At 36.3% G+C, this 144,179-nt stretch overlaps 10 protein-coding genes and 1 long non-coding RNA gene across 11 annotated transcripts; 6 read left to right on the top strand and 5 right to left on the bottom strand.

Annotated features, from left to right (window-relative positions):
• The first annotated feature begins 37,963 nt into the window (after window positions 1–37,963).
• Window positions 37,964–39,082, top strand: LOC120422144 (omega-amidase NIT2). Its single transcript, XM_039585515.2, has 2 exons — window positions 37,964–38,123; window positions 38,191–39,082. Exons 1-2 carry the CDS (start codon window positions 38,105–38,107, stop codon window positions 39,021–39,023), a joined length of 852 nt encoding a protein of 283 aa, XP_039441449.1. The 5' UTR covers window positions 37,964–38,104; the 3' UTR covers window positions 39,024–39,082.
• A 725-nt stretch (window positions 39,083–39,807) lies between these two features.
• LOC120422148 (omega-amidase NIT2-like) lies at window positions 39,808–41,973 on the top strand. Its single transcript, XM_039585519.2, has one exon. The coding sequence runs from the start codon at window positions 41,007–41,009 to the stop codon at window positions 41,829–41,831; it is 825 nt and encodes a 274-aa protein (XP_039441453.1). The 5' UTR covers window positions 39,808–41,006; the 3' UTR covers window positions 41,832–41,973.
• LOC120422145 (omega-amidase NIT2-like) lies at window positions 41,970–42,900 on the top strand. Its single transcript, XM_039585516.2, has one exon. It carries the CDS (start codon window positions 42,026–42,028, stop codon window positions 42,863–42,865), a length of 840 nt encoding a protein of 279 aa, XP_039441450.1. The 5' UTR covers window positions 41,970–42,025; the 3' UTR covers window positions 42,866–42,900.
• Window positions 42,901–43,138: 238 nt separating this feature from the next.
• Window positions 43,139–44,517, bottom strand: LOC120422147 (omega-amidase NIT2-like). Its single transcript, XM_039585518.2, has 2 exons — window positions 43,837–44,517; window positions 43,139–43,780 (listed from the first exon to the last, which is right to left on the bottom strand). Exons 1-2 carry the CDS (start codon window positions 44,176–44,178, stop codon window positions 43,289–43,291), a joined length of 834 nt encoding a protein of 277 aa, XP_039441452.1. The 5' UTR covers window positions 44,179–44,517; the 3' UTR covers window positions 43,139–43,288.
• Window positions 44,518–44,964: 447 nt separating this feature from the next.
• Window positions 44,965–46,650, top strand: LOC120422146 (omega-amidase NIT2-like). Its single transcript, XM_039585517.2, has one exon. The coding sequence runs from the start codon at window positions 45,157–45,159 to the stop codon at window positions 45,994–45,996; it is 840 nt and encodes a 279-aa protein (XP_039441451.1). The 5' UTR covers window positions 44,965–45,156; the 3' UTR covers window positions 45,997–46,650.
• A 1,052-nt stretch (window positions 46,651–47,702) lies between these two features.
• Window positions 47,703–60,044, bottom strand: LOC120422152 (phytanoyl-CoA dioxygenase domain-containing protein 1). The gene is made up of 3 exons (XM_039585525.2): window positions 59,808–60,044; window positions 48,220–48,773; window positions 47,703–48,162 (listed from the first exon to the last, which is right to left on the bottom strand). The coding sequence occupies exons 1-3, from the start codon at window positions 59,829–59,831 to the stop codon at window positions 47,877–47,879; spliced, it is 864 nt and encodes a 287-aa protein (XP_039441459.1). The 5' UTR covers window positions 59,832–60,044; the 3' UTR covers window positions 47,703–47,876.
• A 19,253-nt stretch (window positions 60,045–79,297) lies between these two features.
• LOC120422141 (protein Skeletor, isoforms B/C) lies at window positions 79,298–112,423 on the top strand. Its single transcript, XM_039585512.2, has 8 exons — window positions 79,298–79,797; window positions 99,881–100,036; window positions 103,416–103,763; window positions 103,846–104,105; window positions 107,580–107,679; window positions 109,111–109,776; window positions 109,832–110,025; window positions 110,083–112,423. The coding sequence occupies exons 1-8, from the start codon at window positions 79,749–79,751 to the stop codon at window positions 112,243–112,245; spliced, it is 3,936 nt and encodes a 1,311-aa protein (XP_039441446.1). The 5' UTR covers window positions 79,298–79,748; the 3' UTR covers window positions 112,246–112,423.
• A 1,127-nt stretch (window positions 112,424–113,550) lies between these two features.
• LOC120422142 (heat shock protein 70 A2-like) lies at window positions 113,551–115,593 on the top strand. The gene is made up of 2 exons (XM_039585513.2): window positions 113,551–113,975; window positions 114,034–115,593. The coding sequence occupies exons 1-2, from the start codon at window positions 113,592–113,594 to the stop codon at window positions 115,537–115,539; spliced, it is 1,890 nt and encodes a 629-aa protein (XP_039441447.1). The 5' UTR covers window positions 113,551–113,591; the 3' UTR covers window positions 115,540–115,593.
• Window positions 115,594–116,016: 423 nt separating this feature from the next.
• LOC120422153 (uncharacterized) lies at window positions 116,017–119,053 on the bottom strand. Its single transcript, XR_005606086.2, has 3 exons — window positions 118,842–119,053; window positions 118,450–118,776; window positions 116,017–116,672 (listed from the first exon to the last, which is right to left on the bottom strand). It is a non-coding gene; the product is annotated as an uncharacterized LOC120422153 (long non-coding RNA).
• Window positions 119,054–119,479: 426 nt separating this feature from the next.
• Window positions 119,480–124,357, bottom strand: LOC120422149 (uncharacterized). The gene is made up of 2 exons (XM_039585520.2): window positions 124,150–124,357; window positions 119,480–120,884 (listed from the first exon to the last, which is right to left on the bottom strand). Exons 1-2 carry the CDS (start codon window positions 124,190–124,192, stop codon window positions 120,172–120,174), a joined length of 756 nt encoding a protein of 251 aa, XP_039441454.1. The 5' UTR covers window positions 124,193–124,357; the 3' UTR covers window positions 119,480–120,171.
• Window positions 124,358–126,302: 1,945 nt separating this feature from the next.
• Window positions 126,303–127,446, bottom strand: LOC120422154 (uncharacterized). The gene is made up of 2 exons (XM_039585526.2): window positions 126,898–127,446; window positions 126,303–126,838 (listed from the first exon to the last, which is right to left on the bottom strand). Exons 1-2 carry the CDS (start codon window positions 127,226–127,228, stop codon window positions 126,684–126,686), a joined length of 486 nt encoding a protein of 161 aa, XP_039441460.2. The 5' UTR covers window positions 127,229–127,446; the 3' UTR covers window positions 126,303–126,683.
• Between the last annotated feature and the right edge of the window lie 16,733 nt (window positions 127,447–144,179).

The raw sequence follows: 144,179 nt of genomic DNA, 5'->3' as shown, positions 1-144,179 counted from the left end.
TGAGCATTGTAATTATACTTATATATCCAATTGAAAAGCTGTTAATTTTAAATAGAAACCAAAAATCGATTTTTTTGAAACTTCCGCTCAATTCTGAGAGCACATTTAGATTCAGCGGGCAAAATTACATGGAAAAATATACAGCTAGACAATTTCCGAATTTCGTTAGGATGGTCCCATACTCTTTTCCCATGGACATTAGACATTTTCAAATAAAGGTGTCCACGCATGTTTATAAAAAAATGTTTTGTTATTGATTTTTTATTATTAATTATCATTTCAAACTGAACTTATGATGCTTCAGTTAAGTTCAATTAACTATAGTTTTGAGTAATTATAAATTCTTACGGTTTCATAATTGAAAAAATTATAAGCGTTTAGGTTGATTACAACAAGCATTTAATGTAACTATTGCAAACTATTGCTTAAATACACAGTTTTCTTCATTTTTGAAGGTTAAATTAACAGGGGTCCACTTTTGGAAAATTTTGGATTTTCGTTGTCCTTTATTGGACCCCCCTAATTTTTGCTCGAAAATGAGCAGTTCTTCGCTTTATTTAAGTAAAGTTCCTTAAACTCACATTATTTCGACTTGCTGAAGTTATATAATCAGTCAAAAAATGATTGGATATTTAATTAAATCATAAAATATAAATGCAGTTTTGTTGTGAAAATGCTAGTGCAAATGCATGGCTGATTTTAGATGTCGAACTCAAAACACTTATTTTGGTGAAAAGGACAATTCAATGTTAGTCAACATAGTTTTTAAATGATGCTGAACATGCCAAATAAAAGATTTGTAGACAACAACACGCTTTTAATTGTGATTTTATTGAATTTTTCATCAAAAACCCTATAGGTGAGGGGTCCACTAGTGGATAACGTACCCTACACCATCAAAATGGGCGTACAATTTTACATAAAAGTCCAACGACGTATTTTTGAAGATTTTTTTTCGCTTTATAAGATTTTTCTTCATCGATGGAAATCGATGGGTTTATGTTAATATCCATCAAATTTCTTATGAATGTGCTTCAAGAGGCTCTAAATTTCATATTTGTCCTCAAATAAAATGTTTACAACTCAATTTAGCAGATTTTTAGCTTTCTTTGAAATAACCTCCCGAGCATGGGTAAATAACAAGGGAAATGCGTAATAATACCTTTCTCTGGTATCAATACCAAATTTTGGTATTCCTGGACCCTTTAAAATTTGTCTTAAGGATTATGCAAGAGCAAAATGTGCTATCATACCAATTTAAGGTATTGTTTTGATATTGCAAAATTGCAGAATTTGTCAATGATCGAACACCACATTTTGGTTTTCTTTTGGTATTACAGTATTTTATCAAATTCCTCTGCAACTATGGGAAAATTTTGACGCTAAAATGATGTCTCAAAGCGAATGCTTTCATTCAAAACCGGAAATTTCAAACTTTATTTTAAAAATTTTTGATATACCCACTAAAGAAATGACTTGAAATTGTGGAAAATTTTCTAAGTCAGGATGGCACATTTTGGTATTATTTTGGTATTAAAATGTTTTATCAAATTCCTCTGAATCTATGGGAAAATTTTGACCAATTTTGACAAAATAATTAATTTTGCGCTTAAATGATGTCTCAAAGCGAATGCTTTCATTGAAAACCGGAAATTTCAAACTTGATTTTAAAAATTTTTGATATACCCACTAAAGAAATGACTTGAAATTGTGGAAAATTTTCTAAGTCAGGATGGCACATTTTGGTATTATTTTGGTATTAAAATGTTTTATCAAATTCCTCTGAAACTATGGGAAAATTTTGACCAATTTTGACAAAATAATTAATTTTGCGCTTAAATGATGCCTCAAAGCGAATGCTTTCATTGAAACCCGGAAATTTCAAACTTGATTTTAAACATTTTTGATATACCCCCTAAAGAAATGACTTGACATTGTGGAAAAATTTCTAAGTCAGGATGGCACATTTTGGTATTATTTTGGTATTGAAAGGTTTCATCAATTTTCTCTGAAACTATGGGAAATTTGCTAAAAAAAATTTTACGACTTAATTAATTTTGCGCTAAAATGACTTGAAACCCAAAAATGTTAAAGATGATTTTAAAATTAGTGTGATATACCCACTAATATTTTTTTCAAAAACGTTGAAATATCTCTAAGTCGGGATAACCAAATACTTTGAAAAACGAGTTAATCGACAGATTATAGAATTTTGGTGAATTTCAATCCAGTTTCATTTTAATAACACTTATTTTTCAATCTTGTTATTTTTCAGAATCTTCAAGAACTTCAAGCACACGCCGTTCATCAATGACAAATGCATTCAATGTGGTGAAGAATATCACTAAGAACAACATGAAATCATCAGGTGAGTATATTTGGCTGTTGCATATGGATCATTTCCGTTTTTTCACTAACTGCAACTGTTGCACTAAAAATGGTATGAAAATACCAAATTTAGGTATTTCTTGTGCAAATACCAACGACCAAAATGTGCTCTCGGTTGCCCAGTAATAGATGGTAAAATACCATGAAATAATACCAAATCATGTATGTGAAAGACCACAGAAATACCAAAATCTGATTTTCCAAGGGCGCGGGAATACCTAAAATTAAAACCATAGCAATACCAAGTTTTGGTATTCAAGCAATGTTCAAAAATCCAGAAGACCTCAACTTGGTATTGCAATGGTTCTGTTTTGAGGTATTATTTTACCCTTGGAATAACATGGTTTGGTATTGTTGTGCCCTTCCACATACAAGACTTTGGTATGATTTCATGGTATTTTACCATCTATTACTGGGCAACCAATGGCACATTTTGGTCGCTGTTATTTGCTCAAGTAATACCAAAATTTGGTATTCCCGTGTTATTTACCCCTGCTCGGGTTTTGTGATGCAAGCGCCTCTTGTATGAATTAAGCTCTCTAGAGTTGTTATTATCGATTTTTTATAACTAACTAACGAAAGTTGTATAGATATTAATAGTTATGACTTTGGAGACTTTTGGACAAAAATAGGTTGAGCCCTTTATGGTGCTTGTTGCATTTTGAGATTTAGTTGAAATTACCAAAGCATTGAAGCATGAAAAAACCAAAGCATTCAGACATTTTAAGATTTGTGAAGTTTTCAAACGTTCAATAGTTGTGTCCCGATTTGCCCTACATCCCGCCGAGCAAGAGTGCTCATATTTGACCCAGATTATGTTGGAGATGGGTATGCCCTGCCCGTGGGCAAGAAAAAAGTTTTTTTTTTCGTAGAACGGAAGTTGCTCAAAATAACCTTAACCTGATCAAGAAAAAAACAAAAATATTCAAAAAAATTAAAAGTAAATCTGCTAAATAAATTGTTTGCTTTACTTTATTCACAGTTAAACCAACATGGAAGAAATAAGTGGAGGCTTGGTATGGAGACTTTTTTCATGTCGAAACATCACTACACACCAAAAAATTATGAATATTACATCAAACGGAATTCAAAACCAGACGTAAAAACTCATCATGTAATCGAAAATCAAACGTAATATCATGTTTGGTTTGATGCTGAACAACCAAATTCACTCTCAAAAAATAGAGGACAAAATTGTATCTGATAAAATGTAACATTAAATCATTTTTAACTGAACATTACATCTAAGATGATGCACATAACTGGAGCGTGTTTTGTCGTGTAATATTGAGTGCGATGATTTAATTTTACATTAGAATACCCCAATTTTACGCTGATTTGCTGCCTTTTCACTTCACAGTGCAGCCTGGTGCAGCAAACGTCAGACATGTTTGTGTTGTAAGAAAATTGGTCGCGGTCGCGAATAAGTTGTTGCTGTAGATGTTTTGAGAAATTTTGCAGTTTTTTCCATTCGATTGAGCTGAAAAGCGTTATTAAATTAATAACAAAGGTACGTTTAATGACTTTTTGATTATATTTGTCCTATCATTTTAATTCTGACTTCTTAATTTCAGTCAGAAAAATCTCCCTTCTTCCGGACGATGACGCAAAAAAGAACACTTTTTTCATGCTCTTCCTGGAATCGGTCCGTTTCAAGTTCCTGTTGCTGGTCAAGGTTATCCAGCAGGCGACCACACGGAGTATTCGATAGAGACGGCTGCTGGCGACGGACAACAGGAGTGCGAACGCAAACTGCAGGCTGTGCCCCAGCGACGACCCACGGTTGATAAAGCCGCGGCAGTCGACGGCATTTCGCCAAGGCGGCTGCTTTCCGGTACTGGCGCATCGACACATTAACTTTTCTGTTTCGGGGCTCAACAACAGTTGGCCGGTCCGAGTGTGGAGCGATGTCGAATCGACTAAGCTATCCTGAACGGCGCATCTTTAGGGCAGTTGGGATAAAAACGGAGGGAAATCTTAGGTTAGGGCCTTGCTAGACAACCGCAGCTAGCTGATGGACGCGTACAACGATCTGAGACGAGCTCGGATCGATATCTAACGTGGCTGGAGGGTTGTGCAGAACGCGATGAAAGTGTCTTGTGTAGTTGGACAGTTCCTGGCACAGCCGGGTGTTCCGGTAGTGACACAAGAATGAAAATCGTAGGACACTCCGCTCATCGTAACCACGGTGAGGTGGATCATACTTAATCCGGAAACCGGAAGCGTGAGCAGGTTGATTTTTCGTTCCACTACGGCTAAACACTCGTGCTTTATATCCTTTTTATGATAATAAAATTCAATTTAAATGTTTTGTCAGAAAGAATGTGTTTTTTTTTCTGCTAAAAAAATCCAATCCCATAGAAATAAATTTTAATAGGAATTCTTTCTAATTCATTGCGTTGGTTGTAATTTTACACGACCACACCAGTCGGTGGTTTGGTCGTGTAATTTTTAAATCAGATGTAATTTTCCGTCTTATGTGACGCTCCAGTTATGTGCATCGAAAAGACAGAAAATTACACGATTTTTTCGATGTGTGTAGACAAATATTTGCCATCAGTTTTCCATTCCAATCCCTACAGTTCAATCGAATCATTTCCCAGTAAATTTCCAACCTGACAACGCAAACCGATTCGATTCCAGTTCATCGAACCAATCGATGCCATTCCTGTTGGTACTCACCCCCATCACCCACGCAGCATCATCGTAATGCTCTTCGGCAAATATTATCCCACGTGTTCCCCTGCTCGGAATCCACTCAGCTGGACTTGGTAACGGATTCCGCTCCCGTTCACACGTTTAATTCTTCCGGTGCAATAAATCTGTCCGTCAAATTCGATAACGAAGCGAGGGGGTTGCCCATCGAAGTGTCATTTTAACGAGTGTCACTTCACGGACAATTCCGTGGGAGTCCAGTTTGGCGAATCGATCGCGCTGACATGTGCATTATTTTCGGCATGTCCTGGAAATGGAAAATGACGTCGAAACAGTCAATTTGGTCAGCGAAATTGAAGCGCAGGAACTGTAATACTGGGCCGATGAATTTTGCATCGGGACTAAAATCAGTCCACTCTGGTCAAATTTGAATTGTTGATTGATTTACCTGGATTCGCACTCCAAGAGTGTGAGGACCTTTTCGAATCTAAAATTCACTTTCGAACCAAAAAAGGGTCTGATTGTTTTTTTTTTCAACTCTTTGTAAAATCCACTGAAAACATCGATAAAACCAGACTGAACACAACACGACACTCGAAAGCGAGGCGAAATCATCAAAAATTCAACCGAGGACACAATTGAACACGGGATCCAGGACGAGGACACGCACTTGCTTATGCGTAATTCAGCAGTGTTAGACAGCGGCGCCGTTGTTCGAGAGGGGGTTTCATGAAATATTCATTCAATCGGGGATCGGCTGCCGGAGATGGAACGAGGTGGGTCGAGGTGATTTCCTTTTTTTTGCGAATGACTTTCGACAAGATGATCAATGAAATATTGCAAGGGAGTGAAGTTTGTGGAGACTTGTGTGGAGATTTGTGGGAACTTATCCAAACTTGAAGTCGTTTCTAGAGTATTGTTTTTTGTCTACCTGGTGATTGTGAATTGTGTGGAGATTTGTGGAGACTTTTCTAAACTTCAAGAAGATTCCAGAGAAGTGATTTTTCGGATTTCTAAGTAGAGACTTGAGGGAGACTTTTGTTGACTAATGAACTTTGTAACTTGTGTAGAGATTGGTGGAAATTTCTGGAGACTTTTCTAAACTTTAAAACATTTCTAGACTATATTTTTTTCTGATTTCTACGTAGAGACTTAAGGGAGACTTCTGTTAACTGTTCTGTTCTGTGACTGGTGTGCAGATTTGTGGAGACTTTTCTAAACTTGAAGACATTTCAAGAGTAGTGTTTTTTTTTCTGATTTCATTGTAGAGAATTAAGGAAGACTTCTCTTGACTTAAGATGTTTTTAACTTGTGTGGAGATTTGTGAAAATTTGTGGAGACTTTTCTAAACTTGAAGACATTTCTAGAGTAGTGTTTTATCTGATTTCTATGTAGAGACTTAAGGGAGACTTCTGTTGATTTTTGTAACTTGTGTGGAGATTTTTGAAAATTTGTGGAGACTTTTCTAAACTTCAAGACATTTCAAGAGTAGTGTTTTATTTCTGATTTCTAAGTAGAGAATTAAGGAAGACTTCTCTTGACTTAAGATGTTTCTAACTTGTGTGGAGATTTGTGAAAATTTGTGAAGACTTTTCTAAACTTGAAGAAATTTCAAGAGTAGTGTTTTATTTCTGATTTCTAGGTAGAAACTTGAGGGAGACTTCTGATGACTTGTGAACTTTGTAACTTGTGTAGAAATTTGTGAAAATTTGTGGAGACTTTTCTAAACTTGAAGACATTTCAAGAGTAGTGTTTTATCTGATTTCTATGTAGAGACTTAAGGGAGACTTCTGTTAACCTGTTAACTTAAGATTTTTGTGACTTGTGTAAAGTCTCCACAAATCTCCACACAAGTTTACAAAATCATAAGTTAACAGAAAATCCCCTTAAGTCTGCATGCATGTTTTTGTGAAATTATCAAGCAGTTCTGAACATTTTAGCATCTTTGATTTTTTGAAGATTCTAATCAGACTCAAAAACTTGTAAATGAAAAAATCGCTTTAAAAAAAATTACAAACTTTATAGCCATATAATGCTATATTGAAGACAATGACGTCAAGCCAAAATTGATTCTATTCGCTGAAGGTTAAATATTTAAATTAAATTTAACGTTCCGTCACAGCTCAGCCTAGCCCTATTTTCACATAACTCGTTTTTCAACCCAGAATAAACGCCATTTGGCTCCTGTCCCGTCCCTAGATCCAAAGGAATCCATTTAGCATAAATAGATTTATTTAATTTACTTTACCCAACAGCCATCTGGCTCAAGCCCGGCTGAGTGCGCCGAGTCCGTCTGTGATTGCCGCCATAAATTAATTAGAGTTCGGTCCAAAACTGCCCTTCGGAGTAAACCGAGTTTGCTGCCAAAACCAGACACAAACACACACACATTTCAGTCCATACATCCCCATAAGGATTTCACTTTGTCCTTTCCGCCGGACACACACAATTTGGCAAAGTTTTGCTTGTTTTTCGTCCGGTTGATTTCGCTTTTCGAAATTTTCCAAGCAAAAGTTTTTGCGCCCGCCAACGAGCTTTTTTTACGACAGGAGCCTTTTTGCTTTCCACGTTGAGAGTGCACGCTAGTTAAAAGCTACAATGTATCATTATCGTGGAGTACAAACAACGACGCCGTTTTTTTTTACGGGCTCAATAACGAAGATTTCTGAGGCGAACATTTCTCTGTGCTGTGACTTTTGGACTGCTCTCTGATTGGAGTCTTCGACGCCATTTGAATGACAAAGGACGACAACACCTTTTCCGCAGATGTCAGCCCCATTTGGAACCGAAAAGGTAATGACTTCATAAATCATGCGAGCTTTTGCATGCATTTATGAAGAAATCCGGCGAAGAAGGTGTGACAAGATGGTGTAGGTTATTACTAAATAACATGAAATTTTTTTGACAGTAAAAAAAGAATCATAAAATCAAAATAAACTGAAAAAAAAATCTAAAAATCTTAGGAACTGTTTCAACCTGCATTACATCCTCTTGAAACGCTACAGCCAAGGACTGGAAAGGTGCAGAAGGGAGAGTCATAAAGTTTTGATATTCATCAAATTCGTGACAGAAAGACTGTACGGAATACGAAAAGCTACATTAAGCTCCCTTGTATGGCTTAAGTGCATGCCATAGTTGGAATATACATACATACACATTTTATTGGTCTTATCGGCTGGCATTGTGTTACTTTCGCTTTTATAAAGAAGTTTACAAATAAAGATGTGTGTTTTATGATTATCTACGTGCAATATAAAAAAAAATGTTTGTAACATAAAATACATGCATACCCAGAGAGTCCAATGTCTAACAAAGCATTATTTTTTTTTTGTATTTTTGTATTTTTGTATTTTTGTATTTTTGTATTTTTGTATTTTTGTATTTTTGTATTTTTGTATTTTTGTATTTTTGTATTTTTGTATTTTTGTATTTTTGTATTTTTGTATTTTTGTATTTTTGTATTTTTGTATTTTTGTATTTTTGTATTTTTGTATTTTTGTTTTTTTTGTATTTTTGTATTTTTGTATTTTTGTATTTTTGTATTTTTGTATTTTTGTATTTTTGTATTTTTGTATTTTGTATTTTTGTATTTTTGTATTTTTGTATTTTTGTATTTTTGTATTTTTGTATTTTTGTATTTTTGTATTTTTGTATTTTTGTATTTTTGTATTTTTGTATTTTTGTATTTTTGTATTTTTGTATTTTTGTATTTTTGTATTTTTGTATTTTTGTATTTTTGTATTTTTGTATTTTTGTATTTTTGTATTTTTGTATTTTTGTATTTTTGTATTTTTGTATTTTTGTATTTTTGTATTTTTGTATTTTTGTATTTTTGTATTTTTGTATTTTTGTATTTTTGTATTTTTGTATTTTTGTATTTTTGTATTTTTGTATTTTTGTATTTTTGTATTTTTGTATTTTTGTATTTTTGTATTTTTGTATTTTTGTATTTTTGTATTTTTGTATTTTTGTATTTTTGTATTTTTGTATTTTTGTATTTTTGTATTTTTGTATTTTTGTATTTTTGTATTTTTGTATTTTTGTATTTTTGTATTTTTGTATTTTTGTATTTTTGTATTTTGTATTTTTGTATTTTTGTATTTTTGTATTTTTGTATTTTTGTATTTTTGTATTTTTGTATTTTTGTATTTTTGTATTTTTGTATTTTTGTATTTTTGTATTTTGTATTTTTGTATTTTTGTATTTTTGTATTTTTGTATTTTTGTATTTTTGTATTTTTGTATTTTTGTATTTTTGTATTTTTGTATTTTGTATTTTTGTATTTTTGTATTTTTGTATTTTTGTATTTTTGTATTTTTGTATTTTTGTATTTTTGTATTTTTGTATTTTGTATTTTTGTATTTTTGTATTTTTGTATTTTTGTATTTTTGTATTTTTGTATTTTTGTATTTTTGTATTTTTGTATTTTTGTATTTTTGTATTTTTGTATTTTTGTATTGTAGTATTTTTGTATATTTGTATTTTTGTATTTTTGTATTTTTGTATTTTTGTATTTTTGTATTTTTGTATTTTTGTATTTTTGTATTTTTGTATTTTTGTATTTTTGTATTTTTGTATTTTTGTATTTTTGTATTTTTGTATTTTTGTATTTTTGTATTTTTGTATTTTTGTATTTTTGTATTTTTGTATTTTTGTATTTTTGTATTTTTGTATTTTTGTATTTTGTATTTTTGTATTTTTGTATTTTTGTATTTTTGTATTTTTGTATTTTGTATTTTTGTATTTTTGTATTTTTGTATTTTTGTATTTTTGTATTTTTGTATTTTTGTATTTTTGTATTTTTGTATTTTTGTATTTTTGTATTTTTGTATTTTTGTATTTTTGTATTTTTGTATTTTTGTATTTTTGTATTTTTGTATTTTTGTATTTTTGTATTTTTGTATTTTTGTATTTTTGTATTTTTGTATTTTTGTATTTTTGTATTTTTGTATTTTTGTATTTTTGTATTTTTGTATTTTTGTATTTTTGTATTTTTGTATTTTTGTATTTTTGTATTTTTGTATTTTTGTATTTTTGTATTTTTGTATTTTTGTATTTTTGTATTTTTGTATTTTTGTATTTTTGTATTTTTGTATTTTTGTATTTTTGTATTTTTGTATTTTTGTATTTTTGTATTTTTGTATTTTTGTATTTTTGTTTTTTTGTATTTTTGTATTTTTGTATTTTTGTATTTTTGTATTTTTGTATTTTTGTATTTTTGTATTTTTGTATTTTTGTATTTTTGTATTTTTGTATTTTTGTATTTTTGTATTTTTGTATTTTGTATTTTTGTATTTTTGTATTTTTGTATTTTTGTATTTTTGTATTTTTTGTATTTTTGTATTTTTGTATTTTTGTATTTTTGTATTTTTGTATTTTTGTATTTTTGTATTTTTGTATTTTTGTATTTTTGTATTTTTGTATTTTTGTATTTTTGTATTTTTGTATTTTTGTATTTTTGTATTTTTGTATTTTGTATTTTGTATTTTTGTATTTTTGTATTTTTGTATTTTTGTATTTTTGTATTTTTGTATTTTTGTATTTTTGTATTTTTGTATTTTTGTATTTTTGTATTTTTGTATTTTTGTATTTTTGTATTTTTGTATTTTTGTATTTTTGTATTTTTGTATTTTTGTATTTTTGTATTTTTGTATTTTTTGTATTTTTGTATTTTTGTATTTTTGTATTTTTGTATTTTTGTATTTTTGTATTTTTGTATTTTTGTATTTTTGTATTTTTGTATTTTTGTATTTTTGTATTTTTGTATTTTTGTATTTTTGTATTTTTGTATTTTTGTATTTTTGTATTTTTGTATTTTTGTATTTTTGTATTTTTGTATTTTTGTATTTTTGTATTTTTGTATTTTTGTATTTTTGTATTTTTGTATTTTTGTATTTTTGTATTTTTGTATTTTTGTATTTTTGTATTTTTGTATTTTTGTATTTTTGTATTTTTGTATTTTTGTATTTTTGTATTTTTGTATTTTTGTATTTTTGTATTTTTGTATTTTTGTATTTTTGTATTTTTGTATTTTTGTATTTTTGTATTTTTGTATTTTTGTATTTTTGTATTTTTGTATTTTTTGTATTTTTGTATTTTTGTATTTTTGTATTTTTGTATTTTTGTATTTTTGTATTTTTGTATTTTTGTATTTTTGTATTTTTGTATTTTTGTATTTTTGTATTTTTGTATTTTTGTATTTTTGTATTTTTGTATTTTTGTATTTTTGTATTTTTGTATTTTTGTATTTTTGTATTTTTGTATTTTTGTATTTTTGTATTTTTGTATTTTTGTATTTTTGTATTTTTGTATTTTTGTATTTTTGTATTTTTGTATTTTTGTATTTTTGTATTTTTGTATTTTTGTATTTTTGTATTTTTGTATTTTTGTATTTTTGTATTTTTGTATTTTTGTATTTTTGTATTTTTGTATTTTTGTATTTTTGTATTTTTGTATTTTTGTATTTTTTTATTTTTGTATTTTTGTATTTTTGTATTTTTGTATTTTTGTATTTTTGTATTTTTGTATTTTTGTATTTTTGTATTTTTGTATTTTTGTATTTTTGTATTTTTGTATTTTTGTATTTTTGTATTTTTGTATTTTTGTATTTTTGTATTTTTGTATTTTTGTATTTTTGTATTTTTGTATTTTTGTATTTTTGTATTTTTGTATTTTTGTATTTTTGTATTTTTGTATTTTTGTATTTTTGTATTTTTGTATTTTTGTATTTTTGTATTTTTATTCATAAATTGATCAGTAGAAGCCTCATCTACAGAAAATCTCATAAATTGACTATCACAAACAGATAGAGTTGACAAAGTGGTGCATTGTCGTTATGACGCACGGTTCAAATTCTCTGCAAAATCATTTCAACGAGATATTTTCTTGTTTAGATCGGTAAAAGTAGACAATATTGCTGGCATGCTATCAGCAAATTTCGTAGAAGATTGAAAACTTGAACGTTGATGAATGTTCCAACGCAAATCTTAGTCACCAAACTTTAGTCAAAAATTTAAATTAAATTTGCGATTTCCATGAGGTATTTCTAAACGCATTTTCCGCATCTTCCCAGAAGAGAAGTTACCTAAACGTAGGCAATTTTGCAGTTTAGCTCAAGGCTTCTTCCTGCCTCGAAAAACGCCGCAATAAACCACCGCAAACCGGGCCAGAAATCGGTCAATTTGGGATGAATTGTTCCCCCGGGGATGGCGAGTGGAGAACGCAATCGAACGGCCAATGAGGGATGACTAATGGCATCGCGATTTCAGCCAGGCCAGAGGGACCTTTACCTTGGCTTAGGAGTGCCTTTTACTGGTGTGTTTAGGAAATTCTTTGAAGATGGAAGCCATTTCAGATTTATGAGTCCCTTGGTGCAGTTTTGAAGTTCCAGCGCCACAATTTGAATAAAAAGTACAGATTAGACATTGCCATTTTTTTTAAATATCATAATCATTCATCTCAAATTATTGGGAATGATCAATTAATTCAATCAATAGTTCAATAAGTTGAACATAATTTTGTCATTTCAAAATATCATTATAGCTGTGACTATTTTTTTTTTCAAGCTAACAATTTCTTGTCTTGTTTTACCAAAGACAAGCACTCATATCGTTTATGAAAGTATGTCATCAACATCAGGATTATCTACCAAGATGGAAGACAAAATTTCTCGTCTAACCCTTTCTCATACACAAAACCACTCATCCCCATATTCTGCGTCATTTTAGCTGAAGTTTGAATTATGAATATTTACCAGCGAAAATTTATTCACTTTCCACGGTCGTCGCCTTCTTTGGCGTCATCAACGTCGTCGTCATCGTACGAGATGAAAGATTGCTTGCCTTCTGGGTGGGTACACGCTTATAACAAATGTAACAGATTGGAAATAATTCAAATAAGTAAAAAAAAAATATGGAAAATCGCTGTGTTCAAAAAGTTGAAAAAATCAAAAAGTCATGAAATATTTAATTAAACAAAAAATTATCGAAATTTTGTATGACTATGTAAAAGCATATATCCACACTCACATTTTCCGCCTGGTTGGAGGTGATAGTTCTTACGAGAGAAACGTTCGTAGCGCACATCATCTGTCTTTCTTCGTTCCTAGGACGTCAACGCTGGTGCCAGCTGAGTTGAGCCGTCTGCCATCTTCATGAATAAATCTTACTTTGATTCAATTTACTTCACAAACTGTGCTCATCCGATGTGTGCGTGCGGTGTATGTGCTTGCCCATAGGAAAATTGTGTTCTCTATTGATGGGAGTTACTCATGTAGACATATATAAAGGTGGCTCTCCGAGCTTTTTATGAATCGTTGTTTTTTTTAGAATATGATTTTCGCAATTTAATTTATTTAAGTTTTAGAAGTGCAATTAATCCCCGCTCCAAACCAAACTCAAACCTTTCAATTGCCGGAACATGTCCCCCAAGCGATTCAGCAGTTTTAGCCCAACTCTCCAGCGCCCCATTTCCGAGACAGCTCTCCAAACACGAGCACTGCATCCGGAGTGAGCGTAAATGCTCCGACCCCTTTTGCAAAGTGCAAGTCAAATCCGTTCCAAACGCCTCCTCCCCTCTACAAAGAGCAAAATCATTCGAGAATAACTTCATTGGCGTGTCCCCCCCAGGAGGAAAAAGGAGCATCGAGATGGGGTTAGGGTGGCAGACAAAAGCCCTCTTGATTACTAATTGGAGATGCCGGTTTGCTTTTTCGTTCCCTAGGGGGAAGCACTGCACAGCTCTCGAGCAGGAAGAAAACGCCTGAATGATGCACTAATTTGTCGAGCAGATGCTCATGCAGTAGTCTACCTTCAGGGGTGATTGACGATGGCTGGGAGTGAATTTCTAGATTCAGTTTGGCAGAATAATAGGTACAATTAAGGACTCTGCTCGAATGCTGACGGTTTGTTAGGATATCGAAGTTCAGTAGATTGTGTTTAACTTCAAATTAAATGTACTCCTCGATGAAACCAATAGTGAAACTTTTCTTTCTTCCATCAATTTTTCTCCGTTCAAGTTTAACTTTACAACTTTCTGCACCACCACCGGAAGAGCCACTTTTAGTCCCTTAGGGCGAGCTCCTAAAATATCGAAAAACTTTCCCACCCAGCAGCACGATGTATATATATATGGGTAATTCTCTACCAACTCACACGAAATCGGGAAAAGTTGCCCCGACCCCTCTTCGATTTGCGTGAAACTTTGTCCTAAGGGGTAACTTTTGTCCCTGATCACGAATCCGAGGTCCGTTTTTTGATATCTCATGACGGAGGGGCGGTACGACCCCTTCCATTTTTGAACATGCGAAAAAAGAGGTGTTTTTCAAAAATTTGCAGCCTGAAACGGTGATGAGATAGAAATCTGGTGTCAAAGGGACTTTTATGTAAAATTAGACGCCCGATTTGATGGCGTACTCAGAATTCCGAAAAAACGTATTTTTCATCGAAAAAAAACACTAAAAAAGTTTTAAAAATTCTCCCATTTTCCGTTACTCGACTGTAAAAAATTTTGGAACATGTCATTTTATGGGAAATTTAATGTACTTTTCGAATCTACATTGTCCCAGAAGGGTCATTTTTTCATTTAGAACAAAATTTTTCATTTTAAAATTTCGTGTTTTTTCTAACTTTGCAGGGTTATTTTTTAGAGTGTAACAATGTTCTACAAAGTTGTAGAGCAGACAATTACAAAAATTTTGATATATAGACATAAGGGGTTTGCTTATAAACATCACAAGTTATCGCGATTTTACGAAAAAAAGTTTTGAAAAAGTTACTTTTTGCGTTTCTCTTTGTTTCGTCGTCCGTGTCTGTCGCGGGTGACCATGAACGGCCATGATCGATGACGACCAACTTTTTCAAAACTTTTTTTCGTAAAATCACGATAACTCGTGATGTTTATAAGCAAACCCCTTATGTCTATATATCAAAATTTTTGTAATTGTCTGCTCTACAACTTTGTAGAACATTGTTACACTCTAAAAAATAACCCTGCAAAGTTAGAAAAAACACGAAATTTTAAAATGAAAAATTTTGTTCTAAATGAAAAAATGACCCTTCTGGGACAATGTAGATTCGAAAAGTACATTAAATTTCCCATAAAATGACATGTTCCAAAAATTTTTACAGTCGAGTAACGGAAAATGGGAGAATTTTTAAAACTTTTTTAGTGTTTTTTTTCGATGAAAAATACGTTTTTTCAGAATTCTGAGTACGCCATCAAATTGGGCGTCTAATTTTACATAAAAGTCCCTTTGACACCAGATTTCTATCTCATCACCGTTTCAGGCTGCAAATTTTTGAAAAACACCTCTTTTTTCGCATGTTCAAAAATGGAAGGGGTCGTACCGCCCCTCCGTCACGAGATATCAAAAAACGGACCTCGGATTCGTGATCAGGGACAAAAGTTACCCCTTAGGACAAAGTTTCACGCAAATCGAAGAGGGGTCGGGGCAACTGCTGTGTGAGTTGGCGGAGAATTACCCATATATATATATATTAGGGTGTTTCATCCAAAACCAAAAGTTCTCAGAATCAGGCAAACCGAGGTTCCCCTAGTAGAGGATACCCATAGGGACTCTCATGCCAAATATCAGCCCATTTGGTTGAGAATTGGCCTGTCCCCAGCGGTTTAAAGTTTACATGGAAATTACTATGGGATTTGTGTGCTTTTCGTTCAATCGTTCCTACAGGTCTGGGGACAACATGGATTCACTCGGAATAAAGACAGGTGTGTAGGGGATGGTCCAATGAACACATTCCAGAAGGAATTAGGCTTGTCCATTCTGTCCCCAAGGTGCGCATTGGATCGACGTCCGGTGTCTCCAGAATCATCGATTCATCCTTCAAAAGCATCGCATTTCCTTAGTATGCTATGACGGCTAGGTGAAAAACACGACGCCCCATATGAGACGGTGAACACGTGGAGAGGCATCGATTGCATTATTAACACAAAATCATTATGTTACGTTATTTGGAATAGTTCAAATTGTTACAGGAACATCAAAAATATAATTTTAGTAATTTAAAGGATGTTTCTGAACCAAAACTCGAGTAGATGCTCTGCCACGTGTTCACCGTCTGACATGGGGCGTCGTAATTTTCTCCTAGCCGTCATAGCATACTAAGGACAATGCGTACATTTGAAGGATGAATCGATGATTCTGGAGACACCGGACGTCGATCCAGTGCGCACCTTGGGGACAGAATGGACAAGCCTAATTCCTTCTGGAATGTGTTCATTGGACCATCCCCTACACACCTGTCTTTATTCCGAGTGAATCCATGTTGTCCCCAGACCTGTAGGAACGATTGAACGAAAAGCACACAAATCCCATAGTAATTTACATGTAAACTTTAAACCGCTGGGGACAGGCCAATTCTCAACCAAATGGGCTGATATTTGGCATGAGAGTCCCTATGGGTATCCTCTACTAGGGGAACCTCGGTTTGCCTGATTCTGAGAACTTTTTTGTTTGGCTGAAACACCCTAATATATATATATATATTCATCTCTTTGGAAAAGTACACCGCAAGAGCCGAAACTTGCTAGGAAAAGTTTTAAATAATTGACTAGATAGAGGATGGCGTTGTACTGTTCCGTTTTATTTATTTTGTGGGCCAAATTGAACAAATTTAGGTCACCCAGCAATCAATGATTTATCATCTGCATGGTGTTGAACATTGCACCAAGTAATTCGGGGAAATTTCAGCACAAAATAAGATTGAATTTTTCACACCCTACAACGAGGTCAAACCTTCTTCCGTGCCACCTGTCCGGTGTCAGTTTACTTGGGGACTGACAGCAAAATTGTGCGGTCTCGGTTGGTCAGTTGCGGCGGGAAATGAACCTGTCTAGAGAATCATTCTCGAGCTGGAGAAAGTGAAAATTGTGAGGTGAATGGACGTTACGTGAGGCAGACAGTCGGGTTGCGTGATGAAACTGGAGCACCACCCAATTTTACAGAATCTTTTCATATGATGTTCAATGATCTGATGATTTAGAAAAATACGAAACATGTGCTTATCTTTCCTTAATATTGGTATTAAACTATTTATTTACCAATATGAGTGATATTTTTCTATTTAAACGCAAAAGAATGTTGTTAATTAAAGCTGAACAATTCTCTCAGATTTCGGTCATTCGAGTTTTTTCTTATTTTTTAATCCGGCTGAAACCTTTTTGGTGCCTTCGGTATGCCCAAAGAAGCCATTTTGCATCATTAGTTTGTCCATATAAATTTCCATACAAATTTGGCAGTTGTCCATACAAAAATGATATGTGAAAATTCAAAAATCTGTATCATTTAAAGTAATTTTGTTATCGATTTGGTGTCTTCGGCAAAGTTGTAGGTATTGTTAAGGGCTGAATTGAAAAATAATGATACAAGGTAAAAAATAAATTGGTGATTTTCTGTTTAACTTGATTTGCAAAAAACCGATAGTTTTATTTTTTTATTTTATTTTTTTTTTAGGGGACATTAAAAGCCAACTTTTCTGAAATTTCCAGGTTATGCAAAAAATCTTTGACCGAGTTATGAATTTTCGAATCAATACAGATTTTTTCAAAAAAATGAAAAATTGGCCGCAAAATTATTAACTTCATTTTTCGATGTAAAATTAAATTTTCAATCAAAAAGTACTATAGTGAAATTTTCATGTAATGTACCGTTTTCAAGTTATAGCCATTATTAGGTAACTTTTTTTGAAAATAGTCGCAGCGTAATATTGAAAGTTTGGCCCTTTTGAAATGTTAGTCTTGATTTGAAAGTTTTGAAAATTTTGTTTTGGAAAAGATCAGAAAATTTAACTAATGTTTCATATTTGAACATTGTAAATCGGACCATTAGTTGCTGAGACATCGACGTTAGAAAATAGTGGGTTATTTGGGTGAGACTTAGAAAACATCAATTTTACTGTTTTTTTAAACATTTGCATGGCAATATCTCAGCAACTAAAGGTCGTATCAACAAAGTTCAAAATAGCAAAATATAGAGAATTTTCTCAGCTTTTCAAAAATATTTTTTTTCAGAAGTGAGCAACCATGTATACTAATTTAAAAAATGGAAAACTGCGACAATTTTTAAAAAAATTACCTAAAGATTTCTATAACTTAAAAACGGTGCACTTTATGAAAATTTCACTATAGTACTTTTTGATTGCAAATTTGATTTTACATCAAAAATGAAGTTGAAAAAATTTTGCGACCAATATTTCGATTTTTTGAAAAAATCTGTATTGTGGTTTTTGAAATAAATCGAAATAACAGCGCGAGTGTTTTTCATCTCGCGAAGCAATTTTCTGTTGTTTCTTTTCTGAGTGTACCTCAAATGTCACACGCGAAACCAAAACAAAATTTCGCCGCGGCACTAAACTGAAATGTCGCCAGTTGAGCTGCGACAAGACTCGCGCCGCGTCTTACACGGAGCATGGAATCGATCACGAAAATTTACCGGAAATCGTTCTGTGAGCGTGGATTCGATCATCCGGATGGACCATTTCATGATGTCTAGCTTGGAGAGTATAATTACGGCGCTTTTGATTTTCAAATTGGTGGCTGGGTCTTCCCATTTTGACGCTATAGAGCTTATTTTATCGACACCCGCAACATCCCATCGGCAAAACTCTCCCGGTGAGAGTCCCTCGACAATAAGGCCACTTATTTTTGTTTTATTCAGACGGTAATCGATCCGTAATCAGCAACTTAACCAAGACGTTTTCCCTTTTGCGTCTTTTCCTGGAGCTGGAAACTGACTGAACTTCATAAATTACCCCAAATGAAACAGTTCTAGTGGTAGTAGAACTAAAAACCAAGACTTTACAATAATTTAATCTAAACAATAATTTAATCTAAAGCATTCCATTTCCTTGGCAGACCAGAAAAGATCAGCCACGTTTTTCTCATCATCCAAAGCCGTCAAAACAAAAAAAGCAAACACACTGATTCAAAATCACTTAAACATGCTTGACAGATATTTCGCGACAGAAAATCGTCGCGAGAGTTAAACTTGCTCAATTCGGTTTAGTGCCGCGGCGATAATATTGATTCGAAAATTCATAACTCGGTCAAAGATTTTTTGCACAACCTGGAAATTTCTGAAAAGTTGGCATTTTATGTCCCCTAAACCATATCAAAAAATTAAAAAAAAAATAGTGTTTTTTGCAAATCAAGTTTTAGTGACAAAAAGCTAATTTAAAAATCACCCAATTTTTTTCACCGTGCATCATTTTTTCCAGGGTAGTCCTTATCCATACCTACAACTTTTCCCAAGACACCTAATCGATCAAAAAATTCCTTCAAAATATACAGATTTTTGAATTTTCATACATAATTTTTGTATGGACAGCTGCCTAATTTGTATGGAAATTAATATGGACAAACTAATGGTGCAAAATGGCTTCTTTGGGCATACCGAAAGCACCAAAAAAGTTTCAGCCAGTTTGATAATACAAAAATTTAAATTATAAAAAAGATCGATTTCGTAGAGAACTGCTCAGCTTGTTTGAATTGTTCAAGAATTCAAACATATTTACAGATTTAAAGGCACATTCAATAAAACCAGTTTCTTAGTAAATTTAGAAAATGTATGAATTATGCTTTATATAATGTTTTATTTTTGTCATAAAAAATAAAAACTTAATTCTAAATCAGATTATTTGAGAAAATGATTATCCCAAGGCCTCGGAAAAAATCACTTCGAATCACGATTTTTTCCCGTTACCTAAATTGCTATTGTCTAGCTTAAGTATGACCCCAAAACTGCCCATGTTCGCATAAATGTCCCATATGCCAAAAACAGCAAGCCGAGCGTGTTAAGTTTTTAAAAGGCATTCCTCCTGATTTTTAGAACCAAACTGCATCAATAACTCAAAAGTGATGAAGATGGGACAGTTATGCGATCAAAAAGCAAAAAGGCAATCAATAACTCAAATTTGACATTTTATTTCCTGGTTTATCTTGAATAATCTCAAAGCTTAAATCATTTAAAACTTTCAAAAACTCTTGCTTATTTTTATGGCAACAGAAATTACGATGTAATGGAACGGTAAAATTATACTTTTTAGTTTTTTTAATAATAACTGATTTAACATGATTTGAAAAAAAAGGTTTGAACCCCTTCCTGCCAAGAGCAAGATTGAGATTTTCATAGACTTTTTTTCCGTGTTTTAACGGAGTGACAAAATTGAGTGAAAATAACTGAAATAGAATTTTGCAATAACTTTTATACATTTTTTTTGGCCTGATTGTGGAATAATGTTTATATATCGTTTAATATCAAACAACTATAAAAACGTTACTTAATCCACCTTAAGGTGGTTGGTGCCTTCCTCGCATTCATGTTGTATTTTAGGTGGTATTTTTTCATTTGTTTTTTTTTCATTTGTTTTTTTTTAATAATTGATTTTACTTGAACAGCAATTTTCAATTCTTTTTTTTAGCAACTCTTCAAAATAAAGGTGAAAAGTCTCATGAGTTATATATTTCAGTAAAAAGTTCGTGTAAATCTTTGTCGAGACAAAATGATGCAGCAACATAATTAATACAGATTTTTTCCAGAAGAGACGCAGACACTGCTTAAGCGATATGGCAACCGGGCGATACGCATGCAAGGGGGTGTGGCTGCCAATCCCCCGCGTGGTCAAAAAGTCAAAAAAGCAAAAAAGAACCGGCCTTTGAGGTTATGCAAAAATCGCCCTTTTTTGTAGCTTTTTTGTAGCGGATCCGGCCAAAATCGGTACAGCAAGTTCTGAGATAATCGTGTGGAAAAAAATCATGTCTACACACATCCCCACAGACATTTGTTCAGAATTTGACTCTGAGTCGATAGGTATACGTGAAGGTATATCTAGGAGTCGTATTTAAGAAGTTCATTTTTCGAGTGATTTAATAGCCTTGCCTCAGTGAGGTGAGGAAGGCAAAAAAATAACAGAGGTCATTTCTACAGCAAAGTACCATGAAGCACAAACCATTTCATGTAAGACCCGCTTGGACCAAGTGACCCTGGTCAGTTACATGATCTCGAAGTATGAAGTTTAAGGAGTTGTTTTTTTTTTTGTTGTATATTAGTTATTTAACGATCCTCGGTCCCAACTTGGTCACAGAACCTAAAAGGACCTTATAAAAATAAGCTATGAATAAAAAAAAACATTTCATAAATAAAGGCATAAAACAACCTCTCTGTAATAAATCAAAGGTGCCCAAAATAAGCAAACATATTTCAAAAATTCGCTGCAAATATTTGAAAAACAAAAGAGTATTTTCCAGCAAAAACTAACAATGTATTTAACTTTCATCGTCTAATATAAATTGCAATTGCAATCCTGCACTCGCTTCTCGAATAGAACGAAGTACTAATTCGTCGCCATCGTGCTAACTTGTCGTACGTGCATTTTGGGCCAAATTGAGTTAAGAACGCCATTTTGTGCAGCTCACAATGCCTCACCTTTTGACCTTCACAGATCCCCAAAATTCGATTTCAATCCTGAGATATTCAACAAAAACCGAAAAAACTCCGTGCATTTTTGTCACTTAACAGATGAAAGTAGTTTCAATCTTGTCGTGCTATCTTGTCACTCCATGAAAATTGATGTAAGTGCGACAAAAGACCAAAGGGATTTCAGGCCAGGAAAGTCAGGATGCGTTTGTCGCACGTACAAGCTATACTACCGTAAACATTTGTAATTATAACTCGGGACTCCAGCAACCAAATACAACCAAACTTCGGGACAATGCACAGAATGGTGAGCCAAACAAAACGTGTTTGTTATTGTTTACATTGCGTGCTCTCGTTTTTGAATATTCAAGGTCAAACATTAAAACGCGTTTTTCTCGGAACGTCAAAATGGCGGGTGCGACAAGATAGCACGACGACGTCGAATTGCTAGTGGTATTGACCGTTGTAACTTGCAATGCTTCCTCAGCACTGCGTACCAGTAGCCCCAGTGCTAACGAAGGTATCATATCGAGGCAGGGTAGAACCATTAATTAAATTAATTTGAAACGTAATCCAACCGTCTTCTACCTACACATACTATGCTACAACTTGGGATTGGATTGATGATGCTGTAGTTGAATTTGTATGAATATTTCATATATTTGATTTGAAAGTTGCAGGTAGTTTCTCGGCTCTTGATATCGATTCAATTGACGTGACCTTTTCAGCACTCACAACGACAATGAAACCACTTAGCCTTAAACTCAAACACTAAAATTCCGCATAAATTGCCATTGGCAGGTTTTCAATAGCTGTTACGAAGTCATTTTGGGAAGGAGAAACAGGAATAGCTTTTTTAGAATTATGGCATCAAAATCAAAGTTGAGACAGTTGAAAATTTAAAATTGAAAACCGGACACATAAACTATCAAAAATATTCAAAAAATGTATTATTTGCAGCTGCAATCGTCACAGTTTGTCCATTTTGTTTGACCGGAATTCATTTTTTCCAAACCCCGCGATGGTCACGTTCAGACCGAGATAAATCCACGTTTTCAATGTTAAATAATTCAGACTCAAATATTCCGTTTCTGTTTCTTTTCAACGAAATTCGCTGGAAAACGACGCCCGGGACAAACCCAGCATAAAATTGTCATGGAGATGCCCACTCGTGGTTGTATCTTTTCAGAGAGAAAAGCCCTGGAAACCGGGGACAAAAGATTTAATTAAAATTAAATACAATAATCTGCACAAAAGCTCGCCGAGAAGTGCTCGCATGGTGGCGGTCCTTTTGGTCGGTGGCCCCCGAACCAGGTGTTTCCCGGAGCTTTGCAAATTTAATTGCACTGTTAAAAATGTATAAACTGAACATGATCACGAAACTCCCAATCGCAATACATCTTTTAAGAGCTGTGTCCTCACAGTCGTACGAGTCGAGGCCGGGTGAAAATTGTTATTCATTCCGAGGCTTTCCCCCTCCTTCAAGAATAATGGGATTGCTTAAATAATTCAGCCCATTGCATTAATTAGGCACATGGATTAAGCACTTCCGAGTCTCGGAGACCGGTCAGCAGCAGTTGCGGTTTTGTGAATGCAGATCCTTGAGATATTATCGCCGGCGACGGTTTTGGGCTGGTGAACTCGAGGACCACGGAGTTGAAATTTGCATGACAATTTTGCATTGTTTTGATTTTGGTTGTATGGTAATTTTTCTATTTTTATCAGTCTTCTACCCGGCATGATTTTTTGAAGTTGCCCTTGGCCCAAGAATGAACATTTTTTCTGATTTTTTGAATTTCAAAAAATGAATTGAATGTCAGTGATGTCAAAATGAAAGACCCCCTCCACCGTGCATTTTGCCAATGTTTGTCTAATGCACTGCTCAATAATTCAGCGACCAATAAAGCTAATTGCCAGAGTAAACTGACTTCTTCACTTTGGTCATCCTAACCACCATCACCAGAAAGTACACGGGAATCATTTTCAACCCCGGCAATCTCGTTACTCTGCGGTGCTGTAACCAGGGAGAGAGAGAGAGACGAAACTCAATTAGGACCCCCCACTCGTTGAATTATTTATGTCTAATGACACTTGCACATGCCATCGAGGGCGGATAAAATCAAGTCACTCTGGAGCACGCAGCTTGAAATGGCGATTTTATGGCCATATTATTCTTTGATAAATATCTGCTTGCGCAGCAGCTAAAGTTTCGGCGTAACGCAAAAAAAAACAACAACACGCTTTTTGAGAGGAGAAAAAAGTTCCATCTGTTGCCTTCTTCAAAAACGGCGATGCAAGGGGGCTGAATAAATAAGGCACCCAAGAACTCGGGGGGACCATCCGCACGAGGACAAGGAGTGTGCCTTCTGGAAAACGCCCAGACAACGATGAATGGTGGCAAGTTTGACGAAATGTGGCACAGTGGTCAATTTAGCAAACAAAAATAAGGAATATTTTTTTGTTAACTTAACAAACTGAATTTTTTTATCAAAATAAATGAAGGAAATGCAGCTTGAACAAAAACAAATCAACAACTTTTAAATTTATTTATGTTGTTAACAATCATGTATTGCAATAAAATCAAAATAAGATCAATAAAGAAAAGAAAAACTAATCAAAAAAGAAACAAAGGAACTTACATTTCACAAACTGAATAAACAAAAGGAAAAAATTAAATGAATTATCAAATTGAATAAATAAGTTGAATAATCACATTGAATAACAAAAATTGAATTGAACAATTGAAAAATTGAATAAACAAATTGAATAAAAAAATAAAAATAAAAACAAATTAAATAAACAAATTAAATAAACAAATTGAATAAACAAATTGAATAAGCAAATTAAATGAACAAATAGAAAAAAAAAACAAATTAAAAAAACAAATTGAATAAACAAATTGCTATATCAATTGAATTAAAAAAATGAATTGAACAATTGAAAAGTTGAATAAACAAATCGAATATATAAATTAAATAAACAAATCGAAGAAACAAAATGAATAACCAAATTAAATAAACAAATTGAATAAACAAATTAGAAAACACAAAAAGAATAAACCAATTAAATAAACAAATAAAATAAATAATTTGATTAAACAAATTGAATAAGCAAATTGAATAATCAAATCGAATGAAAAAATGAATTGAACAGTTGAAAGATTGAATATATAAATCGAATAAACAAATTGAACAAAAAAATAAATAAACGTATTGAATAAACAAAATTGAATAAGCAAATTAAATGAACAAATAGAATAAACAAATTGAATAAAAATAATAATTAACAAATTGAATAAACAAATCGAATAAACAAATTAAAAAAAAAACAAGGTAATTAAACAAATTAAATAAACAAATTAAATAAACAAATTGAATAAGCAAATGAAATAAACAAATTGAATAAAAAAATTGATTAACAAATTGAAAAAACAAATTGCTATATAAATTGAATTAAAAAAATGAATTGAACAATTGAAAAATTGAATAAACAAATTGAATAATCGAATTGAATAGACAAATCGAATAAACAAATTGAATAAACAAATCGAATAAACAAAATGAATCACCAAATTAAATAAACAAATTGAATAAACAAATTGATTAAACAGATAAAAAAAATTGAATAAACAATTTGAATAAGCAAATTGAATAATCAAATCGAATGAATAAAATGAATTGAAAAGATGAATAAACAAATCGAATAAATAAATTAAATAAACAAATCGAAGAAACAAAATTAATAACCAAATTTAATAAACAAATTGAATAAACAAATTAGAAAACACAAATAGAATAAACCAATTAAATAAACAAATAAAATAAATAATTTGATAAAACAAATTGAATAAGCAAATTGAATAAACAAATCGAATGAAAAAATGAATTGAACAATTGAAAAATTGAATATATAAATCGAATAAACAAATTGAACAAAAAAAAAATAAACGTATTGAATGAACAAAATTGAATAAGCAAATTAAATGAACAAATAGAATAAACAAATTGAATAAAAATAATAATTAACAAGTTGAATAAACAAATTGAATAATCATATTTAATAACAAAAATTGAATTGTACAATTGAAAAATTTAATAAACAAATTGAATAAACAAATCGAATAAACAAATTTAAAAAAAAAACAAGTTAATTAAACAAATTAAATAAACAAATTAAATAAACCAATTGAATAAAAAAATTAATTAACAAATTGAATAAACAAATTGCTATATAAATTGAATTAAAAAAATGAATTGAACAATTGAAAAATTTAATAAACAAATTGAATAATCGAATTGAATAGACAAATCGAATAAACAAATTGAATAAACAAATCGAATAAACAAAATGAATCACCAAATTAAATAAACAAATTGAATAAACAAATTGACTAAACAAATAAAAAAAATAATTTGAATAAACAATTTTAATAAGCAAATTGAATAATCAAATCGAATGAATAAAATGAATTGAACAATTGAAAAATTGAATATATAAATAGAATAAGGCTGGTACAAATATTTTTCAAAGTTTTTGTCACAAATTGAATAAGAATAATAATTAACAAATTGAATAAACAAATTGAACAAAAAATTGAATAAACGTATTGAACAAACAAAATTGAATAAGCAAATTAAATGAACAAATAGAATTAACAAATTGAATAAAACTAATAATTAAAAAATTGAATAAACAAATTGATAAATAAATTAAATACAAAAAAAATAATTGAACAATTGAAAAATTGAATAAACAAATTGAATAATCGAATTGAATAAACAAATCGAATAAACAAATTGAATAAATAAAATGAATCACCGAATTAAATTAACAAATTGAATAAACAAATTGAAAAGACAACAAATTGAATAAACAAATTGAATAAAATAATTAAATAAACGTATTGAATAAACAATATTGAACATACAAATTAAATGAACAAATAGAATAAACAAATTGAATAAAAATAATAATTAACAAATTGAATAAACAAATTGATATATAAATTGATACAAAAAAAATAATTGAACAATTGAAAAATTGAATAAACAAATTGAATAAAAAAAATGAATCACCAAATTAAATTAACAAATTGAATAAACAAATTGAAAAAAAAACAAATCCTATAAACAAATTGAATAAAAAAATTAAATAAACGTATTGAATAAACGAAATTGAATAAGCAAAATGAATGAACAAATAGAATAAACAAATTGAATAAAAATTAACAAATTGATGTATAAATTGAATAAAAAAAATTAATTGAAAAATTAAATAAACAAATTAAATAATCAATTCGAATAAACAAATCGAATAAACAAAATGAATCAATAAATCAAATAAACAAATTGAAAAAAACAAAAAGAATTAACCAATTAAATAAGCAAATTGAATAAACAAATTGAATAAACAAATTGAATGAAAAAAATGAATAAACAAATGGAATAAACAAATTTAATAAACAAATTAAATAAACAAATGGAATAAGCAAATTAAACGAACAAATAGAATAAACAAATTGAATTAAAAAATTAACAAATTGATAAAAACAAATCTAATAAACAAATTATAAATCAATTAACACATTAAATAATAAAACTAAACACAAATTGAAAAAAAATACTTAATTACCAAATTGCACCAAAAATTTAATAAACAGAATGAAAACAAAAACAATTTAAACACACATACGAGATGAAAAATAAAATGTAATAACTCGCTGATAAAATAACTCGAATGTAAAACAATAAAAAACATATTCCCAATAGGGAAAAACTAATAATTGAGCATTCAGATTTAAAACAAAAAAGTTTATCGACTGAGAAATTACACATGACAAGACAAAAAAAAATGCAGATTATTTTATATTATTGTTTTTGTTGTTTTTTTTTTTTGTAATGATGGTGGTTTTTGATATTTGAATCAAACTTATATACAAGAAGTTTATTTTTTATTTTAAAATCCGATTTTTTTTCTTGAAACAAATCTTGCTAAAATACAAATCAAATCAAACAGGCAAAATGAAAAACAAAAAAAAAATTACATCTCTCAGTTTTTTTTTCTTCTTTTTTCATGACATCAAAAAATCATTGCATCAAAATATTAGCAATAAAACATATGTACAAAAACGAGAAATACTATTTAAAAAAACAACCTTATATTTAAAATGCAAAACTAAAATATCGTCATTTTGTGTCACATTAACTATGGTTAACATGGAACAAGCTGAAACGTAGAAGCATTTTGTCGAGAAATGACATGAAGCTTAGGGGTCGTGCATAAACCACGTGGCCTTTTTTTGGAGAACTTTTGACCCCCCCCTCCCCCCTCATGGTTTTTCGTGGTTTCACGCCAACCCCCCCCCCCCCCCTATAAGGCCACGTGGCTTTTTCCTCCCAGGTGAAAAATCATTAAAAAAAAACAAAATAAGTATAGATTTCAAAAATGTTTATCCACAAATGATGAACCGTCAGTGGTGGTGACTTTTGGTCAAAAAACGACATTACTGTTGTTATTTTAACACAATAAAAACATTTCAAATTATATCGAAATAAATATTGTTGGGGAATGCTCCTGAATTTACCAACATTTTCCCAGAATATGGCTAGTATAATCACACCGTTCATAAATGCCAATCGTTTTAAAATTAACTCAAACTCACCCTTTAGAGGGGGTGACATTGGGTCAAACAGAAAACATTTTAATTCGTGTAGGTGCTGTAACACAATTAAAACCAATTTCATAATATATAAAAAGACAGAAATTCACTTAAAAGTGTGAAAAAAGTATGATATCACAAAGTTTAAGGTAAATAATAACAGTATAACAATTTATTGAAATGGTACAGATAGTAAAAAATACTCTCAACAAAACAAGCAACTTAGTTAAACATATGTATTCAAAATTATGGAATTGCAGTGCAATTAATTGCATCCAGAATAAATATGCTTTAAGAATTAAAGCTATTTTGATATATAAACAGCCTTCATGATTTAATTTAAATGCGCTTTAAAATATTTTCTTAAAATCGAAATTAATTAAATAGAAAAGTTTTGTTTCAGGAAAAAAATATTTTCATTTTATTTTAAGGAAAATATCTAGTTATGAAAGCTCCTAGTTAATATTTATTTTATTCCAAACATTCATAAAAATCCAAACTAAAGCAACTTTTCTTTTTAATTAAGCATGATTGATTCCAATGATTCAGTGTGTCCAAAAAAGTCGAGTTGTTTAATTTTTTTCTCCATACAAGAATCAGAGACAGGGACAAACATTCAATTTTACGACCTTTTGAAATGTTAGTCTTATTTTTTTTTTGAAAATATTGATTTCGAAAAGATCGGAAAATTTCACGAAAGTTTTATTTATAAACATTGAAAATCGCACCATTAGTTGCTGAGATATCGACATAAGAAAATTATGGGTTGTTTGGGTAGTAAACATCCATTTTTCTGTTTTAAAATATTTGCATGGCAATATCTTAGCAACAAAGCAAAAAAGAATTTTCTAAGCATTTAAAAAATATTTTTTTTCAAAATTAGGCAAACATGGGAGCTATTTTTTTTAAATTAATAACTGCAATTATTTAAAAAAAAGTTACCTAAAAATAGCTATAACTTGAAAACGGTGCACTTTATGAAAATTTCACTAATGTACTTTTAGATTGCAAATTCGATTTTACATCGAAAAATAAAATTGAAATTAAGTTGCGGTCAATACTTCGATTTTTGTTTAATCAGTATTGATTCAAAAATTCATAACTCGAACAACGATTTTTTGCTCGTTCTGAAAATTTATGAAATGTTGGCAAAATTTAAAAAAAATAAAAATAGTGTTTTTTTGCAAATCATGTTTTAGTGACAAAAAGTGAAATTAAAAATCAGCAAAGTAAATTACCATTTACCATTTTTTTCAGTGTAGTCCTTATCCATATCTACAACTTTGCCGAAGACACCAAATCGACCAAAAATTTCTTCAAAAGATACAGATTTTTTTAATTTTCATTGCTGCCAAATTTGTATGGAAAACTATATGGACAAACTAATGATGCAAAATGGCTTGGGCACCAAAAAAGGTTTCAGACGGATTAAAAAAATTCAAAAAATTAAAATTTAAGAATAAAGACCGATTTTGTATAGAATTGCTCGATGATCGATTTCGTGTCTTTGGAAAAGTTGTAGACAACGCGCTAAAAATCATTTTTTTAGTCATGGACATCCAAATTGTTCAAGTCTTACTCTTACTTTAAATTGATTTTGTGTTTTGATAAATTTAAAAAAGATTAAGCTAAAATTTGGAATTTATTTTACATTTTTTTCAGTTGTTTAAATAGGCAATTATCTACGATTTAAGATTTTATCTTTCGATTAAGATTCTTCGATCACTTATAGGACCAGCTACGGTAATTAGCTAAGATCTGAGATTTTGATTTTTTTTTATTTTTTTCGCAGAGAATCATTTTTAGACACTTCATTTATAATACATATTAAGTTTTTGCCTTGTTACGAAAATCTTATAAAATTGTCAGCAATATTTATTTTTTAAGTAATTCCAAAATTGAACTATCGAACATCGAACATCTATTTTCAATGCAAATTTGCAAGCACATTTTTAGCTACTTGATACCATCAACAAAAAAATGAAATTGTGTTTGCATTTTGGTACGCATTTTTTATGGTATATTAACTTTGGATACTGTCACTTTATTTTTTAACAGCTTTTAAATTTTTGCAAAACGTAGTTACATGAGTATCAAAAAGTGTACATTCAATTACAGGCTCAAAGTATTGATATATATTATTCAATATTGAATTGGAAAATATTATGACATTGAAATATAAGAAATAATTTTAAACACAATAATTGTATGGTTTTGAAGTGTAACAAAAAATGTATGCATATAAGTAAATTCAAAGCGCGTATTTTTTTGTTTTTTTTAAGAAAAGATTTTTTTTAAAGGCCACGTGGTCAGCCGTCGACCCCCCCCCCCCTCCCCCCCCCATGGCTTTTCATGGTTTTTTCGGTCGGATTTCGGACCCCCTCCCCCCCCCCTAATGAGACCACGTGGTTTATGCACGACCCCTTATAAGCATAAGCATAAGCATAGGTGCCCACCCGCAGTTGCTACTCCGTTATTGACCAGGACCTCCAGAAGTTACATCCACGAGCCGTGGAAGATAAGTGGGTGCTATCTTTCCTCGCTTCGCAACTTCTCAAAGGCCCCTATCATGCTGATCAATACCGGCGCCGGCCACGACCAGTGGTAGGGTCACGGGGAAGTGGATGGGAATGTTAGTCCGATACTTGAGTGATAGAGACCGCCCAATCGACTGCATCTCCGTAATCTCCGTAAAGTATCACATGAGTTTTGAGGGGGTTAGTAGATGGGTATGAGGTCAGGATTCACGAGTGGCAGTGATGTGACCATGAGCATTTTGTTTATCGGTTGAAAATTTTAAATCTTCGGCAGCCGGCTGCGGAAAGATAGATAATTGATCATTTAAAAAGTTTTTTTTTTATCGAACGCGTGCCAGCCGAGCAGTAGTGCTATGGGCTGGACTTATAAGTATATTTTTACTATTTTCAATTTAGATAACGCGAGCAAATTTCAAAAATAGTAAATAAATGACGCTTTACTCTTCATAAAATCGATCGATGCCAGTTAGAATAAATTTTTACGATCATTAACGATGACAATTATCGCGAAAAAACAGGACTGCGCGTCCCCAGAAGCACTGCACTTATGATGTCCAATAAGTTATAATAACCACTCACCCAAGCACACAAACAGCGACATAAAAGAAATGAAAATGAGCATGCAAAAACAAGACAGCGCGTCCGCGTGGTCAGCGCACTAATCTGTCGAGAAATGACATGAAGCTTATCTCATAAAACTAATTAAAAAGTCAAGTTTTAGTAATAGTACATAGTGTCTTTTGGTAATTATATAAGAAACATAATCTCTATGGGTGTGCATAGCAAAATTACCAATTTCAATTCCATTTTAGGACCCAATTGATTTAGTGTTTTTTTTTTTTTTTATTTTGGTATAAATGAGCTTAATTTAATTCTAGGGTAATTTATTCATTTGGAACAAAAATTTTCATTTTAAAATTTCGTGTTTTTTCTAACTTTGCAGGGTTATTTTTTAGAGTGTAACAATGTTCTACAAAGTTGTAGAGCAGACAATAACAAAAAAAATGATTTACAAACATAAGGGGTTTGCTTAGAAACATCACGAGTTTTCGCGATTTTACGAAAAAAAAAGTTTTGAAAAAGTTACTTTTTGCGTTTCTCTTTGTTTTGTCGTCCGTGTCTGTCGCGGGTGACCATGAACGGCCATGATCAACGTCTACCAATAAGTCGTCGACTACCAATTTTTTCAAAACTTTTTTTTCGTAGAATCGCGATAACTCGTAATGGTTATAAGCAAACCCCTTATGTTTGTATGTCAAAATGTTTTAACATTGTTACACTCTAAAAAATAACCCTGCAAAGTTAGAAAAAACACGAAATTTTAAAATGAAAAATTTTGTTCTAAATGAAAAAATGACCCCTCTGGGACAATGTAGATTCGAAAAGTATTTTAAATTTCCCTTAAAATGACATGTTTTAAATTTTTTTAGCCAAGTATAATAAATGGGAAAAGTGAAAAAAAAGGTTTTTTGCCCATTTTGGCCCACTTTAGAACCCACTATCCATCGGCAACCCGGCCGGAAAATTAATGGAGCCCGTAAATCTGCGGCGGAGTCATCCGAGAAGCATTAGGCTCGACGTCGCGTCCTCGTCGTCTTTGGTATGCCGGTGAAAAAAAAATGCGGAACTTCAGCTGCAGTTACTCACCGGCAGCAAAAGGAAAAAAAAGCTCGGGATCGAACGCGTTAAACGGACCATAAATCCCGACGTTTTGGTGGAAATTTATGAAGTAGGACCGTCCCCGTCCAACCGCTCTGCAGCTTGGGTGGGGAGTTTACCGCAGACGCGTTTGGGGTGAAATTTATTTTTCAAGAATCGTTTTGGGGGGATCGTCGGGATTTATGGACGCTCGTTGAGGGGTTGGGATCGCTTTTTAAGCAGGATTGAACGGTCAAATTAAGACAAATTGGAGACATCTCGAAGGAAGCTTTTTAGGGAGATTGAAGTTGGAAGGCTTTAAATGATTAACTGAAACTGACGTCAAATTGGATCTGCTGTCGTCGTTAAAAAAGGCCTTTCTCCATTTCAGAGCTGGTGATGAAGTGGATCCTTAATTTTCACCACATAATCATAGGGATCCCATTTTTCTCATTTCAAGCATCATCGTTCTCGTCAACGGTTTAAGGAGCTGCTGCTGCTGATGCTCACGTACGCGCGTATGTACCATGTACACTTACCGCACAATTACTGCAACGGAGTGGCAAGAACAAGAAAGGATACACGAGGTAATTTCGCCCGAAGCCTCCTCAGTGACGAACAGGGTGGCCAGAAAAGTTTTGGAATTTGTGCTTATGTTAAGATGGAATTAAAACTTTATTAATAAATGCTTTAAAAAGATTTTTATTATCATATGTTATTTTCAACATCAAGCATTTTCTCAAATCTCTCAATAATTTCAACAACTTCAATCTGGCAACCCTGATAAAACTGGCTCACATGACGACGCCCGTTGATGAGCCTGATGATGATGGGTGTCGGTTGTGTGGTGAGTGCCTTCTGGTTCTGCACTTGAAGTGTGAGTGAAGTGAAATGCCTTTTCTTTTCTGGAAATTTAATCGGTGTGTGTGTGTGTGCGGGTGCCGCGTCAAAATAGCTGCAGTACTAATTTTTGCGGTTGTTGATAGGCTTGATTCTCGGCTGTGATTTGACAAGTTTTGATTATAATTTCAATTTCGAGTATAAATGCTATAAAATCATTCTAAGCAACCATGCATCAAGGTTTATAGATTAGATAAGGTAAGGTGGGAATTCCCAGCTGTCAAAATAGTTAGCACGAAAGCCGGATTTTATACAAAGATTTTCCGAAAATGAAAATTTGACCATTTTCCGGGCAAATTTCACCGGATTTTTTTCTGTGGGGTTGTTAAGCATGCCAAACTGAACCGAAAAACGCGTTCAGTTGAATTTATTTTGTTGAAAATTGAAAACAACAATCAACAGCAAACCGGTTTGAAAACTGAAGATAATCTAAAGGCTCGATGATTGGTTGCGTAATCTTGCTTAGAATCGTGAAGAAAGCGGTTTAAATATGGTTTGAATTGAAAATTTTTAATATATTCTGCTCTAGAATTTAACGAAATTTTCTTTATTATGTATATTTTTAAGGGTTTTAGCTCATTTGTCAAAAACTAAATTTATAAACATTTTGCAAAAATAATATAATTTTTAACAAAATCGAAATTTTTATTCTAAATGAGAAGAGAAAACAAAAAAGGAGTATTTTTTAACTTTCAAGGGAATCATCCACCCAAATAAACAATCATCGTTAAAATTTAACAGGCCCAAAAAAATTTGTTATATTTTTAAAATATGATTCCAAAGATAAAAAAATAATCTTAATTTTATTTTGAATAAAACAAAGCTTGATTCTTTTAATTTCTTTCAAAACTATACCTTTCAAATAAAATAGCACTAAAATTTTTAATACAGCGAATGAAAATATTACTAAATTTTGTTAGTTTCTAAAAAACTCAAAAATCTCAACATTTCTTCAAATGGTTCATATCAACTTGACACACATATATAATCAAGCTTTTTATTTGAAAACTAATAAAATTTCCCTCCCCCTCCCTACGAAGTTGACCCGAAAAATCAGGGGACAAAAAAATATTTTTTTCAGAAAAACTAAAAAATTTCAATGGATTAGCTGAAATAAATTCAAAATTCATTCCCCTGCGTTTTTTATTCCATTTTTAGAATGTTTGGGTTGATTTAAAAATCTTTCGAATTTTTGAAAATTTTCGATGTTTGTTATCGCCAAACGTTTTTTTTTTTTGCTAAAATTTTTGTTTTTGTCAAATCTTACATTTTTTGAAAACTAATGATTGCAAAACTACTGAACTAGTGTAAAACATTTTAAAACACTTTTTCCATGCAAATGTTGAAACTATGGCTTGTTATTTCAATATTTATATTTTTTATTTTTTTGCCCATATTTGCATTCAATGATTCGAGAAAATTGATAAATTTCACGAATTTCACGCCGTCTACGAAACCGTCAAAAATCATTAACTCTATATTATTCTCGATTTCACTGGTAAGTTTTCAAACGAGCAATTACAATGAACTCACTTTCATGAGCGATGAACTCCAATGCATGTAAAATGTCACAAACAGGAAGTAGGAAATAGGACGCGAATATCAAGAAAATGAAGGAATTCGACGATAAATGGGAGAGAATTGAGCGAAAAGAGACCGGAAATGGAAATTTTTCTCTCAATTCTCTCTCGTTTTGCACAAACGATGAACGTTTTGATCAAACGATGAACGTTTTGACCAAACGATGATCATTTTTCTTCGTGCGTGTTTGAAAAGATCTGAGTGAAAAAGATAATAGTAATAAAACCAGGGTATTCACTCGCTTAATTCTACAGTAGTTCATAACATTATTTTTATTCCTTTTTAAGTTTGATAAGTTATTTAATGAAAAATCGTTACATTTTCACACAAACATAAAATTTCACGGGATTTCGCGGAAAAAGCCAAATTTCGTGGATTTCACGCTGTCCGCGAAATCGTGAAATTTCACTGACCCTAATGATGATTCATATAAAAAATTGAAACTATTCTGTTCCAGTCATGCTTTTGATTCATATTTCAAAACAATCTGTAAAATGGACGACGTCCGACATCCCCGCAAAAAAAGCGGCTTGCCCAAATCAGGTCACCTTTTGAATTTATTTATACACATTTTGCAAACATATTCCCGAGTACGACCAGCCGACGAGGCCAACAACAATTCCAATCAACAAAATTGCTCGTTGGCAAGGGCTCAAAGGACTGCTCTCGGTTGGATATCAATTGCATCGACCTGGACGAAAATATTCCATTCCATTTTAGGGAGAATGATAAATAAATAATTCATCACGTGTGTTGTGTCTGGTTTCTGCATTCCGCAAATTTGTGCAACTGCACACACTCAGAGTTCAGCTCAAAAGGACAGAAGAACTTTGTTTGTCCTATTTGTACTAGCAGTTTGAACTATCTCCTGCAGGATGCCTTCCGGAGGAATGTGTGCAGATCTTTGCCTCCTCTCTCAGGAAGGCAAAGGTTTTGCAGATAACGCTTGCATTCGAAATCACTACAGCCAGACTTTGTAGATTTTGGGGACGAACTTTCACCAAAAGTCCATGATTTAGGTCTAGTTTATGTCCATTTTCAACTTTTATGAAGACATTTTTGATGATCATTGCTTTTCTTTGAGATGTAAGAATATTGCAATTTTTATAAATTAACTTTTTTTATTCGCCCTATTGGAAAGTTATCACCCGATTCCTATAGTTCGATTTAGAGTGAAGTCGTTTCGGAAAACATCATCTTCTGGTGGCCAAAACTGTGTTCAATTCCCCGAAAGCAAAACAATTGCGGATTTCGGATACTATTTTGTGTGCGTTCGGAAATTCATTCACACGTGCAATTGCACACTTGCACGTGCACTGATAAACACACACACACAGTGACCTCAAAGTGCAAAAGTACTTTCATTTGCTATGAACTAGCTCATCAACTGTGACTTTTTAAAAGGTTATGACAGTAAAAAATATGTGGACAAATCTTCAATAGAATCTTTTCAAAAAGTTGTATTTTTTTCTCTTGTTCTCTTGTTCTCTTGTTCTCTTGTTCTCTTGTTCTCTTGTTCTCTTGTTCTCTTGTTCTCTTGTTCTCTTGTTCTCTTGTTGTTGAGAACACTCTTGTATTTTATGTAGATGGAAAATGATTGAAAATTAAACTAATATCTAATATTAATAATATCCAACTTCCCCTTGTCTGTGGTCATTATTTGAATTGATTACGGGCCTAATAAAATATTCATAGCAAATTGCGATGCTTCGGTACAGTTTCCCTACACATATCGCAGGACAAATGTAGTCAATTCAATTCATGGGTTTGCAATTGGGTCACCAATTGCAAAACACATGGAAAGGTAGAGGATTTCGGGCTGCTGCTGTAACAGATTTACAGGCACACTCATCAGTGGATTGAATATTCATGTTGGGTGGCCCCCATTTAGGGTACTTTTTTCAATAATATTGTAGCAGGAATAATGTAACTTACGGAGAGTTAGCAAGCATTAACATAAATTTGCATTTTGTATTCAAATGGGATCTAAAATTCCACAAAACTCCTAAAAGATGAATTTAGAAAAGTTAAGCAAAATCTCTAAATTCCACAAAATCGGACTATAACAAATTTAGATTTCTTCAAGAATTGTTCCATCCATTTTCTTATAAAAAAAAAACTTTCTATTTCCACCAAGTCCATCAACTTCAAGCTCTGTTACGCAGAAGTTATTCTCCTGCGTTACCGGAAAAGTGCAAATATTTGCTAAAACAACTTGTAGTCATGTCAAGAGCAGGCAAAAAATAAACAAGCTATCCTAACCTAACACAGATAGCTGTACCAGCTGCTTTCGGCGAAGAGTGCCACTCAAAGTGGAACTGAAACGCTACTTTATGAGTTGTACTTGCTCTTCAGGGCGTTAACGTTCTATGAGAAGAGGAATTCTTTTTTTTCGGAAGTGGTACTTGTGGATGATTCGTAATGAGAGTTTTCAAGTAAAACGCATGATGTCATTTAAAAATAACGCTGCTTTTCATTGAAATAGGTCGTTGTTGCTGACAACTCGGGTTTAAATTGGATTTCATAATCATATCATTATATCATATGGCATTGCTTCAGGGTGGGGTTTATTGAGTTTAACAAAACATCATCATGGACATTTTGATCCAAAATGGATCGCAAAACTTGAATTTGCTGATAAAATTGAGAAAATTAAATTATTTTTTCCCCATAATTCATTTATACGACGTTTTTAAGAACCCTTAGGATAATGAAAAACTTTAGACAATCGAGTCTTCGGGTTCGGTTATAAGAAGTTTTTACCAAACAATATTTAGCAATCAACCTTTAGGCAATTACTTATTATTGTTAAAATTCAATATTTTGTATCAGTAACAGTAATAACTCAAATAAACTTCAAAAATGTGAACCCAAAACACGCAAGCGCTGCTCGAATTATGTTCACAAATTCATGCAAAGTCGAGTTGGCCCTGGACTTGTTCACCCGAGACACGAACCTCCCATAATTCGAGCAGAAGCGCTCTAACAGGTGGTCGTTCCTAAATACCGTGAGATACGGTCTAAACCTTTGAAAAGATAATTTCACTACTTCAAAAAAATCCATACAATAACATGGTGGCCACTCAAAATTCAACAAACAAAAAATTGACGACGCCATTTTGAAATGTCCCCCTATCGTCGCATGAGCGCACCTCATTTCAAATTGCCTGCAACAACAACAACAAATTCAAGTCGCAAAACAAACAAACCACAGCTGATAAAGCGATCATCACCGCAGCACTGCACTGACAGTTCAAACTGATAACAGCTCGCGGAGTTGGTCGAGCCAGTCAGATCTTCACCATTCGTCACAGCATGAGCAAGATGGCAAGAGGTAACCCGCGCGCTCGACATATATTACGTATTACTTGAAATAACTCGCTCGCTATTTCACCTTTCAGCCGGCTTCCGAATCGCACTGCTCCAGCTCAAGGTCGGTCCCAGCAAGGCGGACAACCTGGCAAATGCCCTCACCCGGATTCGTTCCGCCGTTCGGGACAACGGCGCGCGGGTAGTGGCCCTCCCCGAGTGTTTCAACTCACCGTACGGGACGCAACACTTTGCCAAGTACGCCGAGGAGATTCCCACGGGGGAGACAAGTCGCAGCTTGTCGGCGGTCGCCAAGGAGTTGGGAATCTACCTGATCGGGGGGACCATCCCGGAACGCACGCCAACGGCCACCTACAACACTTGCACGGTTTGGTCTCCGGAGGGCGCCCTGTTGGCGACCTACCGGAAGATTCACCTGTTCGATATCAACATCCCCGGCGGGATCACGTTCCGCGAGTCGGACGTCCTGACCGGCGGCGACCAGCTGGCCGTGATTCCGATCGACGGAGCCCGCGTTGGCATCGGGATCTGCTACGACATCCGGTTTGACGAGCTCGCTCGGCTGTACCGGAACAAGGGTTGCGACATGTTGATCTACCCGGGGGCGTTCAACATGAAAACGGGTCCGCTGCACTGGGAACTGTTGGCCAGGGCTCGTGCCAACGACACCCAGTCGTACATTGCGACGATTTCACCTGCGAGGGACGCTGGCGCGGGTTATATCGCCTGGGGTCACTCGATGGTGGTGGATCCGTGGGCCAAGGTCGTGGCGGAGGCGGCGGACGGGGAGGAAACAATCGTGGCGGACGTGGATTTTGGCAAGGTGGATGAGGTGCGGGCGCAGATTCCGGTGTTTAGCCAGCGGCGGACGGATCTGTACGAAACCAAGGAGCAGAAGTGTTGAAGGGAGGTCGAATTGTTTGATTTGGATTTTAAATAAATAAGAGATTTGTTGCATTTTAAGTTTTCTTTTCTTAAACTCGAGTAGCTGGAATTGAATAAATGATTTTAAAGTCTGTTAAATTTTCATAATTTACAAAATTAAATTTGCTGATTTTCAGTTCCGCTCCTCTATAATAGAGGAAAAAATCGTGACGTCAGAAATGAACTCAAATCACTCAAAGTTCATTTTGTGAGTGACTTTAACATTTTTGCCTAGTTTGACAGCTACCTCGTTCCCAGGTTTTCTGTGGGAGAGAAAAGGAGGCGAATACTTTATGAAAATCATACCTGTCAAAATTCCTAGCCTCAAAATTTTGTCGCGAGTTGCTTTTCTCCTCTATTAGCAAGCACCATAAAAAAAACAAACGTACCAAGTCTTTTGACGTTTGAATTTTGACGACCCATTCCAATCGAAGGCTGAAGAAAACCGAAAGAGAAGCGAAGGCAAATAAAGAACAAAGGGTGGCCACCTACACCACCAGCAGTGCCTGTTGGAGTGAGCCAGTGATGCCAGGCAACTTTCGCTATAAATGCTACTTTTCGTGAGTGTTCGCTTAGGGAGCGTTCTTTTATTACGTAACGCAGTAGGGGGGGAGGGGGGGTCGGAGGCCGTGTTACGCTCCATACAAAATTTTTAGAATTTGTATGGAAATTTTGTTACGAGAAGGGGGGAAGGAGTCTAAAAGTCCGATTTTTCGCGTTACGTAATAAAAGAACGCTCCCTTACAATTTCATCAATTTTGGCAGCTCTAAGCAGACCCAAAAGAGCGCTGGAAGAAAAAAGAACTAAGCTGACAATAGAAGAGAAAATCGTGACGTCAGAAATGAACTCAAACCACTCAAAGTTCATTTTGTGAGTGACTTTAACATTTTTGCCTAGTTTGACAGCTACCTCGTTCCCAGGTTTTCTGTGGGAGAGAAAAGGAGGCGAATACTTTATGAAAATCATACCTGTCAAAATTCCTAGCCTCAAAATTTTGTCGCGAGTTGCTTTTCTCCTCTTATAGGAAAATGGGCGTCGCCCAATGCATTCTAGATTGATTAGAATACATTTTGAAAGTATGTTTTTTATGGCTTGCAAATGGAATTGAATAACTTTTAGTAAAAGTGAAAATAACAGAAATGTTCACGAAAAGTTGGTCTACTCGTTGTTGTACTTGGTTTAAGTAAATTTCAAGGAACACTCCAGATTATCCAGCATCATTCAAACACGATCGGCTTATAGGGCTTAAAATGGGTTTATTTCCCCTAACTATTCAACAACTGAATGAAACTTTACAGTTTTCAATACAAAGCTGTAGGACTCTAAACTGAACCGAGTAGACCACATCCGGACATAATTTGTTCAGCAAAAGTCGAGAAAATTAAATGCATATTTATTATCAAAATCTCCTCACACGCACAGATATTTGCTCAGAATATGATGTTGAGCCAATAAATATAAATAAAGATGGGTCAAAAGTTCATTTTTCGAATGATTGTATGGCCTCTCCTCGATGAGGAAAGCAAAAAGCACCAGAAGTCGCTGGAATCGCTGGTGTACAGTCAGACTTGCAATCCAAAGGTCGTCAGTTGTCAGCTTGTTCGGTACAAGAAACGTGCCAGAACCAAAGAAAAAAAAATCAAGTTTTTCAACCTTAAATTTGAATGACTTTCGGTGTTTGAAATTTTTCCTAGAACATTTCATTTCCCTTTATAGGTCCCTAGTCACTTCGAATCCCGGGGATTCAGAAACTAGTTCAGGTACTCTCCCTGCCCATGTTTTGAACGCCTAGGTTCTAGTAGAAATATTGCAATAGAGACCGTTATGAGCTGTGGGTTGTAGAGCAAACGATTAACACAAGTTAAGTCAAGCATTATTAAATTGATAGATATCAGCAATCATCTATAAAGACAAGGAGAAACGATAGCCCAGTTAGTCTCAAAACAACTCTCAACAACAAACATGCCACTTCGTGTAGCTCTTCTTCAGCAAGTCATAACCGGCACAAAAGTTCAAATTCTCCAAAACGCCGTCAAACAGATCCAGTCCGCGGTTTCCCAACACCAACCCAACCTCGTAATACTCCCGGAAAGCTTCAACTGTCCGTACGATGAAGAAGCCCTGCGCGCTAGCGCCGAAGAAATTCCCTCCGGAACAACCAGCGTAGCACTGCGTCAGGCCGCCATCGACTGTGGGGTGTTCATCGTCGGAGGTTCGATCGTGGAGCGTTCATCATCCGGCCAGCTGCACAACACGTGCACCGTGTGGAGTCCCCGCGGGCAACTGGTGGCCAAGTATCGCAAGATTCACCTGGGAGATTCGAACGCTTCGGTGGAACCGGCTACAGTGAACGAATCGGCGCTGTTCACCGCTGGCGATCAACCGGTCACATTCAACGTTGGATCGGTGAAGATCGGCCTCGGTATCTGCTGGGATATGCGATTTCCCGAGCTTGCCGCAGCGTACCGTCGGCAGGGGTGTCAGCTACTGATCTACCCGTCGTTGTGTGATGTTCGGACGGGTGGCATGCACTGGGAACTGATAGCTAGTAGTTTGGCGCTGAACAATCAGCTGTTTGTGGCGTTCTGCTCACCGGCTAGGGATGAGAAGGCGAAGCTGGTGGCGTTTGGACATTCGCTAGTCGCGGATCCTTGGGGGGAAATTTGCGTCGAAGCTGGAGAGCAGCAGGAGGTTGTGGTTGCCGACCTGAATTTTGCTTTGATTGAGGAAGTCGGAATGAAGATTCCAGTGTTAAAGCAGCAGAAAAGCTTCTTGGATGAGTCATAATAAAAGCAGCCCTAGACTGCCCCATTTTTGCAATCGTCTGCACTTCTGTATCAGTTTGACCTACCTTGTTTTGACTTTTCCCGAAAGCTCAAGACAGATAACTGAAGGTTCAAGCAATAAATAGCGATCGTCCAGTTGCAGTCAGTGCAGTTTCACTAACTCAACCGTTCCATAAACATCGTCCGTTTGGCAAAATGGCTCCTTCAAAGCTCAAGATCGCGCTGATTCAGTTGGGTAGCTTCCCGACCAAACAGGCAGCGATCGTGAACGCCCTCACCCAGATCCGGAGTGCCGTCAAGGATAAGGGCGCCAAGCTGGTCATCCTGCCGGAATGCTGGAACTCGACGTACAGTACGGAAGAGTTTGGACGGTCTGCCGAGAAGATTCCCGGTGGGGAGACAAGTTTGGCGCTGGCTAAGGTCGCCGAAGAGCTTGGCATCTGGCTGGTCGGTGGAACCTACCCCGAGGTGGACGCCGGGAAGCTATACAACACTTGTGCCGTGTTTGGACCCAGGGGAGAGCTGGTTGGGAAGTATCGCAAGATGCATCTCTTCGATATGGACATTCCCGGAATCTGTACGTTCAGCGAGTCCAGCGTGTTGACTCCTGGTAAGGAGTTTCTGACGTTCTCCGTCGAGGGACTCAAAATCGGCGTCGGAATCTGCTACGATCAGCGCTTCCCTGAGTTTGCAGCCGTCTACCGTCAGTTGGGCGTTGACTTCCTGATCTTCCCGTCGGCCTTCGATACCTACACCGGGCCGATGCACTTTGAGCTGATTGCGCAGGCTCGCGCCCTGGACAACAGTATGTTTGTGGCGCTGTGTGCTCCGGCTCGGGACACCACCAAGGACTACGTGGCGTACGGGTACTCGACGCTGTGCGATCCCTGGGGAAGGGTGCTTTGCCGAGCGGGGGAAAAGCCGGAAATTTTGGCAGCGGAGTTGGATCTGACGCTGTTGGAAGACATCAAGAAGAAGATTCCCGTGCTGAAGCAGAAGCGGAACGATGTTTATGAGCTGGTCAAGAAGAAGTGAAGCTTGTGCCGCTGCAAATAAATGAATTTTAATCAGCATATTAAATCAGTTTTCTTTCTTTAAATGGATGTGAGCTGAGGTGATAGCAATATCCTAGTAGAATTTTCGAAATTGTTCACCCACCATTTATTACTAAATGCTCCAGAGTGAAAAGAATCTTCGATCAAAGTTTCAAGCCATTAAAACACGCAACAATCAGCTGATTCATGAGCTCCTCATTATCTGTGTGAAGAGAATCCAGTCCTGCAAAAAAACGAACACAAACAACAACAATTCCTTATCAACATACCACCGCGATGCACGTGTTTATTCATTATCACAATTTTTAAAACGTATACACAAAAAGTCCTGAATTCGTCACAATCAATTTGTTAAAAATTTTCCATCATCACGCAATCACAATCTTCCTTGGTCAGTTCCGCGTCACTTCTTCTTCACCAACTCGTAAAGGTCGGCTCTCTTCTGCTGCAGCACCGGAATCTGGCTACGTGCTTCGGGCAGCGTCTTTAGTATCAAATCCGCCACCACAATCTCCTGGAACTCGGTGCCCTTCTGGATGACCTTTCCCCACGGATCCACAACGAGCGAGTGTCCGTACGCCACCAGGTCCGCGTGGGGATCCCGTGCCGGCGAGCAGAACGCCACAAACACCTGGTTGTCGACGGCACGAGCCCGAGCCAGCAGTTCCCAGTGCAACTCGCCGGTGTAGCAGTCACAAACGGCCGGGTAGATCAGCAGATCACACCCGTCGGCACGGTACGCCGCGGCAAACTCCGGAAACCGCATGTCCCAGCAGATGCCCAGCCCGATCTTGGTTTCACCCACGTAGAACGTCGTGTAGCTATCGCCACGGGTGAACACCGACGTCTCGTTCACCACCAGCTTCTCCGGGATGTTGGTGTCGCAGAGGTGGACCTGATGGGGAGGGATATCGATGAAGTACTGAGAGCAAACCCGCGATCGCGACCTACCTTCCGATGCTTGGCCACCAGCGCGCCATCGGGTCCCCATACCGTACAAGTGTTGAACAGCTTCCCATCGCGATCACGCTCCACAAACGATCCTCCCACGACGTGCACCCCAAAATGGCTGGCCGCTTCGCTCAACGCCTTGCTCGTCTCCCCGGACGGGATCGCCTCGGCGTTCGCTGCAAAGTCCGCCTCGCTGTACGGAATGTTGAAGCTCTCCGGCAGCACCACCACGTTCGCGAACTTTTCCTTCTTGGCGATCCGGATCAGATCCACTGCGTTCTTCAAGATCTTCTCGCGCGCTCCCGCGATCTTGAGCTGAACCAGCGCTATTCTGATGACCATCCTGACGGTTCGACTGTGGGCTTGCTACTGAACTAGCGGTCCGCTGTGTCGGTTACGATCGGGTCAACCGGAGAGTGATCTTCACGGAGGCAACTGATAACGAAGCGCGCGCAGTGGCTGATCGAACTCACCCGAGGTCGCGATTATCAGCTATCAGCCGTAATGGTACCAACAGACTATTAAATCTTCGCGAAACGGTTGTTTGTCCAAGCCTTAACAAGCTATTTTAGGATCCCGACGAGCGACGAAGACGGCGATCGCTTTGTCTGTAGCGTGCCGATCAAGCGGACATTCTAATGACGGGACGGCTGCCGGCAGTCAACCCGACCGTTCAACAATGCACTGTGTGGTGGTGATGATTGACGATGATCGGGGATTTGTTTTGATTCGGTTGGGGGATCAATTGGGAAGCATCGTGTAAACATCTTCCGAGACGAGATTATGGTCGATTGTTTGCGTTCTGGGGTGACAAGTGAGGCGTTGGGTTTCGTTGTAAGGAATATAGCTTTTGCTATAATAACCGATAAATATTTAATTGGTTTGAACTAGAATAAACCGGTGACTGGAAATCACTTGAGAGATCGTCACTTACCAACATGGACACGGGTTTGGCACATTTGAACTCGTATTACAAGTTTAGTTTGCATATTAATGACTCGCTTAGGAAAATACTACCAGGCTGATCAATACTATGTTAGCTTGGCCTCCTCAACTTGAGATAGGTCTTAATTACAGTATAGATGCAGTTTTAGAGCTAATTATGTTTTGTGCTGTAATACAAAAGGGTGCATTGACTAAATTGTTCGCAACTGTGATTCAATTATCTTACTAACATGACCCACTGCATTTTAAACCTTCTAGCTTGCACAAACTAGGCGTAAAGTAATTATCGTTACCCGCTTCTCATAAATACCGACCGCTCTGCTGAGATCGTTGCAGTCAACCAACAACGCAACCACTCAGACATAGTTCAAGATCATGGCTCCGTCAAAGCTCAAGTTAGCCCTGCTCCAGCTGGACAGCTTCCCGACCAAACAGGCGGCGATCGCAAACGCCCTCACTCAAATCAGGAGTGCCGCCAAGGACAAGGGCGCCAAGCTGATAATCCTGCCCGAATGCTGGAACTCGACGTACAGTGCGGATGAATTTGGGCGAGCTGCCGAGAAGATTCCCGGTGGGGAGACAAGCGTAGCCTTGGCTAACACCGCAAAAGAGCTCGGTATCTGGTTGGTCGGTGGAACCTATCCCGAGGTGGACGCCGGAAAGGTTCACAACACGTGCGCCGTTTTTGGACCGCAGGGAGAGTTCGTCGGAAAGTACCGCAAGATGCATCTCTTCGACATGGATATTCCTGGAATTTGCACGTTCAGCGAGTCCAGCGTGTTGACTCCTGGTCAGGAGTTTCTGACGTTCTCCGTTGAGGGCCTCAATGTCGGCATCGGTATCTGCTACGATCAACGCTTCCCGGAGTTTGCGGCCATTCATCGACAGCTGGGCACGGACTTCCTGATCTTCCCGTCGGCCTTCGATACCTACACCGGTCCGATGCACTTCGAGTTGATAGCGCGGGCTCGTGCGCTGGACAACAGCATGTTCGTGGCGTTGTGTGCCCCGGCCAGAGATACCAGTAAGGACTACGTGGCGTACGGGTATTCTACTCTTTGCGATCCCTGGGGAAGAGTGGTTTGCAGAGCTGGAGAACATCCGGAAATGTTGGTAGTGGACTTGGATCTGACGCTACTGGAGGATATCAAGAAGAAGATTCCCGTACTTAAGCAGAAGCGGAACGATGTGTACGAGTTGGTTAGGAAGAAGTGATTGAATTCCAATCAGTATGCGCAAATCATCGAACCGCGTTGAAGTGCATACGCATATCTAGACATTTAAAACAGACGTTTTACTTACTCTGTTCTTCAATCACAATTAGCAGCAATAAAAAAACACAACTCTTCAGCATAAAAGCAATAAATTTCACATTTCAGTGGTGCATAAAACAAGCGCGATTGGTATCATTCGGAGCGCCATGCCGTTGGCCTCGAACGAATTGTCTACAGTCCCCGCAATCCACGTGCCCAGGTGTGAATTCCTTAAGAGCGGTAGCACGCGAGCGTGGAACTTGGAACATGACGAACCTGCCACAACAATAGTGGTGTAGATGGCCTGGCAAATGGAAGAGGGGGGAGGTGGATTAAATGATCGCTTGATGAATTGATGAATTCATTAGTTGTAAATAGTCAGTACCCTGATATGCTGTAGCCTTATACTGAGAGTATCCGAATTTAGATTTTTTTTTAATCCGTCTGTCAAGAACTGGAATAAATATTCCACATGCCTTGTATTCGAATAATCTTCCAGAACAGGGCACCATTAAACGGATGGACTAAGCTTAACACCCAAATTTGAGCATGGATTGGCACAACAGTACAGTCCAGATTCTCAGAATCGAATCACAAATAAAAATGTTGTCTTATTTTTGATTTTCAAGCTTATGTTTCGTAATTTTATAGGCCATGACTAAAGTGGGGTCGCAGAACTCGATTCGATTATTCGCAGTCCCATACTAACCTCCGGATAATCGCAACTTCGGATTATCGAATTCGGACTGGATCAATAAATCAAGCTTGGTTTATGGATGGTCCCTAAGTGGTAGTGAGTTAGTGCTAGATTTTAGGTCAAATATTGATAAATGTGCAAAAAATTTAAGAAGTTTTTCCTCACACATCAATTGCAAATCTTCATCTCATTTGTAAATATGATTGCGCCTGAATGCAAAAAAAAAATCCTAAAAAACTTGCCCAAAAAAACATTCTTGAACTAGTTTCCAGCTCGGGAAATTTTGAGGTTATTTGAAAATCAAACCTTTTTGCTTCCACCAGAAATGTTTTAACGTAACTTTTAAAAAACTTCTTCAAACTAAAAAAATTCAATAGGAAAGAATTCAAGTATGTCTAAATTTGTAAAATATATACAAGTTTAAAAATAGCATCAAATCCAATCTTATTTGTCAAAAACAAAACTTTAAATTACACATTTGCTAAAAAAAACGCATTGCAGTGGTCATTGATTTAACAAAGGGGAATTGCTAGCTCAATTTTAATTAAGCAATTTCCAGTACTTGCAATTTTGAATTCATTTTTAATACAAATTTCACAAAATTTTTAAAATAATCGAGATAAAGTGGAAATTGTGATATGAATTTTTAAAAAGTTGATTCGCAAATGTTTTGATAGTAACTTGCTTGCTCACTTCCCATTATTCTACTCTGGATATTATGGGGTGAAAATGCTTATAAAAAGCTGTAATTCTAGAGGATAACTCTAATGCTTAATGCCCAAAGTGATGATAAGCTCATAAACATGATAACCAAATAAGATAAAATTCGGCAATTTCAAGTCGCTTCTTTTTAGTGCAAGTGTAGTTCGATGAGTTTGTCGAGTCTAGCACGAGTAACAACACGTTCGCCACCAGTAAATACTAACTACATCACGGAACGGCAATCAAATCAAATGAACGAACTCAACCACTGTTGCAATCGCTTTCATCTTAATCAAAACATATATTTCCTCATATTTATAGCATATAAAAAGGTGATAATAAAGAGTACACAAATAAAAAAATAAAGAAATCATCTATGGCACATCAACGCATCGAAGCAGAACCAACCATTCGCACGCACACGAACTCACAGCGCACCCCTCTCAGGGATCCCGCTCGTACAGCACCGGGAAGGGTCGATCCTCGGCCGGCTGGAGCCAGTTCTCGGCGGAGTACTCGCAGCCCTCGGTTTCGATCACGTGGAAGGTGTACGCATGCCGGCTACGGTCCGATCGGTTCGCATCGCTCCGGTGGACGGCCTGGCTGTGGATGAGGACCAGCGAGCCCGCTTTGACGGGGACGGCCACAAAGTTGGACTGCGGGTAGAGGGGTGCGGGGCGATCGTAGATGAGCAGTTCCGGTGAGGACGCGTCCGGGTTGCGGATGTACCTGTGGGGGAGAAGACTGTTAGGAGAGTTCATCGAATTCAAATGTTTAGACCCTTACCTCCTGTGAACTCCACTCTTGTGCGATCCCTTAATAAAGTGCAAACATCCATTCTGCAGCGTGGCGTCCTCCAGCGGAATCCAGAACCCGATGGTCGTGCTAGGTTCCGTGTACAAATACGTGGCATCCTGGTGTGACTTGACCTCTCCGCCAATGCCCGGGTTCTTAAAGATGTACATGCTCTGCGCAACGGCCGGCGTCTGGAAGCCCAACTGCCAGCAAACCTCCTTCACCCGATTCGACATGGTAACCTTCGTGAAAACCGGATGTTCCGAGTGCAGCGCGTGGCCGACCTTGTTCAGCGCGACCGAAGGGTCCACCAGCAGCTCTCCGTTCTCACCGACAGATCCCTCCTCGAAAAAGTACCGAATTTTGTCGCCACTTTCGATAAAGTACCGGTCCCGGCTTTGGCTCGTTTTGGAGTTGATCGTGCTGAACACCTTGCGTTCCTCCTTGGGGGCATCTTTGTGCAGGTTTTTGCCCGCTTCGAGCAGCTCCTGGACCTCGTCCGGGGACAGAAAGTCATCGACGACGGCGTAACCGTCCTCGCGTATCTGAAAGTTAAAATAACAGGCTTGTTATGTACGAGATTTTCCCAGTTTTTTTTTCTTTAAATTACTTGGTTAATATAAAAATTTGTATTTTATTCAAAAACCCCTTTTGGTGATTAACATTTGAACCTCCTCAAAAATCATTCGCAAAAGATTCCTGTTTGTATTTAATTGCGCCGATAGCGCCAGAATGCATGCAAAAAAGCTTCTCAAAAAGCTGTGTAAAATGAATATTCTCATATCGACGGTAACATTTCTAAAGGCATCATGTACATTTTGGCACATTCTGGATTATTGCATATTCGGAAAATACTCCTAATAAGCTACCTCTCCACCAAAAATGAGCAAAAGTTAATTCCGTAAAGTCTGTTTAATAATGATTTTAAATAAAGTAACTTAAACAAAATCTCTGGCTTCAGCAGTGCCTGTTTATATCGAGAAATTAAAAGAGAGAGTGTGTGCGTGCAACATGGAGTTAAACTTTTTGAAAAGCCTTGGTAAGCTTCACAGCAACTGCACAGAAAGTTTAACTCCATGTTGCGATTTGACAGCTCGATAGCCCTTTCAACCTGTCAAATAAAAGACTACATGAACCTCGTGACGAAAACAAAACATCATGAAAAAGACGCCATGTACATTTGCTGACGAAAAGCGAATCATAACAAAACTTCCCCTCCACTTGCAAAAGGCGTCATGTACATTCGGCGAAGAAAGCCGAATCATAACAAAGCTTCCCCTCCAATTACAGCAGGATGATATAGACGATGGTGATTTCAAAAGAAGTTTTGTTTGGTTTTTCTTAAATATAATGACGGAAATAATGTTTTATTGAATATGGATGATCAAGTTTCAATAAAAGCTACGTTTTTCATCGTTTGGTATCATTAGAACATATTCTTTTGTTTTTATATTAAAATGGGAATTGAAAAATGATGCACAACATTCAAATGCATTTTTCTCAAAACGCATGGTTTGTACATGATGCTTTTTGAAATGTTGGCGTCGATATATCAGTTAAAGCTGAATAAATCGGGCGGAAAAACCCAACCTGAACAAGCGGTAGCTGAATAATTGGAGCCTAACATTTCAAAAGGGCACATAACTTTTGTAAACAATTGTGTATCACTCAAATGACAGTTTACATAAGTTTACGTAATTATTATAATTCCTAATCAAATGCACCCGGTATATATGCAATTAGCTAAACATTTAGCTAAATCCTTACTCCTCAGACTCACTTAAGCTCAAAAATTAGCATTTATAGCACAGTTGTACTAAAAAAGTTGAGTGGGATTTCCAGTGCTCGCCATCGGGGGTCAGCTTTACCTAAAATTTTGTACACGCTTATCCAAAATAACACATGTCTGTGTTACTTTTACTCGGATTTCGTCTAAACTAAAGCATCTCAGGAATGTGATTAGAGAGTTTGCATTTCTCCTCGCTTTTCTATCATTATTTGGTAACATTCACTAGAATTTGAAAAAAGACACAGGCAAAAAATTGATAGAACGTTTGTTCAAGTCGTGAACACAAACAAAAAATACTGTACACAACTTAAGTATCCTAATCTTGCTGAATTATAGTGAAAAAATAGCGTTACTTTATCATTCGAAAGAATAGTTATCTGTGAATTGCGGGACACATGGGCCTAATTAGAACAGCAGTTTTGGCCATGTTTTTGTGCAATATTTGATACTTTAGATTAATTTGGGTTGAACAGATATAGAATAACAAAATTGATAAATTTGCTTCCAAATTTGATACCCTTAAGTGCTCTGTCCCGAATCACCCCAGATGACAAAAAGTGAAGTGAAGACTTAGTGATTTGTTTTTTTTTTTTTAATAGGACATACCATTCTGCATTTTTCGTGAAAAATATCGTGGAATCAGCTTTAAATTTGACGTTTAACTTTGAAAAAAAAATCGTAGGTGAAATTCTCGTATGTTTGGCAGGTTTATCGTTTGCTCCTAATTCCGTTCAATTTGCTGATTTTCATTATTTAAGCAAATTATTTTGCAAAACTTTTGATAGAAACTTGCTTGCTCACTTCCTATTGAGCTGATTATTACTCGATTTCAGTTGAAAACGCTTTTATGAGCTGTAATCAAATGTCAAAGTGCTGATATGGCAACATTAGAGGCACGCTGGAATTAGATGCTGTTCCCCTAAGACGTGTCGTGTTTTTTCTTAGCAAGCCTGTCAAATTTACTACAATTGTCTATGACCACCCACCCAAAAAGTAAGTTTGATCCACGAGAACAAAAAATTACGAAAGTCCATAAATTTTTGGCATGTTGCTCAAACGAAACCACAACAACGTTTTTACATGGGTTTTATAGAAAACCTAGATGTTTCGGTATCAAAAGATCGGATATTTATGCTCTTTCCGATGCCACATAGGTTGATTTGTGAATCGTGGACTGGTTCGGATGCCGGAGTATTTTCCGACTACGTAATTCCGGGTTGGTACGAAATTGCAACGAAAAATCTATTCTATCGATACAAAGATCCTCAAAACAATATTTTACCCACCCCAAAATGTTTATTTAGCAATTCTATGGTAATATATTGACATTTAGTTAAATTAAAAGTTTGCAAAATTAAGTTTAGAAAAGTTTTACATAGAATTTACAGAGTTATATAAACATTTATACTATGTAGATAGTAAACTTTATATTCAATCCAATTTTTTTAATCAGTCAAGGATGTCTATTTGGGAGTTGGGAGACTGGATTTTTGGTGATTTGTCAACAAATAAATTTATTTATGTAAATTTTTCGAAAGGTGTACAAACTTTTTGTTACCTTTTTGAATTTTTGTAATAATATGTTTTTTAGAACTTTTTATAGAAATCATCCTTTCATGAGCTTTTTGTAGAAAAATGTTCGGCATGAGTTCTTGAACAAAACGTAGTAGTAGGTTTCTGTCAAACTTAAAATTGTTTACATGTTTCATCACAAAATGTGCATAGTGCCCAAGGGGTGTGAATACTGTACATGTCAAAGTTTTCATAAACGTATCAAGGGAATAGATTTTTTAAGACAATTTTACCTGACAGTTACCATTTTGACCATTGTGCTTAGTTTAATCTTTGTGAAGCTACAGCGGTTTTAAAAATAAAAAATAAAAATCGCAACATGGATTTAAACTTTCTGTGAAGTTGCTCTTAAGTTTACCATGGTACTTCAAAAAGTTTAACTCCATGTTGCATGCAAACATTCTGACTTTTAATTTATTGATATGTAAGGCGTACGTTCAGTAAACAATTCCAAACAGATTTCAAAATTTAGTCACATTTAATGCTTGAATCACGGTATCGCTAATATCCGTTGACTCAAGCTGATCTTTTCTCAGAGTCAAACAGTCGATTCATGATCCTCAACAGCTGTTCGATGTGTCACTCACAGTAGCTACTTGGGGGTTCAGGTTCAAGGAGACGCTACTGTGACGTACCAGAGTCAGTCATTTGAAATTCTTCGAATGCCAATTCGCACAAACACACGCACCAACAAAAAAAAACAAGAATGAAATACATTGTGCAGAAAGCGAAGAGAAATTCACTGCGTGTGCATTCAATTATAATTTATCGCGAGGGAGAGAGTCGAGAGCGAGAGAGAATCGCGCTCGTGATGCATCGTCTGAAGATTCTGCTCTCATCGCGCAGTTCTTTGCCTCCAAAAGGAAAACGATCGCGAGTGAGTTATTTTTAGCCGCTTCCTTCCGAGATTTATCGCTTTCGTTTTTTACAGAAATAAATCTGACAGAAACGCATTTTTGGCGTTGCATCATTTCAGCTGAGTACACCGTGAAGAGCAAAGTGCAGCGGTGTGCCATTTCTTAGCGGGTGACGGGGTAATTGGGGTAAAGTAACAAACAAAAAATATTTTAAAATTAGTTGCTAAATAAATGTACTTGATTTATTCTGAAGCATGTTGAAGAGCAAAATGGTCCAACTGACCCAAAATACCCCCCCCCCCCCCACCGAAAATACGAACAACTGACAACTGCCCTGTATCGTCTTTTGAAGCCAGACGCAAAGCGGGGGGAAACGGTGCTGATGATGCACTTGGCACCATTTGCGCAGGTAGCCAAATACTCAACCAACAGAAGATCCGCACAAGTTGCGCAGTTAGCTTTGACAGTCAACCCTTCGTAGAGTGCGGAACGTTTTAATAACTTATCTGAGATTTTTTTTTAAACCGAAAAAAATATTTTTAAAAAACTCGTCAAATGGATTAACCGAACCGTACCAAATCGCAGTGCCCACCACCGAATTTGGACGTGCAAATTTTTGGGCCTCAACCAACGTTGAGCCAAATATGAGTCAGCAGGTTTTGAACGAACCACCGAACCATCAGCAGACCCAGGAGGGGCTTGATATGGGTCTGACCTTGTTTCCCCGACGACGCCGCGGTCACTAATTAGAGTATAATTTGATGAGCTGTCGTTTCGGCACAAGGTGTGGTGCTGGTGCGTGAAGGTGCCAATGAAATTAAAACTAAATTTAAGGTAGCGAAGGAATTTGAAAACATGACCGTGCCACGGCACATGGTGTTGAACTCGGTGTTTATTGATTTTGATGGGTTATTGCGACGTGGGATAAAATTTGGTTGCTAATATTTGAAACTGGCAAGACTTTTTTTTTGTGACAAGGAATTTTTGTACAGTTTTGACTAGATTATTCAAAGTTCTCGCAAAAGAAAATTACTTAAGTCTGTTGTCTCAAAAACAATATTCAGTAAAATAAACTAAGTTTGATTAAATTCAATCAAAACTTAGGAATCAAATTCATGTTATCATACAATCGACTTTAGATAATCTTTGTGCTTTTTTTGCATTTAAACATATTTATCAGCTTTTGCTTTAATTGAGGTGAAGCCGTTGATCATTTTCGAAGAAAATTGATCATCACTATGAAATCACTATGAATTCAATTTAACGAATTTCAGCACCAAAAGGAAGCAGCATGTGCCGGGTGTTGAGTTCTTCAAGGCACTGAAAGAATTTCCGATCTAAATCAAATGCGTTTAAAAATTTATATAGTTTTGTGGCACATTCATTGACGTCCTAATTTGCAATCATTGATTAATGACGATTTCCATAACTTTACAAGGAATGGGATGATCGTTACCAAAAGTAATCAGCATGTGTAGGGTACTATTCTAAACAACTTGTTGAAAGAATTTTACTTGAAGGGTTTAAAAATTAGCAAAACAAAATACGTGAAAAAAAAATTAACAACATCATTTAATTTATTTTAATTTAACAGTTAAAGTTCTACGATCGGGCTAAAAATTTTTTTGGGGGTTCCTTGGCCGAAATAAATAGACCCGTATTTTTTTGTTTGGCCATTAGGGTGACCTGCTCCGTGTTAAGGGTGGTCCGAAAATGGCATTTTTCGTAAATTTTCGCAAAAACCACTTTTTTCAAAAAATCATATCTCCGCGCCATTTCATCCGATTCTTAGGCGCGAAAGAAAGGTGATTAGTTTGGCTATTTGGAAAAAAATAGAAAGAAGTTCCAAAAATCTAGCTAAACATTTGTAAAGGTCGTATGAAAACTTAAAATGCTGTTTTGAAGGTCTCGGGTCCAAAGAGTCTATGTCTAAAAACATTTTTATCAGATTCCTCGGAAAGTTTCACAAAAAATGGTGAAGTTATGTTATCGATACTCTGAAATACGATTTTTTGAAAATAAAAACTGGGGGTTTCGACGCGCCACGCACTAGAATGGAAAAATGACGAAAACGGGAAAAAATCGACTTTTTTCACTAAAACTGCGATAACTTGAAAATTTCAGCGATGACTTTACATGTTAGGGTACCAATTTTTTTGTAATTTAGATACGCAATTGAAATACGCAACTTTTGGTACCCTAACATGTATAGGTCATCGCTGAAATTTTGCGCCTAAGAGAGCTAAAATCGGATGGCGCGGAGATATAATTTTTTGAAAAAAGTGTTTTTTGCGAAAATCGACGAAAATTGCCATTTTTCGGGCCACCCTAACACGCCGTAGGTCACCCTAATAACCAAAAAAAAATACAGGTCTAATTATTTAGGCCAAGGAACCCCCAGAAAAATTTTGAGCCCGATCGGAGAACTTTTGTTCGAATCATGCTGTTTTCGTGGGGAATTGCTGAATAATGATATTCCGTCAACTGGGGCGAATAAAGACTACAGTCTGAATAGGGACAGCAGTTTTCGGAGCACAAATAAGCTTCAAATTTGGAAGAGGATGAACTAATTTTGTTGTTCTGTGTATGTCAATCAAAAACAGCGAAATATTGTACAAAGCCATGGCCGAACCCGCTGTCCTGATTCGCCCGAGATAAAGCTATATGTATTTAAATGATTAAAAAATAACAAAAAAAATCCTAGAGCGGAATACCACAACCCAAAACTGGGCAGCGCTAGTCCGAGAGAATAATGGCCTCGAGGCGAGAGTATACACGGAGAGACTGTGCCCAGAAATTTTAATAATCAAAAGTGTTGATTTTACTTTCGTAAATTTTAACAAAAACGTACTTGTCACTGCCAATTTTCAGTTAAATTAACCAAAATTCAGTATTAATTTAATAACCTGTTTGTTGAAAATGATAAAGGCAAAAAGCTAACAGATTTCCCGAACTCGAATGAACGTTCTCGACTGTTAGCCTTGGTTTTAGGAAAATCAAAAATTTTGTTGGTTGAATATAAATAACAATTGGTTGAATATTTAAAAGATGAACTTGGGTTTGTTTACGTCTGTTATTTGAAGTCAGGATTTGAACGAGAGCGGTCGATTTGTTGAGTTTGTGTTGTTAATTATGAAGTGAGAGGGTGTGAAAGGTGAAAATTACACTATTTGGCTAATGTTGAAGTGGCAAATCGAAGTGTTGCAACTGGGGAGGTAGAATGGTGAGTAGGTTTTTTGATGATTTCTTTGCAGGTGATAAACTATTAAGAGCAAGAGGACAACCTTCGCCATGAGGACCTCTGATGCGAGTGAGTTGAACACGTTATAAGAATAATTGATGGAAAGAGAAGGCAGTAGAAGCACATACAGTATGTGGTAGAAGGGAGATGCGGGCCAACTCTTAACGGATAGAGCAGCTCGGGCAAATTTAACAAAATGTTGGTTAATCCAATTAAGTATGGGTTTTTTTTTGCACAATAATTAATCTTTTGTGATTCTTATTAGAAAACTGAATCTTTCAAAATCTTCGTGCTTACGACGGATAAAATCTTAATGAACCATTCTTTTTTCAGAATCATCAATTATAAAATACATAGAAATGCGTACATATGACAACATAAAAATAGAGAAGAAGTAAAATATCAAAAAAAAGAAGATAATTATTATCTTGAAAGTATTGATGCAATATGACTGCTCAATAAACTGGTAAGTTAAACTCATGATATTTTTTTCAGGAATCGGAGTATGTTGAATAAATTGAATCAAATGCAGTGAAATTGTGTTGCCAAAAGTAATTGTTAAATTAATGCAAGCTTGGTAAGTAGCATTATTGATATTTCTTCTTCCCTCATTATAATTACATTTATTTACGTTCTTTTTTTCAGTTTATAGCCGAAATTAATAATTTTAAATTAAATTACTAATAAATTTCACATGTCTATTTGCAGCAAATGGTTCACTTTGGTGAAAATTCTGTGTCCCATCATAAGAAAAATAACTAAACCTGAGACCGTTGTAGATGATGATGACTTATCGGATGATTTCACAGTGATGGTAAATGAATACAACACTCAATTTTATACAACATAATAAAAATATTAGCTTAAAACTTGGTGAAAATTTTGCTCGGTTTCTATTTTTAAGGAATTCGTAATTTTTTAAAACATTAGTCAAACTTTACATGTTTTAAAATAACAGTTAAACAAAGTTTTGTTTTGATGCTTTTTAACAGTAATTTAACAACTTACTTAAAAAAAAACAAATTAGTACAAGACGTTAAATTTTTAGGCAGAATAAATCCGAAAATAAAAACACTCATTATTAATTTGTGAGGCATTATTACAAAATTTACTGCAAATTTAATAAAAATATTGCTAACAACAGCTAATTATTGACTACATGTACGAATATTTTTCTGTATTCAAGTAAGACATTAGTTAAAATATAGCTAGAAATTCGGCACAGCCTATATCGTTAGATAATTAAAGAAAATATTTATCAACACTTACATAAATTATGTCTAATTAAGAAATGTTTTGTTATAAACCACTAATAATTTGCTGCATGCAAAAATATTTCGGTTGATACAACGAAAAAAAGTGTTGAAAAATGTTGAAAAATATGTCAGTTTTAACAGAATATTCCACAATATTTCAGCTGAAAACAAAAAAAACATTAGTTAATTTGCTGAAAAAATATTCTAGCAGTTGACTGCTAGAATTTTTTTCGACCATTTAACCAACAAAAATGGCAATTCCAACTATGTTTTTAGTTAATTTTAGTTACTGGTGGTCAGCAATTTCGGGTTAACAAAATCAACAATCGATTGTTAAAAAAAGCTGTTTAAAAAATTAACCCATACTTTTAGTTAAATTAACCAAGATTTTCTTAGATTTGCCCCGGCCGGTCTCTCCGTGTAGTGGTACCATTTACGGACACAGAGAACATAGCTCGGGATGGGCGAAAATTCTCTCGAGGTTCATTTGCAAAAAAAAAGTTCATCCGTCAAAACTAAAAATCAAAAGTGTCGCCTACGGGAACCGAACCAGAGACCTTTGACAGACTAACCCAATGACTTATCGGCCCCGGCCACCATAGCTTGGTGAACAAAGAGTGGTCACTTGAGTGACACGTGTTGGAGATTTATTAAATGGACTAATTTTTATGGTGGTGTGAGTTGGTAGCATTATTCTCTCGATTTTGACGCTGAGCTCTCAATAATTGTTGAGGGAACGATTCTCTCGACTCGGAATTTTGGGTGTGGGATTGTTAATTTTGATATCCGACCTGATCCGGATGAATTTTATCTATTTTAGATTTGTAAAATATATTCTTTTATTTTTTCCTTCTTTTTCTTTGAGATTTTGTGATAAGGTTGTTCTATTAAAATATTTTTTTTGTTCCTCTCTCATTTATAAAATACTTCAATACACAATTGGGTTCAGCAAATGAAAAATTGAGAAAATCTTTGTCCAATCATCGATTTGCTATGAAATTTTCAATGATGGGCATTTTCTAAACTGTTCAGAATTCGAGGATTGAATGCATATTTTTTAAACTGTCCGAATTTTTGCTAGTACAATACATAATTTTGCTTTATTTCTCGTGTTCTCTCTCGTATGTTCCATTCCCTCTGTTCAGACCACTTCGACACGATGTTTGACCATTAATCTAGCTTCTACCCACAACATCCGTCCCAGTCCGATTCCACACTGAGCGTAGTGTCTCCCACCCAGGTCAACCGGCATGCTCCCACATAACACCGGCGGCATCGCCAAACATTAGCTCAGAAGTGGCTGATTTAATTCAATTCACTTTTTTGCGATCTCGTTTATGAATATCTGCTGCTCAAACTAGACACATTTTTGAGAAGGGTGATTGAATCAAACACAAAAAGAGACAAGTTAAAAAAAATCATGAAAATTAAAAGGAATTTGAAAAACAATTAAGAAAAAATATTTTTTTTTTTTCAAATCGGTAAAAATTTAGATAATGATGGACAAGTATAAACTAGAGACGTTATAGCTATCAAAATCGCCCAACTTCAATCCAAGTTCAACTTGTTCGAAAACCCATCACGCTAATTTGAAATTGAACAATTAAGTGGCGTCTGACAGCGCCCCAACCAAATAAAAACCAGCGAGATTCGGTTGGCTGAGCTTTCGAAGCCTTCTAGAAAGGTAAGCCCCCTTACCGGGCCGGTAATCAGCTCTCCTTATATGAGCGTTGATCGCCCGGGGTTGCCTTTTACGGTAACCTGCACCGTGAACCGTAACGTGTCGTGAAGGGGGCCAGCCGGCCGCCGGCAGACAAAGTTGAGGAAGAGATTGGTCGAGGGGTCGGCTACCGGTTATGAGTGCATTGATGGCTTAATGTGGGTTTTAATCGGAAAGGTGACACATGGCGCTTCAAGAATGCATGTTCTTTGACGTGACTAAATTGGTGTTGACAGCTCGTGCTATGAGAGCAAAAGTGAGACAAAACCAACAGGTTTTTGTAATTTTTTTATGCGATTTTCTGCTGTTGCTAAAACAAGACTGAAAATTTTAAAAATCAAATTGCGATAAGTAGCTATAAAACTTATTAAACTATTCATATTTGCGATTGTTTAAATAAAGTTAAATGTTACTGATAAAAACTGATCAAAACAATGAATTCTGTGTTGTTTTCGAGCAAAATTGTTGCAAAAATAGCCAAAATCTTGCTGGGAACTTGTGTTCATTTTGGAAGTAAAACTTCTAAAAATATGTTATAAATAATTTGGTTTTGAGCTCGAATTAAAAAAACATAAGTGAGACGTTCCCCTTGAAAATTGAAAGCCAAACTAGCACTGACCATCCAGCTAAAACAGCTGATACCGAATCCACTTGATATTCACCTCTAAACCCTAACAACAAATCGTTCAACACCTCCTAAAACCGAAGGTGTGCAAAATTTCCAAAACATTCGTGCCGGTGCCGGGAAAATCGCTCCACCACGAAAACCCAAAACCCACCTAAAAATAGCTCACGCGAGAAAACGAGGCAAAAATCACTACAACTCCTCCTCCACAACCTCCTCCAACCAAAAACTGTGTGTGTTTGTGGAAAATGAGGAAATGCTTTGATTGCCATTTCAACAAGTACCATTTTCCTGCGTATAACGGACAAGATTGCGTTGAAAGCTTCCCCCCTCTTATCCCATCCTCAAACCCCCAAAACCCTAACTTAAAACCGAGCGAATTACTAACTGTTCACAAAACTGCTTTAAAAAGCCAAACAAAAAAAAAGGTGAGCCAAAATGCTTACAAAATTGCACATTTTAGCTGTCGACGGCTAAAAATACTCGGATGAGCAACGGTTTCTTCCACGCGAAATTTACCTGATCAATGAGAAGGTTTCTCATAATTTTAGGCGATGACGATCCAAGAACTTTCCGGAGCACAAAAGAGGCTTATCACTTATGCCGCCACTTATCAGCTCGAACTTGAACTTTCTCAAATGCCCACCAGGGTGAGCTTATCTTGAATCAACAACAAACGGTCGATCACGAGCAAAACCGGGGAGACACACGATTTGGAACACCCGACCGAAAGACACGCACCGGACTGTACTGGTCAACTGCAGCTGAGCCGGTCTACGGCGATCGTTATTATACGAGCGATCGAGTGGTGAGAGAATGAGCGCAGGAGAGAGCGCGAGAGTAAGAGAGAGAAAGAGTTTTTAGAAATAAATCACTCATCACTTTGGGCAGTGCTCCCAGTTTTTTTTTCTGTGTGAGTGTCATCTCAGAGCAGATTAAAATTGAATTAAAAGGACTTTTATTATCAAACTTTAATCAATATTCTTAGATCTCCAATCACTAATTTTAAATCCATAATCTGCATTCTTCATTCTTCATCTACATTAGGGTGGTCCAAATCCGGACTTTTTTGGGGCTACCCCCTGAAATCAAAGATTGACCCATCACTAGGCTAAATTCCAAATTTGAGCTAATTCTGACCACGGGAACCCCTCCCTCCAATCGCTTAAAGTTTGTATGGGAAAAATCATCAAAATGTATGGAGAAAAGCAACTGTTTTTCTTTTTTACCTGTGGAGGGCGCCATAGTTATCCGATTCTTACCATTTCTCAAATGTAGAACCTTCATCAAATTTAGAACAACTTTCCCGAGGACACCATATTTTTAGGATTTTTTCCCGCGAAGTTATTAGAGCCCATTACTGACCATTTTTGCGCGGCCACCTGTAAGGGGCTACCTAACAACGATGTTTATTTCTAATTCGTACACGCACGTGCTCTTTCTCAGGTTCAAACTCTCTCACGAGCTTGCTCGCCTGCCTGCCTGCCTGCCTGTTTACCTACAAGCGCGTGCTCTGTTTCTCGGCTTGGACTTTTGTCGTCGTCGTCGTTTTCGTTTGATATCCGCTACGCTGCGTTCCTGGCATGTTAATTATAATTTTCAACTAAAATAGTCGGTTTGTATTGAGATATAAAATCAAATGTAATATGTGAACAACAATAGATATCATGTTATAAGAGCGTGTGAGAGAGAATACAAATTTCGATGAACTATTTCATCCATTGATTGTCATCTGTTCTGCCCCAACCCAGATTGCAAACGTTTTGGATTTTAATTTATCATACCTAAAGGAACAAAATTTGTATTACCTGAAGATTTGTTTTAAATAATTGAATCATTATCATGTTTCTTTAGCATATACGAACAACTGCTTGTAATGCTTCGAAAAACAAACAAACCCTGTTCACATGACATTTGCTGTTTTAAATGAGCCTAAGCTGTATTTTCTTTAAATGATTTTTTTCAGCGCACTTTTTTTATTTTTGACATTATTTAATAATTTATATGCTAAATATATCTCAAAACAAACCTGCTATTCTGAATAAAAATTATAATAAAATTGCAGTTTTGGGCGCTAATAACTTCGCGGGAAAAAATCCTAAAAATATGGTGTCTTCGGGAAAGTTGTTCTAAATTTAATGAAGGTTCTACATTTGAGAAATGGTAAGAATCGGATAACTATGGCGCCCTCCACAGGTAAAAAAGTAAAACAGTTGCTTTTTTCCATACATTTTGATGATTTTTCCCATACAAACATTAAGCGATTGGAGGGAGGGGTTCCCGTGGTCAGAATGAGCTCAAATTTGGAATTTAGCCTAGTGATGGGTCAATCTTTGATTTCAGGGGGTAGCCCCAAAAAAGTCCGGATTTGGACCAACCTAATCTACATGTTCTAATCTAATCTAATCTACAATCTTCAATGTTCATTTTTCAATCTACATGTTCTAATCTAATCTAATCTAATCAGACCCTAGCGCTTCCAATCTTTCGAAGGGATCCTGGAGAGTGCCTTAGGTTAGATGACGCCTAGCACTCTTCTTGTCATTTATCAACATTTGTAGTGCGCCATGGCATCGGAATGCATTGAAACATCACAAGCGTTAAAGCGGCCAGGCCTACTGCGTAAAGCCGTATCGCAGAGATGAGTCGTAATTAGGATTGAGCTCGAGCACAGAGTGTTCGAACAACAACACAATTCTGAATCGACAGGGAGGAAGAAGCGTGGGGACACACCACCATACAATCCGAGATTTGGTTGTATTCGTTGGGAGCTCCAAGCTAAGAATGTTTGGTACTCCGGGACCCTCTGGGATGGGACATTGTATTTCCACGAATGCTCTGGACACTATTTGCCGTGGTTATAGCGCCACAACTCGCTCTCTGTAACAGTATTCCTAATTCCAGTCTACGCTCACCAAGTCGTCATGGCCTAGTGGTTAGCATTTTTGCTTACCAATCCATGTGTTCTTAACTTTCTCGTTGGGAGCAGATGGGAATCGAACCCAGAACCATTCGCTTACAAAGCGAACACCTTTAACCAGTCAGCCACGGCCGCTCCCGTATTCATTTTTCAATCTACATGTTCACACAGAAGCAAACATGGTAATATTACATCTGGGAACAGGTACATTTTTGATGTCAGAAAAAATGCGTAATTTTACCTCTGTAAATGTGTAATTTTACCACCTTTTCTGTTGTAATGTCACTTTTCCAGTCCTACACAGAAAAAAATAAGCTGTAATTTTTTAAGGTTGAATATTACCTCTTTGATGATGTAATTTTACCTCAATTTAGACTGAAAAAGTGACATTACACCAGAAAAGTGGTAAAATTACACATTTCCAGAGGTAAAATTACACCTTTTTCTGACATAAAAGATGTACCCCTTCCCAGATGTAATATTACCATGATTTTTTTCTGTGTAATTGAGGTAAAATAATATTTTAAAAGTGGTAATATTCAACCTTCCAAAATTAAAACTTTAAAATTTACATGTTTTTTTACTGTGCAATCTGCAACCTGTCAAATCTTTCATCATCAAATCTTTAATCTTCAATCTTTAATCTTCAATATTCAATCTTCAATGTTCAATGTTCAATGTTCAATATTCAATCCTCAATCTCAATCAAGTCAAATTGAATCGTTTTTTTGCTATGCCTTTTATGCCAGTCACTCATTGAAACAAAAAAAAATCTTGAAGAAAGAGACTGGAAGAATCTTGAAGAAAGAGAGTTGCACTCTCGCTCGCTGTCATGCTTTTATTTTTTAACTAACTTTTGCAATTTTAAGAGTATCATCCAGCTCAAATCAGGAATTTTTCTGGTACTTTTCTACCCGACTCTCTCCCATTTCAATGAAACTTTGTAGACATGTTATACTAGGCCTATATAAGCCATTTTTGTGTATATGGAGCCAATAGTACTCGAAAATAACATTTGAGAAGGGCGTAAGGTATTTAAATATTTTTGTATTTTGCAATTTAAAAAATACTGTATCTCGAAGCCGTTGGATCGTATCAAAAAGTGGCCAAAGAAAAATTTTCAGGAAATTGGACGGGCTTTCTGAAAAAAATACACTGAAACAAAAATACATGCCACTTCTATAAGATTTTTCAGTTTTTATGTTTAAAAGTTAAATTTGATGGCGATGTCACGTTTTTTTTCGCTCAAAATTTTTGAGGAAATAGCCTAAAATGTTACAAAAAGACTCACGAAAAATGCAGGATGGTATGTCTCTCCTAAAAAAATACAAAAATCATTTACTACAACTGTTTTTTTGAAAAGTGGTCTAAACGTCAATTTTTTTCAGAATCGATAGTGGGAATCGATTCCCCAGACAATTTTACATAAAAGTCTCCATATTAACCATTGTCCTATGTCCAATCCTTGGGAAGATACAGCGGGTTTAAAAATAAAAATGTTGAAAAAATAGGTTTTTTGGTGGTTTTTGGCAATTTCTATATGACAGACTTGGTTTTTCTGTCTCGTAAATATTTTTACCGGAAAGCTCGTCCCATTTCCCATAAGTTTGCCTTTGACAGTTTTTCAATTTGACTTGTCTTATTATTTACGTAAGCTTATTTACTATCCAGGTTTCTACCACACTGAAAAAAAAAATCTATTTACAGTTGTGAGCAATGTAATCAAACTTATATCTGTAAGCCTATACAATTAATTGAAATGCTGTCAAAGACAAACTTATGGGAAATTGGAGAGCTTTCCGGTAAAAATATTTACGAGACTGAAAAACCAAGTCTGTCATATAAAAATTGGCAAAAACCACAAAAAACCTATTTTTTAAACATTTTTATTTTTAAAACCACTGTATATTCCCAAGGATTGGACTTAGGGCAATGGACAATATAGAGACTTTTATGTAAAATTGTCTGGGGAATCGATTCCCACTAACGATTCTGAAAAATTTAGACGTTTAGACCATTCTTCAAAAAAAAAAAAAACAGTTGTATTAAATGATTTTTGTATTTTTTTAGAAGAGTCATATCATCCATTCATTTTTCGTGAGTCTTTTTGTAACATTTTAGGCAATTTTCTCAAAAATTTTGAGCGAAAAAAAAAACGTGACATCACAACTTTTAAACTTAAAAACTGAAAAATCTCATAGAAGTGGCGTGTATTTTTGTTTCAGTGTATTTTTTTTTTCAGAAAGCCCGTCCAATTTCCTGAAAGTTTGTCTTTGGCCACTTTTTTGATACGATGCAACGGCTTCGAGATACAGTAATTTTTAAATTGCAAAATACAAAAATGTTTAAATACCTTACGCCCTTCTCAAATGTTATTTTCGAGTACTATTGGCTCCATATACTCAAAAATGGCTTATATAGGCCTAGGATAACATGTCTACAAAGTTTCATTGAAATCGGAGAGGGTTGGGTACAAAAGTACCAAAAAAATCCTGATTTTAGCTGGAATTGCTCTTAAGTTATATTTATTGGTTTGTAAGCAAGGAAACCTGATGCACAGATTTGTCCTTGTTTCACAGACATTTGATCTTGTGTCAGACATTTTTTGAGGTACACAGAATTTTGAAAAACTTCATTAAACTGATATTTTGTAAAAAAAATATCATCCTCAACTTTTTCCATTAGTCTTTAAATGCTTAAAAACGCATTTTTTATGGATTTCTATGGCTTTAAATTGAAACATTTCAATTTTAGACAAATACACAGACATACACACATAGAAAAAAAAATCAAAGTAATATTACATCTGGGAAGGGGTACATCTTTTATGTCAGAAAAAGGTGTAATTTTACCACTTTCCTGGTGTAATGTCACTTTTTCAGTCTAAATTGAGGTAAAATTACATCATAAAAGAGTTAATATTCAACCTTCCAAAATTACAGCTTCCAAATTTACATTATTTTTTACTGTGCAGAATATTTTTACAGACATGTTTGTACGTTGATATTTTAAATTAATAAACCTTCAGGTAATCGAAACTATTTTAAAATTGTTCCCATAATAAGCTCAATTTCGATTTGACAACACTGCTCCCCGCATTCGCTCTCCTCTCTCTGTACCAAACTTCACACTAGCTCTCACTTGATCTTGCTCGGCGTCACTCACTCTCTCGCGGAGCGTTCCGTGAGTCCCGCTTTGTTTGTGTTCATCGCTGTGTGATCGCAACCTGATCGGCGCGTGAACTCAATCGATCGAGCCGAGTGAGCGTGAGGTTAATTACGCGCCACTTCACGGCGAGTAATTAAATTTGCATCGGGAGGTTTAATTGATGCATCGGTGAACCGGTCGCGGGGGGTTTGTGTGCGTTTGCGTTCAAGGTGCGTTATTGAGAATGAGATGGAAAAGAGAGCAGTGAGGGTTAATTTGCATAGGAAAGTGGGTATTATTTAGTTGCTCACTGGCCGCGTGAAATAATGTTTGCTTTGAGGGGGAGTTTGATCATGGTTAAGTTGTTTTGTTTGCATGTTTCGTTTGCTTTTATTATACGGTAATGTGATAGACGATGATCAAAAAGGTGTCTGATACGAAGCACCGATCGAACTGAATTCATTTGGTACTCATGAGTGACTTTGATCATGAACAACTTTTGAGATAAAAAAAAAGTCATCAAATGTTAACTTCTATCTGGATCAGACATCTAGAAGAGCAGTGTCTAGGGGTCCATATGATTGTGTGATAAGTCGCTCAAAAATGAAAGAAATCATTCAAAAGGTATCATTCCGCCTTTGTCTCTGAAACAAAAGCAATGGGGGTACTCAATTTAAACCCCCGGTGATTGGTCACTTTCTTGTTTGAAACTTTTTAGTTTGTTCCTCGTTGATTTGACAAAGTCAAACCACAAAGTGACGAACTGTCAGTTTTAACACGGGACTCACGCTTACTTTAAAACAAAACATTTTGTAGCAAGTGTGAGCTCTGTGTAAAGATAGTATCTAACTAAAAAGTGGAGTAAATGTAAGGTGCTCTTTTTATCATGTGATTGCAGGGTACTCAATCTCAATCAAGATCTTTCAATGATATTTATTAAGGTGGTAGATGGTTTCTTTCACTTTTGGGACAATGACTGTCAATGATGGTTCTGAATTCAGGGTCCAGAAATAGTAAATTGTAATGAAAAAATAATCACTAAATGTAAAATGCTTCTATCCTTATGTAAATGAAAATTAAGAGGCATTAAACAATGAAAGAAGTTAATCAAATAATGTCATCACATTCCTTGTTCCATTCAAATACTCTCTTAACATTACACAGAAAAAAAATAATTCTCGTAATCGTGAATTATGTTCACAAATGTGAGAACCATGAAGGAATTTATTCATGAGTATGCTGCCCATGTTCGCATAAATGTCCCATATGCAAAAACAGCAAGCTGAGTAAAATGCATAACAAGTTTGTCCCACACATAAGGCTACGTGTTAAGTTTTCGCAAAAAATATGGATTTCCTCCTGATTTCTAGAACAAAGTACTGGATGTTATATGCTTTTCTGAAAGAGCTCACGATTTTAAACCAAACTGCATCAATAACTCAAAATCGATGAAAATGCATATGGGACATTTTTGCGATCAGGGCCAGTATGGTGCATTTGCACTATAAACGTGAATATGAATATATTCCTTTGGGGTTCTCGCATTCGTGAATTTAATGCACGATTTCAAGAATTGTTTTTTTTTTTCGTGTAGTTTTTGAGTGTTTCGTCATATCATTACCAAAATCGCTTATTCTATTTATTCATTTTTTTTTTGAAAATTTTTAGTCTCACATTTCAATTTACTATTCAATTTCCATCAGAATTCTTAATTCATTACTACTTAACCCCTCGATAATCAATTAACTCCCTCAAATCACGACAATCGATCACAATCACGCTCCCAATGCCTACGGTGCACCTTTATCAGGTCTCCCGCAGTCCCCTCTGAGATCCTCCATCTAGCTGACATTCAGAACCAGTTCTGCAGCTCTCGTCCAACCTTTTATTAGAATAGCTTTAGGCTAGATACTGCGGCTAATATCCCGTCACTTGCGACTTCCTTTCAAACCACCCGGTGGCGTCCGCTGCTCATCCTCGTAGGTCACGGCCATGACCTCACACCTAACCGCAGCATGAAGGCATTCGCTGCTCTTCCGTTCCTGATTGTAGGGGATGTGGTCCAATGTTGGGCTTACATCCAAAACATAGACATGGCTTTTCGTTTGTGGAATTCAGTTAGTCGGCGATTAACCCAAAATTTTAATTTTGAGCTCAACACTGTGCCAGAATACACTTTGATACCCCATGACAGGTTCTACAGATTGTTTCGTGGAACTCCCAGATCGTGATGGGTGCACAGCAGAGTCTAGAACCAGTCACAGTCACTAGACGCAGCAGTTTACGATGGAAGTGCTGCCTAATGCCTAATGATATTTAAATTAGGTGTGTCGATCGAACAGCAGGTGTTGCAAAGATCTTTCAAGTCTCAGGTGTTGCGTCCAGAATGGAACGAGTTCTTAAAATAGCATGATCATTATTTTAAAGTTTTTGTGCACAGCTACGACAGTTCCGTTCGATGTTCTAGATCTTGGAACGGTTCTTAACCCATGATCTACAAATAAATTACATCTTGCAACACCACCAGAGGTTAACCAAGAGACCCCTATTCCAGAGGCTACACTGTAGCCAGTCTCGACCTCTCAAAGCAACGCCCATCTTCTGTTCTCTCTCCCATCAGCTCCACCGTTTGGCCGTGTGGCCATGACCATGTCAGCGGAGGGCTCTAATTCTACGGCCAAAGGAGGGAAACCGTTGTCTGAAATTGGCCTCATCCGGCGGCGATGCGAAGTTCTTCATCAAGTCGCGTTTGAGGTTGCCAATTTGGACGCAGCGAAAATGTAGGCCATACCCTAAGCCTAATCTGAGCCCGCCTCCAACGTGGGATTACCTTGAGATCGGTCGAGACCGCACTCTCAGTGCCAGTTGGCGGTAGTAGAACCAATTCCGAGGAGGGATGACGCAAATTTATGGCCCGAGATCCCACGGCTCTGCGTTGTGCGGGGAGACCCGAGCCGTCATCAGTTATGTAATTTTATACATAACACAGTCAGCATCCTTGGTGAGATGATTCCTTTTTTTCTATTAATCTTTAATCAACTCATGATCGGTTTATGAAGTTAGAATGAAGTTAGACTTGTCTTCCTGATTGAGGCATAAAGTCATTCACAGATAGGTGCAGGTCCAGGGAGAATTCATCTAAATTAACAACAGCGGAAGTCAGTGCAGTGGGGGAAACTGAGCAATTCTCTGAGATTTTTTGTATTTTTGGTGCCTTCGGTATGCCCAAAGAAGCCATTGCCCAAAGTCCATACAAAAATCTGTATCTTTTGAAAGAATTTTTCGGCAAACTTGTAGGTAAGAATAAGGATTAAACTAAAAAAAAATATATATAGTTGAACAAAATTTGGTGATTTTTAACTACACTTTCTGTCACTTAAACATGATTTGCAAAAAAAAAAAAAAAAAAACAACACAGTTTTTATTTGTTAAACCTTTCTTACTAAAGTAAGGTATTTGATTTGCTTTTGGCTCCGACTCAAAATCAAGCTTTTCGTTATCCAATCATTTCTCGAGAAATATTCATTCGAAAAATCTGCAAAAAATCATGGACGATCGATTTTCGACGCCCGATCGTTTGACAATGACAGAGTTGGTCTATCTCAAATATCCGTATTTTGGGGATCAATTTACCGTAGAGCACGTGTGGCGTCCGTGTGTGGTAAAAAAGTGCTCAATTTTGTGGTAGGGGGTTTCTCAGAGCCCTTATAATGGATTTAAGCTCTCTTGGGCGCATTTGAAAGGGGATGTGCTGAACCTGAACCAGTTTCATACCAAAATTTAAATTTATACATTGCTTTAGGGGACTCGGAATATGTTTTCACCTGATCAGGTGGTTTTCTAATAAAAAGTCGGTCGACAATTGAAATGTTCAGATCGTTTATTTATCCGAAAAATTGCATTTTTCGAGCCCTACATCCTCCCAAATTTTCATCCATGTTGGTAATGTGGTTCTTGATTTACAACTGTTGGACTAATTTACTGTGAGGGAAAAAACCCCTAAAGAAGGTAAAAGCCAATTTTTCACCAAATTCCAAAACTATTCCTTTGGCATTTTATCTAAATATTTTTCTCCATATCATAATCCAGACCATAATCAAGCTTCTTAAACAAATTTTACCCCAATCGGATTTGCCGTTCAGATTTTAGAAAATTTCTATTTTTGCCTTTCTTACTCAAGAAAGACATAGAATTTGCTTTTGGCTCCGACTCAAAATCAAAAATCTGCAAAAAATCATGGACGATCGACGTCTCGTCGACCAGTTGTCAAGCTTCACATGCAGACACGGGTAATGCTGGCGCGTTTGATACTACACCCCCTTTTTGTACAAGTTGCCCTATCGATTGCTCGTTCATCACACATCGCCTATCATGACAATCAATGCTATGCTTAAGTGAACGCAAACACAACGCAAGCAGCTATTCGTTCTGAAGCCGCATGCTCATTCTTCTGTTTTTCTTTTTTTTTTTCTTGCTCATTCTCTAATCGTTCTAGCTTCGGTACGAGCCCGAACCCATTTGTGTATTGGTAGTTTGGTTCATCGTACCAGCGCACCAAGCTACGCGTCGGCTCGTCGGCTCGGTTTCGTGTCTGGCATGAACCCAGCGTATGAGCCAAGGTGGTTCACTCGGTACGTTTGCGTTTGTCGTAGTGAAGACGCACCGAGCGCTCAGTCGCAGTATCCCACTCTAACTTTTGGGGGGGGAGCGGGCGATTATTGTGGGTTGCCAGTGCCAGTTAAGACGCCTTTAGTCTAGACACAATCCTTAAAAAATATTTTTGGTTGCACACGCACACCAACATATTCTCTTGATGCCCGCGCGCATGCACACATTCCCATTTCGTAACGCGACCGGCGGCTGTCAAAAAAAATGCTTCTTGCACGTGTTTTTGTTGATAAATTTGAAAGTCCTCCCCGATCAACCGCGGAAAATCATTCTCGCAGCTCAAACTACCGCAACATCTCTGGTGCAAGCTTGTCACGGCCAAACTGCTGCAAAGCCTACTCGCACGCAAAAAGAACCCGTGCCCAAAAGCCGCGCAGCCCGGCGCAAGACCGGCGTTGAAAAATAGTAATAGTAATAGTAATAGTAATTTTATTTGGCAACGATATCCTGTTAGTTAGACTTTTTATCAGGGCAAGGACGGACGGATCCCCCAACGCAACGCAAATCGGCCTTGCGTGAATCAGTTGACCGCGTTCCGGTCTATAGGCAACTCGCTACGACCGAACTTGAGTTTGATTCTCCGGAGCAGGACCAGATGGAGCAGGAATTGAACACTGAAGGGGGGAATCGGGAGACGCCGCTGGATCTGGCGCTTGGTGCAAAAGATTTGGGGACGACCGGAGAAGCACACAGCGGAGGCGATGGTGAGTTACAGATTTTTCTAATTAAACCTAACCTTATTATTTACACAAATTTCAGCCACCTCCACCAGCTGCCAACCGTTTCCCACTTTCGACCAGCTTCACCAGGAGTGTCGAGCTACCCGGTTGATGACCCCACCATGAACACGAAAACGAGCAATCCGTCATCATTCCGCCGTTTGCCACCGCGTTTGCGTCCGCAAGTCCAGCCCAACAAAGTGAATCCCCTCATCGAGCGTGTCCTGCAACGTCCCTCGATCCGGCGGCTAGTCCAGACCGTACCCGGCCGCTCGGAATTTCGTCCTGTCGCAAACATCACTACTACCGCCTCCAGGACACGGTCATCGAGGAGGAGCCGGAGGGGAATGACAAGCAGAGGTCAGGCCAGCGGAACGGGGTCGGTGGCGCCCAATCCGGACCGCGCTCCAGCGATTAGTTCCGCCGTGTCAACTGGTGCTGGTCATCATGGTGACCTGAAACCGAACAGGCAACTAACTCCTGGCCCAGAACCAGCAGAGCGAGAAGAATGCCATGGATATCATTGTGGCCGACACAAAGCAACACCAGCCGCACATTCCGACCCCGCAAGAGCTGCAGATTCACACACAGAGCATCATTCAGAACGAGCTGCTGCGCAAGATGTTGTACGAGCAGGCCGTCGAACCGACCGCCGCCAACCCGGCCGTGCAGCAGTTTATCCCGTCCGTCTGCCCCAACATCCAGCGCAGTTTGTCGGCGCTGAGCCAAACGGTCGCCGGAGGGAAACAATTCTCTGCGCCGCCACCGCAGCCGTCGGTGGCCAACTAGTTGTTCCTTAATTGTTCCCCGGCGGATCAACCGTGACCGAGCTGCCCAACTCGCTGCAGCAGATGCAACCTCTCACAACTTCCGGGACGCCACGCCGCCGGGGCCGGCCGAGGTCGCTCCGGCAAGAGTTCCGTTAGTGGCAAGAGTTGATTTGCTAGAGTGCTCCGCATTTTGTCCCTTTTCTTCTTCCGAGAGAGAATTGACTTCTCGCACCCTTTTTGTTCTGCTTCATCTGCAGGAATGTAGCTTTTATTTTACTACTCAAAGTTCAATGTTATTTTTTTTTTTATTTTAGTTGAATGTCTCCCCAAAACATTATTTTTTTATCGATTTTTTATTGTGTTTCGTTCGCTCAGTATTTCTTTTACGACATAAAGTTTCCATCATTACTTAATATTTGTTTAAAGTTGTAGAAATTCCCAACTACATAAATACATCGATTCAAAGATACAAAATACCAAAAACCACAGCTACGAACATACAACTAAACAAAAACAATAAACCAAAATAATACTAATTTTCTCGAAATTAAAAAAACAGATCGAATCTACAAAAATACAAAAAAAAAATACAACAACATGAAAACAGGACACCATTTGTTAAGAAATTTTAACTAAACACAACTAAATTTTAATTGAAATTAAAACAATTACGAACATTTTACTAAATTTAACTAATTAAACTAGCTTAAAAATTTAAGTTCTTTAACTTTTGTAATTTTGAGTGATTCTTATTACAATTTACGAAAATTAACAAACTTGAACTAATTTAGGCAGTCATTTTAAATTATTTTACTTAAATAAAAGTAAATTTAACTAAGTTAAACTAAATTTAACAAAATTTAAACAAATTTAACTAGAAATTACTAAATTCCAACTAATTTAAATCAATTTAACTAATTCTTTATTAATTTGACAAAATTTTAATGTAAGTAAATTTAAATCAGTTCAATGAAATTTTAATAATTTTTAATAAATTTAATTCAATTATATTCAATCGTACTATTTTTTTTATTGTACTAAATTTATATCAATTTATTTTAATATTACAAAATTTAACTAAATAATACCTAATTTTATTAAATTAAACCACATTTAACTACATTTAACAAAATTTAAATCAATTTGACTAAATTTTAATTAAATTTACTAAATTAAAATCAATTTTACAATGTTACATAATTTTATCAAATTGAGCATAATTTTCAAAATTCAACTAAATTTTACAAAATTTTGTCAAATTAAGATAAATTATGTTAAATTGTGCAAAATTCAGTAAAATTTTGTTAGATTATGTTATATTAAGTAAAATTTAGGTAAATTAAGTTAAATAAAGTTGAATTTAGTTAAATATAGTTAAAAGGTTAAATGAAGTTAAGTTTAGTTAAATTTAGGAAAAATATAAAAAAATTGGTAAATTAATTTTAATTATGTTAAATTTAGTTTAATTCAGTTTAATTTAGTAAAATTTTGTCAAATTTAGGTAAATTAAGTTAAATTACGTTGAATTAAGTTTAATTGATTAAAATTTAGTTATACAGATTCCAAAAAAAATGGTAACGTGGTTTATGGATGGTTCTATTAAAAAGGGTTGAATTTAGTAAAATGTTGCTGAATTTAGTAAAATTTAGTAAAATCTGTAAAACTAAGTTAAATTTAGTTATGTTAAGTAAAATTAAGTTAAATTTAGTGAAATTAAGTTAAATTTAGTTTGATTCAGCTCAATTAAGTAAAATTTAGTTGAATTTGGCAAAATTTTGTTAAATTAAGTAAAATTAAATTGAATTTCGTAAAAATCATGTGGATTAAAAAAAAGTCAATTGATTCAAATTTAGTTATTTGTTTCAATTTAGTTATTTTTTATTCATTTTTATTAATTTCAATTTTGTTCAATATAGTTAACTTTAGTAATTTGATTTTAGTTAATTTTAGTAGTAAGATTCAGTTAACATTAAATGAAATTAATTTAAATTTAGTTAACTTTAGTTAGAGTTATTTTAATTCAGAAATTAATGATGAAATTAAAAACCTAGTTAAAATTAATTTTGTAAAAAATTTACATATTTTAACTAAATTAAATTAAATTTACTTGTTTTTACATAATCAGCATATTTTTTCTTTATTTATTTAAATTTAACTGAATTAAACAAATTTCAACTAAATTTAACTTAATTTAGTTAAATTTAAGTATATTTTTCTTAATAAAACTTATTTCAACAAAATTTATGTTAATTTAACGTAATTTAACTTAATTTTACGTAAATTAACTTAGTTTACTTAAATTTTACTAAATTTCATTTAACTCAATTTAACTTCATTGAACTTTATTTAACTTTATTTAACTCAATTTTACCTTAATTCAACTTAAGTTATCTAAATATATCTTAACTTAACTTAATTTATCTAAATTTCACTATATTTAACTATACTTAGCAAACTCTATTTAACATTATTTAACTTAGTGTAACTAAATTTAACTTCATTTTGTTTTATTTAACTAAATTTTACTGAATTCATCCTAATTGAATAAAATTTAACAACATTTAACTGAATTTAGCAAAATTTTACTAAATTTAACTTTATCAAACTAAATTAAGACAAATTTAACAAATTTATCTGTTTTTTTTAGTTTAACTGAATTTAATTAAAATTAGTTTACTGTAACTGAACATATCTAAAAATAACTTAATTTAACCAAAATTAACAAAACATAGATAAAATTGACGGAGTTTAACTTAATTTAACTGAATTAAATAAAATTTAACTGAATCAAACTAAATTTATCTAAAAATAACTTAATGTTCTTATTGTAATTGAATTTAACTAAATTTAACTTTATTTAACAAAATTTATTTAAATTCAACATAATTTTACTAAATTTAACAACATTTTACAAAATTCAAACAAATTTAGCTTAGTTTAACAGAATTAACTAATTTAAATGATCTAAACAAAAGTTAAATTTATTTAATTTACCAAATTTCAAGTAATCTAAACTTAATTTAACTATATTTAACTAAATTTGACTAAATTTAACTATTTTTTACTAGATTTGATAAATATAAATTTAACTAAATTGAAATCAATTTGAAGCTTGATTTAACTAAATTAAGTTAATCAAATTGAACTAAATTTGACCAAATTGAACTAAATTTGACCAAATTTAATCTAATTTACTTCAATTTGATCAAATTTAACGAAGTTTAATCAAATTTAATGAAATGTTATCAAATTTACCTAAATTTTACGAAATTTCAATCAATTTTTACCATTTTTTAACTTAAATTGTCTTAATTGAACTTAATTACACTTAAATAAACTAAATTTAACTAAATTTAGCTATCTTTGATTAAATTTAAAAGTAACTTAACCAAATTTAACTTATTTTATTAACTTAATATTTGTAAATTTAAATCAATTTTACATATTTTAACTTAATTAAGCTTATTTTTACTTAATTTTAATTAATTTTACCCAAACCTACTTAATTTAATTTAATAAAACTAAATTTAACTAAATTCAGATCAATTTAAATCAATAAGAAACAATTTAACTTCGTATTGTTAACTAAATTAAACTTAATTTGACAAAACTTAAATTAATGAAACTGAATTTAATCAAATTTAGCTAAAGTCAACTAAATAAACAAAAATAAACTGAATTAAACTAATTTAAACTAAATTTAACTATATTTGACTAATTTTAAACGAAACTTAACTAGATTTTAACAAATGTAATTATTTTTTACTAAATTCTACTTAATTTACCTAACTTTAACTTTATTTTACTATGATTTCCAGAATTCATCTGAATTTAACTTTATTTAACTTAATTTAACTTTATTATTCTATTATTTTTATATTCATTGAACTTTTTTATTTTAGTATTTCATTTATTAGTTTTTATTTAACTGAATTTGACTTAATTTAACTTATTTCATTTTGAGTTAACTTAATTAAACTGGTTTTAACTTAATTTTACATATTTTAACTTAATTAAGCTTAATTTTTCTTAATTTTACTTAATATAACTAATCTTAACTGAATTTACCTGAATTCAAATATGTTTAACTAAATGTAATCAAATTTAACTAGATTTTACTTAATTCAAATCAATTTAACTCAATTTTACTTAATTAAACTAAATTTAACTGAAATATACTATATTAAACTGAATTTAACTAAAATAAACTAAACTTGACATTTTACTCAATTAATCTAAATTTTCCTTAATTTAACAAAATTTACCTAATTTCAAATAAATTTTAATAATTACTACTAATTTAAAGTTATTACTAATCAAAATAAGTTTAGTAAAATAATTTTATCAAATTCAGTTATTTAAACCAATAGGACCATTTTAAATTAAGTTAAACATATTAATTCAACTTTTATTTATACAGGCTGGTTTTAAATAGGTTAAGTGGCTTTTATTGTAATTTTAGAAACTCTTTGAATAAACATTTTAATCTGTTTTGTTTTTTTGTCACCCTATTTGTATTGATCACCCTAACCGCTCTAAACTGGATCCGGAAATACTAAAGAAGAAGAAGAAGCACCCCCCAAAATGCGCCCCGTTCCGCCATCGCTTTTTTGCCCGTTATCGTGGTCAAAATGTGCCCAGAAGCGTGCCACAGACGGGCGTAACAGCTCGGCCAAAATGCGTAACGCCCGCCTAAATGTTGCATTCTGGCACGCAATGGGCCACAACGAGGGGAAAAAGCGTGCTGAAAATCGGGCCCGCTTTTAGGCAAAACGTCCCCGCTTTCTGGCCGTTTTCCGCCCATTTTTCTATGTGGGATGCTTCCCAGTCCCAAAAACGCCTAAATGCACGCCTGATACTTCACAATTTTGCCTAACACCTTAATGTGAGTTTAGTGGATTCCAGTAGTCGTTTTAAAACTTTTGAGAACTTTTAAGCAGCTTTCCCGTTACATCGTTTACAACACGGCGACATCTCGGGTGTGAAAACACTTTCTGCCAGTCATTAGGGGAGAGACTTGATCCCCTTTTTTTTGTATCGCACATAACTCTGTCAATTTCTCACAAAACTATGATCTTTTTGCATGAATTGAAAGCTTAAACATTCAACTATGTTTGGCTGATAAGGGATAATCAGATAAAAAAACTAAACTCTTCGAATCATGCCAAGCGTTTTAAAAAAATATTTTAAACCGGCATTTTCAAAATGTTGGGGGTAAATTGATCCTCCTTTCAACATTTTGAAGAAATCTTAAGCAAAATGTTTCTTATTCATCCAAACTTTTAATTCCTATAAGTTACAGCAATTTCACATTGAACTTGTACGTTTGTGTTCAAAATATAACAAGTTTAGCATGCAAAATATTTAAAAACTTAAAATTTTCTTTTTTAGACCAAATTTTAGCATGTTTACAAAAGCTGGTAATTTTTGTTTACAAAACTTTTGAAAAATGGTTCAAACTGCAGTAAGTTATGTACAACTATACTAAAGGAAACTATGTACGAAAACCCAGCCCAATTATCTAATCTTGAGGCTGATTCAAGTGACTGTAAAAATGCAGGGATCAAGTCTCCCTGAACGCACTTTTTTAAACAATTGATTGTAAAAATAGTATGACGATAAATTTAACGTCAAATGCGTAAGGGTTTTGGAGTTGATATGTTTATCAAACAATGCATGCATAAAACATATTTTTTTGAATAATTTTTGAGTGTTTTCTATACTTATCAAACCAAATAAAAAAGATTTCTTGGAAGTTTCTTAGAAAATGTGTTTAACTCAATTTAACCATTTTTTAATTTTTTTCTTTGTTTTCTACAATGAGTTTTAGTCAATTTCGCACAACTTTCTAGAACAAAGCTAATTGTTTTACCCACATGCTGACGAGTTACAGGCTTGGGATCAAGTCTCCCCACTCTCCCCTATAAACCACTTCAAGGCGTTGGAGCAAGATGGATTTTTTTTTGTTTTCTCGTTAATAAGGCTTTCTAGGCCCAGTGAAAAAAAAATAATTTAACTCAAAAATGTCGAACTCCTCGTCACAGTGTCCTGATGCAAACAATAGAGTTATCTACGTGCGCATGTATTGCGTCTACGTACACGAAAAAGATTGAGGTTAAATTTTGTACCTGCCAGCAAAACAAATGGGGTGCTAGTGTGCGTGAGCTCGGGCTTAGATAACTCTATGATCGTGCTGTAGCTGTCACAGCCCTGCGAAGTATGTTGTCTGACGTATCGGGCAGCCAGTCAAAAAAACCAGCTAGAAGTCGCCTGACAAAAAACTTTTGCTAGAAAGAGATAGGAAACCTGATGCAAACAAACGTCCAGCTGTCATGTAAACATACTTTGAATGTGTTGGTAAATTTGTGACTACACCCTTACCAAAAATCATGATTTTTTGAGTTCCAAATCCCACTTTTCATACGAATTTTTCAGTTCAACCCATATAACTATTTTTATGGTTGTAGTACCTGAACTCAAAAAATCGTATGAAAAGTGGGATTTGGAACTCAAAAAATCATGATTTTTGGTAAGGGTGTAGAAAGCCTTATTCTCGATATTTTGAAAAGTGAAAAAACACTCAGAAAATACGAACAATTTATCGATCGGCAGAAAACATTACGAACATCGCAAATTGTGAGCGAATTCTCTGTCTGATTACGTAGAGATGTGCTTTTACAAATAAACTGTGCTGTTGATATTCAAACAACCTAAACAAATTGAAGAATCTACCTTATCACTCAGAATACTTATTCCTCTAAATGGCCCAAAATAAAAAAATTCGCAGCATTCAAATTCAGTCGATTCGGGAATTAACGTACAAAATTTGAATATCGGACTTTTTCGAAAAACTTAGTTGATAATGTTTTCTTATAACCCGTTTAAAACATTTTATTTTCATTGATCAGATTCAAAGATATTTAATAAAAGAAAATATAGCGTTAATTCAATCTTACTGTTGTTATTGTTATTATTTTCATCCTAAATTGACCTAAAATATCTCAATTCTAGATTGTGCATTTGAGTTATATTTGTCTTCTTCTTAACCAAGAGACCTTCCATGGGAAGCGGAAGCAAACTGACAAACAGTCATGTTCCAACTTTGAGAGGAGGTTCCTCCTCGTCTACGAGACGCAGCTAAGCCCAAGTTTGCGTGACCACGCTATATTTATTCTGGTGATTGGATTGTCTCAGTGCTTCCTCCCCGTCCTCCCCCTCACCACCTGCACACCAATCCAATTACGTCCAATTAGCAAGGTGAGCTGAAATCTCCCACCCTCTATAGAACTGTGACTTGCTTCTGCTGCTGCTGCTGCGTAGAACTTGCCCGCTCATCTTCTCCAGCAACGCATCATTGTGCACGAAGCTTTGACACGGCTAATTTGCATTGAATAGCCCACAGACGGGGAAGGTACCTCTTGGGCAGAACCAACGGGATCCTCCTGAAGACATGAAGACATAGAACCGTTGGTCGTTGACGAGATTATGCAAGAGAGTACGCGATCATGCGCGAGAAAGTCGCCATTTTGAAGCAACAAAGTTTGCCAAAATTTATCGCCAAGAACCTCTAAAGAAGCGCGTCAACGCGCTCGCGTCTGTGATCGTCTGCTTTTTTTTGCCGATCAACGCAGCATCCCACAAACCTTGTGACGATCGTCGCTGCAGCAGGGTCGCGCCAAGATCGGAGCTTTTTTTACTGCGCGACCGCCACTTCGGGAAGACCCGTCGTCGTCGTCGGGGGAGCCGATCCGCGAGTCTACATAATTTCCCGCAACGCCGCGGCTGGGTTTAGTCTGGTGCGAGCTTTCGAACGGTGCGGATCAATCTCTCTTGGAACTGGGCTCTTTTCCCCCCCGTGCAACACGGCTTGGGGTCCCACAAGGAACTTGGTTGTTGGTTGTTAGGTGAGGTGACTTAGAAGAAGTGCGTCGATTTCCAACGGGACTTGGCCGCGATCAAGTCGAGAGGATCGGTCGGTGGTGCAGGTTCCTGGACTAAACTTGGGAGCTGGAGTGTGACAGTTTTAGGGGAGAGTGGCCTTCGCGTAACTGGTCGTGAAACGGAAAGTGGTCGTCCGGCGGTTCCGGATCGGAGGGGCGCGCGCTTTTCGGGAAAGTGACAGTGACCAAGTGAAGGTAGCCCGAGGAAGAAAACGAATAAGAAGTGCAGTGGTGGCAACTTGGGATCAACGAACCAAGGAACTGGAGTAGGACGGCGACCGTGAAGAACCGTTAAGATGCTGTCCAGACGGGGAGGCTTTTCGGTCGGAGCAGTACTTGCGATATGTAAGTCTGGGGGGAGAGCAGGTTTGGCTGGTTGGTCACCAACGCCGCGGAGATCATTACTCATATCGTAATCATGGTGCAAGTCAAAAGCTATCGCAAAGCAACGCGAGCGGGAGGAGGCGGAATGGTGTCACTTTGGACAGAAAGCTAGATAGATGGACTTGAAGAGTTGATGGCGAGCGAGAAAAAAAAAAGGAAAATCTACCACGTTTACGAACGCTTATTTGGGTCAATTGCTGGCGCTTGGGGTTCGTGCCTGAAGTGCAGTTTGGGGAGTGCAAGATTGGGTTGGAAAGTTTCGAAGTCGATGGAATGTGCATTTATGGGACTTTGTTGAATAAGTCAACTTGAAAATACGAAAACAAGTTTGGAAAGCTGTGAAGGAGATGAAAATAGGTCTTAAATCTTTCATTTGAAGGATTTATCGCACACGCAAACCTGAAGTTGAAAAATTGCGCACGTTTTGCTGAATTCTTGAAAAAGAATCGAAAGAGTTGTTCAATATCCTCGCATCAACCAGGGAAAATGTTTTTCTTCTTTTGCAAAATGTTGAAACCCTTTTTTGAATCCGATCCTTAAACTAATTAATTTAAAATTGTTTTTTTTTGTTTTTTGTTAATACGGCGTGTTTTCTGGGCAACCTTAAGGAAAAAATAGTCATCGCTACTTTCAAAAGTATCTTATAGGAAATTTTCTCAGTTTTCCAATGCTTTTAAGAGCTAAATGTTTCATCGGGAAATTTCTGAGATAACTATATTTTAAGTTTTTTGTTTTAAAATCCTTAATCATTTATTGCAAACTTTTAAATAAAAGTCCAGGAAACTTGTCAAATGTTGTGTTTCATGTGTCATTTACTCATCAAAATTTGAAAAATGATACAAGAAACAACTTTGTTGAAGGTTGCAAACCGCTAAACATTTTGAAAATTTTGTTTTAACCGAATTTTTGAATATGTGGGATTTATTCAGAAATTAAAATCATAAAACCGCATTAAAATATTATTTTTACAAGAATAAATAGATTATTACATAATTGTTGTGTACAAATATCACCGGTCTACTCTGATTCAGCTTGGAATTAGCTGATACAACCGAAATTTTTACAGGTTTGAGATTGATAGGGTATTACAAGATTTTTATAAATAAATAACATATTTCCTTAATCAAACATTAACCAGTTGGATGAATACAAAACATGTTTAATACTCGAAATTGAACTGCAAACTACTGTTGCAAGCTTTAGGAGAAATACCTTCCATTAGTATGAAATGATTGTTTTAGTTTTTTTGTACTAAATGATCAAGGAAAAAGCAATATTTTAGAAGTTTATAAGACTCTCATCTTTAATCTCATCTTTTTTAAAAAATGTTTTATTTCTTGATTCTTGTTCAAATAGTTTGGAAAGACTTTTTTTTTTTGTTTTTTTTGTTTTGTTAAAATAATAAATAATATTGTTCAAACAAAAAAAATGTGACGGTGTTTTCAGCATTCTGAATTGGAAGACTCAAGTTTTATTGCTACTTTTAAGTGCATTTTCAACAGTAAATATTTTTTAAAATTTTATATTTATTTTATTCTTATGCAAATATGACTTTTGAAGCTTGCAACAGCAATATGTAGTACATTTCGATTTAAAATCATATTTGTATTTATGTTCTTAGTTAATGTTTGCTTAAGAAAATATCAAATTTATTCATTAAAATTCAATAATACTATTAACAATCACAAACCTGCCAAAGTTTTGGTTGAACAAGCTAAATCAGAGCAGACTAGTGATATTTCACACAAAAAATATATGTAATAATCTAATAAAAATATACCCAAGCAACACACTTTGTCAGATAAACGTATTTCCTAACTGGTTGTATAACCAATCCGCTTCGTTATCACAACTTGTTCTACAACTCCTGTGAACTGGAAAAAGCGCACTTTTTTTTGTTGTATAACTTGCCAGAAAAAGATGCAAGTTATCAGAGTAAGTTGTACAAATGTATTTGACAACACTGTGCCATCTAACAAGAGATTCAACGAAAAAAGGGGGCGTGGTTAACGGCTGTGCTGTCAAATCAAAGCGCACACTGGAAAGGAAAGTTAGATAGAAAACAGCTGTCTAACCGTCGACTAACTTACATGTAAACAAACGTTTCCTATTAGAATTTCAATCAAAGACGAAGCTAATAAAAAAAGTACGCTTGATTCTGCAAGATTTATTTAAAATAATTCGAAATTGAAAAAAAAGAAAAACAATCATGGCGCGCATGTGATTAGTGTGAAATTCCCTGCATGGCGAACTTTTAGATTTTCCTTTTTTGATGAACTTCCTCTGTCCCAAGATTCGATCCGATGACTTCGACGATTTGTTGTTATCTCCACGGCAGGTCCAGGCGCGCTTCCACATCTCTCCACGGGGCTTCATAGTAAACAAGCTGGCCCAAGCGTCAATAAGAAGGCTGCTGTCTGTTTTGTTAGCTATAGAACTTAACTCCAACGAAGGCTGTCATTGGAATTGAAGTTATATAAGTTTGTTTCAAATCAGTTTTTATAACTCCACTATATAACTTTGTTATAACAAACCGTTTAAACTGTCATTTCGATTACCGTACCACGGAGTAATATTGAGAATCGGTTTGATTTTGATTTGTTGTTTTTTCTATCATAAACTCTACAAGCTGATAATTTTTGTAGCTTTTACCAGCGACATGTTTACAAATTAACCAGTCAACAATCAAAACTATTGTAATCTTCAATGAATAAACATTATTGAAACTCTAAATTCCTCATGTACAAATTTACACCACCTAACAACACGCAATGTCAAGTTGAATATGTATGTTGAGCATCAGTTATATAATCTATTCTCCGATAACATTTGTGTAACAAAGCGAGAAAACCTAAGGTTATTTATAGAATGGTTGGCCACGCCCATTTTTTAGAAGATGCCGTCACTTGACAATATTAGATAAGCAGTGAAACAAACAGTGCAATATTGTTTTTATTCAACAAACTGTTTTCGAGTAAAACATTGCAGATGAGGGAACAGCATCTTGGCATATCAGCACTTTGACGTTCAATTACAGCTCATAAAAAGTGTTTTCGAGTGAAATAAAGTGATAAATAGCTCAATAGGAAGTGAGCATGTAAGTTTCTATCAAAAGTTTTCCAAAATAAATTGTTTTAATAGTGAAAATCAGCTAATTGGATGGAGTAGGGAGCGAGTGCATATTCCCTATGTTGTGTGTAAAAGTTGGAAAAGAGTGAAGTTGACTGTGTTTTAACACTTGTATGGCATACATCTCATGAGTTACATAAGTCTGTTATACAAGTAGTGAAACAAACTGATTTTTAACAAACGTTGACATTTTTTCTCGTATGTTGATCCAAAACAGCTATCTAACTATTATTCAACAGTCGACAAGTTATGAGTGCTACTTGGGTACTTTTACATTGTTTTATGATTTAAATTTCTGAATAAATTCCATATATTAAAAAAATTGATTAAAACTTCATTTTCAAAATGTTTAGTAATTTGCAACCTTCAACAAAGTTGTTTCTTGTCTTATTTTGCACATTTTGATGAGTAAATGACACATGAAACACATCATTTCATAAGTTTTTTGAACAGTTAGCATAAAATTTCCAATAAATAATAAAGAAATTTAAAACCAAAAAACTTAAAATAGAGATATCTCAGAAATTTCCCGATCAAACATTTCGCTCTTAGAAGCATTGGAAAGCTGAGAAAATTTCCTATAAGACACATTTGAAAGTAGCGATGACTATTTTTTCTTGATAATGTTGTTCTAGAAAACACGCCGTGAAACAATACTTCAGAGATAAAATCACAAATTCTGTTGATAGTTCTCATAGTACATATCAAAAATATAAAAAAATGTTAGCAAAAATCTTGGGGTACCAAACATTGGATGATTTCCTTTGTTAAATAATGTGAGTGAAAACTCTTCATCTTAAATCAATTTCAAAATATATTTTTTCAGCCTTAAATATTTTCTTTTCAAAAAAAAACTTCGAAATTTTAACGTAAATACAAGTCTCAATAACTGAGCACAGTTTTAAATGCATTTTCCTGCGTAGATAATCATATCTAGCATGTTTGGACTTGTTACAAAATATTTTATATTTTTACAATCTCGATGTTATGTTTATTTCGCAATAAAATCGTTAATATTTAGATATTTTGAAAACTATATCTATTGCAAACAAATTGAAAAATGCTTTTGTAATGAAAAAAATATGTGTATATTTTATACACATATATATATATTGTTGTAATTGTAATTTATTGTCAATAAATCAGATAACAGTCCTATTACATTTTGTTTATCGCAATTTTGAATCAAACTGCATCAATAACTCAAAAGTGATGAAAATGCATATTGGTCATTTATGCCATCAGTGGCAGTTAAGGTGTCTGAATTAATACAGTCCAGACCCGATTGTCCCAAGTCTTCGCTAGAGACCAAAGTCCTCTGATAGTCATAACACGAAAAAAGTCAAGTATTTTTTTCTCATACCTTAATTTAGCTCCGATTTGTTCCAAAAATGCTACAAGATGATCTGGGAATATATAAATAAAATTTGTACCAGCCTAATGGCCAAGAAATGAAACTCAAAACACTTATATTCCCATTTATAAAACATTCCAAAGTGGGCAAAAACGGGTGAAAAAACGAATCTTTCGATGCCGTCAGTTTCTGCCTATCAAAAGTATCATTTTTAATGTAAAAAAATTACGAGGAATCAATTGGTGGTTCTCTCATTTGCGGCAAATGACGGGAAGTGGTCCATTTTACCCCATTCAGCCTTTTTTAAGGTGTTTTTTTTCGAATATCTCCAACTGCCGTAGTTTGTCTTATTTTATGTAAAAAATCACGAGAAATCGATTGGTGACACTCTCAATGGCGGCAAATGACAGCAAGGGCCCATTTTGCCCCATTTATCCCCTTTTCATGTGTTTTTCTTAAATATCTTGGATTGCTGTAGTTTCCTACAGTTTAAAAGTATGTTATTTTTTGCAGAAAATCACAAGGAATCATTTTTATTGGCTGCAAATGACAGCAAGGACACATTTTGCCCCAGTTACCCCATTTTATGTGTTTTTCGTCAATATCTTTAATTGCCGTTGTTTTTACACTTTGAAAATACACTATTTTATTTTTAAAAAAAATCACAAGAAATCGACTGGTGACACTCTCACTGGTGGCAAATGACAGCATAGCCCATTTTGCCCCATTTAACCCTTTAAATGTGTTTTTCGTAAATATCTTGAAATGACACAATTTCCTACAGTTTAAACGTATAATATTTTATGTAAAAAATCACGAGGAATCGAGTCGTGGTGTTCTCATAAACGGCAAACGACGGCAAAGGTCCGTTTTGCCCCATCTGCTGCATATCTTGAATTTTCTTTAATATCTTGAATTGCGGTGGTTTCCCAAATTTAAAAAAAAAGTTATTTTATTCAGAAAATCACGCAGAAACTATTGGTGGCGTTCTCATCAACGGCAAACGACGAGAAGGGCCTATTTTGCCCTATTTACCCCTTCTTTATGCGTTCTCTTTAGTATATTGAACTGCCGTGATTTCCTAAACTTTAAATAAATGTTATTTCATGCAGAAAATCACGAGAAATTGATTGCAAACACTCTAATTTGCGACCAATGGCGACAAGGGCCATTTTGCCCCATTTACTCCCTCTTGAGATGTTTTTCGTGAATATCTTGAACGTACTATGCATTGTAAATAACATAAAAAAAGTAAGTAAATCTTTCCCAGTTTCTGAAGGGAACACCCTTGAAGAGTATCGGGGCCGGCATTTACAAAGCGGATTCAGTGGCAATTTCATTCTCAACTTAATGTTAACATGTTAAGGTTAATGTCAACATTCCACAGGTCGCCTCCCTAAGGTGTCGTGATAAGGTCCAGTTTGTGACGATACACTACCTTCCCTTTACTAAGCAATCGATTCCAGAAGGGAAAAGATCACCAGTTGTGTTGGTCCGAGCCGGGATTCGAACCCCGATCTACCGCTTACGAGGCGGAAGCGTTACCACTGGGCTACGTGGCTCGGTCACGTCCTATGTAAATAACATAGGAAATCACAAAACGTTCAATACAATGACTAAAACCACAAGAAATGGGGCAAAGTAGGCCCTTGTCGCCATTTTCCGTAAGTTAGAGTGTGCCCAATCGATTCCACGCGATGTTTTGTATTAAATAATTTTAAATAAAATGGAGTAAATGGGGCAAAACGAGCCTTTGCCGTCGTTTGCCGTTCATGAGAACAACACCAATCGTTTCCTCATGATTTCCTTCATAAAATAATATACGTTCAAACTGTAGGAAATAATATCATTTGATATTGATGAAAAACACATAAAATTGGGTAACTGGGGCAAAATGGGCAATTGCTGTCATTTGCCACCAATAAAAGTGTCACAAATCGATTCCTCGTGATTTTCTACATAAAATAACATACTTTTAAACTGTAGGAAATTACAGCAATTCAAGATATTAAAGAAAATACATTAAAAGGGGGTAAATGGGGTAAAATGAACCACTTCCCGTCATTTGCCGCTAATGAGAGTACCACCAATCAATTCCTCGTAATTTTTACATTAAAAATGATACTTTTGATGTGCAGAAACTGACGGCATCAAAAGATCCGTTTTTTCACCCGTTTTTGCCCACTGTGGCATTGCTTGAAAGTAAATATTGAAAATTTGCATTTTTGTTTAAGAAACCGGAATTTATTTACAGTTTTGTTTCACTTCATTTCATTTATTTCAATGTTTAAGCATTACTTCTGCGAAGTTACTATTCTAAGCTGAGATGTGGACTACCTTGCAACTGCTGATTAATTCAAAATTGGGAACAGAGTTTGCAGGTGCTTAACGAATCGAGTGAATCTAATGAAGGAAAAAAGTAAAAAAATAAGCTTCGAATTAGCTAGTTAGAGGAAAAGAGAAATTTACAGTTTAAGAAAATCAGCGATTGACGGTGCAATTTATCCAGATTTCTGCATTTCAAAAAATCTATTTTTTTACTGGAATTTAACTATGAAACTTTTTGGATTTGAACCAAACATGAAGAGAACGTTTATCCATCGATTTTGAAAGAAATCATAATTTCCACTCGATTTTTGGCGACTCCCTCTTTTTTGACAACTTTCTAGAAAACATTTTTGTCTTTTACCTACAACGCTTTCTCTTTTTTTAATTTTTGGCCTAAGTTTTTTTTTTTCATTTCGTAAACAAACTATCAAAAGTTTCTAAAGCTTGTTGCACATCAATTTTACGACAATAAAACAATTTGGGCTCTAAAGACTTCCATCAAGTGTTCAAGCGACGAACCTTAGGAAAATATTGAGTTCAGTGAATTTTCCAAAATTAAATAAATTACAAAGTGTAATTTGGAAATTTTCAAACTCATATCTCATCCAATTGCATTTTAAATAGGAATGAAACGTTGATTCCCTGCTATTAAAGCTTTTTAGTTATTCCACAGCCGATCCCGGCCTCAAACCAACCTGATTAACGTTTTGAACAAAAACATTCGAAAAATCAACATTCGTTTTCAATGCTAATCCAGACCCGCACGCAAACACACACACTCACGTAACTGGAACAATCAACGTGTTATTAAGAAAATAAAAGCGCTTTCAAAGTGAGAGATAGACAAAGAAGTCGAGTGATGTTTTTTGAGCTTTTTTTTTACCTTTCCTCTCGTCGGCCTCGTTCCCGAATCGTACACACACGCAGACACGCGCACGTTAAGCCGATCGTGAAGCTCCCCGACAGTGCGCTTAGAGCCGCGACGGAATAAAAATGCGCGAAAAATATGGGTCAGATTTTCCTTTCTTTTGGCGGCTGCTGCTCGGGCGCGACGCTTAGATATCGACGCTGGATCGTTAAGAAGGAGATGGGGAAAAAAACTCGAATCTCAAAGAAGAAGGTGATAATGGTTCCGCACCAAAGTAAAGGCCAAAAATCGGTGTTTTATTCAAATTTTCTGGGGCTCACACCTGCTGATTATTTTTTTTAATTTCATTTTTTTATATCGAATCTTCCCGAATGTGGCAGGGTTGTATCTAATTTGTACAAATGTCGACTAATTAGGGGGCGAATATTTTTTCATCGAAAGTGCCTAATTTAAAATCTTTACAAGTGTGAATTAAATATATGTGAGAGCTGTCACGTTTGCTAATTGGTAGTGAACAAAATGCAACCCTGATAGCCTCTGGAGCGCGTGGAACATCAACAAAGCGAAAATTAAGATAACGAAAGAAAACTGGAAATGAGAAAAAGATAATGGACCAATACCAGTTTCCGATAAGTTTATTAATAAAAATATGGTTAAAAAAATTGAAGAGTGGAAGGAAAAACTCGACTCAACCTCGATTGCGAGCCGGTCGGTCACGCAGCGGTGAGAAGGCTTTTTATTCATTCATTGAATCATCCAATAGACAATTCAATGCACGTACTGGGAGAAAATTTTAGGCAATTTTGTAGCCACCTTCAGAAATTGCTTTAAGGAATTAGTGTCATCAAGCATAGAAATTTGAGTCCTTCAGTTCATCATTCAACGAGACAACAAGAAAAAGTTCTGAAAGCTATTGTGTTCGTTTCTTTCACACTATCTTGAAAATTGAAATAATAGTTTATGCAAAAGTTTCCCAGCGCTTATCTTAAATATATACAAAGAGGCTCTGCCGAGTACGTCAGTATAGTACGTCAGGTGCAAAACAATTCTTGCAGTCCCTGAAAATACTTATGAAGTTATGAATTTTAGTGAACGTTTATTAAACTTCCATAAAATGCATTAGTTTGGCGTCAGTGCGTTTGGCCAACTCAAAACCCCAGTGAAACCCCGATGGCTTGACACTGATTAAGCGATCGGGATCCATTTTTAATTTGACACCCTATTTAAATGGAGCTCACACACACTACGATATATTTGTTTTAATAGAGCGCTTGAGAAACGTGTAAAAATATGACAGTTCGTTCACTTTTTAGTATGGTTTTGTCAATCCACCGGGGTTTGAGTGTAATGAAGAGTTGAACTTTCTACTTTCTGAGTGCAATAATGAACTTTTTTGCAATTCCGTCGAGAAACTATTTACTTTTCCTGTCATTCTTGAACGACGAAATAGCTTACTTTTCTGTACCAAAAATAACAGAATCGAATAGCAACACTTTTCAAAATAAATGCTGAAAAGTTCTACTTTTCAGCACTCAAATGGGTGCTGAAAAGTTGAACTTTTAGCACTTGTTTCGAAAAGTAACACTTTACAACATTTTTTTGATTTAAACGATTTATTGACAAAATACATGAAAATTTGACATACAATTTCACTCAGCGTGTGTTTTTTGGAATTGCAAAAAATGGTGTATGGAACTCGTTGCAAAACTTGATTTTTTCAGCACTCTTCGTATTTATCCAACTCGGTGAGCCTCGTTGGATAAATGTACGACTCGTGCTGAAAAAATCCTCTTTTGGCAACTTGTTGCATAAACTACTATTTCGTTACTGGATTTTTTTTCATGACGCGACATCATTTCAATTTTCAATCTCATAGCTTTAATATTTCTGACAGTTATTAAATAATACCGTCAGTGGGGGTGGCATTGGGTCTAGGGGATAAGATTGGGTCAAAGTGATTTTTTACGGATTTTACCATTTCTCAGGTTCTTTTCTATGAAACTGGATTCTGTTAAAAGAGTTGTCTTAAGATGACTTTGCTGAAAAAATCTCGTTGCTAGAACAAATCCTGTTATTTTGGCAGCTGTCTAAAATTGAGATACGTTTTTGGCCAAAAATTACTTCTCGAAAAATCATTTGTCTAATATTTGTGTTGGAATTGCTCGAAAACTACCAAAATTTTTGAAAATCTCCACTTCAAACATTGTAGCATGTCAATACGATTCCCTCAAACAAAAAACACTTTTTTATGACTTGTTTTTACCATATCACCCCTCTAAGGGGTGAGATTGGGTCAATTTTATAACTTTTGGCATTTAAGGTAGTGTTAATTAGAATCCACCATATTTTGGAAAAAAATGTTAGTTAACTATCTAAGAACAAATCTACGTTGAACAATTTTCGATGTTATTTAAATTGTTATTGTTATTAAGAAATTACGAGAGGTGTATCGTTTTTTGACCCATAGTCACCCCCACTGACGGTAGTAAAAAATAGAAACGAACACGATATGCTGAAAGTTTTCACTCAAAATTTCATCTAATTTATTCCATCTGGTCCAGAAATAGTGAACTCAGGGTACTTTAACGTGTTTCAATTTTGATAATTGACGAGAAGAAGTTTTGTTTAAAACTCGCTGAAAAAACAAAATTAGGTAGAGGACCCAAAAACTGCTCAACTTTATAGTGAAAATCTAAACAATTTGACGAAAATTCCATGATAATTCCATGATTTGCTAAAATATTTTAGAATGTTGGTAAACTTTTTGATCTTCAGTTTAACAAAAAATGTTACTTGAGCTGTCAAAAATGATAATAAGACTAAATTAAAGTCAATTTAGACCATTCTCATAAAAATACATTTTTGGTCAATTTCCAAATCCATTCAAAACTACCTAAAAATTAACAAACCAGCGATTCTTTAAAAATAGATCCACTATCCATTAAAAGGATTAGACCTAAGATGATCATTTATTTTAATATGACGTTTGGTGCACTTTAAAAAAACTGAAACTGAAAACCTGAAACCAGGAGTGTAGCCATAATTTTGGTTCGGAAGGGCTTGAAGAAGACATTTTTTCTTCTTCCCTCTTTCCCATATGTCTTCTAAAATTTCGGTGGGAGGGGGGGGGGGGCTTCAGCCCGAAGCCCACCCCCCTGGCTACGGGCCTGCCTGAAACCCAAACAATTTCATAGAAGTGGCGTGTATTTTTCTTTCAGTGTATTTTTTCTGAAACCCGTCCAATTTCCAACAACTTTGTCTTAGACCAATTTTGGAAAAAACAATATCTTTAAACATACACCATTTTCAAATGTTGACAACTGATGGCTCCAAACATTTCTTATTAGAGCCTAAGAAAACACACAGAAGGTCGAGTAAAATGTACCTGCAAATTACCTGTTTTAGAGCTAAAATTGCTCTATTCTGCAAAATTTAAAACAGCTTTTTGGAAACTGTGGGATGGCAAGTGTGTAAGTTGGTGATCATTATAGTCTAAAGTGTTAAAGAAGAATTTCTTTATGTGATTCAAATCACAGTTTTAAAATAATCGTTTTCGGTCACTAATTATAAAAAGCTATACACAGCTAAAAAAGTAGTAATCCAGCTGCGTGTAAAAGGCCTGGGTGTAAAATAAACATTGCATTATTTTATGCAATTTTATGTGATTTTACACCCTGAAATATGTAGCCCATCAGTATGGGAAACCTACGTGACTGAAATGTCAAGCTCATATATGCGTTTATCCTTTCAGCTTTTTATCGGTCTGATGGCCGAGTGGGCTAAGGCGCCAGTCCTTACAATGGTGCTGGGTTTGAATCCCGTCGGTTGCATTTTTTTTGTGTTTGCAAAAATTGTACATGCAGTGTGTAATATTAAGTGTTTATTTTGACAAAGGTGACGTGCATGCTTTTGCATGCGATTTTACCATCGGATTTTTTGCTGTGTATGCAAATTGGAGTTTTCAAACCATTCTCAAACATTTTTCGCGAAACAGCAAGCAAAGAAGCCTCACGCCAAACTGGCAAAGTCCAAAAACCAGTCTGACCAGATGCATCGAACCGGCCGCGGTGGGTTCTCCTCTCTTGCAGTTGTACGGTCTGACACCGAGGTGATTTATCAAAAGGTCAAAGGCAGCTAACCAACCAACGCAATGAGGTTCGTTTGACTCCCCGACGATATTTTACTCATTATGGGGTCTCGTCTGGTGAAAGGGAGAGCTCGGCACTTCATGATTGACATTAATTTGTTTATGACATTTTTTTTGTGCTGAGTTGACTCTTGAGTACCGTATAGTGTACATTCACCTGAAACTGAGCGATTCAGTGTGGGTCATCCAGGGAAGGTAATTTGTGTCATCGTGGTGCAAGGGGTCAGTTTTGCAATTTATGTTATGTAATATTGGCAAGCTGTCATTTAATGATGAAAAAATCGGGCGAAAATTCTTCTATTTTCAAAACATTAAACCTCAACAAAGCTCAAGCTAATTGCATAACCCAAGGTTCTCCCCCTCGCGGCTTGTGGGAGGCCATTATTCAGCAGATTTTGCGAAGAATCATGCCGAAAAATCGGTCACCGACAAAGACTACGGCGTGCTTAAGCCTTTTTTTAAAGCAGAAGAAATAAAAAAACTGGATTTTCAACCCGGTTTGCGGCGATCTCATCAACCAGATCCGATCTTTGCAGACAATATGGCGCGGGCGCGCGCGGCATCGTTTATCTTCTTAATTTTATTGTTTATTTATAATTTAATTCGGTGAGACTCGAGACCTTGACATTTGCCGCGAGTTCTAACGCAAAGTTGCTTGGAAGACGACTGCTTGGTGTGGCTTGCGATCGGTCAACAACAATTGTACGGTTTCCTGCTTGATGTTCGCCTCTGTGCATCGCTAGCGTAACAGGTTGGCGTGACGCGCATCGCTAGAATTGCATCGTTGTGCGAAGTGCTTGGAGTTACCTAACGATCATCTTGAGTCGGACGAAGCCTCAGGCGAAGTTCCTGCAGTCATTGAACAGAGGCGTTGAACTCACCGCTGTTTTCCAAACGAGATTGCAGTTTGGTCGTCGTCGTCGTCGTGATTCATTCGAAGCTGCCCAGATGATGGAACAATCAACGCAGAGAGACCACACAATCAATCAATCAAAACGATTAGCGGTTCGATTAGGCAATTTACCTTCTTCTTCGTCTTCATGCCCGAAAGAGCTTCACCCAATCTGTTTTGATGATTTCCTCTCATTCTTCCCCGATTTGCAGCAACAACAACAGCAAAACAAAATAAACAATGGAAAACCGTGGTTATTCTTTGAGGCAATTTTCTCACGTTTCAATCCAAGACAGCGACGACGTTGGTGATCGTTTTTCAAATTGCCCCATCGGATTTCCGAGGCGTCCACGCCGTGGAACCGAGAAACGGAAATGTGCCCACGGGTTTTGGACAGACGGTTAGAAACGTGTGAAATTGGGGGAACTCGGCGCCAATTTGGAGGTGCTTTCACTTTCGGGCAGATTGGACTTTTGAATTTTATGTTATGGCTGGGTTGCAGAACAAAGCATATTCAATAAAAGGCTGAAAGATTTATTTATTTTTGCACTAAATTTGGTATGACATCAATAAATCAACATTTGTTTTATTTTTTTTTGCTATTATTAGTATTATGAATCAGTGAAGTTATCCTTTAAGTATTGTCCGAAACCGAAATACTCTTTAAAGATAATCAAATATGGAGACATTTCATTTGGTAATATTAAAGGCAATTTCTTTTGTTCATGTTTCGATTATACGAAGTCCCACAAAAACCTTGGAATAATCGAAAATTGAAAAGTCGAGTCTGAACTGCATACCAAATTGAAATTTGCACAAAAATATATGAAACTCCACAAATTCAGATGCAAATCAGTAAATAAAAGCCAAATCACGTTGCTGATTCAGAACTATGTTATTTATTCAGCAGGTACTAAAATCAATCAACAACAGTTTTTGAGACGAGGTAAAATTTGTTTAACGATTTTTGAAATGTCTTTTAATATAGTCAGTCATTTCGATTCTTTTTGTATAGATTCATCTGGTTTATCCGGTTCTTTTGCCTGACGAATTGTTTCGTCGAGATGCAGTTTATTCTTACATTTTTCTGAAAAGAAAAATCACGAAGAATTAAATTTTTTTTAATAAAAACAAACACAAAAAACGTAAAAAATTTAAATTATGGGCCACGATTTCAACACTTGAATGAAAAAAGTTTTTTTTTCTAAATGCATTTAACACCTGAGTAGTTCTCTACTAAATCGTTCTTTTTTCTTAAATTTTAATTTTTGTATTTTTTAATCCGACTGAAACTTTTTTGGTACCTTCGGTATGCCCAAAGAAGCCATATTGCATCATTAGTTTGTCTATATAATTTTCCATACAAATTTGGCAGCTGGCCATACAAAAAAGATGCATGATAATTCAAAAATCTGTATCTTTTGAAGGAATTTTTTGATCGATTTGGTGTCTTCGGCAAAGTTGTAGGTATGGATATGGACTGCACTGAAAAAAATGATACACGGTAAAAAATAATTGGTGATTTTTTATTTAACTAAAAATACTATTTTAATTTTTTTTATTTTTTGATATGTTTAAGAGGACATCTAATGCTAACTTTTCAAAAATTTCCAGGTTGTGCAAAAAATCTTTGAGCGAGTTATGAATTTTTGAATCAATACTGATTTTTTCTAAAATCGAAAAATTGGACGCAAAATTTTTTAACTTCATTTTTCGATGTAAAATCAAATTTGTAATCAAAAAGTACTTTAGTCAGGGTGGCCACCAGATTTCGATTTTCAATTTCCCGGTTTTTTCCCGGTTTTTCCCGGAATGTTTTTAAGCCAAACTTTAATGTTTTTTAGGCTAGCATTAGTATCAAAATAATTTTTGAAGGCATAAATTTGGTTCAAAGTTTGAATTCCTTAAGCAAGCTTTCAAATATCTTGAGAACAAAGTAAGTAAGTTGTAAACGCCGTTTTTATCTCTTTCCAATCCAAACCTCTAATTTCACAAATGGTTGGGATTTTACAAACTCAAAATAAAAAAAACGTTTTTATTTTTTAGAATAACATAAATTATTATTAGAATGCAGGAAATGAATTAACAAGAAAAGGTTTGCAAAAATACATTGTTATCAACATTTATGTAAATGCTCGTAAATTTTCTTTAAAAAAAGTTTCGTGAATTCAAGAAAAACGATTCTTCCAAGAATCACCAATTCTTGTGAACTAATTATTAAGTTTTTGCATCATTAGTCCAAACAAAAATTTATACACTTTGGCAGCAGTGCAGGAAAAGTGCCATAGAAAGTAAAAAAAACGGTACCGGTAACGGTAACCGATTTATTATCTTCGGTAAGTTAATACATACATTGATGGGATGAATTTGAAATTTGGAATTTTTCGAAAATACAAAATGGTAAACATCGTAAAAAATTGCCGTTTTGCGATTTTTTCAACAACGCATAAGGCTGATATAAATTTTATTTAAAGTTTCTGTCGCCCCCCTTCAAAGTTGACCCGAAAAATCAGGGGGCAAAAAAATAGTTTTTCAAAAAACATCAAAATGGAAATTTGAGTGCAATCAGCTGAAATCTGTTTAAAGTGCATTTCCTTGCGTTTAGAACCATTTTTAAGCATGTTTGGGTTGATTTAATAATCTCTTGAATTTTTGAAAATGTTCAATCTACCGTAAACTTGGGTCAACACATGGGGCGAATTGGGACAGCAGTTTTAACCATGTTAGAGCACAATATTTAGATTTTTCTGGTTGGTTTTGTATAGAACAGACTCAGACCAACAAAATGTGTACATCCATTTCCAAATTTAAAAGCTTTATGTACTCTAAAAACGGCTGTCCCTATTCAGACTATAGTCCCGATTCGCCCCAGATTACGGTATCTACTAAAAATGTCAATAAATTCGGAAATATTCCTTTTGTAAACCAAATTTTCATAGATTTTTTTATTTGTACAAACATTTCTCATATATGTTTTAATTTTTATTTTTTTGTAAATTTCTGATGATGGACGAATTGTTTTTGAAACAGAGATTTTTGAAACTGCTCAAAATATACATTCAAAAGATTTTCAAGAACTGTTTTGATTTCAGATTTAAACATGCTAAAAAATTTAAGTACTTTTCAGAAGTTGTAGTTATTTTCAATAAAGAATAATTCGATTTTATCTCTAAAAAATAGAATGGTTGACAAAATTCTTAACTGCTTTCATTTTTAAACATTTTTGATCCATTCTTTTGTTGCTGAGATACAGGCCACGAAAAATATTTTAAAAGAGTGTATTTTGTGTGACAATTCGAAAGAAAAATCTTGATCTTTAAATTTTAAATAATCCTGATTTTAATTTTATGCAAAACTAATATTTTACCAAAGAAAGGTCGAATTGACAATATCTAAATTATAGAACATAAGATATTTTTACAAAAATATTGAATGTTTTAAATACCTAAATGGTAGTTGGCACAATTTACAAATGTGAAACAAATATTCGTTGAAATAAAACACAAAAAATCAAAAACGGTGCACTTTACTTAAAATTCTTAAATTTGCTTAACGAATGCAAATTATAGGTTTATCATTTAAATATTTTTAAATTCACTCGTAACTCACTGCACCTTAAATAAGGTTGTTAGTTTGTTGCTTCAAATCAATTTGTTATTTTTTGTCTCTTAAACATTTTGTTTGCGACAAATGTCCGCCGTTATGGAGTTTGACTTCCGGACCACCTGAGACCGCTCTTGGTACTCCCAGGGGTCCATGCACCCCAGGTTGAAAACCACTGCTGTAGAGCAAACAAATGCTATATTTAAAAAAACAAATTCGCCAAGTAAAAATATCATAGGATACTACAGAAAAAAAACATCCATAGCCAAGAAGCATGAGTCTACTACACAAATTCAAACATAGTTTTTGCGAAGTCTTCATTTAGAATAACAGGAATAATATTCTGTTTGAGAAAAGAACATATTGAATACATTAAAGAGGCTTTTGTCAAATTTTATATAGACTAAAAATATTTTCCCGGTTTCTCAGTCGAATTCCCGAGTTTTTCCCGGTTTTCTCCCGGTGGATAAAAATCCCGGTTTTTTCCCGGTTTTCCCGGTTTTTTCCCGAGGTGGCCACCCTGACTTTAGTGTAATTTTGATGAAGTGCACCGTTTTCAAGTTAAATCCATTTTTAGGTGACTTTTTTGAAAATAGTAGCAGTTTTTCATTTTTTTTAAATCAGCGCACATGTTTGCCCACCTTTAAAAAAAAAATGAAAAGCAGAGAAAATTTTCTATATTTTGCATTTTTAAACTTTGTTGATACGACCCTTCGTTGCTGAGATATTGCCATGCAAAGGTTTAAAAACAGGAAAATTTATGTTTTCTAAGTCCCACCCAAACAACACACCATTTTCTAATGTCGATATCTTAGCAACTAATGGTCCGATTTTCAATGTTAAAATATGAAACATTCGTGAAATTTTCCGATCTTTTTGAAAAAAATATAAATTTAAACCAAGACTAACATTTTAAAAGGGCGTTATATTGAATGTTTGGCCCTTTTGAAATGTTAGTCTTCGTTTAAAAAAATTGAAAATATGTTTTTCGAAAGGATCGGACAATTTAACGAATGTTTCATATTTCAACATTGAAAATCGGACCATTAGTTGCTGAGATATCGACAATAGAAAATGGGGGGTTGTTTGGGTTATACTAAGAAAACTTCAATTTTCCTTTTTTTAAACCTTTGCATGGCAATATCTCAGCAACTAAGGGTCGTGTCAACAAAGTTCAAAAAGCAAAATATAGAGAATTTTCTCAGCTTCATAACATTTTTTTTTCAAATATGGACACTAATTTAAAAAAAATAATAACTGAGACTATTTTTCAAAAAACTTACCTAAAATAGATTTAACTTGGAAACGTTTCACTAAAGTACTTTTTGATTGAAAATTCGATTTTACATCGAAAAATTAAGTACTTTACCCGGTACTTTAATTTTTTGGTAAAATCAGTATTGGATCAAACATTCATAACTCAGTCGAAGAATTTTTGCTCAATCTGAAAATTTCTGAAATGTTAGCATTTGATGTCCCCTAAAACATATCAGAAAATGGAAAAAAAATTAAAATGGTATTTTTTTGCAAATCAAATTTTAGTAACAAAAAGTTAAATAAAAAATCACCAATAAAAATTTACCATGGATAATTCATTTTCAGTGTAGTCCTTATCCATACCTACAACTTTGCCGAAGACACCAAATCAATCCAAAAATTCCCGAGTAGCTCGTGTAAAACAGAAGATTGTTCTACTGGTTTTAGGAGAAACTTCTCTAATCATGCGGTTGTTTACATTGGATCTGCGTTTTTTTTTTTGCAGATTTGGAGAGTCGGATGGTTTTACAAGTTAAAAAAATGTTTCTCAATTAGTGAAAGTTTGTTGGAAACGTTTTCAAAACATAATTCTGTTTGTTATGACGAGCTTGTTAAATCTCCATCAATCAACTCTGAGTGAGAATGACAACTGTCCCTTACAGTAGAATTTATGCGAGAGTAGAGAACTAAACTGTAAAATCACGGTAGATTTTCAGCTGTCACATATTTTCACCAGTAAATAGTGAAAACAAAACAGCAGAACTAAGTTGCTGGATTTTAATTTGCTCTGCCGCTGGTTTCAGCGAAAATCCTTCTGCTGGCTTGGCGATGGATGCCCTTTCCGTGTAAAAAAGTAAAAAAAAAAACATTCTACAAAATTTCCATAACAAATATTTTGTTGGGATCGTTCCACATTTAAGGCAAGGTTAGTTAAAATCCGTACGAGAACCTTATATTTTCCGAATATCACTATTTTCGCAAGCTGTTCTGAAATTGAGAAATTATTCAATGGCGGTAATCTAAGCAATATAAATTTCTATACACGGAGAAAAAGAGTTCCCAAAATCGTGAACAAGCGTTCATGAAAAAGGGAACCACGAACAAAGTGATGAAATTTCAAGGTACGTTTTTCAAAATCGTACCATGGGATTTGAACACTTTGTTCGAAGTTCCCATTTTCATGAACGCTTGTTCACGATTTTGGGAACTCTTTTTTCTTCGTGTAAACTTTGTCAGCATATTATATAATGTCGTGCAATTCAACAATTCTAATCTTTCCGCGATCTGATTGATAAAAACTGAATTCAAATCATGTAGAAAAAGCTACTATCAACCACGACGGTCATCGACCTACTCGTCCCTTCCGATCGATAGTAGGAGTTTCGATTAAAGCGATGCTCATGGTTGACTTTCGTTCGCTTGAAAAACAATCTTTGAGAATGCCACTGTGAAAATATATAAAAAAAACCAAAAATTTATTTAAGCCAGCCTATCAGTGAAATTTCCGCACTTAACCCTAATAAGTTAAACAGTTTTAGAACATAAAATATGTCTGATTTACATTTCTCACAGTGCCTCCACCTGAGCCAAGTCGTCACACAGACCGAAAAAAAACCCCCAATCAAACCCCTCTAATTGCCGGCGGGTAATTGGGTCCTAAAATGAAGCTTAGATTGCTGATATTATTGTTTACAGCGATAAAGCTTACTTTTCTGAGTACAATGACCCTTTGTACGACCACAAAGAGTTGAAAATGGATTTTTAAATCAATTTTGAAAAATTAACCGCGCGGTCCTTCTTGACAGAAAAGCTCCTACTTGACAGCTCGTTCCAAGGGGACCATAGTTGATCCATCGAAAAAATGTTGTCTTGTCAAAAAAAATTTTTGCGTTAAAATGAAAAAAAGTGATTACAAATAGTTTTTAATCGTGTTTTTTACCGTTGTACATAAAAATTGACATAGGGCTTTAGTACCCAATTGTCCCTCTCACCGCGGCGGCGGCGGCGACGACTTCACTTTCAATCCGCGTCAACTTGGGAAATTGTCAATTTGACACGGCGCGCTACGCTTTGTTTACATTTCACAGACCTGCTTTTCAGCGGCCATGTGGAAGTCGTTAACCCGATTGTTTTACGGTCGCGGTGTTTACAGCCAATCTGGATCTAGTAGTGATGATCATTCCTTTCTACGAGACCATGTGGCCACCTCGCTGGCTTCCTGCGATCAAGGTCTGTGTGTGTGTGTGGGGCTTCTACGGTGGAACGATGAGAAAGTGAAATTTGAACGCGTAATTTGGGGCTTTTTAAAACTCTCGCGGACAGAGGTCAATCCGGAAATTGGGGTTTAACGTCGACGAAATGATCAAAAAAGAGATAAATTATTATTAATTTCAAACAAATAAAACAAAAAAAATACATTTCACTTCTCATCAAATTGATCTTATTTTCAATTCTCTATTTCCACAGGTAGTATCGTGTCACACGTGGAAGCTCTGCAGGGCTACTACGGCACAAAGATCGCCGACCTGACGCAGCTGCACCACGGAGTGTCCGGCTCGGTTTATGCCGTGGACGCCCGCACACTGTTCCTGAAGAACTTCAACTATGACGGCGAGGGCCCGGGTAAGTCACAATTTAGTATTCATTAAATTTACAATGTAAAATGATCAAAACAAGAATGAAAACAATTTTTATGTGGTATACCAAATTTAGTATTTTTGCAATTTCATTTTCAAAATCATCATTCTTCAAAAGAGAATTTAGCAATTTGTACGAGATTTTTAATTTTGTATGTTTTGATTCAGATGACACATTATCCATGTCAAAAGAAGTAATTTAGCATAATTAGTTTCTGCTTTCTAAAAAAATGATTTATACTGTAAACTCGGGTCAATCGGGACACATGGCGCGAATGGAATACCCGATTCGACTGGTAGTTTGACAGTTCGCTCCATAAGAAATACATTGCTTACTACCAATCGCGTCGGGTACTCCATTGGGACAGCCGTTTTAACCATGTTGGAGCACAATATTTTGATTTTTCTGGTTGGTTTCGTTTAGAACAGACTCAGACCAACAATATATGTACATCCATTTCCAAATTTAAATGCTTTAAGTGCTCTAAAAACTGCTGTCCCTATTCAGACTGTAGTCCCGATTCACCCCAGATTACGGTACTGATCGATTACAATACTTGCTACTTTTGGTGAACAGTTGATTGGTTCAAGTATGAGAGTAGTGCGGTGCCTGTGTGGACGCGCAGTCCTGTTTTTTCGTGTTATTTTCCGTCTCTTTTGTGTCACTGTTCGGGTGGGGGACGCGAAGTCGTGATTATGCAGGTTAATTTTTTTGTGTGCTTTTGTGTCGCTGTTCGTTTGGAGTGAGTGATTGTGGTAATCGAATAATAGCATGACGTACTGAATTATTTGTGTCTTGAGCGTAATTTTCGTTGAGTAATTGGTGTTTTTTTGTGATTGTTTTTGGTGATCTTAATTAATTGTTTTGTGATTTTCAAAGCCCTTCCTATATCATCGTTGATCGGAAGGCACGGCGTCGGGTAAATTCTGTATAGTTTTTTGAAAAAGGTTTTATTTTTTATGGTGAAAAAGCCATTTATATATAATGATCGAAAGACGCACTGACATTTTGGATTAATTAATAGTGGAGTGAAATAATTGTGTATGAGTGAATTGTGTGTTAACCAAAAAGACCTTCCCATAGCATCGTTGCTCGGAAGGCTCGCCGACGGGTCTGTTATGAAAGCATAGCATCGTAGCTCGGGAGGCATCGAAAAGCCAATACCTTATCCTACTAACCCAAAAAAATAATAATCACGTGATGCTTGAAGGAGATGCTGTGGATTCAACGGTCTCAAGCGGTATCAACAAGTATATAGCGAAAAACTGTGTGCTTGATGAGTCTGCAACTTCAACTATCGGACTAACATTCCTCCCTTTCGTTGAACTGCAGGCTTCTTGGGAGGGCGCCGGTATTGACTAATAAAGTAGGGATCTTCAGAGGTTAAACAGTGAACGGATGGTTGGCTCCCACTGATCATTTTTGATTCATTGTTTAACTTCAGCTGATCTGTCAATAACGGAGTAGCAGCTCATTGGCAGTCAACCATGCTCATGCTCATGCTCACAGTTGATTGGTTCAAGTATGACAGTTGAGACCGGTTTCTAAAATATTAGACCGGTTTCCATCATAGACTTTGTTGATCGAACCGCTGATTGCTGAGATACAGCCTCCTATAGTTCAAATTTGAAAAAAAATTGTTTTTTCAGTGTCATATGATTATCTCCCATTTATCAACTCGCGGTATTTGGGAAACTATTGCATCTTTTCAATGTTGAAAAAAGGAAAAATTTGAGAAATTTCACTTTTGGCCCTTCATACGTCAGTAATTTGAAGATACTCCCTTTAAGTCTGAGTGTCAAATCACATTTATGTTCGTTCCGATGAAATAATTTCGGAATTTTTGAATCAAGCTTAACTTTTTACAGGGGCTTAACAAAACAATTCTTGACATTTTCAAAGATTGGGCTGCATTTTTAAACTCCAACAAAAAAAAATAATATAAAATAGATCAAAAAAAAGTTTTTCAACCATGAACTAGCGCAATTTTAACTTAAAAAGGCTGTATCCCAGTAACAGCAGTGAAATCAACAAATTAAAAAAAAAGAAAGGGTTTTTTGAAAATAATGTTTGCAGGGATGCTTTTTCTTCATGAAGTATTTTTGAATTGCAGAAAAAAAAAACATTTCAAAATAATGGTGGGCCAATGCGAGTTTTTAAAGAAGGAAAACTCCTTCTCTGCCCTCTCTTAATGTTAACATTAGGACGTAACAAAAATTACTTTTTGGCGGGCATTCAAGGCATTCTTCCGGCAGGTGTACTGAGCCGAAATCCAAAATATGACCTTGACTGGACGTAACAGTAGCTGGCGTTTTGCATTTCCATTTTAAATGGGATTTAACCCGTAAAAAGACATTTTGCCAAAAATGACAGTTTTTGAGCCACTTTGGCCGCTAAAGCGTTTGTTTTTAACGTCATGAGCGTATATGCCAGATCCTTGTGTATGTTTTGATGTAAAAAAAAACATTGTTACATTGTTTTGCTTGATTATAAAAAAAATCACATAAAATATTGAAAACTGTGTATTATGTCAACAAATGTGACAAAAATTTGTTTTTGCAATTCCGTCGTGAAACTACTCACTTTTCCTGTCATTCTTGAACGACGAAATAGCCTACTTTTCTGTACCAAAAATAACAGAATCGAATAGCAACACTTTTCAAAATAAATGCTGAAAAGTAACACTTTTCTACATTTTTTTGATTTAAACGATTTATTGACAAAATACATGAAAATTTGACATAAAATTTCACTCAGTGTGTGTTTTTTTGGAATTGCAAAAAATGTTGTATGGAACTCGTTGCAAAACTTGATTTTTTCAGCACTCTTCGTATTTATCCAACTCGGTGAACCTCGTTGGATAAATGTACGACTCGTGCTGAAAAAACCCTTTTTTTGCAACTTGTTGCATAAACTACTAATTCGACAATATTTGAGTAGTTTAAATCATATTAATCTCATCTCCAGAACCAGTTTTGCACCATCCTTAAAACATTAAAAAGAAAAATGCGTATTTTGGAAATTCAACTTGTATTATTGTTCCGTATACCTATTTTTTCTAAATAGTCCTTATTATAACCTAAAAATTTGCCAAGACAAATTTTCGAAGATTTATATACCTAGTTTAAATAGCTTTACTGCCCCTGATCGCATAAATGTCCAATGTGTATTAACTATAAGTTGAGAAATGGAAAAAGGTACTTTTTAAAATCTCATATTTCTCAAAACATTTTTTAGGTGATTGGAAAGTTGAAAAAAATCTTTAAAATATTTTTAAAAAGATTTTATTCTTATCTTTGAACCAAAATTGAATTGAACTTGAGATGTTTCTTTTTAATCAAAATGCAATGCAATTTACTTCCAGCGGCCTACTTCTACGTCGGCAACACGCGCGCCCCCAGCAACAAGGGCGCTCACCGGCTGCGGGACGAACGCGGTCGCTCCGGCGTCCTGCGCAAGTACCGCAACGAGGACATCACCCTGTCGCTACCGGAGGGCAAAACCCTGCGCGACGTCCGGTGGTTCTCGGTGTGGTGCGACGACTTCAGCGTCAACTTCGGTGACGTGGTCATCCCCAACAGCCTGGACTTTCCGCGGCCGACCAAGATTGGCCAGCTGGCCGGAATCCACGACGTCGGCTCGGACCAGATCGTGATCGTGGACGCCCAAACGCTGCTCATTCCGAACTTTAACTACGACGGCGAGGCACCAGGTGAGAGGGTTGGGGAGGTGCGGGCTACAGTGGAACCTCGATGGTTTGACAATGGTTATTTTATTTTTCTTATGAAAACTAGACGCCAAGTTCTGGGTTGGTCGCGGCGCCAAGCCCAGTCCCCAGGGCATCCGCATTCCGGACGAGAACGGCAAGGAAACTCCGCTCCGTCGGTACGACAAAAAGACCATCGTGCTGACGCTGCCGGGAGATTTGACGGTGTTCGACATCGGCCACTTTGGCGTGTGGTGCGAGGCCTTCACCGTGGACTTTGGCCACGTGCGCATTCCGGACCAGATCAACGTGCCGCCGTCGCTGAAGATGCTGGGCATTAGCCCGCAGGTAAATACAAGCAAGAACAAGCGCCGGACGCCCACGAGGGCCCCCCAGGGAGGAGACAAGGGCGAGGAGGGGGAGGGACTGCTGGGCTATTTTGGCCAGTTGTTCAACTGACGGGATTTGCCGGTGGAGCGTTGATGAATTTGTGGTAGCGTTATCGCTAACGCTTCCATTTTGACGTTGTTTTCTCAAAATTATTCAACCCCAAATTAACACAGATTGGCAAATTGCCACCACTTTTCCTTTCTGGCTCCACAAAATCGACAAAACCATTCAACACGTGTTTCAAGACGCAAAACTCGCTCGGCAAATGCTCTCAGGTTACAGGAAAACGAAACAGAAATCCGAAATAAACTGTGTTTATTGTGTACCCCCCATTAATCAATTAAATTAGATTACGGTAATAACTAGCTGTAATTACGCCTATTAGCTTGTAGTTTTGCAAAACAAACAGAAGGAAATTTCCGAGGAAAAACAAACGGATGTTGACCGCCACACTTCGAAGAAACCCCCACTCTGTGAATCCAAAACAATTGTACATAGATTGTAAAACCTCTTGCAATTGTGTGTGTGTCGAAAGTGACAGTTTTATTTGGCGTGACTACAAACAACAATCAAGAAAACCAGTAAAAACCCCAGTATAATAAATAGTTCTTGTATGTTTTGGTGTAAGAAAACTGAGAAATCGCGATTGTGTTTTTATTGCCGACTATCCACCCAAAAGCACTTAAACCGCTCTAAACTGTAATTAAATTGCACACACAAACACGTTTATACTGTACACTCTTACCAACAATTAACAACAATTAAAACCTCTGCACAAAAAGAGCTGCGTGCCATCTGGCGGATAATTGCTAAACTGCTGCTGCTGTCATTGTCACCACCCACCTTCATCAACTGTCACCACTTCACCTTACTGCCGGCTGTTGACAAGGGCAATTGGTTTCAGCAAAACTTTAACCATGCGATCGAGCCTAGACTTGGAGACTGTTCAACTTGATCTGATGAGTTGACGTCATTGATTTTTGAGTTTTTTAGTTCGTCAAACGAGGTTTTACTGTAAAACAGATAGCTAATAAAATCGCATAGAGTCATACTTTGAGATGGAACACTGGCAATTTAATTTGAAACCGTGATGCGATAAATGTAACAGTCCTCTTTGCTAAAACCCGATTGCTCTTGTCAACATCGTTCGCAATCGTTAATCTCCATTGCAAATAAACAACTACAACAAAAAAACCCATAAAAACAAAAGCCCCAAAACTGCACATAAACACTAAACACCACAAACTCACCCATAGAGTAGGTAGCTCTGCGTGCTTCTCTTTTGTCGTGGTGGCGCCATCTCGACACCGATTCGCCACGACTCCCCATCGCAGCCCGACAGCACTACACACTGACTGATGAGAACCAATTCCCACACCCTTACCGGCTCCCCCTTGAAAACAATAGCTCTAATTGCTGTCACTCGATACTGCAATTGTAAACAAAACGGTTGTCGCAATCCCGACACCAAAACCAAAACAAAAGGCACCGATTTGGGCTCAACAACCCCCTCTCCACAAGTGTAAACAAGCGGCAATTGCCTATAGAAACGACTCAATGACGACGACGATAAACAGGTGGTAACTGCGATAATTGGGTTGCTAAGTGGCTCCGTCCAGGCTGTCAAAACGAGACGCCCCACAGTTGATGACCCCATCAAACTGAGTAGGCGCGCGCACGTCTATGCAAAAACTTGCACGGCAACACTTGCAATGACAGTTTTGAAAGCTACACTAACTAGCCTGGTCTGGTCCGAAAAGAATGGCGTTTGCGAGGGTGGGTGTTGCAACGCTCCAACTTTGACATTGTGACGTCCGCCAGAGACTCCGGTGCCAGTACTACTGACCCACTGTTGTACAGAGACAAAAGAACGGCTAGCTCGGATCGGATTTGGAAGTAGGCGCTTGTAAGTACCTTATTACGCGGTTCTTCCGGTGGTGGTGGTACTAACTGGGTTGGTCTAGATTTTGGTTCTATGCGGGCGGCTTATGTTGTGTACATTTGTTAATAAGAGCAATGTAATTATTTTACAACCCCCGGACGACACCCGCAGGGTGGTCGAGTTGCAGGTCGTGGGGGTGTAACAATAAACAATTAAAAGGACAGAAAGACAATTTCGTCCAACGAAGTAAAACACATGAGGATTCTTCTACTCACAAAACAAGAATAACATTTATTTACAACAACAATGACAACTCTCATTTCCCTTGACGCGCTGTGTTGACAGTCGCAAGGTGGAAGCTCAAAGCTGCCAAGTGCGAGTCCAGCGGCGTAGACCCAGGAAGGGGCCGCAATTCCAGTCGCCACAACAAATTAATATGTTCATTTGTATGTAAATAAAAATCACACATTGAATGTACTTGGTTGCCACACACCATACAAAATGTTGTCTCAAAAAATCAACGAATCATGTTGACACTTTGCAAACATTTTGTCCGTCCAATCAAGCTCATATTTGGGAATTGGGCACAGCAATGACATGGAAAACGAAAAGTCAAATTTGAACCACCCTAGTGTATAGCCCAACATTTTATACACTCAACCCCCGGGGGTAGGTCACTTTTTTGTTTGACACTTTTTTAGTTTGTACCCCGTTGGTTGGTCAAAGTCAAAATAGAAAGTGACGAACTGTCACTTTTTACATGGCGCTTACGCACACTGTCAAAACAAACGTTCAGTAGTGTGTGTGAACTCCGTGTAAAAGGGGTGTCAAACTAAAAAGTGACCCCGTTCGTTTGACAACAGTTGGTGTCAAACCATCGGGGTTTGAGTGTACATTGAAATCCCGATGGTTTTATACCATTGGTCACTTTTTTAGTTTGACATACTCTTTACACAGATCTCTCACTTACTACCAAATGTTTGGTTTGATAGTAAGTGTGAATCCCGTGTAGAAAGTGACAGTTCATCACTTTTTGTTTTAACTTTGTCAAACCAGCGGGGTTCAACTAAAAAGTGACCAATCGCCGGGGTTAGTAAACTTTCTCGATCACAAGGACCATGCAAGCTGCAATTAATTAGCTTTTAATAAGTCACAAGCACACACATATCGTCACTTTAACACTTTCATGAATGCGACAAACTTGCACTAGCGGGGAAAATTATCTTGCAGTTCGCTAACCCGATGTTTTGTACAGCATATACGACCAATGCGTCACTTACTATACTAACCAGGGAGAGCCGGATTATCTAACATTCAAGTTTTACTCTAAAACCACTTTCTAATCACACTCTCTCGCGCTCGCGATCTCGACTACACAGTCACAAACATTTTTTCGCAAAAAAGCCCTGAAATTAATTACAGAACACATGTCGACATTATCTGTTGCATCCAGAAAACATTTGTTTACTTTTTAAGACCTATCGATCTCGCCATCCCACTAATTCTTCTCGAATTTCTCCTACAACTTCGGCAACGTTAACTCCACCCAGTCCAAGCTGAACTGCGAAGTGCTGCTGGATGACCTGGCGTTCGAGGTTCGATGGGCCGTGGCCGGCGAGAGCATCGTCATCCAGCTGGTGGCCAGATTGGGTGAGTACAAGCCAACGGGTCTTCCTAATTGGTGACCTGGGGTAGAACGGGTCCAGTTTTTCAAGAGGGGCTTTTTTTAAATTCCTGGTCATGCCGGCACGTAATCATGCGCGTAACTTGGTTATTCAACGTGTGGAGTGGAGTGGTGATAATTCTAGGGTTGCGATCACCGGGTAGGGCTGGACAGGAAGCCAAGAGGCCCTCGGATAATTACGGACAAACGATGGGCTTGGCTCGGGTTTTAAGTTCGATTTGAGAAAACTGGGATTGTGGTGTGTCTCAATGACCTACTAAACTTAATTAATTTCGTTTTGAAAAATCTACAAATTAGGTTCAAATTCCGACAGAAAACCAAACAAAAATAATGAGCAGCGATTCCACGTCAAATCAAAAGTGCTTCAATCTGGCTCAAAACTTGAATATTCCCTGCCTATAATAATAAGACTCATTTTGTTTGAGATAAGGGTGATCCTATCAAAAGGTGGCGACCACCCTAATCGCGAAAACAATAAGGTTCTAATTATTTTGGCCAAGGACCACTCGGCCAAATTTTAGCCAAATTGGAGAACTTTTGATCTGGATCCTGCTGGTTTGACGTGGCATCGCTGCGAGGTTTTCTTCAGTAAATTCATTGATCTGATCAAAAATACCCAAAAAGCAAAATATCAAAAATTAGTTTATTTGAACTTTAAAAACATCACCAGAAATGTTTTATGGCCTTAAAACTTGATTTCGGGGCATTTTCGGTTTATGAAATTTGTATCTCTTTGAAAATACACGCAACCCCCGGTGGTTGGTCACTTTTTCGTTTGACACTTTTTTAGTTTGTACCCCGTTGGTTGGTCAAAGCCAAACTAAAAAGTGACGGACTGTCACTTTTTACACGGCGCTCACGCACACTATCAAAACAAACGTTTAGTAGTGTGTGTGAACTCCGTGTAAAAGGGGTGTCAAACTAAAACGTGACCCCGTTCGTTTGACAACAGTTGGTGTCAAACCATCGGGGTTTGAGTGTATCATATTTTTGTTTGTTTATTGTTAAAAAAGGCAAGCATTATTTATTGTTGAAAATTCAAACTAAATGAATATGTAAAAAAATAATTTCAAAACCCAACTGACACGTTATGATCCCCAACAACTCAAGCCTGCCTCGGGTGACCTCATTACTTGCACTTTTACCAGCCGCGGTGCTGCACCCCATAAAGGTCATGCTGCGCCGAAGAAGTGACCACCACCTACCTCCACGTCAGCCATTGCGTTGCGTCAAGAAACAACTCGATGTCAGCCCCATTAAAAGCAAACATGTCGCACGGGGATCGTTTATGGGCCGATCTTTTGTGCAGACCTACCTCGACGACCCCCCCAGCGCACGAGATTATCTAATTGAGTTTTACTCAACGTTCTGCCCCCTTTTTTCGCTTCTTTCTTCAGAGGACGGCGAGTACATGTCGTTTGGCGTTTCTCCGGACAACGCTCGCAGCGTGATGATCGGTGCCGACGCGGCTGTGGTTTGGGTGGACAAGGCCACTGGGAAGGGTTACGCGCAGGATTACTACCTGGACGCCAAGTCACAGTGTTCTGGGTCGCGCGGTAGCTGTCCGGACACGCGGATCAACGAAAACAGCAACTCGATTCGGCTGCTGAACGCCGCCATGGTCAACGGGTACTCGATCGTGACCTACCAGCGACCGCTGCGGGCTTCGGATCATCTGGATCTTCCGATCATTACCAACGGGTCGCAGGCGATCGTGTGGGCTGTTGGTCCGCTGAACCAGCGATATGAAGTTTCTTACCATTCGCAAGTCTTGAAGAACACCAAACTGGTAGACTTTGGCCGTCAGCCGTTCTGGAACTGCCCAACGCCCGAATCGGACCAGCAAAAGCCCCCGCAGGAGAACCCCCAGAAACTGCAGAGTTTGGAGCCGAACCGTCGCGTAGATCAGATGCCACGACCAAAGCCACCGGCGACGGCACGGCCTCCGGCCAAGGCTGGCGCGTGGGAGATTCCACCGATCCAGTGCTACGAACCCGAGGATGGCGTGTTTTACGCCCAGATGGGACCCACCGGAGGCAAGCAGGGCTATCCGGCGATCACCGGTAAGGGTCGACTTCTTGGTCAGGGGTAATTTTGCTCAAGATTTCTTCGTTGCAGGTCACGTGGGTTGGGGAATTTCGTGGTATATCAACGGGCTGCTGATTCCGGAGATCAACGTTGTTCGCGGTAAGACATACACTTTCGTGGTTGAGGGAGGACACGACCCGGAGACGCCAGCCAAGTACCATCCGTTCTACATTACCGACGATTCCGTCGGAGGGTACGAGCACCAGGAGGAGGACGTTAGGAAGGTAAGTGAATGATGTGCGGTTGGTGAAAACATGCAGCTAACCTTCTGTTTCTTTCAGAACATTCGGATCTTTGCCGGTGTTCACCAGGGTCGCAACGGTCAGCTCATCCCGAACGGTGTCGGTCGCCTGTGCAACTGGACGCCCAACCCGGACGGACCACCATCCGATCAGTACCCGTCGTTCGGCGCCTATCAGCGCAGCCTGACGCTCAAGTGTGACTCGGGTGAGCCCGGAATCATCACGTGGACCCCGGACTCGGACACTCCGGACACGGTTTACTACCAGTGCTTCACGCATCGCTACCTGGGCTGGCGAATCAACGTGCACGATTCGTGCGATGTGGCCGCACCCAGCGAGATTGACGAGGTTTACGCGGAGCCCGAGCGGGACGAAGGAATCAACGCGGAACCGTCAATTCGGCACGAGTCGAAGCTGTTGCCGTCGGATTCGTTCCTGCAGCAGCACGAGAACTTTATTCACAGCAATGACAAGGAGAGCTTGAAGAATCACAACATGAACGGAGGAGAACAGGAACAGCAGGACAACAACTTCAAGCTGGATTTGGAGAATGACCCGGAAATGTCCAAGATCATCGAGGAAGGTATTCGTGCGGCGGAAGATTTGGAGGAGAAGTTGAAGAACAATCAGACTTATTCGAACTATACGATGAATGAGCAGCAACCCGTTGCACATCTGGATACGAACCATGCTGGCAAGCCGATCTTGTCCTCTTCCGGACTCCCGGTTTATCTCCGCCCACCAAACGGTGGCCCAATGTTCCGACCGGTGAAGTTGCCCATGCGAAGACCGATTGCCGTTGAACGACGACCCGTTCAGGGTCGCCCACCACGCCCATACTCGATCCCTCAGCCTTCGATGCTGGTGAGTCACTACCAGAAGCCGATGAACCCGTTGATGCGACCATTCATGACCAAGAACAAAATGCCCATGAAGGCAATCGCTCCGATCCTCCTCCTTGGAGAACCAACGGAGATCAAACCCTTCCGCAAGGTCCCACCACCACCGCAATCACCCAACCAACCCATGGAGGTCATGGTCGTCAAGCCGATCAAGTCCGTCGGTCCGTACATGGTCCCCGAGATGTCTCCTCACTTGGTCATGAATATGAAGAAGCCCGAACAAACCCCGATCAACCTGCCGATCCGATACAACAAGCGACCCATCATGAAGGAACCCCACAACATCAAACCAGTCTTCAAACTGCCGTACGACATCCACGAGAACAAAGCTCCCGTTGAAACGCAACAACCCGGCGTCGCACCCGGCTTCGAGCCCAGCTCCGTAGTCGTCGAAAGTGGCTTCAAGCCGATCTACCGCCGCCAGGGAGAAATGAACGCCGAATATGACGATCAAATGCGCTACCACGGTGACCAGATCCAACGACGCCAGGACTACGACATTGACGAAGCGATCGAGAGTGACGCGCTAATGATCGGCAGCGGTGAACCCCAGAAACCACAGGCCTTCGAACCCATGTTCATCCCATCCCCACTGGACAGCATGACCATGGCTCAAAAGTCCGCCGAAGCCCGCGGCGAAACCTACCGACAGCCCGAACACCTCACCGGAGACCTCAAGCAGATGAACGTCGAAGATGGCGAGGACAAAATGGCCATGGCCGACGATCGCGTCGACTCCTTCTACCTCCCACCCCAATCAACCCCCAACGTCATGAAGGTCTACCCGGAAGGTTCGATCGTCTCCTACGACGGCAAAGCCGTCCTCGACGTCTCCCTGCTCAACTCCCCCTCGAACGTCCGACACGAGGCCATCACATCGTCCAAAACGGAACAGTTCATCCGCGAAACGCCCCAGTTCGGTCCCTTCCGCGGTGAAATCCCACCCATCTCCGACTACGTCGCTCCGGACACCCACCCGATCTACGGCGTGCGCGGTTCCAGTCCCGTCCAGTCGCCCGTCTCCGAGTACGCGAACCCGCTGGTCCCTGGCGGAATCAATCCCGTCGACAACAAAGATCTCAGCGTGAAACCCATCTCGACGAAGCTGTCGATCATCAAGCCCGTCGAGGAGGAGCGGGAAGAGCGGCGTCGGAAGCGCGAAGCTCACCACCATCCGGATCACCAGGGGAACAGCCATGACGATGGGTGGCAGGCGCCGGCAGCGGTCGGTGGAACTTCGCGGGCGTCCTTCGCGGTGGCACTGCTGCTCGCAACTCCGCTGATACTCCTCCGACTCTGAACTTGTGTGCTTTGAGATATTGTTTCTTGCAGTTAAGTATTGTTAGTTTGTAAGTTATTTAATACGCGAAATAGTGCTGATCGTCGTCGTTGGTTGAAGATGGACGTGTAACAAATGAACAAAATTTTATAACTGTAAATAATAAAGGCGCCACCCATGTGCGGGCATTTCACTCTAATCTGCTTTTTTTTCGTAATGTGGATGACCTTTCATTGCTTTATCAACGCCATTGTTTTGTGGTGTTTTGTGTTTTTTCCATGAAAATACCTGAGGTATACCTCAAACGTAAATAAATCAAATTAAAAATACAACTTTAAGAACTAAATAAATATTTTGGTATGCTATGCTATGCTATGCCGTTGAGAAGCTGCTTAATTTTCCTGTCATTCTAGAATAAAGAAATGGCCTACTTTTCATCACCAAAAATAACAGTACTGAAAAGTACTTTGTACCATCCACACACTGAAAAATTCAACTTTTTAACACTTTTATTGAAAACTAATACTTCTTGATACTATTTTGCAGTTTGACACTTGTTTTGACTGCAAATAACATTTAAGTGGGAAAACAAACGATTCACTGTATTCTCGTTGCAAAATTTGATTTTTTTTCTAATACTCGTCGCAGAAAATTTAATTTAATGAACAATCTTCCTTTTTCAACATTCAATAAAGCAAAGACACTAGCTTAATATAGTAAAAAAAATAATCTACGTAGATTGAAAAATAAAAAGTAAATCAATTTAATCGTCAAGTCACCCATTTGCGTACTTTTCCATTGTAGAAGATTTCTTTTCATGAATTCAAATTTCTACGCTACGTTTATAGGACATTATTGTCTGTGGTGACATTTGCTTTAGTTAAAATTCTTATATGCAAGTAGGTACCTCTTAAATTATTTATGAGTCTTGTTCCAAAGGGTTATCGTAAATTATGTTTGTATTGATTTCTTGTATTCAAACAAATCTCCGATATAAACAAGTTTTTGTAATTTCTAGCGTTATTTATTGCTTCCTTATTTTTGCAAAAGTTTCTACAAATATTTGTCATGAATTGTGTGTCAATAATTCAGTCACAAACGAACCAAGCCATCCAAATGAACAAGTGGGACTGCTCATTCCGTGTAGTGTTCAAAAGTCCAACAGAATGTAGCAGGCTCTGAGAAAAAGTTGCCTCTTCTACCCAGAACAGTTTTCCACAAATCGTTCGGAAAATTTATTCCAGAAACCTTAGTTGGCCGTGCTGGTCACACCAAAAAAAAGCTTACCACGCCGTGACATTTAACCTTTTCGGGAGCAATTTTCCCCAGTCCAAATTCTTGTGACCGATTGAAAACCGAAATCAAAAATGGTGGCCATCGGAATCGACCTCGGCACGACGTACTCGTGCGTGGGCGTGTTCCAGCACGGCAAGGTGGAGATCATCGCCAACGACCAGGGCAACCGGGTGACGCCGAGCTACGTGGCCTTTACGGAGTCGGAACGGTTGGTGGGCGATGCGGCCAAGAACCAGGTGGCGATGAACCCGGCCAACACGGTGTTCGACGCGAAGCGGTTGATTGGGCGCAAATTTGACGATCCGGTTGTGCAGGACGATCTGAAGAACTGGCCGTTTCGGGTGGTTGCCGGGGAGGACGGGTCGAAGCCGCGGATTTGTGTGCAGTTTAAGGGCGAGGCGAAGGAGTTTAGCCCGGAGGAGATTAGCTCGATGGTGCTGGGGAAGATGAAGGAGGTGAGATGCGATGGGGGTTTGTGTCTTTGCTAGCTTTGAAAGGGCTTTTGATTCGCAGATCGCCGAGGCCTACTTGGGTGGAGCGGTTCGGGATGCCGTGGTAACGGTTCCAGCGTACTTTAACGACTCCCAGCGACAGGCCACCAAGGACGCCGGGGCTATCGCGGGCCTAAATGTGCTCCGGATCATCAACGAGCCGACGGCCGCTGCCTTAGCGTATGGATTGGATAAGGACCTCAAGGGTGAACGGAACGTGCTGATCTTCGACCTGGGCGGTGGAACGTTCGACGTGTCGGTGCTGTCCATCGACGAGGGTTCGCTGTTTGAGGTCAAAGCCACCGCTGGGGACACTCACCTCGGAGGGGAGGATTTTGATAACAGGTTGGTGACATACCTTGCGGACGAGTTCCTGAGGAAACACAAAAAGGACGCTAGGGAGAACGCGAAAGCGTTGAGAAGATTGAGAACCGCGGCGGAGAGAGCCAAGCGGACACTCTCGTCGAGCACTGAAGCTCCCGTTGAAGTCGAAGCCCTGATTGACGGCGTAGACTTTAACACGAAGATCTCCCGAGCACGGTTTGAAGAGCTCTGTGCGGACCTGTTCAAGTCAACGTTGCTACCGGTTGAGAAGGCCTTAACCGACGCCAAGATGGACAAGCGTGCCATCCACGACGTTGTCCTAGTCGGCGGCTCAACCAGAATCCCCAAGATCCAATCTCTGCTGCAGAAGTTCTTCTCCGGCAAGGCGCTCAATCTCTCAATCAACCCAGATGAAGCCGTAGCTTACGGTGCAGCCGTCCAAGCTGCCATCCTGAGCGGTAGCAAGGATGCCAAGATCCAAGACGTACTCCTAGTGGACGTGGCCCCACTCTCCCTGGGAATCGAAACCGCCGGCGGCGTAATGGCCGACATCATCGATCGAAACAGCCGCATCCCCTGCAAACAGATGAAAACCTTCACGACGTTTGCGGACAACCAACCGGGCGTCACCATCCAGGTTTACGAGGGCGAACGAGCCATGACCCGGGACAACAACCTGCTCGGCAGATTCGACCTGATGGGCATCCCTCCAGCCCCCCGTGGAATCCCACAAATTGACGTCTCTTTCGATCTGGACGCCAACGGAATCCTGAACGTGGGCGCCATCGAGAAAAGCTCCGGTAAGCAGCGGACCATCACCATCGAGAACGACAAGGGTCGTCTGTCCCAGAAGGAGATCGACCGCATGCTGGCGGATGCCGAGCGGTACAAACGGGAGGACAACCTGCAGCGGGAACGGGTCGCCGCTCGGAACAAGCTGGAGTCGTACTGCTTTAGCGTGAAATCTGCCCTGGATGAATTTGGAGGCCAGCTGAGCGATTCCGACCGGAAGAAGGCCGGCAAGCAGTGCGATGAGACGCTCAAGTGGTTGGAGGGAAGCGAAGGGAAGGCCGGAAAGGACGACTACGAGAAGAAGTACAAGGCACTGTCGAAGGTTTGTGCGCCGATCATGACGAAGCTGCACCAAAAGGGGGAAGAGGCCGGCACGAGCGCCAGTGGACCAACCATTGAGGAAGTGGAGTAAAAGGGTATTTTTTTTAATTGCAAATAAAGCTTGTAATAAAAACAGAGATATTTTGCAACGAACAAACAACACGTCTCATTCCACACAAATCAACCACATAACTGATTTGACAATCTTCATTCTCTCTTTCGTCAGCCGCGCGCTTCTCGCTGTTTTCTCTCTTTTTGTTCCCGCTCGCTAGCGCGCTCAGTGCGCAATCTGTCAAGTTAAACAAATAATCCAGCTCTGCTAGAATATTTCGTGACTTTTTTTTAAAGGTGCGCACATTTCGTTGCTCTTAATTCCTATTCATGAATAAGGCATTCTTGTCAAGGCCTAACCACTCGGCTGCGCACAGCAATTTACGCCAGTTCGATTTTTCAATGATCTGTCAGGCGAACAGTGCTTGCTATGTTCAATGGTCGATAACAGGCAGGCTATGATGACAGCCGCAAAATCTGCGTTCACCACTGCCCTGACTGAAAAGTCCATCGGACGTCCGTCGTTTGTCGTCCGTGCAATTGTACGACGTCACACGACAATGTCGTGCGACATTCGCACGAATGTCATACGTTTTTGCACCAAAATGTCGTATTTGTCGTGCGATCGATCATCGAAATTGTTCGACATTGTCGTACGACATTCGACCGACGTCGCACGGTTTTGTTATTTAGGTTGTCGTGCCTTTGTCGTGTGCTTTTTTCAGGTTTTTAGGTTATGTTGAAGTTAAAAAATAGATATTTGTTTATTTTTAATTTGTTTTATTTTTAATGTAATTTGCACTTTTCCCCGGAGTAAAAAATCAATTAATTCATTATACTTGTTGTGTCGCGGATCTTCACGTACATCTTGGTGTCGTCTTCCGGTTGGTCTTCCAGTTCTCCTCGTTGCTCGGCAGGAATTCGTCAGTCATCTTCTCGAGCGCCGTTGCGAGTCGCTTCTTCCGATGCAGGCGGGGCAGCATCTTGGTCAAGATGGACTGTTGCTCCTCGCTGCTGCCGCAGATGCTGATCAAAGTTGGACTTGGAAACGGTCCTGGTGCTGCCCCACTGTTTTATGTCCGATGGACTGATGGCCACTGAAGTAACGGATAACGTGGGTTTGCGCACTTTGCAAGACTTTCGGCAGGATCAGATAGGAATATTTTCGAATGTCTGAAATAAGATAGGGTGATTCCGTTTAACCATTCATATTTAGAGGTTTTTGCTTACAGGAAAATACAAGATTTTAAAATTACAAGGTAAAAAATACCCAATTTTATTTAAGATTATTCGAATAAAAGATTCTAGAAATAAGAATTTTTAAATCATAGAATTTTAGAATGCTGAAGATTTCAAATATTTTAATTGTATAAATTTAGAAATATGCAGCCATTTAAAAAAATAATTGGACGATTTTATAATTTAACAATTTCATAATTTATCAATTCAATAAATCAAGAATTAAATTAATCAAAAATTTCATAATTAATATTGTTACTAATTTTTATTTATTTTATAATTTCTTAATTATACAATACAAAAAATTTATTATTTGAAAATTCAAGAATTTCATAATTTAGGAATTTCAAAGTAAACATTATTTTAAATTTCAAGAATTTGATAATTTAAAAATTTTATGATTTTATAAATTTAAAATGTTATAATTATAAAATCATTAAATTATAAAATTCCACAATTTTAAAATTATTAAATTACAAAAATTTTAAAATTATTCAATTACAAAAATTATAAATTTTTAAATTACAAGAAAATTAAATTTTATAATTTTATGATTTTATAATTTTATAATTTTATAATTTCATAATTTTATAATTTTATAATTTTATAATTTTATAATTTTATAATTTTATAATTTTATAATTTTATAATTTTATAATTTTATAATTTTATAATTTTATAATTTTATAATTTTATAATTTTATAATTTTATAATTTTATAATTTTATAATTTTATAATTTTATAATTTTATAATTTTATAATTTTATAATTTTATAATTTTATAATTTTATAATTTTATAATTTTATAATTTTATAATTTTATAATTTTATAATTTTATAATTTTATAATTTTATAATTTTATAATTTTATAATTTTATAATTTTATAATTTTATAATTTTATAATTTTATAATTTTATAATTTTATAATTTTATAATTTTATAATTTTATAATTTTATAATTTTATAATTTTATAATTTTATAATTTTATAATTTTATAATTTTATAATTTTAAAATTTTATAATTTTATAATTTTATAATTTTATAATTTTATAATTTTATAATTTTATAATTTTATAATTTTATAATTTTATAATTTTATAATTTTATAATTTTATAATTTTATAATTTTATAATTTTATAATTTTATAATTTTATAATTTTATAGTTTTATAATTTTATAATTTTATAATTTTATAATTTTATAATTTTATAATTTTATAATTTTATAATTTTATAGTTTTATAATTTTATAATTTTATAATTTTATAATTTTATAATTTTATAATTTTATAATTTTATAATTTTATAATTTTATAATTTTATAATTTTATAATTTTATAATTTTATAATTTTATAATTTTGTAATTAATAAATTTTATAATTCAGAAATTTTGAAAAAATAATTAAAAACAGCAGAAGTCTTAAAATTTTAAAACGTGTAAGAAATGTTTTTTTGGATTTTATATTTTTTTAAATCATAGATTTTTTAAGATTTCATAAATTCAAGAAATTAAAAAAAAATTTTAAAAAAACTTCAATTTGATTTATGTTAATTTTTTTCAGATATTTTTTTTTTATTTTTGAATTTTGTTATTTTTGAATTATATTTTTTGTAGTTTTTTTTTTTTGGAATTTTTGAGCTTATGAATTTATAAATATTTTTTTTTAATTCTGAATGTCTGTTTTTTTATTATTTCAAAACTCACCATTGATAATAACTTCTGGCGAATCAGAAACGCCACCGGGAGCGTATTATTCCGTCCTCCTCCGCCTTTTCATTCACCCAGAACAGTGAACAACTCTCTGGGAATTGGAAGTTCCGTTTCCTTATTTATGTTCCCTTGACCAGAACTTGGTATTTAATCCTTTTTCTCTTTTGGGAATGCACCGCAACCTCCCGTGGAAAATAAAACATCCGCTTCCTCGACCGCAGATTGGTTCCTTCCCATCCCGTCTTCCGGCATGGCCGCCGGGTTATCTCTATTTCCCATCCTCCTTCGCCTCCACCACCACGATAACCGAAATCAGGAAACCTGGAACAAATGACACTATGATTCGGCCGCTGAATCTTTCCAGCAGAAAAAATAACACAACTCACCTATCAACCGGCCAAAATCCTTGCGAAGCTCAACAGCAATCATGTTCAAACAAGTCCAACTGAAGAGAACTGTCAAACTCTTGCGTCGACGAAAATCGTGACGTCAAATTGAAGGAAAATCGATAGAAAAAACAATGTCGGGCATGTCGAGTGTTTGTCGTACGTTTGTCGTTTTTTCGACCAATCGATATCGAAACGGTAAAATCAAAACCGTGCGACAACTCGTACGACGTGCGACATTTTTCAAACAGGGTGTGTCGAACGGATAATCTTGTCCTCACCTTTAGCGTAGGGTCCGGTTAATAATAATCCCAAACAGACTAGTTCCTACAGGAGCGTGTATTTGTTTTGACAGTGAATGAAAATTAAGGCGCTTGTGTATGTTTACGTTGTGGGCAGTTAAGAGTGAACGCGTTCGGCGAGGAAGTGTGAATGTGATTGAGTTGTGCTGGAACCGGTTGGCGGAATCCGGATCAGGTCCAGACGATAGCGGACATGAGGTCAGTGGGTGATTGTGAGGTTAATGATCGGCAGCGATGGTGCTGCGCCCGGATTGTCTTGTCTCATTGAGTCCCCGTTGTGAGCTTTTAAAATACTAAAACCTTATGGAATTTTGGATTTACAAAACACGCAATGGATAGATTTTTGTCAAATTTTATTCCATACATTATTAGAAACGGTTTCATTTACTTTCGCTTCATACACAGTCGTTCACTTTTCGTTTGCTTACCTTAAATCATTACTAATTTTACTGATACTATTATCATAGTGAAATGTTTGTTGAAAATCCATCAATTCGGGAAAACAAAATAAAGTTAAAGCGAAATAAAAAGGAATCGGTTTGAATGTGTAGTTGATACATTGTCAGTAATTTTATTCAGTTTTGTAGAACTTGCTCTGAGCAATTTACCATTTCTTCAAGATCTGTCCTAGAAGGAGTTTGTATTACGGTTAAGTGTTTTATTTAATTGCAAATCTGTAGTTTGTATGATTTAAAAATATGTATAATTGTGTCTCGTCACGATACTTCTTCCTCATCTCATCTAATATTTTGTTTTGTTTTTATAATTTGTGTTCACAACTAGATTACTACACTGTGTTCGCTTAATGCTTAAATCTGCTCTCTTTTAAATCTGCTGGGAACCTTACGCAGTGAAGGTTCGCCCTCTACCGCAGTCTGTCTCGCGCTGGAATCGGTTCCGCGTTTTCAACAAAATAAAAATTTCTCTCCTTTTTTCTTCACAATCAAGGAGTGGGGCGAGATAAAATATAAATGGTACGTCAATTGCTCTTCCTCTAGCTCTACACACACAGCACACAGGGCGTTGATTTAGTTCAAAAAGTGCGGCTTAAGATACTTGAGCATTCCGAACGTGCGGAACCGCTTGACGCCGATGACCTTCTGCAGTTCCGAGTCACAGATGGCGTACTGCTTGTTCTTGGGGTCGTACAGATTGCGCTCCTTGATGATGGCCCACACCTTCTTGACGACCTCGTGGCGGGGCAGGGCTTCCGCGCCGCAGATGGCGGCCAGTTCCGGCGACAGGTTGTACGGCCGGGTGTAGCCGGTGCTCTTGGCAGCGCCCTTCTTCTTGGCACCCTTGGCCGGCTTGCTCTTCTTCCAGTCCTCATCCGAGTCGGAATCGGAACCGCCCTTCTTCTTGCGACCCGGTCCCTTCTTGGCGCTTCCCTTGGCACCCTTGGTCGGCTTGTAGTCGTCATCCGACGCTTCCTCTTCGGATTCTTCCTCCGAGTCGGAACCCTTCTTCTTCTTGCTGGCCGGAGCACCTCGCTTGGCCGGGGCTCCCCGCTTGCCCTTCTTCTTCGGTGCCTCATCCTCGGACTCTTCCGACTCAGATTTGTCCTCCGCTTCCTCTTCCTGCTCCTCCTCCTCGCCGGACTCGTCCTGGGCGTTCACGTACTCCATCACCAGATCGTCGACCTCCTTCTTGCGCTGCGACAGGTCGCACTTGAGGTTGTCCTCCAGCTGCAGGCGAACCTTCTTGGCGGCGGTCTCCTCCAGGTTGGCGTCCTTCAGGATCGCTGGAATAGAAGGGAAGAGTGTGTTGTTAGAAATAAAATAAAAAATACAAAATGATAAAATATTTCGGTAAAAAAATGTACACAGATCTTAATATAGGACAATATCAACAGACTTCAATCTTCTTTTCAATTAGATAAGTTAAAGTTTGTTTTATGGTTATGAAAAAAAAAGTTTGTTTTATGGGGGACGAATTAATGTTGATAAAAACTTCAATGAGCCATTTTTAATGAAATAAACAATAATATATTTTGGTAATTCCGTTCTGATGTAAGCCTGATGGCAAGATTGTCAAATTGTATGTATGGGCCGCGATACTCACATTTGTTGGACCGTGGACCCCGCTATTTGGTCGCTTTACCCCTCTGACGTTAAATATAGGGTAAAAGAGCCAACAAATGTGCAATTGAAAAAAAAGTTTTTTTTTTGTGGAAAATTATTTTGAATTTTGTTTTTGATGAATAGTTTTGAATATTTTTTGTGAAAAAATAAATAACTAGAAAAAATAAAATATTATCCAGCCTTTTGAGGACGAAGTCAATCGTTCACATTTTTTAATGTTAGCTTATACACATATTTTAGTGTTAAATGTCAATATTCCAAGAAGATAATGTCCAGCTTGTGACGATAAACTACTTTTCCTTTACTTAGAAATCGAATCCAGAAGGGAAACGATAACCTGCTATGTTGGTCCGCACCGGGTTCTGAACTCCCATTTACGAGTCGGAAGCGTTGCCGCATGGCTCGGTCTTAACAAAAAAAAATAACTAGACAATAAATAACAATTTCAAATTACAAATCTAAATATTAAATAAACTTATTTTCGAATTTACTCATAAATGGCCTGTATACCCTATTTTGTACAACCAGTTTATGGAGCGTTCACCCTATATGGACTGTCAAAAGCGAGGTTCACTTTTTGACATGCTTGCCACCAGTCTGGATGTAAGATTTTTTTTAAGCAAACAAAACAAAGTTTTTATTTTTTTGCTAGTTGGGTGTTTTTGAATACCCGAAACTTTCAAAAACATCCAAAAACAAACAAAAAAATTATTTTATTTAAAGGACCTTTAAAAAAACTCCAGATATGTGTTGATACACTCAAACCCCGATGGTTTGACACCAACTGTTGTCAAACGAACGGGGTCACTTTTTAGTTTGACACCCTTTTTACACGGAGCTCACACACACTACCAAGCTTTTGTTTTGATAGTGTGCGTGAGCGCCGTGTAAAAAGTGACAGTTTGTCACTTTTTAGTTTGACTTTGTCCAACCAACTAAAAAAGTGTCAAACGAAAAAGTGATCAACCACCGGGGGTTGAGTGTATGACATAGTTACGTTTTCAAGATATTTTTTTAGAGGTCCTCCCTAGTAACATTTTAGGCTTTAAGTAGGCCATAAAAGCCTGTTTAGGTTGTAATAGGGTTTCCTGAAGCATTATAAAACCTGTAACATTAAAAATGTTACTAGGGCTCCCATGACTCATAGGTTGTTTTGAAAATTTACTCTAGGCTTTAAACATTTCATCACAAGTAGCGAAAATAAATGCTCGTGGCAAATCATTAAAAAGCTTGTACAAACTATTAGTTAAGTGTTCGTTCAGTTGTTTATTGAATATCCAGCTTTTTAAGCGAAAATGGCGTTCGAATGGTGAACGCCCGAAATGTCAAAGTCACGCAGTGGTACCAACATTACGAAAAAAGTGTGCCATGGCATAACAGCCGCATTTTTTTTTCTAATGTTGGTGCTACTGCGCGATTTTGACATTTCGGACGTTCAACATTCGAACGCCATCTTCGCTTAAAAACCTGGATATAACTGGCAAATACAGTAGTTGTTCGGTAACTGGGCTTTGTTTAACTGGGCTGCTTTTTAACTGGGCGCTCGATAACTGGGCCGTAACCCAGTTGAAAAGCAGACAAACGTCAAAAAACCTAAACAAACCGACATCACCGAGGCGATAATGGATGCAAAAATCATGTTCAACAAATAAAAAAAAACTTTCTCAAACTTTAATGTAATTTTAATCACAATTAAAGAAAATTTCTTAATAAGAAAAGTAGTCATTGTAAATAAAATTGAGGTACAATTTTGAGTAAATTATCCGACTTTCTTAGCTTTTTTTATTGTTTTTGGTTGGGATAAAAATATCTGGAGCAAACAACTGGATTTTTTCTGATTTTTAGAAAGAGCACACAATGTTGAACCAAACTTCATCAATAAAAGAGTAAAAATGAGACATTTATGCGAACAAGGCAGTTAAACATACATCCAACAAATTTGTCGAAGACATTAAATCGATAAGAAAATCAGATCAGATGGCCATTTTGCATGACCAGCCCAGATAAAAGTTTGGAGCCTGGTATGGAAAAGTTATGATGCAAAATGGATATAAGAAAAAGTTTAAAAAATTATGGGAGTGGTCAAAATAAGTTCATGTAGCAAATAAATGCAATAAAATCTTTTGGAAGTTGATGCTTTGGTTTTTCATACAAGTTTTCAAGGTATTTTTAAATATTATTTAAAGTTCTAATCACTACATATACATTTTATTTTACAAAACTTTGAAAAAAAGCAACACAAAATGCTGCTTCCAAAAAAAATAACCGTCATCGGAAGTGACTTGAGTCTGGGCGTGAGATTGGGAAATAAAAAATTTCAGCATTTTTGTATGACATAATCTGACTCCCTAGGCCCAATGTCACCCCTGACAACAGTACAATACACATGTTGTAATTCATGCAATACTTCTTTAAGAGGTTTTATGTTTTTACCGGTTTGTGATCCCACAATTTTGAATTCATTCGAAAAATAAAGTTACATAGTTTTTGAACAAAAACCATCATTAGATAAATTCAAAAAAGCTCTAATTAAATTACTGCAATTATTTTTTTCAAAGATAACCTCAACCCCAGCTTCAAAAATCAACACGATCAGAAAATAGTTGAAAAACACGGAAACCACTTAACGAACCTGCTCTCCCCTATTACAGTATCTTCTCCATTTTCTTTTCCACAATCAGTCAAAGGAGACATTAACAAATAATTTTAAGTTGAGAAAAAATAAGCATATGTGAGAAATAAAATAAATTTCACATAAAATTTGATCGATTGACACTAAATTTTAAACTTCCAAAATTTCAAACACAAAATCCAACCCCAGAACATCTCCGGAACGATTTCCATCCACCATTTTCAATCACACACATTTCATGTTCGAGCCCGAAACCCGAGGCCCATTTTAAACACTCTTTTAAAGATACTCACTGGCAATTTCCTTGCGGAGCTCATCCTTGGTTGGTTCCGGCATTTTGCTGCTAAGTTTTACGCTGTACTTGTTCCGGTTTCACGAATTTAAAGAAAAACAGTTCAGGACTGCAGTTTCCGGCCAATCTGGTGGAGCTCGATGGAGTTTTGCGAGGTGCTTCCTTGTCCCGAAACCGACTGCCTTCTGCTCTCACGATGTTGATACCGAGTGTGTATGGTGTGTTTGGAGGAAAAAACGCCGACTCCCTTAAGCTTACGACTACCAGTGCAGGCGGGAAGATTCTACCGCTGCGTTGGTAGTGGAAATTGTGCGGCACAGTGTAGAAAATGACAGGAATGTTGAAAAAAAAAACTTTTGAATTTCATTATCAAAATATTACAAATCAGTAATATTAATCACGAAATCAGAAACATGTTATGGTAATAAAACATTGCATTCATAAGAATTTCTATTACGCAAAACCCCGATGCCAAATTAGCGGGGTTCATTTTAAGTTTGTTAACCATTTTACACGACGCTCACCAACTAAAACGTGTCAAACCATCGGCGATTTGATTTGATTCTGGCTTTGTATTGTGGAATTTTGATTGAAATAAAACTTTTATTTTGTTAGTTTTGATAATTTAAAATTTATAAAATGGAAACATTACATCAACAAGAATAAAAAAAAGTTTAAAAAAAATATTTCAATCGTTCTCATTCCCACCCCGTGCTGTCAGATTAATCTTCCTTTTCATTGCTATCGACAAAAGCGATTCGGGTATGGAACTAACACAGCAAAGACAGGTTTGTGCCGGTCTCCCACAAGGCTTGGCGTATTCCGACCGACAAAATACAAGAAATATGGCCAGCACGTATTGCACCAATACCAAACACCGAAGAGGACGCGAAGGAACTTGACAGCGCTCGTGGTTGACAGCACCAAGCAAGCCCAGTGGAGCAGTGTGTTGTGCGGAGAGAGAATGTGATGTAAAGGGAAAGATTGCTAGAGAATGGTGGGAACGGAGTGTTCTACCCCTTGGTTTGTTGGATAATATTCAATTTGGTCGTTGGAAGATATTGTTTTCAACACGAGAAGTTTGTTTTTGAAATTCATTCTTCAAAAATCACCCAAATTAACGTTTATTTAGATAACTGCCTTTAAATTTGTTGATAGGCTTCTGATTGATTTAAAATCTTTTAAAAGGTGAATAATATTGACAACTCAAAAAAGGTCACCTTAAAAATCACTTGTTCCGAGCATGCTGGTTTTCCTGTCTAGTTAGCATAAGAGATCTCAGAGGTAAAGGATATGCTAAACCACCTCGAAAAAATAAATAAGTATTGTTAAATTTTGTATCAAAATTTTGAATAAAAAAAAAGTACTTTTGATAATTGAAATTTAGGAGCCGTTGAGCAATTTTAAAAAAGATTTCCTAGAAAAATTTCGCTTTAAAAACCCAACAAAAAATTGGAAACTCAAAACATTTAAAACGATTTTCTGGTTTGAGCTTTTTGGACTATGGGTTTTTGAACTTTGTAAAGCAATGGTTTTTAATGTCTAACAGCCCTGAGAATAAAAACGAAAATAATATTATCCAATTGCCATGTGGGGTTTATCTATTTGATTTGAAATGAGTGATTTATTTTTTAATTTTGTGATTTTTTTACATAAATATTTCAAAAGTAACTTTTTCAACATACTAATAATTTCAAGTATAAAACTTCAACACAATAAATAATTATAATTTGTTCAGAGTTCTAAAATAAACCGAAATAAATGAAACTCTAGAATTAAGTGAAAATCTTTAATTTTTTATTCATCAAAAAAATCAATGGTTCAACTGCCAATAATAAATTAGTTCAGATATTTCAAAAAGTACCAATTCTGTGAATTTACCTATCCTCAATCAAACTGCCATGTAGGGAAAATTCACCCATTTTAAGCCTAATAAGCGGTCGTGTTTGAATGATGCTGGATAATCTGTAGTGATCCTTGAAATTAACTAAAACCAAGTAAACCAACGAGTAAAGCATTTTTTTTGAACATTTCTGTTTATTTTCGCTTTTACTAAAAGTTTTTCTATTCCTTTTACAAATATTTAAAAAAATATTTCTGAAATGTATTCTAATTAAACGAGTGAATTGGGCCACGCCCATTTTCAGCTTCACGCAGAAAAATATTTTGTAGAATCAGCCTGTATGAGGTTTGATTCAACAAAATATTTTGTTGAATATAATCAACAAAATTTTTGCATTGAATCAACTCTCCAATTTTGTTGTTTCAAATCGAGACATTTCGTTGTTTCAAAGCAGCTTTTTTGTTGAATCAACCCTCACTTTTGTTGACCAAAATTTGACAGAAAGCGCATTCAAATCAGAATTTTGTTGAATCAACGTTGGTTTCGTTGTGGAAACAACTCAAGATTTTTATCAAACTAAGGTTAGTCATTGAATTGAATCAACAAAATGTTGAATTGGAATAAAAATTGTATTTTATTGATGTTTAATTTTTTTATTTATTGAAAATTTCAAATAATTTCCATCTGTTCCTTCAAGTGTTGCAGCAAATTTGGCCCCTGAGACCGTGAGCCATTTTGCTGTTCGTTGACACCGCCGCTTCTGAGTGAACCGACAAGTTTGTCTCCCCGTGTTGAGCGGCCATGTTGGCACTGGCTTCCGGATCGTGGTTCTGTTTTCCGCAGAGGTCTGTAAGGATGGAAAAAGCGTCAGAGAGAGACATTTTGGTAGAATTCTAAGGCGCTTACCAAGCATGTCCCGTCGAAGATTAAGATCTTGGGGAATTCCGATAAATCTGGGTTGGTTCTCCATCTTGCAAAGCACGCTGAGGAACTTCTGGTGGTGGCAGCTTTGGTATCTCAATTGTTGGGTTTTAGTCGGCCTGATTCTGGGTGGTTTGGAAATCAACCCGAATCTCGAGCACAACCTTTTCGTTTTCCGCGAATCGCTCAGATAAACAGACCACGGATCCATTTGTATAACCTCGCGGCACGGAACGGAAAAAAATCGATCAGCCCACTGAGAAAATGTCAACATTTTGACAGAAAGGGGGCACGTGTAAACCATAATAATTTTCATTGAAATCAAAAAACACAGTCAAGTTGATTCAACGCCGTTGTGGGTTGAAGCAAATCAAAATTTTTGTTGTTATTTCCAAAGGAGTTTGACAAAATACAGCAAGTAATTTCAACTCAAAATTTTGAGTTGTTTCGATCGGTTTTGAGGGTTATTTCAACAAAAAATCGTCAAGTCAAAACAACAAAATATTTTTTTGATTCAAACCACATTGATTTTTTTGCGTGTTAGTACTTTTTTTCTTCCAGCGCTCTTTTGGGTCTGCTTAGTGCTGCCAAAATTGATGAAATTTTAAGCTAGCATTTATAGAAAACGTTTCCTGGCAACACTGGCTCACTCCAACAGGTGCTGCTGGTGGTGTTGGTGGCCACCCTTTGTTATTTATTTGCCTCGCTTTTCGCTCGGTTTTCTTCAGCCTTCGATTGGAATGGGTCGTAAAAATTCAAACGTCAATAGACTTGGCGCGTTTGTTTTTTATGGCGCTTGCTAATTATTTACATGTTTCGGGATTATTTTTCAAGTGAGTAATAGACTAATGTTCAAAAGAACATCTTGCCGGTAGTTGGAAGCAATTTCATATCTTAAGCGCTTGGAAAACGTTAGCGCACGTGAAAAGATATTGATGGCGACTTTCGTTAAGCAGTTAAGCTCTCATCTTGCGTGTGGATGTGTGTGCCACCAAAATGATGAGAAATGGTCTCGCAAAATAGAAATTATGATCAAAGGTGCATTAAATTTGATCTTTTTGGCCTGTAAATGGCATAAATTTGCATGCTTACATGATACGGTGCTGTTGCTAGTAAGTTTATAGCCTAAATAGTATTTTTGGAGCTTTAATCGAGCATCAAACTCTCCAAATGACGGAGATAGGTATTTGACTAGAAAGGGTATATTAAATATAAACTATAATAAATTATAATTTTCCCCTATGCATTTGAAACCAACCGATGATTTTCCCTGTGTGCATGCTAAAGCAATTCAGAAAAGTTGCAACTAGTCACCACCAGAGTGCGACTGTGGTACTGAATAAGGAGCACTATTTTCTCTCAGAGAAGCTAAGGGTTTGAAGTTGTAATAAGATAAATTTTAATGATCAATGAAACCTGCTTTTTTTAATTCGAGTCAGATTTCATAATTTTTCCTGAAATTTTCTAAGCTTGCTCAAATTTTTTTCATAATGTTTTATATTCCAAAGTTAGGTGATTATAAATGTTGTTAGGTGATTATAAATGTTGTTTCTTGTTTTTGTCCCTCGGCCATTAAGGAAATTGTAAATGAAGTTTTACGTCTTTTTCAGATTTGCAGCACGTTTAAAAATATGTTTTATGCCATTTTTTTGTTACATGCAAACATTAAAAGTGCCAAATTTAGCAAGAAGCATTTACAAAAATAATGCTGCAAATTGGAAGACGTAAAATTTAAAGTAAAATTCCCCTAATGGCCGAGGGACAAATTGTAACACTATATGTCAAATAAAGTTGAAAAAAATGATAAATTAATCGATTTTAAGGAGCCCAATTCTACTTAGTAAAAAAAGTGTAAATTTGGAAGAAGTAAGTTTGGAAGGTTGGATATTATCTTTTTAATGATGCAATAATAACTCAATTTAGATTGAAAACAAAAAAAAGGTAAATTCTGACTCTTATCAAAAGGGTTTGAAAAATCAGTGGCTCGTTTTCAAATAATATCAAAAAAATGTTTTGTTATATTTGCAATGCCAAAAGACTGCAAATGACACTATCGAGAAATTGTAAACAGAGATGTGAGCTGGTAACATGGAGTGAAACTTTCGCAGCTGTCTTGGTAAACTTCACAGCAACTTGACATAAAGATTAAGGATCTGAAAGGCATCATTTCCGGTCGGCCATTTGGCGGCCATGTTTGTTATTGAAAACATTCAAATCTTGATTCAGAAAGTATCAATCAAAAAATGGTTTCCTTTATGTTGTTTTAAGAAACATTTTTTTTTCATATCGTGATTAATTTTTCAATTAAATTCACTATTTCTGGGCTCTAAATCTACGACCTTAAGTCCATGTTGCACTTTCAACAATTTGCATTCTTTTGAAAGCAAATTTTTATCGTATTCATTTCAGCCAAGAATTATTGAAAAGTTTATTTTTGCGGAAAATTTTTCGTTTCAAAACTGCATTAACTTCTGCTAGTTTTAAGGCGTCTCGAGTTGATTTAGAAACGAGTAAGGATCGTATTTTTTCGTTTTCTTGTCAGTTAGTAATCATATGCGCACGAACCCGGATTAGGAGATCGAAGTAGCCATGCGCGAGATCGGACGTGAAATTTGTTCGGTGGCGAAAATTTGACGTTTTTCTTCGGTTTAGAGTTATTTTTCATTGGCAAATTCCAAGAAAGTTTCTGATGTTTTATTTCTTGGATTTGTTTGTGCTGTAAGTGAATCTACCTACATGCTGAAGACAAAAGTGAAGCTCTGCGTGATTTTTTTTGTGTGGCGTAACGGAAAGGATTTCCGTTTACTTCCAGCCGTTCCGGCAAGGCCAGAAGTTGTTCTCAACCCGTGGATGACTGGATTCGATGATGTTCTAGTGAAGCAACAGCATCGTATTCGATGTATATTCGGTTTGTCGAATGCTTTGGAGACCCTTGGTGAGATCTTTCCATACGTTTTTTTGCTAGATAATTCATATTATATTCTATTTATCAAATGAAATATCCTTCCTACCCCACCCCATCCTCCATGTCCTTAATCCAAATTCCACCCCCCTTCCTCCTCCCTCTTCCCCCTCCTAAAATAATAACAATTACTTGCCAAATTTACACTTACACACCCAACCACAACTCATTCGGAGCGTTTGGTACGGTATGTCCACGCATCCTTCCTCCCCTGTTGATTCTGTGAAATGTGATCCGTTCTCAGAATCTGTCTCTGCGGTTAATGCAACGCAGTAGGCCTGGCCGCTTTAATTTTTGCAATACTTGTTCGGGGTTACTCGGATGTAATGCAATCATCAATATTGACAAGAGAGGACTTGGGGCGTTCTTCCAAAAGTTCAAACCAAAAGTTTCTTCGGACTGGCTGCGCTTGTGTTCGATTAGATTAGATTAGATTAGATATGCGCACGAACCCGGATTAATAAATTCTTCTTATTTTTTTTTTCAAAAAAGCACTTCACTAATTATTTCATTTAAAAATGTGTTTAAAAAACAAAACATAAATTTACAGAAACAGCCATAAAACATATAAAAAAATAATAAAATTCCCTTAAAAGTTCATTATAACCTGCTTCCAAACAACTCAAAGCAAAAACTATTTCTATTCAAAACCTTACCAGCTCCACGATAACAACAAAAAAAGAGGAAAATTCTGCTCACGCACTTTCGATGGCATGGTTCAGGGTGGCCATAACAGCAGGAATAAAAAAAACGCAGTTTCCCGGTGTGTAAATTTGTTCGCCACCGGCAGAAATCGGGGCAAAAAAATAGGTAGCAAAACATGCCCGGGCAAGATATGGCAAAAGACGAGATCAAACGCGCGCTGGGGTAGGATATCTTTTTTTTTCTGTTTACAATTTTGCAGGTATCCACAACCTTGCGCTGGTGGGGCGACGGCGGCGGTTGCATTTTTCCATGTTATGATTTTAATTTTTATTTCTATAAAATAATGCGCAGGCCATGTAAAACATGGCGCCGTTTGATGAGCGAGAGAGAGAGGGAGGGAGATAGTGCTTTCAGGTAAAATAGACTAAAGAATTAAAATAAAAACTAGGGGGAACAAGTTCAATGCACTTCAATGGAATAAAAATGCGTTCGGCTCTTTTGTTGATCGAAATCTGTAGTGTCCATTAGCATTATCCTTTTAATGTGAGACTAACTAATAATTAGGGTAAAAGTGGCTTGAATTTGAACTTCATAGATTCGCATTTAGCTTGTTGGCATCACTGCAGTTTATGACAGTTACCTTTGAATTTCATTGCTACACGCACATCTGAAATCACAAAGTACCCCAAAATCCGAACTTCACCCATATCTGAAAGTTGGGTATGTTCATTATTGAGGGTAGATTAATTGAGTCATTTGCTTAAAAACTCTCAAAACAGACATTCATTATACCAGTTGACAATTACCCATTTAAAAAAACTAGGCAAACCTTGAAATCTAACCTAACCTAATTCCCCCTCTCTCACCCTTTGCACGCTAAATGCATCTCGACAACTTCTTGGTTAATGGTTTTTGCCAACCAATCGTGTATTATTATTTTCAGAGTGCACACAAAAACAAACTCACCTTAAGCAGTGTTTCTAAACCACAAACAAGTGTGCAAACACACACACGTGTGAGTGTGTGTGCTCTGTGCTCTGTTCAACCCCTAATGAATGCATTCAGTTTTAGTAGAGTTTTTGCTGCCTTCTCAATACTAATTCTTCACTCCTTGCACCTCACGTTCGTCATTGATTTTATATTAGTACAATCGCCTACGATTGGTAGGAGCGATTTGTGCCGGCCGCCATGTTTTGAGGTCATAAAAATGCAATTTCAGAATGTTGACCGGCAGCACTGCTCAGCGCGAGATCTTGTAGCTGTCATTAACGTCATTATGGCCAGTGGTTGCCAGATTTGCTGTTTTTCACCCCCTTCTTCACGGGAGGTCACGGTGCTAATTTGCCATAAAAAATCGACCCGTTGTCCGGCGCCGATTGCCGGATTCAAATCTCGTCAATTAATTTACAATAAAATAATGATTGAACATAACTCAAGCGCACAAATCGTTCGATCGTTCCTCAACTAAAGTGCGCTCCGACTGAAGAGCAAGCGAAACCAACCCGTGTCCTCTCTCGCTCTCCCTCTCTCCACCTCACGCTCGAAATGCAAATTTTTGCAGCATGCACTTGATCTTTCAACATTTATGATTTTCGCAATCGTTCAAACACATCTCCGAGCCCCCGATGACGGTGGTGTACAATCTCGGCTTGTGTAGAGCTGCCGCCGCAATGACAAACAGATGGCCGATGGAGGAGGACCCCGTTAAATGTGACTGAACGGAACCTGGGACAGAGCAGCGAGCAGGAATCTTGTTGGAGTTGTCGTGATATGAGAATGACCAGTGAGCCGAACAATTTAATTTGATTTTTTTTGTGTGATTTGCTTTGGACAAAAAAATCAAAACTTAAATTAAAGTTCAATCACGAATACTTCAAAATTTCTATCAAATCTTCAAAATAACTATTTTTCTCAAATCTCATTATTCTTTAGTTATTAGAACCTTTTTTTGGTACCCTCCGCAAACGTCAAACAATACAAATTTTTTATTGATTTTACGTTTGCTGAGGGTGCCAAAAAAATTGGTTATATGCAAATTTAATGCAAAAGAAAAAAAAGTTGACAAAACAACATTTTTTCGATGGATCAACCATGGTCCCCTAAGAAGAGCTGTCAAGTAGGACCTTTTCTGTGAAGAAGGACCGTGAGGTTTATTTTTCAAAATTGATTTAAAAATCCATTTTAAACTCTTTGGTGTCGTACAAAGGGTCATTGTACTCCGAAAAATAAGCTTTATCGTTGTAAACAATAATATCAGCAATCTAAGCTTAATTTTAGAACCCAATTGTCGAAAACAATAAAAAAAAGTATTTTTAATAAAATGGAGAATTTTTTTACAGGTATTGTATTGCATGGTATTTGATACAGGCTAAGAAAAGTGACATTTCGACAGAAGAGGTTATGGCCATATCAGAAAAAAGTCTAATAAAAAAATACTTGAAATCGCGTAGAAATTTTTAGCATAACTGTAACAACACCGACCAAAAAATTGAAGCATGATCTTTGGGGTTCACAGAACCACGTTTCACTGATTGTAATTTTTTGTTGGCTACACAATTAAAAAAATCTTGGTAATACTACATCAGAAAAAAATGTGTAATTTTACCTCTGAAAATGAGTAATTTTACCACTTTTCTGGTGTTGTGTCACTTTTTCGGTTTAAATTGAGGTAAAATTACATCATAAAAGAGGTAATATTCAGCATTCCAAAATTACACATGAGCAGTTCTCTACGGAATCGGCCTTTTTTCTTTAATTTTAATTTTTGTAATTTTTAATCCGGCTGAAACTTTTTTGGTGCCTTCGGTATGCCCAAAGAAGCCATTTTGCATCATTAGTTCGTTCATATGATTTTCCAAACAAATTTGGCAGCTGTCCATACAAAAATAATATGTGAAAATTCAAAAATCTGTATCATTTGAAGGAATTTTTTGATCGATTTGGTGTCTTCTGCAAAGTTGTAGGTATGGATATGGACTACACTGAAAAAAAAAAAACGATACACAGTAATAAAAAATTTGTGATTTTTAATTTCTCAAATGCCAACTTTTCAGAAATTTCCAGTATGGGCAAAAAAATCTATGACCGAGTTATAATTTTTTGAATCAATACAGATTTTTTCATAAAATCAAAATATTGGTCGCAAAAATTTTTCAACTTGAGTTTTGGATGTAAAATCGAATTTGCAATCAAAAAGTTCTTTAGTGATTTCCGTTGTCAAATTGAGGCTATTTCAAGGTAATTTTTTGAAAATAATTGGAGTTTTTCATTTTTAAATTTAGTGCCCATGTTTACCCACCTTGATTTTTTTTTTTTGAAGAGCTGAGAAAATTCTCTATATTTTGCTTTATTGAATTTTATTGATACGACCCTTAGTTGCTGAGTATTGCCATGCAAAGATTAAAAAACAACGGGCCAACCTTTCAATATTACGCTCTTTTGAAATGTTAGTCTTGATTTACATTTTTTGAAAATATTGTTTTCGAAAAGATCCAAAAATTTCGAATGTTTCATATTTTAACATTGTAAATCGGACCATTAGCAGCTGAGATATCGACATTAGAAAATGGTGGGTTGTTTGGGTGAGACTTAGAAAATATCAATTTTCCTGTTTTTTAACCTTTGCATGCGCAACATGGGCACTAATTTAAAAAAAATAAAAACTGCGACTTTTTCAAAGACGTTACCTGAAAATGGCTTCAAAAAATCATAATTCGGTCAAAGATTTTTTGCCCATGTCCTCTAAAACATATCAAAAAATAAAAAATAAATGTGTTTTTTTTTTGCAAATCAATTTTTAGTGACAAAAAGTTAAATTAAAAATCACCACATTTTTTTAACTGTGTATCATTTTTTTTCAGTGTAGTCCATATCCATACCTACAACTTTGCCGAAGACACCAAATCGATCAAAAAATTCCTTCAAAGGTACAGATTTTTGAATTTTCACATATCATTTCTGTATGGACAGCTGCCAAATTTGTATGGAAAATTATATGAACGAACTAATGATGCAAAATGGCTTCTTTGGGCATACCGAAGGCACCAAAAAAGTTTGAGCCGGATTAAAAAATACAAAAAAAATCCAATGACCGAAATCTTAGAGAATTGGTCACATTCCAAATTTTCACAATCTTATACTTGGTAGTGTAAATTGCAGTACCTACCTTTAGCATCAAAATATTTAAAGTTAAAACCAACTCTTACATCTGATGAGATCTAAAATATGTTTATTAGAAAGGAAAGAAAATTTCACGAAAATATTTCTTTTTGACATGGAAAATCAGTCGCATACCTAGTTGCTGAGTTATCGTTACTCAAAAATTCGACGCTATCTTAGTGATGTAGAGAATTCATCATTTTTCCTGTTTGCTTTTCTCTCTGAGACTGTATATCAGCAACCATTGGTACAATTTTCAATTTCTTTGAAACAAATTGATTTTCGTGATGGTCAAACTGAGTATTTAACAAAAAAAAACAGTTTTTACTAGCTGCAACTTGAAAATGGTGCCCAATATCAAAATTTGTGAAAAGTACTTTTCGATTGCAAATTTGATTTTAAATCTTAAAATTGTCACAAAATTTAGTCACCAATTTTTCCACAATTTTCGAAAATCATAAGTTTTCTTTTGGAAATTGGCAAAATTGATCAATTGAATTTTTAATAACTAAATATTAACAAAAAATGTTATTTTGAGCAATTATGTTTTGGAGTGAAAAATCGAATTTAAAAATGGATAATTTTTTTAGAGTGTTATTATAATTTTCTGAAAAGTCATCAAATCGATCAGACAAATCGTTCTTTAGATACATATTTTTGAGTATTTTAATTGCTTTTTTGTATGGACAGCGGCCAAAATTGTTTGGAGATTTGTAAGGACGTATTAATGATGCAAGATGTATTCTTTGGTCGTAGAAAAAAGAACATACAAAGTTTCGTCTAAATAAAAAGATATAAAAATAACATTTCCAATGAATTTGCATACTATTGGGAGACTTGCCTTGATTTTTTTTTAATTTTCTCTGAATTAAAATTAATAGGTTATAAAAAATAGGTTAGCAGAAGCTTTGAACATTTTTCTTTGCAATAATATTATTCTGGCTTGAAAAAATCTGGAAAGGCTCATTTATCAAATTGTCCATCAAAATAACATTAAAATTAAATTATGCTTTGTTTGCAAAACCCACTTTTATATATTCTTCTTATTTATAATATCGAAAAAAAAATTTAAAATTGTGCTGTACAATAAAATTACTTTAAAATTCATTTAACTAATACTCAATTTGTCAAACTTGTCCACGTTCCAATTTTTAATTTAAAAAAATACTTCATAATTTCAATGACAACGGAATGAAGTCAAGGGTCACAAATTTGAAAGTATATTTTTGAGACCATTTCTCGCATTAGTTTTCAAAAAGCCGTAAGAGCCATTGGTAAACAAAGTCCTTTTTGCATCGGTATTCGACCTACTTACGAAAAACCAACATCAAAAATGCTCGAGATTGTTCATCTACACGTCCTTCAAGTGCCCCATACTTGAAATAAATTAAATTTTGTTTCATTTTCGAGAAAAACGAAAATTAGTGTCACAGTGGCTCTTACGGCTTTTTGAAAACTCATCCGAGATTTGTTCTTCTTGATTTAACGAATTTGAGAATTTATCAATGTTTCGGCAAAATTCTGTTGAGGTAATACCGTATTCGAAATTCTCGGGAAATTCCACGTTATTTTGAAGTGTTGGAGTTATAAATTTGATTGGAAAACTGCCATTTAGAATGAATTAAAATAATTTTTAGCAATTTGTCGGATTTGGGGTAAAACCGGTATTCGCCTTCTTGATACAGCATTTGACGTTTTGATCACAGGGTAAACAAGATCTACCTTTTTTTCAAAATTATTTATTTAACTATTTTTTAAATCAAAATTTTAAGATTTTCTTTTTGTTTTGTGGACCTCAAATTTCAATGTCCGTTTTACCCCACTTTCCTTTGTCGTAGAGGGCTCATATTTGGCATGAGTTCATCTCATGTAACGTTGAAAGTGTCATCCAAATCGGAGCACCTCGATACGACCTCGAGAACAAACCGAGCAAAATTTACAAAAACTGCCTCTTGAGTTAGAAATTCGATGCTCTCTTGTTCTAAGCTTGCTGCGATTACTATCTAGTTAGCACAAGAGAGCACAACGGCATCGAATTGATGTTTTATTGGGAGCGGTAAATAATTTGTTTGTAAATTTATATATCGAGTCAAGGCATAATTTTAAATCTTGGCAAGGCCAACCAAAGATCGGATCAACAATAACCAAAACAGAACATCGTCGAATAATGATAACAAAATGCATTGTGCTGCAACTTAATATTTGACAAATGCTTGAAATTTTTGAAAATATCTTTTAAAATATGCTTCAGAAAAAATATACAACAAATGATTTGAACTGATTACAAGTTTTGTGAAACATGATTTTCTACAGTTTTCGGAGTAGTCCTGACGATCAGAAATCCAAAATCTAGCCACAAATTTTCGAATACAGACGTGCCTCGGTTTAGCACCGCATATGGGGGATGCAAAACCGAGGCGTGCATAACCGAGGCACAGAGCTTTTTGGCTATATGGGAGACATTGGCTTTAATCGTACGAAAAATCATGCAAACATCAAAATTTATAGTGTTTTGGAATCGGGATGATGTCAGCTATCCATTAAAATTATTATTTCATGAAAGTTTTCACAAAAATACGTATTTTTCCTGTATTTCGAAAATGCATATTTTTTTTTCCTAAAGAAACCAACAATATATTGTAATTGCAATATGGGTATCAAATGATCAGGGTTTTTTCATACATTTTGGATGTAACAATAACATTTTTAGAAAATACTCAAAATTTTCACAAAACTACACAGCAAAAAATCCGATGGTAAAATCGCATGCAAAAGCATGCACATCACCTTCGTCAAAATAAACACTTAATATTACACACTGCATGTACAATTTTCGCAAGCACAAAAACAAAGTTGCAAACGCCGAGATTCAAACCCAGCACTAACAGTAAGGACTGGCGCCTTAGCCCACTCGGCCATCAGACCGATATAAAGCCGAAAGGATAAACGCATATATGGGCTTGCCATTTCGGTCAACTAGGTTTCCCATACTGATGGGCTACATATTTCAGGGTGTAAAATTACATAAAATTGCATAACATAAAGCAATATTAATTTTACACCCAGGCCTTTTACACGCAGCTGGATTACTACTTTTTTAGCTGTGTACGTATTTTCGAAAAAAATACTCAAAATTTCAATTTTTACAATATGGGTATCAAACGATCGGAATTTTTCATACATTTCGAATGTAATAACAACATTTTTAGAAAATACTGAAAATTTTCACAAAACTACGGATTTTCGAAAAAATACTCAAAATTTCCATTTTTACAATATGGGTATCAAACGATCGGAATTTTTTCATACATTTCAAATGTAATAACAACATTTTAAGAAAATACTCAAAATTTTCACAAAACTACGTATTTAAAAAAAATACTCAAACTTCAATTTTTACAATATGGGTATCAAACGATCGGGATTTTTTCATACATTTCGAATGTAATAACAACATTTTTAGAAAATACTCAAAATTTTCACAAAACCACGTATTTTCGAAAAAATACTCAAAATTTCGATGTTTGCAATAATGGGAATCAAACGATGGGGATTTTTTCATACGTTTCGAATGTAATAACAACAATTTTAGAAAATACTCAACAATTTCACAAAACTACGAGTTTTTGAAAAAAAGTACTCAAAATTTCCGGTTTTACAATGTGGGTATCAAACAATCGGGATTTCTTCATACATTTCGAATGTAATAACAACATTTTTAGAAAATACTAAAAAATTTCACAAAACTACGTATTTTCGAAAAAATACTTAAAATTTTCGTTGACGATACAAAGAAACAATTAATGAAAAAATCTCAAACATGTTATACTCATATTGTAAAAAACTGAAATTTGGGGTATTTTTTTTAAAAAAAACGTAGTTTTGTGAAAATTTGGATATTTTCACAAATTTGTGTTAAAACTTTTGAAATGTATAAAAAAATCCCGAACATTTGATACCTCTTGTGAAAACCGGAAATTTTGAGTATTTTTTTTCAAAAATATGTAGTTTTGTGAAAACTTTGAGTATTTTAATTTTTTTACTTTTGAAATGTATGAAAAAATCCCGATTGTTTGATACCCATATTGCAAATATTGAAATTTCGAGTATTTTTTTTTTGAAAATACGTAGTTTTGTGAAAATTTTGAGTATTTTCTAAAAATGTTGTTAATACATTCGAAATGTATGAAAAAATCCCGATCGTTTGATACCCATATTGTAAAAATTAAAATTTTGAGTATTTTTTCGAAAATACGTAGTTTTGTGATAATTTTCAGTATTTTCTAAAAATGTTGCTATTACATTCGAAATGTATGAAAAAATCTCGATCGTTTGATACCCATATTGTAAAAATTGAAATTTTGAGTATTTTTTTCGAAAATACGTAGTTTTGTGAAAGTTTTGAGTATTTTCTAAAAATTTTATTGTTACATCCAAAATGTATGAAAAAAAACCTGATCATTTGATACCCATATTGCAATATCAATATATTTTTGGTTTTTTTAGAGAAAAAATATGCATTTTCAAAATACAGGAAAAATACGTATTTTTGTAAAAAATTTCATGAAATTATAATTTTAATGGATAGCTGATATCATCCCGATTCCAAAACACTATAATTTTTTATGTTTGCATGAATATTCATAGAATTATAGCCAATGTCTCCCATATAGCCAAAATCCCATAAGCTCTGTGCTTCAGTTAAGCACTGGGCCGTGCTTAACCGAGGCAGCTGAACGGTGCAAAACCGGGGCAGTGCAAAACCGAGGCGTGCAAAACCGAGGCATGACTGTATTTTCAAAGTGCATTAAACAGTCTCATATTTTGAACTTAAGATGCAAAATGGCATATCAGAACAAAATAAATTGAATAAATAATGTTTCGTACAAAATACATTAAAAAATTGCAATTGGCTTTCTTGAAAACAACTCAAAGAATGTTTATAAAAAACCAAACCTCAATCATCATCATCATCGTGCAACATTCATCCATACATCCAAAAAAGCAAACACATGTTGCTCTATCCCTCCTCTGCAGCATGCTACCAAAGCCACATGGTCTTACTGCTCTCTGCTCTGGCTTGACCTTCCCCAACCAGAAACGCACTGAGGGCTGTTTCATGGCATTCTGCACAGCGCAACAGCTTCAGCTCCAGCACGCTGGCTGCGAGAAAACAATTATTATTTGACTTGACAGCCCGAAACCGGCTCCACCTCTCAACCCCGTATGTACACGCTAAAAGAAATCGAGATAGGCCTCTGCAATTTTTTTTCGTTTTTTTAGGTCTGTTTTTGGCCATCACACAGGAAACCGAAGAAGGCGATGCACCTCCAGCCATGGCATGCTAGATGACCAGCAAACCCGGTCCAACCAACCGAAGACGGCGACGACGACGACGATGATGATGTTCACGAACTTGGAACGGTTTCGAATTACCCAGAAGAGAACCGTCGTCATCGTCGTCCACTTCATGTTCTTCTTCAGGAACTGGTTTTTATTTGGCTTGCCAGTTGTTATTTTTATTATTTTCGTACTTGTGTGTTATTTTTCCAAGCCGAAGATTTTTAAGTCCATTTCAGTTCGCATCATCATCATCATCGCATCGCCGCAATCTTCATCGAGCCCAAGTCCAAGTTGCGGTCCGAGCCTACTAGATCTGCGTCCCCTTCCCGTCATAACTGCGCGATGGTGGAGAAGTTGGAGGTTAGGTTAAGTACACACAAAAAAAAAGAACGACCAAGACTAGTTTGACAGCTGCTGCTGCGGGGAAGGCGCGAAGAGGTGGTGTGCACACACAAGTGCATTCCTTGGAGGCTTGTTTGTTTTTCCCATTTTCTTCATCAATTAATTTTGAGCACATCTTGAAGCTGGCGGGTTTTTTTTCGTCAAGCTAAGCGGATGTGACGAGCATTGAATTTGTAAAGCTGAAACGTGACAACTGTATCGCCGGCAGCACTGCATGGCCGTTGGCCATCAAATTTTGACAGATGACAAAACTTTTTTATTTTGACGTTTGGCAACCCTGCTTCAACAAGCTGAAAGTACAATTATCCAATCGTTCGTCCTATCGCCGTTTCATTTATTTATTTTGTGCCCCTCGACCCCCTTCTTTCCCCAATATCCGAAAAAGAACGCTCGTTCTCGACAAAACGACTCTAAACGAAGCACTTTCGAGTGCCATCGAGAAACGTTCGAATTGCCGGCACAAAAACGAAGCATCTTGTGCGAAAGAAAATATCGCAGAAATAATAAAAATCTCTCGGATGGTGCATTTTTTCTTCGATGACTTCGTGAGGGAAATGTACAAATTTCAACTGAACAAAAATTTGTTTCAAACAGTCAATACAAGGAAGGGTAAACAAACAACTGTCAAAAAATATTATTTAGGATCCAAAATAGGTTCCCCTACCACGTTCAACCTAAAGTCGACTTTGGGAAAAACCAGAAATGCCAGAACGGAGCCGTTCCCAGCTCTATACCGGCACTTTTCAGGGCCATCGTTGCATAGCCCCGCGGAATGATAAATTATTTTTGAAATGCGAATTTCTTCGTCTTCCTTTTCTTTTCACTTCTCAAAATGCATCGAACACTTGGGCGCGCGTGTGTGTCTGTGTGCGTGTGCGAAGCCTACTCGATCGTGCACGAAAGAAACTCGAAACAAGTCGAAGCCTGCTTTGGTATTGTAATTTCGGCTCCGCTTCAGCCCGCTTTGCTTCCTCTTTCTTTTGCGCTCTGCGTCGTTTCTTCTTCGTTTGTTTATTTTCGGCGGCTTCCGCTCAACCGATTCGTGAGTGTCGCAGGTCAGGTTAGGATTTCTGGTTCTTTCGTACTCGATATAATATTTCTAGAGTTTTTTTAATGGCCCGATAAGCTAGGGGATTCCGTATGTTTATAGGATCTTTTCAAATAAAACTCTAGATTTATATGTGAAAAAATACTACACCAAAACCCAGGTGTTTGGCCACTTTTTCGTTCTACACTTTTCGTGTTTACATAGTCAAATTTAAAAAATGCGAATTGTCACTTTTTACACAAAAAAAAAAAGTTTGGTAGTGTGTGTGAGATCCGTGTAAATAGGGTGTCAAACCAAAAATGAACCTCGATATTTTGACAAAAATCGATTTAAAAGTATCGGGGTTTCAGTGTATTCTGCGTACACGAAGTTTTCATCCAAAACAAGAGACACTGCAAGATAGAGGTGGGCAAAAAAAGAGTGAGCCGCTCAAAAAGCCGGTTCACTAAAAAGAGCGAACGAACCGTGGCTCACAAAAAAAGAACCGCGGTTCTTTTTTAAAGTCCGGTCTTTTGAAAGAACCGTTTCAAGATGGCATTATTTTTGACATAAATTTAATTTATTGAATTTAAAAAAAATAGTATTAAATTTGTTTTTGAGAATTTGAAATGCAATTTAAAATATTTCGATGCTTTTAAAAATTAATCCCAAAAGTTAATGATTTGTTAAAATATTACCAAAAATCTACTGAATAGTTTAGAGATTTTATCGATTAAATCAGAATGTAGAAAAAAATCACAGAATATTTTCTCCAAATAAAATATTAGCATTATTTCACTTCATGTAGAAATAAATACAATTTTAAAATTAATAGCAATTTGTCCAGCATCCTAGATTTAAGTTTGGATGCCATTCTATTACTCGAATGTTTAGGTTCGAGTAGAAATCTTGACATAGAGACCACCAAGACCTATGGTTTTCAAGGGCATCTTCTCGCTTTCAGTTTATTTTTTTTTTTTTCATCATTATTTTAAAAAGTCCAATGAGAAAAAAACGTATAAAATCACACGATTCTTAAAAAAAACCATTTCATCTAAATTTTGAAAAAGAGCGAAAGAGCCGTTCACAAGAGCGGCTCTTTTTAATGAGCGAACGAAAATGAGCGGCTCCTAAAAAAGAGCGATTTTGCCCACCTCTACTGCAAGAATTTTTGTCTTACACTGACACCTGATGGTTTGATACGTTTTAGTCTGACATTTTTTTATCTGGTCCCCTTTGGTTTGACTAAGTCATACTGAAAAGTATTGAAGTTTCACACACTTTTTACACAGCGGTCCACAACAAATAAACGTATGGTAGTGTGAGTAAAAGCACTGTGTCTTGTAATCCTATTATAATGTTTACCTTTTTGACAGTAGTAGCTTGATAGTAGCTGTGTAGCAATCCCACGGCGAGACTACATCGCCACTACTGTCAAATAGGTTAAATATTGTGATCGGCACCCTCCGCAAACGTCAAACCGGAAGAGATCCAGAAAAATATCCGGCAGCAACTTTGTACTGGTTTGACGTTTGCGAAGGGTACCGAAAAGTTTGGTTATGCCAATGTTCCAGCTCTGTAAGAACTCTGCTAGAGTCCTGCTAGAACGTCGTGACTGGGTGCAAAAACAATAGACTGTCAAATTTAGGTCCGTTAAGTATTACAAACAAGTTTCAAACAAAAAGATTTATAAGTGAGTCTACTCGCTTCCAGCACATCCACCGGAAACCATTCCGCTAGCTTCGAGAACCAACAATTTAATCAACTTGTGCTCAACTCCAGATGCGGACGACGAAAACGCGCGAAAAAAAGACCATCTCCGATGATCTAATGAGGGATAAAAAAAAAGAGTAGGAGCTGAGGAAAAAGAAGAAGAAAATCTCCGCTTTATAACAGTAATCAACGTTTTATAACCGCCTATTTTCGCCATTTCCGTTTCAACCGTATGCGCACATCAAAGATGGCCTCGGTGCAACTCTAGCCGAAGCCTACTTGGATGGCGTCCATTTCGGACCTCCCGTCCGCCGTCCATCTATCACTCGGGACCGTCTTTTAAAAAAATCGTATCATTGTACACCCAATGTTGATGATGGCTTCCTCTTGCCTTCTTGCATCTCTCTCTCTCTCTCTCTCTCTTTCTCAGTGAGTATACGCACTGGTATTGGTGCGCAAAGTAATAAAATAATTTATAACATGTGAACTTGATAGATAGCTGTCGTTTTTTTAATGCGTTCCGAATACCGCACACACGGTCTACGCACTCACACTGACGAATGCCTATTTAAACAAGTCGGTCATTGGCACCGATCTTGGGCCGTTCCCCGAAGATCGACATCAACAAGCTGCGGGAATCAGTACGATTGACAAATGACGTTTGCTCACCTTTACTGTTGCGAGCCTGGAATGTCAAAAAAGCAAGGTAATAAGTGTCGAAGGTAGGGCATCAGGTGACGTTTGGATATTTCTGATTTTAATTGTTTACGGGCCTAACTCAGCAGCATTGTAACCAACAAAAGCCATTCTCATTCGTTATCGTACAAAAACCCAGAATAATAAAAACCCTTGCACTCTCCGTCATAAACAAAACTCACGCAACGCCGACTGCGCTCGTCCTCGAACATCGCTGTGCGATGGTAATCAACCGAAACCAGACGGCCGAAACGCACACAGGCACACAGGGCCAACTGCGTTTTTATTTCATTTTCGTACAAACACAACAACCCAAGAAGG

The sequence above is a fragment of the Culex pipiens genome, chromosome 1, assembly GCF_016801865.2.
Source record: "Culex pipiens pallens isolate TS chromosome 1, TS_CPP_V2, whole genome shotgun sequence".
NCBI lineage: Eukaryota > Metazoa > Arthropoda > Insecta > Diptera > Culicidae > Culex > Culex pipiens.
The sequence above is the reverse complement of the archived record's forward strand: the minus strand, read 5'-3'. Positions and strand labels throughout refer to the sequence as shown.

Coding starts and splice junctions, on each gene's coding strand:
- LOC120422148 (XM_039585519.2), top strand. CDS start 41,007: ATGCCACTTCGTGTAGCTCTTCTTCAGCAAGTCATAACCGGCACAAAA.
- LOC120422145 (XM_039585516.2), top strand. CDS start 42,026: ATGGCTCCTTCAAAGCTCAAGATCGCGCTGATTCAGTTGGGTAGCTTC.
- LOC120422147 (XM_039585518.2), bottom strand. CDS start 44,178: ATGGTCATCAGAATAGCGCTGGTTCAGCTCAAGATCGCGGGAGCGCGC. Junction 43,781..43,836: donor TGGTGGCCAAGCATCGGAAG/GTAGGTCGCGAT, acceptor CCTCCCCATCAG/GTCCACCTCTGCGACACCAA.
- LOC120422146 (XM_039585517.2), top strand. CDS start 45,157: ATGGCTCCGTCAAAGCTCAAGTTAGCCCTGCTCCAGCTGGACAGCTTC.
- LOC120422152 (XM_039585525.2), bottom strand. CDS start 59,831: ATGAGAAACCTTCTCATTGATCAG. Junction 48,774..59,807: donor GAAACCTTCTCATTGATCAG/GTAAATTTCGCG, acceptor TTTAACTTTCAG/ATACGCGAGGACGGTTACGC. Junction 48,163..48,219: donor AAGAGTGGAGTTCACAGGAG/GTAAGGGTCTAA, acceptor TCTCCCCCACAG/GTACATCCGCAACCCGGACG.
- LOC120422141 (XM_039585512.2), top strand. CDS start 79,749: ATGCTGTCCAGACGGGGAGGCTTTTCGGTCGGAGCAGTACTTGCGATA. Junction 79,798..99,880: donor CGGAGCAGTACTTGCGATAT/GTAAGTCTGGGG, acceptor CTATTTCCACAG/GTAGTATCGTGTCACACGTG. Junction 107,680..109,110: donor CCAGCTGGTGGCCAGATTGG/GTGAGTACAAGC, acceptor TTCTTTCTTCAG/AGGACGGCGAGTACATGTCG.
- LOC120422142 (XM_039585513.2), top strand. CDS start 113,592: ATGGTGGCCATCGGAATCGACCTCGGCACGACGTACTCGTGCGTGGGC. Junction 113,976..114,033: donor TGCTGGGGAAGATGAAGGAG/GTGAGATGCGAT, acceptor TTTGATTCGCAG/ATCGCCGAGGCCTACTTGGG.
- LOC120422149 (XM_039585520.2), bottom strand. CDS start 124,192: ATGCCGGAACCAACCAAGGATGAGCTCCGCAAGGAAATTGCCA. Junction 120,885..124,149: donor GCTCCGCAAGGAAATTGCCA/GTGAGTATCTTT, acceptor CTTCTATTCCAG/CGATCCTGAAGGACGCCAAC.
- LOC120422154 (XM_039585526.2), bottom strand. CDS start 127,228: ATGAAAATTATTATGGTTTACACGTGCCCCCTTTCTGTCAAAATGTTG. Junction 126,839..126,897: donor TCTTCGACGGGACATGCTTG/GTAAGCGCCTTA, acceptor CCATCCTTACAG/ACCTCTGCGGAAAACAGAAC.